Consider the following 144,179-nt stretch of genomic DNA (forward strand, 5'->3'; position numbering starts at 1 on the left):
AAGTCTCATTATCTCCATTTCTCCCCTTTTCCCTCGTACACTTGTGCCCGCAAACCATGTGAAATTAATTTTGGATCAATCACTTTTGGTACTAGTCTAGCTCATTTCCTTATTTTTCCCCGAAGGTAAATCTCTAAACAAAATGCTCTTTTGAAAAAAAAAAAAAAAACAAAGAAAAAAAAATGCTCTTTTGTGAACAGTAAAAATCATTTGGTTGGCAGATCGCCAGCTTTTGCTTGCAGTTGTTAACTGGCTTAGATGTGTACCAGAAGCAATACAGTGCTTTAATGAACCAGTAATACCTTTACTTCAGGACCGGATTCTAGGAAGCATCCAGCTTCCCTTTTACAGTCAGAGTGGTGGGAGGTCAAGGTAAGATCTGTCCTTGTGTTTTAGAGATTCTCCCTTCTCCAACATTTTCATGAAGTAAATGAAAATGATGTCTACTCCATCTTCCATTGACTAGCACCACTGCCCCCATTGTCTATCTCATAGTTTTGTGTGTTTTTTTCAATTTTTAAAAAAATTTATTTAGTTTTGGCACTCAGGCTGAGTTGCAGCTTATGTGCTTAGTTGCCCTGAGTCATATGGAATCTTCCTACATTTCCTACACCTACATGGATCAAATCCATGTCCCCTGCATTGGCAGGAAGATTCTTAAACACTAGACGACCAGGGAAGTCCTCTAGACCATAGATTTAATTGGAAATAATCTTGCTTAATCTTCAATAAATTCTGAAAGAAACTGCTATGTTCTCTCCAGATACTTTAATTTATAGGATCATCCCAAGGTTTGTCCTGAGACTCATTCCGGGAACACTTCAAAGTTTTAATAGCAGCAATTGTGTATGCATTTGTATAGCACGCTGTAGTTTTAAATTTCAGAAAACGAAAATATCAGATCTAAAACTTCCAGTCTATAAGAATAACTTGACTTTCCACCTTATTGCTGTCGGCTGATAAATGTCTCCTTACTGTTTTGGTATTACACTAATTTGGCATGCTCTTGTGAAATACTAAGTAATTACTCACATGGAAAGAAACTGACTGGGTAAATGTAATTTTGGGTTAATTCAAAAGACCTCTTAGAAGACATGTTATAAAGAATTTAGGAGATCTTAAAATAACAATGTTGGTATTTTCATAACAAATATGTTTAGTAACTCAGATTAAAGACAGATTGCCTACTTCTTAGTTTCTGTTTAGATTTTTTTTAAGTTGATGGTATATGCAATCTACATTGCATTATAGATTTTTTTCTTCTGAAATTTTTTGAAAATACAGGGGAAAAAAGCAAAAAAAAAACACAATGAACACTCATGATTTTGCCACTCAAAATTGATATTTTTACCATTTTTGTCATAAAATAAAAGTCAAAGTCCTCTTTGGAATTCATTGACTTTCTAAAGTGTGTTTGTAGAAGTGGAATTGTGGAAGTGGGATCTTCTCATGATGTCAGTCTGTTTTTCTGAAGTATAATACCTGTTGTGATAAAAGCTGAAATATACCAACAGTCAAACTCTGATACAATCTGACTTCTCAAGTGTGTTGCCTACATGCTATTGGCTGTTACTTACTCTCACCATGACTACCAGATAAATTAATACATCAACATAATCAAATGATATAAATAACCACGAATGATGCCTGTTGGGTATTTTATCCACAATGATTTCATTTCTGAACTCATATAAATTTTTTATTACTTTGGAGAGGTTAGCCACTGCTAATAATAATATAAATTATTTTCTTGTTTGATGAGAAAAAATATGCATAATTCCTATCCTGTAATGCCAGTGAAGCAACATAGAGGCCATAAATACAATTTCCCCTCTAAGAAAACACTCAGCAACTCCTTTTTTTTTAAAGGGAGTGGGCTTATTTCTAAATTACTTTAAAGAATGAGTATTTAAATGTTAACCTGGGTGCTAGCTGTCTCAGGGAAAGAAATAGGAAGATGAAACAGAGGAACATTCCTAGAAATGAGTGTGTGACCTATGTGGTCCTTACAGTAAATTATACTAATTCTACATTGATGTTTATGTGTTGTGGCCCTATTAAGCTGATATAACTTTTCCATTAAGTGGGCAGGTGGATTTCCTGTAGTACCCCCAGTGCCTGAAGAGGTATATTGTTTTCTTGTGTTTCCATTACAACATACCGACTCAGAGGGAATCCTCTGTGGTATTTTCACATAGGTTGTGAATCTTTTATCTGTAGGTTGTGTTTGTATCTGAGAGGTGAATATTAATAGCCTCTTGGCAGCAGAGTGACTTTCTTAAAACAGGGGTTTCCCTGTGTATGGGTGGATTAACCTTTCAAAATATATGTTTCTACTTAAACCACTTGGTTACTGTTTGATTCAAAGGCTGTCATAAAGACACCCTCTCCACGTCTCTGTTAGACCTTGTAGTACACTCACCTAGACCTGAGAGGAACTTTCAGTATAGAACAAGGTAAGTAACGTAGCCTCCTGCCTTTACTTTCATTTCGCTTACTTATCCAAGTTTGCTGTAACTTAATTTCTTTTGAAAATGCCCAGAGCTCTCATGTTAAAATGGTATGTATGATTGATTTTTGAGTTTGGTAATATTAGCAGTTAAGATCTGGTTTCGTGTATTCCAGTGGGAAATGAGATAGAATTTATAAAATGTACCATTGTGTGATGTTCTCCTTTAAAATTTTTACAGCTTTCACCCTTTAGTCCTTCGGTGCATGTCAGATAAGAGAAGCTTCTGAAATGACACATTTAACTAAGTGATGGTATCCTATTTACTATTTCTAACAAATCTTTAAATAATAACTAAATTTAGGCACTCATGGTTAGTTTTACTACGTTTGTCCTCTTAGGTGATATTGCAGGGTTCAGCAATCTTGAGTATGCTGTAATCAGTGCAAGGATCCAGGCAGTGTGTGTCACTGTGGTGGATAGCCTTCATTATACGTTTCATGTATGATTCATGTAGCATCATGTTGATGGAAAGCATAAAAAGTTCTAAATATAAAGTTATTGGGTTGATTTATTTAGTCAAATTTTCCAAAGGAGATTGGAAAACAGACTTTCATAGGTATAATTTTAATGTCAGCAATCAGATTGACATCCCAGGAACATTCATTCTAAAAGCTAACAGTGAACAAATGTACTCAAGATGACTACGACAGAGTGATGATTTTTTCACTGATCTAGCAGTGTCTGGTTTAGTCACAAAATTTTTTACTGTGAAATACTACAGGACTTCATTCTTGGGAATCTCAGGCAATGCCCTGTTGCAGAAACTTGGAAAGACCTTTTTTAAATGGCAAAGCATCCAAGGACTTGCTCTCACAGCCGAAGGCCTGCACAGGATCTTAACGTTATGAGTGACAAGCATTTGTAAAATGAATCAGTGTTAACACAGGCTATTTTCAGAAATATTCTCCTCAAATTTTGGAATCTGCTTTTTTTTAATAAGAATTGTAATACGTTTTTAAAATCCAGAAAATGAAGAGAAACAAATCCTCCCATTTTCTCCTTTCTTTTTCACTTTCTTTACATCTCTCTCTGACTCTTTCCATCTTTTGATCTCTCTCTCCTCTCTGCCTCCCTCTCAGCTGGTTTCCCTCACTCTTCACTAAGTTTACATTGTAATTAGTACATCATTGGCTTCCTGTATAATTTGTCCATTGAAATTTTTAGCCACTGAATAATTTCCCAATTTTAATAAGACAAATGAGGCATGAATAGGAAAGAAATAGTATTTCTTAAACATAGGAAATTTAGTATTAAACTCAGTTCCTCCTGCTAAAGGAACCCAAAACACAGATGTCAGAGGGACCTGAGGATCATTGAAGAGACAGGCACCATCCTAGATGCCTCATCAGCAAGGTCCTGACTCCTTGACCACCTCCTTCCACTGGGGTTAAGCGTCTTTGCCTACATAGTGAGGGGGTAGGGGGAGGAGGGGATGAAGATGCTTACTAAGTTCTTTGTCAACTGAATACTTCCTGCCAAGGATAAAGCCTGAGGCCTTATTTTAACTGTTAGCTTTTAAAAATTGCTTTTTAATGTTTTACTCTTAAGTGCTTTAGCTATCAATTCGTAAACATTGCCTCCTCATTAAGATTAGATAATGAAGAGATCTCAGAGGAAAACCTGTTAGTCACAGTTGTTCTGCCATATGTTTGGAGTTGTGACAGTTTAGATATTTCAAATATTGTTTTCATGAAGGAAGAAGGATTTAAAATAAAAGAAAACATATTTTACACACATATGTCCTCAAGTCTTTAAGCAAGAGGAAAGAATTTTAAATATGTCTTTCTACTGAAATTGCCCAGAGAATGAGTAAAAAATCCATTTTATTTGAAAACACTGCCAACATGAAGCATTCCCAGGTTTTAAAATAAAAACAACATATGAGTGAAAATTATTTTAGTGACTGCAAAGCACAGTTCCAACAAATGGATCCCTTGATTGATCTAAGAATGTAAAAAACCTTGGGGGACAGATAAAGAGTCACACTGGGGCAGTTAGTCCACAGTTAGTAGATTATTATGGTATGTAATCAAAGTTAATTGTTCTATGCTTTTGCTAATCTGACGCAGTAAATTCTGCAAGAAGAAAGATATTAAGTGAAGTAATTCATAAAATACATTTGAAAGTAAATTACTTTTTTCACAGTTTTAAAATATATCTTAAATTACAAAGATGGTGAAATGTTTCCTTTTAATGTGAATAAATATTGGTAAATAGTTATGTCCAGATGACAGATTGTATGCTTACAGAATATATCAGTAGATTCTCAGTAGTTTGCCATATTCGCTGTTTTTTCCTTCAGTTTTAAGGAATACATTATCACTTTTTAACCAACTCTTTACTAGGAGAAAAGGGTTCAAAAGTATTCTGGGAAGAAAGCTTACTTTTTTTTTAACTACAAAAGGCAAACAACTGTAGTTATTAAAACATGCAAAAAACTGTTCAGTCTAAACTATTGGAAAATATGCTCCCCTTTTGAATTTTTCTTGTAGAGAGGAACATAAAATATTGGAAGAATATAAAAAAAATCAAATTTGATTTATAATTGAAAAATGTGAGTAGGAAGATTCTTAATCTCAAAATGTTTCATGTAGACAAATTTAATCCTACTTAAATGTGTGTTAAAAATAACGTAGATTTCTAATTAGAGATTATTCTGCTGCATATTTAAAAACAAGAAAGAATATCAAAAAATAAAACCATTAACATTAACATTAGATAAGGCTATAACATAGACTGTATAATTAGTCTGAAAGGATCTTGAATTTCATAGTGAAAATGAAAGGATAGATTCTCTATTTGAAATCCTGTGTCCAGGGGTCAGGTTTCATCTCAGCTTCTTATTAAATCAGAAAGTATTTATTAAAATCTCAGTACTGAGCTTAGTGATTATTAATTTTTATTATACATGTATTTTTGTTAAACAGTAATTTATTTTCATTTGAGTCATATTGAGATAGCCTAGTTCTTTATATATACATTTGTTAATCTGGTAATTACCTGGACTTAAAAATTCCAAGGTAATTTATATGTAGTCATGGATATTTAGACTTATCCCAATTCCTTGATGTTAATAATAATGATAATAATAACATGTTATTATTATTCTTTTTAAAGTATAGTCACTGATATGGCTTCTATTGCTAAAAATTTGGTGCATATTGCCATAAAACAATACATCTTTAATCTCCCACTTTCAAGATTGTCAACAAAAAATCAGCCTTCATAAATAGTATTGTACATAAAACATTCATGTCACATTAGAATCACTTTCTCTACCAGTTTTCTAGTGAGTTCTGAATGTTAAAGCATATTTAAATTCTACAGTATTTATTTAGAACTTACTATTCACCAGACAAGTCAGGGCAAATCTTGTAGTGGAGGCAAACTGGCAATGCTTTCAAGAGTAACCTCTTGCCTAACCTCTATGTTTTTCCACTTGAAGATAGGAAGTATTACTGTTACTTCACAGATGAGGATACTGGGGTTCAGAGAGTTTAATTTGCTAAGAGTCACAAAGTTTGTTGAGTGTTAGAGATGGACTGGAACTCACATCTTTTGACACTTACTTAATCCAATATTTTTTGTAATAGGCTCAGATGGTAAAGAATATACGTGTTAAGAAAGGTGAATTTATAAATTAGGGGGCCTCAATGAAGTTCAACAGAAATCCAAAGTTTGAGAATAATTCCTCAGACAGAACTGGATAAAGACCCAGAGTAAGCACATGTTTGTCTTGCTGTGGAATGAATGGTCATTCTATGGACAACACATTCCTCTCTGTGGGGTAAGAATTGGCCATTGGTCACATTTCAGCAAGCCTTTAAGAATTATGTGTCACAAGTGATATTGCAATACATGTCATTCTAGGATGACCACAGCACCTAAGTGTTGGAAAAGCTTTTAGCCATTATGCTATCCAATCCCTTTAAATTTGAGGGACCAACTTATGCAGGGATGAGCGAGTTTAGTGACAGCCTTGGTGACAGAATCTTGGTCTCTTGACTTCTGATTCAAGAACTTTTCCAATTTCAGTCCGCAAATGTTAGTTTTTCGTATAGAAGTAGTGTGGGTACCCTGAAGTGCTTGAACAGTAGAGAATCTGTGGTTGTGAAGAATTTTACTTTACTGCCATAAAACAAAAAAGGCTTCTTAGAAGGAAATAGATGATAAAAGTCCCCTGATTTGGCACCTTTCTCAGAAATATGAAGTTGGAAAAAAAAACAACACAGCCCTTCTTTTAAGTTGCTTTTTTTTTTTTTTTTGGTTTAGCTAAACAATGGGTACCCCAAAATCTCTTTCTTATTTTTAATTTCCCTCGTCATTACTGTAAATGACAGTAATGTGTAATTTTCCTCTCTTCCAATTTCTTCCACATCTACCATCAAAGGGCCTTAAATACTTGTTTAGATACGGGAATCTTTCTTACCAGAGAAAACAAATGAATGAAAACCTAGAACAAATGTTTATTTTTTTGAATGGCATTATTGTATTCTTTAAAAGCCTTAAGCTTATGTCTTACTTAGCATAGAAATTTTGTGAAATATTTCAGTGAAATCTTAGCTGTTTGCTTATAAATTTAGGTTGATTTTTTAAACACCTGATATGCTTTATAGTCCCTTTTCCAGGCTAAGAGAATTCCTTTTCCTTTTTCAATATAAAATTGTTTTAATAGGGAGCTCTGGGGATAAAACTTCTTGAACAGAAAAAGTTTTCAAGAGTGAGTTAGACTAAACTAAGTTTGTACGCTTGCCTGGAGAACCTCTTGGACAGAGGTCTGGTGGGCTACAGTCCATGGAATTGCAGAGTCAGACATGACTGAGTGACTCACACACACACACACAAGATATTATTAGGAAATCTTATTCAAGATTTTGTATTAAAAATGTTACAGTTCCATGTAAAACTAATTGCTGGCATAATTAATATTCTTCAATTCATTCAGTAGTGTGGTGCATTTAACATATTACAGACACTGTACCCGACACTGGGAATTCAGGGTATGCAAAACAGATGAAAAAATACAGAATGTACAGTCTAGTGGAGAAGAATGGCCTTAAATAGGTACTCGCTCACACACCAAAACAGTGAAATTAAAATTATGATAAATGCTCCAAAGGAGAGATGCATACAGGTATAAAAATCATGTTAAAGGAGTTTGTGCAGTAGAAGTCTACAACTGAGAGAGCAGACTGAAGGGAGCCGAAACTGGGATGAAGCAAACTAGTTAGGATGCAACTTTAGTGGTCCAGGTGAAATATTATCAGTGGTTTGCAAACATTGGTAAGAAGCTATAAAATACTTGAAATAATTTCTTACCAGCCAATGTAATAGAATGGTAAGTCTAAAGAGAAGTTTATTTGGCCCCTTCTTTCCCCAGTTTGTTCTTGAGTTTTGTACAAGTCACTTAATTCTCTTTTAAAGAGAACCAAACACAGAAGACTGGCTTCCCAGGTGCCGCATGGTAAAGAGTCTACCTGTCAATGCAGGATTCAGTCCTGGGCTGGGGAGATGCCCTGGAGAAGGAGATGGCAACCCACTCTAGGATTCTTGCCTGGGAGATCCCAAGGACGGAGGAGACTGGCAGGCTACCATCCCTGGGGTCACAGAGTTGAACACGCCTGGGTGGCTGAGCGCACACACAGAGGAGCGGCACCCGTGTCTCCTTCCCACTGAGGCTGACCCAGCAGTGATTCTGGTCGCCGTCCCCAGTGCTGGCAGCACGTATTTGGCAGTGATCATCACAGAACTTTAGAATTCAAGGGACACTAGAGGCCCAGTTGGGCCCTGATTCTGCAGAAGAAGACCGAAATCTAGACAAAATAATTAAAATGCTTAAAATTTTACATCTAGTTAACTTAGGAATTGGGGACAGAAAAAAATAATAAAAGTTCCTTCAAATTCTGCTTTCTAATCTAGTGTTTTTCTTATGTTTCTTTCTTACTAATAGTTGCAAGGATCTCAAAAAGTATGCATGATTATCTGCATATTGGGAACAAATAAACTGATGCTTTGAAAATTATAAATGGCTATGAAAAATAGACCTAATAGTTGCTGAAATTCAACAGAAATATTTTTTAAGAGCATTGTTTTTTGTTTGTTCACTTTGCTTTTGTGCGTGTGTGTGTTTTTTAATGAATTTTAAAGCCTTTAGGCAGGACATTCATTTGCTTGTTCTCCACAGGCCCTTCCACCACCTAACGTCACCAATTTATCTTAGCTTCCTGACCCTGCAGGCATTTTCCCACTCCTGACTGAAGCCATTGCTCTTTTTCCGGATTCTGCTTAGCCAGCTCGGCATGGACTCACCACGCTGTCTGTTCTCTCTAAAATGTAGACTGGCCCTCGAGGCATACTGCCTGCTCAAAGCTGAGGACATTCACTTATTTCTGCCTCTAAAAGTTGAGTGGCACATTTTCCAAGAGTGGTCTTATTTGTTCCCCCAAGCAATGTGTGACCAGTTCTTTTCTGTAATTACATAATTTAAATAAAATTTGTATAAACTGATGATTCATGAGTACAAAAAGAGATAAAATAATTGTTCAGAGCAAGCTAATTTGAGTACCTTGGAAACATCCAATGAAGGTAACTTGCCAAATTTAAATTAAATGTGGGTGAAGCAAATTTAAAAGATTGGGAAAACATCATAAAGATCTAAAAGCACTCTATTTTCAGATAGCATTGAAATGGCTTACAAGTCTAGTTCCCTTGTAAAGACACTAAAACTAGAATTCACGGAGGGTTTGTTGTGGGCCTGAATGTCCATGTGGAATACCACCAGTAGACCCCTTCTGAGAAAAGAAGGCTTGGCAACTCATGCACACTTGCGTATCTTAAGTGACAATAAATGAATATGGTATTAATGTATTATTCTTCATGAGTCTCAGTTTTAACCAAATTTTTGATCTACTGAGTACCTGTAAGTCTCTTAGGTGATGATAAGAAAGCATTTATGTATATTAGACTAAAATATAACATTTCTTTTAAAATCAATATAACTGATTTAATATATCTAAGTATGAGCGTACATATGTGTATGTATGTTTTTCAGCATACTGTCATAAAATATTATTTATCAGATATAGATATAAGGATAATAATTTTCATGATGGTTTAGCACTTGCCTAGGACATTTCATCCTAAATGTATTGAACCTAGTTAACATTTAATTTTGAATTTAGTTAAGGTGGCCTCTGGAATGAAACAGATTTTCTGGTTAAGTATTATGAGTTCTAAATTGTATACCCCAGAGGGCAGAGTGTTTTATGTTGATAAAAAATCACTTGTCAGCTTCAGATTCTGTTTTAAGTAAAACTTTCATGCCTTTAATTGCACATTTATTTTGACACATTTCAATGCTATAGCATAGTCTTGATCAACAAAACAAACTTATACAATGGTAGAAGAATTCTTTGGCAACTTTTTAATGTGATATTTTCAAGGTCTGTAAAACCCATTTCTGCATAGTTGACTATGACTAGTAATGCTCACACCCTAGTCCTTGAACCTGACTTTAAAAAAGCCAAGTGTATTAAAAGCTGTCACCACAAATGGCAAAACATTCATAAAACTTGGTTTACTTCCAAAAGTAAGTTTATCCTCTAAAGTTGGGTTATTTTGGAACTGTGAATTCTGTAAACTTCTGCTTAAACAATCAAACAGTTTATGATCTTCACTGAGGTACTGAAATCCATCCAAGTATCCAAGACATCTTTTGGTTTGCTTACACAGAAAGCAGCAGCTGTTTCTTGAGCAGTAAGGAACTCCTCGAAAAGAGGAAAAACTGGTCGAGGAAGAGAAGAGGAAGAAGAAATTAACCAGATGATGTAAACAAATGTTTTTTGTTTTAGCCTAGGGGATGCTGTCAGCCAGTTAGGCTCTAACTTCCGTGGTCTTTAATTGTAAATCTTTTGGTTTCCAGAAATTACACGTGCCTTATACTAATTTTCCCCCTGGAAAACAAAAGTATAAAACAACTTTAAGTAAAAATTTAAGTTCTTTTGTTTTCAAATTTCTTGGTAAAAATAAATACAAATAATCCACCAAAAACATCTCATCAGCTGCTGTTGGCCATGGTAAAATCTATTATCCTCAAACTTTTACTTGTCAATATCAGTTATTTTTTATTTTCACATCTCTGTCACATTTTCACATTTCACACATCTTTTATACAATTAGGTATCCTTCTTAATTCTACCATTAAAATATTTGATCCTCACTGTAATATAAGTACCAGGTAGGATCCTGGGGATATGAAAATAAGAAACACCTAGATTTGGGCCTCTAAGATTTAGCATCCTATTTTCTCAACAGGATGATGAATTCTTTGAAAGCAAACACCTATTTACTTGGAATCTTAGAAAAGAGAATCTTAGAGTCAAAATGAACCTTAGAAGATATCATCTATACCAATCCCCATACCCAAAGTCTCCCAATATGAGATCCTTCCACCCACCATGAGTCAAGGGGGTGAAATGATCACAATTATTTGCCTCCTTCCTTCTAAGATTCTGTTACAATGACACCCATAAACAAGTATAGTGTGCTAGCTACACACCAGGCACTACTGTATAAATATTACATGTATCAACATATTTTAGCCTCATTACAGCCCTAGTGAGGCAGATACTATTATTATCCCCACCTTACCTAAGAGGAAACAGAGACATACAAAAGTGGTAACATCTCGGTCAACTAGTCATCAGAGGGGAAAGGATTGCACTTGGGCAGTCTCGTTTCCGAGTGTGTTCTTCACTATGCTATACTCTGTTCCTGTAGATGCAAAAAAAAAAAAAAAAAAGTTTGTAAAATTTTAAAAGTTAAAAAAAAAAGTTTACAAACTATTATTTTTCACCCTATATATTTAAACCACTGATATTACTTAGTTTTACTGTCTTTACCTTATTTACCTAACTTTAAAAGGCCAAAATAATTTAGGCCTTTTTCAAAAATTCCCAAAAGAATGTGCCATGGATTCTAGAAGTAATTTCAGAAGCGCAGTCTTAGTATTTAATGCATAGTAGCTTTGTTGGCAGGGAGCAGTCATATTATGGTTACACTTCTCATCAAAAATGATAGTGTACAAAGATTCTGTATCTCATGGACCACATACGTCAAAGTATCTGGGAGAAACCCTGGCTTCTCAGATGTCCCTGCAGGGTAGAGACAAATGTCACAGGTATGAAAGAAAGGAAAGATCTGTTCATTTCTACCTGAAAGTTAACAGAAATAAAAGAGTATAGCAAGCAGACATCATAATCAGCAACATAAACTTGACCGGCTTCTATTTTAAGTACTTCAGGACAAGCTATCTGAGAAATTCACCTTGAATGGGCCAAGACCAAGGTTAAGAGGTATCCTATCTTTTCTTTATCTTTTCACTATTTGAGAGGTACAATTCTCTTTAATGAAAGCTCACCATGCTCTATGTCTGATTTAGTTATCCCAGTTAGGATCTGCCTCAAATATTGAACATGTTTAGCAAAGCAAAAAGTTTGAGTTACACATTTTATAAGAATGAATGAACCTCAGTTGAGCTGCAGTAGGATGAGGTGTGCTGCTCTAGAATGGGGAGTTCTGAAGACAGTGTCTCTTAGTTCTATGTAACTAATGCCTTGTTCCTGCCTGTTCTCATGTCTCCACATTAGCCAGTTCAAATCCAGGAAGTCCATGCTCTCCCTTCCAGGCTGATTTTGTGAAAAATTAAAGGAGCAAGAACGTCAGTAGAATTCCTTATCTTATGGTGTAATGCCACCCGTGACTTGTAATTAGTGAAGTGCAGAGAGGCACACTCATGTTTGCTAAGTCTTGTGAGACTTCTCAAGTGGTTCATTTTCTCTACAACTGAAAAAAAGGGAGGCACTGATACTGAAAAAGACCCTGTTTCTTCAGGGTTGACTTGGTTAATTTGTTTCCACTCAAAAGAGAATCCGTTTAATTGCTGAGTGTCTTCTCTGACTGTGTTTGGTTCCAATAGAAAAATACCCCCCATGGGAGAAATGGATAAATTATTGGAAATTATTACTATTCCCATAATTGACTTTTCTGACTATCACTCTCTGATATTTTGACTTCCTGGGTAGAAGCATAAGAAGTGTAAAATTCCAGCCTGTGATGAGGCTCTTTAGGAGAAAATACAGTGTTCAGTAAATCACACATTTGAGACTATCTGTTTCATCTGTTTCTAGTGCCTTGGAGGTATTATCTGTGAGTTTTAAACTATAACATTTTAAGTCTGGAAATTGCCTCTCTACAGGCTGTTTTGGGGTTTTCTTTTTTTACTACCAGAGTTCAAATAATACAATGTCCTTGCCTAAGAAATGTTTTTTAATGAGGTTTCATATATATATATCTCTTTTTAAATATTTTGACATTAACACTAGATCTCACCTATCTCAAACTTAAAAAACATGTGGCTTATACCTGTGTAATGTTCAGTTGTGGGACAACAATAGAAATTCGTGGACTAGGGGTTGAATGGTTTAACATCTAATCCTAGGTCAGTCATTAATTAGCCAAATTATTTGTCCTCGTTGAGCTACTGTTTCCTCTGTAAAAAATGATGGTGTCATAATTCTCAGTATTCTCCAATGTCTCAAATTCTATGATTCTCTAATACTTGGACTCCATGTGCCATTTCAGGTCTGCTGGGAAATTAACATTTTTTAAAAAGTAATTTTAGAAAATGAAACCATCGAGGATATTTTTTAAACCTTAGTTCAATTGTAATTTATTAATGAATTAACTTTTAAAAACCTCCTCTTCCAGAAATTACAGAGTGCACCTTTTTTTTTTCCTAACTTAGCTTGTATTTTTTTTTTTTTCTTTTTTGCCAGTCATGCTTTGTCAGGCAGCGTTATCACTTGCATGCCTTTTCGAGCATTTGCAGAATTCTATGGCATTTCCAGAATGCCACGTGAAGAAACAGGGCAATTTCACAATTTTATATAGATAAAAGATAGCTGTGCTATCCTACAGCAGCCCTGAAAGGCATTTGCTTTCATCTAGTAACTAGCTACCCTGGTGGTAATGGATGACTTTTAAACAGCTGTCACAGCTGAAAACAAAATAAAATTCAAAGCCACCCTCCCACACTATGTAAAGACAGCTTGCCAATACCTAAAACAAATCCTTCTTGGAGCATTTTAACAAACAAACGTTTTTTTGGTTGTTGTTACACTTAAATAGAAACTCATAAAACTCAAACAAAGGGGCTTCATGTTTCCCACAGACCTAAACTGCCTAACTTTTCTAATGGGATCACAGCAATTAGTGGTTTCCAGATGCATTTCAAATGTGTTAAGTGCCTGCAGGAACTGGCTTTTAAAACATACACAAGTCTTCCAATGCTTCAGTCTCAAGAATCTACTTTAATCCCCACAAGGGACTATGATGTCTGTATAATGTTTGGCCAGTTTGGTGCTTAAGTTACAATTAATATTAAATAAGAAAAAAAAAAAAAAGTGGAAAATGGAAAAAACATTGTGCCTTACATACATCTCTAAATTTCCTACTTCTTTTTTAACAATCACATTACTAATTCTTTGTACCCTGAAAATCATGGAAATAATCACTAACTCCTATGGGAGGAAAAGTTGGAATGAATGTGGTTCTGAGAAGAAAGCTCTTGGTGTCATTGGGTCATTAGGCAATCCTGGAAAACTCATTCGTAGACTGTGGCTAATTGAACTACAAACATGTCAGTCTGACAACATTAACAGTTTATGACTTGTGCATTGGAATGTTCAGCTTTCTTCACTTGCTCCTGGACAATTTCTCCCTGTCATGAGATTCTTCCTTAACTGGGAGACTGGGTCCTTATGTTTACACCCAGTATTTTACCTCTGATGGAAACTAGACAGAAGGCAAGTTCAGTCTGTCTTCTCATAACTGGCAGTGCTGAAAACAAGACATGAGAATAAAAACATGGCTTTTGAGAAATATGCGTTTAATAGGTGGTGTCTCCTCCACCGACGGATATATTTATCTTCCCTTGAGATATGGGCAAGTCTCAAATCCTTCATTTTTTTTCTTTTAGATTCCATGTGGACCACTCTTAAATAAAAACGAGAAACACGAGAAACTGGTCATGTTCACCAATCAGTCAGAAGATTCTGAAAGGTAATTGCAGATACTTTATTTAAAGAATGTATGCCTCTAATAGAAATATTCTAGTTGGAGCACTTCAGCTTTCAGACAAAAGGTTTAAGTCTACTAAGGGTAGATGAGAACTTATCTGGTGTTAGTCACTCAGTCATGTCTGACTCTTTGCGACCCCCATGAACTTTAGACTGCCAGGCTCCTCTGTCCACGGGATATCCCAGGCAAGAACACTGGAGTGGGTTGCCATTCCCTTCTCCAGGGGATCTTCCCAACCCACGTATTGAATTGGGGTCTCCTGCATTGCAGGCTGATTCTTTACCATCTGAGCCACCAAGGAAGCCCTGGAACTTATCTGGATACAGATATCCAGATACAGGTATCAACTCTTTAGTTGATAAGAAAGCTGACATTGTGGATAACAGCATGGAGCATTTGAACACATTTGATTTTTTTTAACATGTTTGGTAAATTTCCCTTGACAAGTTTGGATCTTAAGATAACTTCTCTTGAAGAGCACACATTTTCTCCTAGGAAGCAACCTATTTCGTTAATAAGATGAAGAGTAGCTATATCTTCTCTCCTGAGTTGTTAAATCCTTAACTCAGGTATAGGGTGAGAAATTTACTAATCCCCTTACCAAAAAGCTCCTTCTTCAGTCACTTACTATATTCTATGATCATTTCTGGCTTTCCTCAAGCTTCATTTTATTCATTGACTCATATAGTTATTTCTTCGACTTATTTGGCACAAGATGTTGTGCCAGCTGCTTCTAGATGGTGAATTGGATCCAGTCCTTTTCCTCTAGCTGTCTGCAATTTAAAAGTAAAATACCACGCATACACACACACCCCTAAGTATAATGTATGTTGAATGTTTTGTCTCATAAAAGAGGCACAAATAATCTGCCCTGAGATATGACAGGAAGGTGAGAATCCTATTAATGAGCATTAAGATATATGTGAAGGATTTATTTGACCTAATTTCTGGCAAAAAAAAAAAAAAATAGGGGGATAGATGGAAAAAGAGAAAAATGAAAGAATATTCCAGGCTGAAGGCAGAAAGTATACAAAAAAGTCGTGTAGATAAATTAAGGATTTGTATTGGACCAGTGAGCACTTCAGTTTGACTTCCACATCCAGTATGGAATACAAACTACATCTTGAGTGAGAGACTAAATAGCTGAGGGTTAATTATACAGGCCAATATTTCTCTCTCTATGAAGACAACTTCTTTCAAGTGAAGGGTAATTTAAAGAAATAATTACCCTCAGGTTCTCAACTCAGGGGTACTCAAACTTGGATTCTTATAACGTGTGGATCTGGAGACATAGTCTCAGGATTCTTAGATTATGAAATTTTTTCCTTAGAAGAAGCTCATGCGTACTTCCACTGTGAAAACAAAACTGTGCACAAGGGAAGCCATTAAGATTTCTGAACAAGGGTCACAATCAGCTAATCTGGTCACAGTGTCTGAAATTGACAGAGGGGACGACCAGAAGTTTGAATATATGCAGAAATGCTGATTTCTCCATTCCTCTCTACCAATTGTATTCAGTATCAATAACAAGCATTTTAGCCTTTAATTATATAACAAACATTTTACTATGTGCTACTCTTTATTATTCTATAATTTGTGCTGTATGTATAAGTCTTGTCTTCTTAAAAAGATGTATCTACCTCAAGGAAAAGAAATTGGCATACAACAATATAACCCACTTTAGCAGTAGGTCTACAATAGGCATTGATCAATTTCATATAAGTTGTTATAAAATGTGTAAGTAAAATAGGAATTCACTTCACAGAAGTAGTTTGAGGATTAACTGATTTTATTGACAACCTCTAAGATACTGTAGATATTACAGAAGCGTAGAAGACAAAATATGACATTGAATGATTTCTAGGAAAGATGATACCCCATTCTCCTTTGGTAGCAAAGGTCAATATTTGGCAAATTTTACCAGTTTAAAAGAAAATGAGTGAAAGAAAGGAAAGGAAAAAAGAAGAGAGGATAAAAGGAAGGAAGGAAGGCAGACAAATCTATTGTTTCTGTGTTTTGAAGATACGTATACCCTATGTATCTTTATATACCCTACAAAGCTTTTCCTTCTGTATAACGATGATGCAAAAAGGTAGGGATTACCCTCCTCTCCCCCTCTCCCACACACACACCATTTTCTTCCATGTGGAGAATTATAAAGACTGTAAGCTCCTGAGTCCCATTCTATTGTCTCCTCTCCTCAGCAACTCAAATTAATGTTTAGATTCTCTCCATTTACCTATGATGAAAATTACTCAGAATTTCGTAGTTAACATTTTTTTTTCCTACAGTAGTAAAATTTTTGTTTTTCTAAGATAATGAGAGAGATAGGTCCTTTGACTGTAATTTAAAATGCTCAGGAGATGATTTTCAGGTTAATGTTTTTAGTGTATGTGACTTGGGGTCCAGAAGAAGGATAGGTGGATAAAGGCTGCAGTCCATGCCTTCATCTTAGAGTGAGAAAGACAGAAGAAAGAAGGGCTGTGAGTGACCACAGGGTGGGAACCAAATAGTGAGTGCTGGTCATCTTCCCCTACTTCTCTCCTAAACCATTTTAGGTTCTGCAAGGGTAAAATTTGCCACCTCATGAAGGTGATACACTAGTATCATGGTTGTCATACCAAGCTTCTTTTTAAAGTAAAGGGGCAGAGGAAATAACTTTGATCCCAGTGAGACACTATCACAGTAAATTAATATTTTGTGGTTTTTATATTTCCTGTTAACAGAATCTCAAGTCACATTATTTAAAAAGCAACCCAGGGGACTTCCCTGGTGGTCCAGTGGTTAACACTTCATCTTCCAATGCAAGGAGTACAGGTTTGATCCCTGGTCAGAGAACTAAGGTCCCACATGCCTCAAGGCCGAAAAACTAAAACATAAATCAGAAGCAATACTGTAACAAACTCAATAAAGACTTGGAAAGAAATGGTCCATGTCAAAAAAAAAAAAAAAAACAATCCCACTCAACATATGATGATCCTGGGGTCATCCTGGTTTTGATGTTCTAAGACCAGCTCCTGTTTGAAGTTTTCTAAAGCAGATTTTTTTTCCCTTGTTCTAATGTTCATTTTAAGAAATGTAAGTATTTTTTTAAATAATGTATTCAGAAAATTATAATTATTACCTAGCAAGAAAAACTATTATGATTCATTATAGACTCAAGTAGAGGTAATCTCAGTAGAGTAAAATGAATGTTAAATTCCCATGACGTACGCCCTTTAACTGGCATGAAACCCATTCATGTTAGCACTTGTTCATCCTATGTATTGAACACGGTCAACTACAATCTCTGTTATTCATTGTCTTCTGGGAACAATGTACTGGTTTTGAACACTATACTGGTTAAGGACCTCCTGTGTCTTTCCCCATTTGAAGCATTTAAATGTCTTTATGTAAAACACTGGTGGGCTTAACGAAAACTAAACAACAGGCTTTTTTGCCACATGAATAGTACACTCCCCTCCAGATGTAGTATTTGGCAGCCAAACAGCTGCTGACTATTAAAGGTCCCTTAAAAGCTTCATTTTTTGCTTATAAAGGGAAGAGTAGTGTAGGGACGTTTATGGGGTGATAGGCAGTTGTTTTGGTTGGAGCAAGACTATGTGGTAAGCAAGAGCTAACACGATCATTTTTATGATATTATCAGCATTTTTACAATTCTTTTGGCCTCTGTTTTTAACCTACTTCTTACCTGACTCTAAATTAAACTGTTCTGGAAGGGCAGAATAAAAGCCCAGTTATACAGTTGCTATCCACATGGTGAAGAGAGAAGTTAATGGTATCATCTGCTTGCTCAGACACACAAATTTTCTATCCATTCAAATTGGTTCGTCAGATAAAAGAGAAATTAATTTTGAAGTGCTGAGTAAGTATTTTAAAGACTCACTGAACCTCACAGATCACCATCTATTTTTTTCTCATAAATTTTGCTAACTCTTAGTCATACTTTAATTTAAATAGTTTCAGTATTAAAATTCATGAGACAAATCTGTCAGTTTTTCAGAAATTATATTTCTTCAAACTAATAAACATCAAAGTTACATTGTGCTTCTAGACAACAGTCTAATTAAATCTCTTCTCTTTCCAAAATGAGAAAGTGGCATCTTGAGCATGTGTTTATGTGTAATATATTGCATAAAATTAACTTCTATTGGATGGATACATTCACAGTGACTTAAGACAGGGGGCTTTTAGAAAACTTGTGTTTTCAGTCAGACTCTGTAAAGCATATTTCGGAAAAGGTTTTTTTTTTTTTTCCGTGCAAACAGCACCCATGGGATGAACATAGACCTTCCACTTACTAAGGCCTAGCTTAAACAAAACGCCCAAGAAGACATCCACAGTATATCTTTTGTTCTGAATGTTTTTAATACTTCATGCCTACATAACTTTTTGTTTGATTCAGTGCAACAATCATTCCTAAAGTTCTTGCTATATGCTAGGAGGTGTTTGGGGAAATACTGTTGGAAAAAATACCAAGTTAGAATTCTCCAAAGGAGCTACTTGTCAGTTATCTAGGAAAAACCTTTAGCATGAAGTTTTGTCTCTGGAGATTGAATCTGCCAGAATTTACCTCAGCAGAAACATTTTTGGTATTAATTGTGGAGGCATAGAGCTCTCTTGGAAGTCTAACTAGGCCCCAGTCAGGCCACAAAAAACATACAGCCAGCTGAATGAGTTAAAAGTCTGTACTTTCTGTGTGTGGCAGCTCTTAAGAGTTGCCCTTTTTTTTTGCAGAAGGCTTCCGAGTTTAAGTTAATGGCTTGTCCTCCAATGTGGTTATTAAATACCTGGGCCCTTCTAAGGCAGTACACTTAGTTTTCATGGCTTGAATTTGACACAGTTCAAAGGCAAGCAACAGGACGGAAGATATTGTGTTAGCAAAATTCCAGTTTTCAGGGCAATTTAGAAGCAACAAATTGACAACTCTCTTTATGCTGCCCTGACAGGGAGTTGTATCAAAACACTAAGTGAGGAAAGAACACAGAAAAATGAAGAGACTTGAGTTTGGAAATTTTGATTTGGTTTTGGTTTGGGTCTTTCTCTTTTATTCCTTCATATAAATGAAAATTTAAGTTTAATGAAATGAAAGTTGCTCAGTCGTGTCCAACTCTTTGCAGTCCCAGGGACTGTAACCCACCAGGTTCTTTTGTCCATTAAGCTTAACACCCTTAGTGAATTGAGTCTTTTCATTCCTGGTAGGCTTCTATTAATATTTCAAATACTACATACATCCCTGTTCAAACCCAGGTTTACTATAGAAAGTAGGGAAGTTATGTTCAGAATTTGTTTGAAATAAATTTTTTTCCCTGCTCTTAGTCATTTATGTCATTTGCTAATTTTTATATTGAAATGCTGTGCTCACTTTATATTCTGAATACATTGCTTTGTTAAGGAAGGATTGTATTTACTTAAGTTGCATCACCTCACTTTCCAAGGCAACTGCAGTATAGAATCAATTTTCCATTTTACATCTAGGATATATTTCTAAGCTGGAGATATCTGCTTTCCAAACCCAATTACTTACATTGTTCTAACTATGTAAGTTCCATTATTTTCCTTACATTACCAGCTCATTGTTTTCAATTATTGCAGAAAAAATTAGAGTGAAATAATATTTAAGACTCCAATCGTTTGGATTATTTGTCTTTTAAAAATTTTGTATTTTACTCTGTACACTTTATTTTAGAATATAAACAGGAAAGGAAATGTAAATAATAGCAAAAAAAAACTTAGATGAGTTTCCCACTCTACACTGTTCTTGTTATTTGACTATGACACTCTTGGGGTGCCCTTATTCATAATCAAATTTATACTACTTAGTACTTTATGCAGTTTGGATGGTCCTTTCACTCTTTCATCTAAATTTAAAGTAGATCACAAACTACACAGAAATATTAACTTCAGCATATGATTCTTGGTTATTTCCAATAACTTCTGTCTTACCTGCCTGAAGCTTAGTTGCTCTTTATAGGAAAAGAGCTGATCATCGTGAGTAAATGTGGTAAATGCCCTGAAATATTTATTGAATGACTGAGTGAGTGGAGACTAATTTAGCCTGAAAGATTACTCCTCTGCTAAGCAGAAACCTTCTCTGATCGTTAGAAATTAACCTGCTGCCATGCCATCTTCTTATTCTTCTTGTCTCTCTTTCTTTTTGAAAATACTTTCTATTTTCTAACTATAACATTAAAACATGAGTTATAAATCAGTTTTTTCTGTGTGTGTCAACTTTAAAAGTTGCTGCAGTTATGCAGACGGCTTTAGTGTTTGCAAATACAGATGAAAAGAAAGAAAGGAAAACTCAGGTTTAGTACTAACTCTCAAAATGTCTACTAATTCAAGTTTTCAGATCTCTCTCTACTTCTTTTTTTATCTTTTTTCATTAAAAATGGGACTATAGAGAAAAAGTTGCTTATGAAAAATTTTAAGTAGGTATATCTTCCTGAGTAAATATTCATCTCTACAGTATCCAATTATTAAGCCATATCACTACTGATTTAACTGATTTCCTATTTGAAACATTCCGGTTGTATTTAATCTTTTACTTTCAGGAACAGCGCTGCAACAGACAGGCTTATATTTAAATCTTTGGACACATTCACTTTTATTTTCTTAGGGTAAATTCCTAAAAGTGGAATATTGAGTGAAAGTAGAGAAAAACTTAAAACTTTTGATATGCACTCAAGCGAAATAACACTTTCCCTCCAGTAATAGAGTAATTTTTCTACATTGTTATTATCCTCCAGCTATTATTCACTGTTGAACCAAGTACTTCACTCCAGTCAAAATGTCTTTCCTAAGAATACCATCCCTTACTGGAGTTAAAGCTGCTCCGCCACTTCAGTTGGTCGTCCTTCTAGAAGCCTCTCTCACAAACTGAGAAAACCTACCCATAGTCAATGCCATTAGTTACTTTCGACCTAACATCCTCACGTCTTGAGTTCTCTGTCCTTCTCTCCAGTCTGGATTGCTACTCTTGACCAACCATACAGTCTTTTTCCTAGAACCTTCTTTACTACCTCAGAACTTCTAGTCATTGGTCTTTCCTGGCTGTTCAGTTTTTCTAGTAAGGGTTTTTCCAACTAGTAGTCTTGAGATATACGAATGGCTGTACTATTTAGAGCAAAAGGGAGGGAACAGCTCTCAGACTATTTACAGTTCATTTACTATGTAGATTTTCATGCAACCCTTCGTCCCCACCCCAGACTTCTTCTGGGCCTCTTGTCCCTGAATCCAGACACTTTGGGTTTCATCTTCCTAAAAGAATCAGCCTTTGGCCATGCGTGGGTATTAAGATAGTTGCCTGGCTGCCCAGGTTCTCCTGAAAACAGACCTCAGGGATTCAAATGCTCCAAAATCAGAAAGCTAATCAGTTCCCTTCTTTCAACACTTTTTTCACCCCTTTCAAATGCTCAGCCTCTCAGAGATTCTATGGTAGCAAATTTGTCTCACTTCTTGGCAGTGTCTCTGTCTAAAGACGTGGGTTTTAACTTGCTCTGCTCCAGTCGTTTAGTTACAACTTCTGCTTTTCTTTTACCAAAAACTGATTGAAAAAAAATTTATCTAAGTTTTCTTCTCTCCCAGTTCTCTGTGTTCTGTGGATTAATGATGGTTTAAAGAGTTTGTTTCTTGGTATTTTAACAGGGATTTAAGAAAAAAAGTGAAATTCATATGTGCTATATACCTATATAGGTATACCTATATAGCCCATTACTGAAAGAGAGTAAGTAAGTCAAGATCCATTTTGAGAATAATTCCATAAGTGAGTCTTGGTGTTTAGATACTGAGGCTTAATGCTTTCTGACATCTTCAATTCAATGGCCAGAGACTTGTTATGTCATCAAGTGTATTTATATCAGTATTAACTTGTCTCTTTTAATGATTGGCACCCAAATTCTACCTTGCTGAAATCAACCCCAGCACTCTACTGTTGTTTTTATTTGTCTCTTAGCCCAAACCCTTACTGTGAGCCTCTCAGGATCATTTGGTTTTGGAGTGTCTTTTCTACTCAGCACAGAGATGGGTTTTGCTTTGTAAGCCGTGATCAAAATCTTGTTCATGAAACAGCCGAGTTAAACCCATTGACCTTTGTCGGTATGATCAGTATGTTTGTTCTCAGTTCTGTCTTATTACTTAATAGTAATATTAACTTTAGATACTGTGTTTCTTTCCCCACTTGATCTGTCTTCTTTGCTTATTTTTAGTATTACTTTTGCATTTAGAAAAGTTTGTATTTTGATTCCAGTAGGTGCCTAACTCTTTGCTAATAACTCTTAAAATTCTCTTGATCTCTTTTCCCCCTTAGTTAGGTTTCTCCTCCCTGGTTTGTTAGATTTAAATGATACTCTTTGACTCCTATCTATAGTCTATGCACAATGAACTTATTCTAATTTTTACTTTTTTCCTTCTCCTATAACTTTTAAAATTACTTTTATTTTGTCAGAACCCATATTTAGATAATACTTTTCCACACTTGTTCTCACTTTTGTTTTAGTTTTGAGTATATTCTTAGATCTACCATTTTAATATTCATCAGCAGTTCTTTTGCCAGATTTTCCTTTAGTTTTGATACATGTAAAACAGCTTAGTTGGATATACGATTCTTTACTCATATTTTCCTTATTGTTTTTTAAATGCTGTGTCATTTTTGTCTTGCTTCTTTTGTTTCAGTCAAGAAACTAGTTTCTTGGTATTTCCTTTTTCCCCAGAGGACTGATTCTTAAAAACTGAACAGTCTTACTAGACTCTATCTTGTAATTTCGAAGGTATATGGTAGTGGGGGGAACCTTTCAACAATAAGATTAAGACTTCATTTTTTTACTTTGATTATAGATTCAATGCTCGTTTTATTTCATTGTTTTATTTTTCTTGTTCAGAAAAATCAAATACGTACTGAATTTTTTTTCACTGTTTTATATCGAGCACTTTCTTTTGCATACTACTTATTTCATTATATTTTTGTCCCTCTACTTAAAATCTCTTATGAGACTTGTAGTCAGATCTATCCCTTCTGGGATACCATGAAATTTGGCCTTTACCTATGAGATAATTTTTATCTTTTTTTTCCAATTTTCTTTCCTGAATATGGTCATATATCACCTTACATTGTGATTTTGCTCACTTCTGTTCTGGGTTTTCTTGAATTCATGATTTAAGGTCCCCTTTTATATCTAAAAGAAGAAAGTGAAAGTGAAGTCACACAGTCGTGTCCGACTCTTTGCCACCCTGTGGACTGTAGCCCACCAGGCTCCTCCATCCTTGGGATTCTCCGGAAAAGAATACTCGAGTGGGTTGCCATTTCCTGGTGGCTCAGACGGTAAAGCGCCTGCCTACAATTCAGGAGACCGGGGTTCAATCCCTGGGTCAGGAAGATCTCCTGGAGAAGGAAACGGCAACCCACTCCAGTATTCTTGCCTGGAAAATCCCATGGACGGAGAAGCCTGGTAGACTACAGTCCATGGGGTGGCAAAAAGTCAGACACAACTGACCGACTTCACTCACTTTATATCTCAAAATGCTTATTTAGAGATGTTTAATGCTTGTTGGAATAGCTGTTTTATTACAGTTTTCCTGAACTTCATGTTTGACTTTTTACAGAATATTTTGATCAGCTAAAATCTGTTGATTCTTACTTTCTGTTTTTCTTCTTGTAGTTTTTAATGGTTGTCAACTGCTATTTTATAATCATTTCATGGACTGGGAATAATAGTTGTCTATATATAGACTTGCTGAGAATGTCTTACTAGTTTTCTTAGCTCAAGGGGACCCTTTGCTGATAAGATAAATACTTTTTTTTTTTTTTGCTAGTTTATGTTGTCAAAGTTGATGTATCTTCTGGTTTTGTTTTTATAGGGTTGAATTACACAGCTTTCTTTCTTATGTTCCTTCACCACTAGACTCCACAGAATGCTTCCCTCTTCCAAGTCTCAGCCTCTTCACAATGGTGCCTTCTAAAGGCCGTCACTGCCAGGAGACAGTTCTCCATGAGGCTCCGACATTCATGCATATCTTACAAGCAGAGGCACTGACTGCCTTTGTTCTGGGCTACCTTTCCAAGCTTTTCATTTTAAAAAATTCTTAGAAGACCAAAGCAATGTCTTCTCTGAACTAAAGGGCACAATTGCTTATAGTTTTAGATTATAGTGTCTCTCTTAAAAGCGGAGACAGGCATATTTACTGTCCAGTATAAAATATTCACTTTTCTAAGATCAGGGCTCCTCCTCTGAGGTGCAATAAACTTGGTCACAAGTCCACCTCTGCATCTCACTCTGAGAACTGGGCTTGAGGGATTAGCCCAATTTATCAAAAGCACTGATACTCTGTGAGCGGATATTTCTGTGAGCACTCAAGTCTTTTGTTTCTGAAATAGAAGTCTCATTGCTTCCATATCCATGTAACACTGACAGGCTAAACTGTTAGCCTGCAAGTAGAAAGCGTCAGCCTCTTCACACTTCTTGATGGTGAACTTTTGATCTTTGGGTGCCCAGAAACCAGTTCTCAGACACATTCTGAGTATTTTCTCATTTGGAATAGGACTTTCCCCTCCTTTTTTTTTCTCTCAAAATTCTGATACATTCCTTTTAAAAATATATTATGAATATTTCCTAATATATACAAAAGCAGAGAAAGCATTATATTGAAGCCCTTAATCATCATAGCAGTTTTTATAATATTCAATACATGGGAAATCTTATTTCAAATTCTATCCATGCCTAACCCCCAACTTTGGATTATTTTGAAGAGAATTGAAGATGTCATTTCATCTGTGAATTTCTGAAAAATAAGACTTCTTTTAAAAAAGACACCCAAAATCTCTTTATTCAGTTCAGTCACTCAGTCACATCTGACTCTTTGCAACCCCATGTACTGTAGCAGACCAGGCTTCCCTGTCCATCACCAATCTCAGAGCTTGCTCAAGCTCATGTTCATTGAGTTGGTAATGCCATCCAACCATCTCATCCTCTGTCATCCCCTTCTCCTCCTGCCCTCAATCTTTCCCAACATCAGGGTCTTTTCCAATGAGTCAGTTGCTTACATCAGGCAGCCAAAGTACTGGAGCTTCAGCTTCAGCATCTGTCCTTCCAATGAATATTCAGGACTGATTGCCTTTAGGATTGAGTGGTTTGATTTCCTTTCAGTTCAAAGATGCTCAAGAGTCTTCTCCAACACAACAGTTCAAAAGCATCAATTCTTTGGCACCCAGCTTTCTTTATACTCCAACTCTCATATCCATACATGACTACTGGAAAAACCATAGCTTTGACTAGATGGACCTTTGTTGGCAAAGTAATGTCTCTGCTTTTTAATATGCTGTCTAGGTTGGTCATTGCTTTTCTCCCAAGGAGCAAGCATCTTTTAATTTCATGGCTGCAGTTACCATCATCAGTGATTTTGGAGCCCGGAAAAATAAAGTCAGCCACTGTTTTCCACTGTTTCCCCATATATTTACCATGAAGTGATGGGACCAGATGCCGTGATCTTAATTTTCTGAATGTTGAGCTTTAAGCCAGCATTTTCACTCTCCTCTTTCACTTGCATCAAGAGGCTCTTTAGTTCTTCTTTGCTTTCTGCCATAAGGGTGGTGTCATCTGCATATCTGAGGTTATTGATATTTCTCCCGGTAATCTTGATTCCAGCTTGTGCTTCATCCAGCCCAGTGTTTCTCATGATGTACTCTGCATATAAGTTAAATAAGCAGGGTGACAATATACAGCCTTGAGGTACTCCTTTTCCTATTTGGAACCAGTCTGTTGTTTCATTTCCAGTTCGAACTGTTGGTTTTTGACCTGCATACACATTTCTCAGGAGGCAGGTCACGTGATCTGGTATTCCCATCTCTTGAAGAATTTTCCACAGTTTGTTGTGATCCACACAGTCAAAGGCTTTGGCATAGTCAATAAAGCAGAAATAGATGTTTTTCTGGAACTCTCTTGCTTTTTCAATGATCCAACGGATGTTGGCAACCTGACCTCTGATTTCTCTGCCTTTTCTAAATCCAGCTTGAACACCTGGAAGTTCTTGGTTTATGTACTGTTGAAGCCTGGCTTGGAGAAATTTGAGCATTACTTTACTAGCATGTGAGATGAGTGCAATTGTACAGTAGTTTGAGCAGTCTTCGGCATTGCTTTTCTTTGGTATTGGAATGAGAACTGACCTTTTCCAGTCCTGTCGCCACTGCTGAGTTTTCCAAATTTGCTGGCATATTGAGTGCAGCACTTTCACAGCATCATCTTTCAGGATTTGAAATAGCTCAACTGGAATTTCATCACCTCCACGAGCTTTGTTCATAGTGATGCTTCCTAAGGCCCACTTGACTTCACATTCCAGGATGTCTGGCTCTAGGTGAGTGATTATCATGGTTATCTGGGTCATGAAGGTCTTTTTTTTGTGTAGTTCTTCTGTGTATTCTTGCCACCTCTTCTTAGTAGCTTCTGCTTCTGTTAGGTCCATACCATTTCTGTCCTTTATTGAGCCCATCTTTGCAGGAAGTGTTCCCTTGGTATCTTTAATTTTCTTAAAGAGATCTCTAGTCTTTCTCATTCTATTGCTTTCCTCTATTTCTTTGCATTGATCGCTGAGGAAGGCTTTCTTATTTCTCCTTGCTATTCTTTGGAACTCTGCATTCAAATGGATATTTAACAATATTAACAACTCCTTAACATCACAAAATATCCAGTGTTCAGATTTTTTCCCAATTAACTTGTTTCTACTTACAGTTTATTGAACTAGGCTCAACTTTTTAATTTGCTTTTTATAGTTCTTAATTATCTTTTGGTCTATAGCTTCCTCTATCTTTCTCTTCTTTAATTTTCCTTGCAGTTTTGTTGTTTTGTTTTACTGTTGTTGTCTCTTGAAGGAACTGGGTCATTTGTACCGTTTGCCAGTAGCAATCATGTTGATTGCATAATAGATGTTCCTCTGTCCACTGTATTTACAGATGTTCCTCTGTCCAATGTATATAAATTGCTCTGTAGCTCTAAAGGCTTGGTCAGAATCAGATTTTATTTATTCATTTGACTCAGATGGTAAAGAAACTGCCTGCAGTGCAGGAGACCTGGATTCAATCCCTGAGTTGGGAAGATCCCCTGGAGTAGGGAATGGCAGCCCACTCCAATATTCTTGCCTGAAAATTCCCATTGATAGAGGGACCCGGTGGGTTACAGTCTATGAGGTTGCAAAGAGTTGGACACGAGTGAGCAACTAACAATTCCATTTGGCAAGATTACTTTACTTTATAGGTGACATCACACACTTCTACCAGAAAATAATTGCTTGCTCATCTCTTGTTTGGATTACTATCAACCTCTGATACTTGTCTAGATCCTTCACTTATCATTATGATTTTAAAATAGCCATAGAACATTCTACCATTTCTTCTTGATTTTGTAGAATAATTCTATTTAAAAAGTTTCCCCAAAAACTATATGACTATTCTGAAATTCAGATCATATAGGAGAGGCAATATAAACAAATTGATGCTGTCATGTACTTGTTTTCTAAATAATGAGGCCTTTTTTCCTTGGGAAGATTTTATTGATGTTCGTCACCACTAGACCCCAGTGCTCCTCTTTTCAACCCATCCTTCACCGGATCCTGTTCTGGCATGGTCCCCAAACCTAGCTCCGTTTGTTTGAGGCTAAAATTTGTAGTATTCTCTGACCCCTATTGCTATGGACTGAATTGTGTTTTCCCCAAGTTCCTATGTTGAATCCCTAAACCAGTGTGACTGTATTTGGAGATAGGGCCCTTAGGGAATAATTAAGGTTAAATGAAGTCATAAGGGGCTTCCCAGGGGGCACTAGTGGTAGTGTACCTGCCTGCCGATGCAGGAGATGTAAAAGATGCAGGTTCGATCCCTGGGTCGGGAAGATCCCCTGGAGGAGGGCATGGCAACCCGCTCCAGTATTCTTGCCTGGAGAATCCCACGGACAGAGGAGCCTGGCGGGCTACTAGTCCACAGGGTCGCACAGAGTCAGACACAACCAAAGCAATTCAGCACACCGCACACATGAAGCCATAAGGGTGGAGTACTACTACAGTAGGATTGGTGTCCTCAGGGGAAGAGACATCAGAGAACTGGCCTGAGTTCTCTCTCCACAGACACACAAAGCAGAGATCAGTGAGCACCCAGCAATATGGCACAATCTGCAAGTCAAGAGAAGAGGCCTCAGAATTAAACTTACTTCACTGGCACCTTGATTTTGAACTTTCCAACCTCCAGAACTGTGAAAAATAACATTTCTGTTGTTGAAGCCACCTCGTATGCAGCATTTTCTTAGGAAAGTTTGAGCAGGCTGAGACACTTATTTGTGCTACAGATACCTATCATGGGTTTTACTTGCCCTTCTTGTCAACCTGTGAGAACTTTGGAGGAGGCATGAAAGAATTTGGATTGGGCAACTGCTAAAATATAACAGGAAGCTAGAATTCCAGGCAATGTATTAACAAATATTGCCCTAAAGAAACACATGGACTTTTATCATCAAAAATATGATTATCAAACCTGGTTCAGTTTAAGACTATTAGAAATATTCTAGAGTCCAAGGATTTAGTTCATCTCCATATAGTGGCGATCTTCTTAAATTTATTTTTAATTGGAGTGTAATTGCTTTGCAGTGTTGTTTAGTTTCTGCTGTAGAGCAACATGAATAAGATATACGTATACATACACCCCCTCTCTCTCGAGCCTCCCTCACCCCCCATCTCACCTCTCCAGGCCGTCACAGAGCACCCAACTCAGCTCCCTGTGTTACACAGCAGATTCCATTAGCGATCTGTTTTACGCACGTACTGTGTATGTGTCAATACTGCTGCCTCAGCTTGCCCCACACTCTCCATGCAGTGGTAATCCTTCTTTATTATATGGTGTAATTTATTAGAGGATGAGGAGACACCTCATCAATGGCTCAGGGAAACTCCTACCTATCCTTTTGAGCTCAGCTGGTAGACATTCTTATTTATTGACAAAGAGCATCCACTATCTCACTGACACCTTTTAAAGGCAGGTTTGTGGTTAACAGTGTGGTTTCTTGAGTTAGACTGCTTGAGTTCAAATCACATTTTTTAGGTAAGTTACTTATCTCTCTAAAAATCTTCATTTTCTCATCTTTCTGATGGGGATAATAACTGTTGTGAGGATTAAATAAGATAATACATATAGAGCTTCTGACACATAGTAAACATTCAGTCATCCTTCAGATCTATTTAAACAACCAACTTAGGTTTGTTACATAAAATGTTTTGCCTTAAAAATATTTTAAATGTCAATAATTTCCTCTATTCTTAGAAGCAGTCATGTAAAATTAAGTATAAGTCTATCTAATACTCCCAAATGTGTCACTGACATTTTTCTTACAATAAGAAATATAAGAAGCATCGAGGACAGTACTTGGCCTATCATAAGTTTGAATAAGTATTTGTTGAGTGAGTGAATTAAAATCACGTAATAAATTATGTAAGTGATCTTTATCTCACCCCATTTGGGATCAAAGTACAGAGGGCCTTGATTCTCCTGCAATTATTTCATAGAGCTTCAGAGCCACACATGAGTACAGGTAAGACGTTGCATCCTTTCCTTTCCCCAGCGGCTCAGGAGACAAAGGAAACACGAGTTGGAACGCTGGGTCAGGAGGATCCCCTGGAGGAGGACACGGGAACCCACTCGTGTATTCTTGCCTGAAAAATCTCAGGGACAGAGGAGCTTGGCAGGCTATAGTCCAAAGGGTTGCAGAGGCAAACCTGATTGAGCACCAGCACGTCCCATAACTTTCCTGATCTGAACTCACAAGGCCAATTTGGAGCTTTGCTATTTTCTCTGGACTCAGTATTCCTTCTGGGTGTAACACTGCTTGTGTTTATATAAGCAGCACTTATGCCCCTTTAGTGACACTGTTTTCTGACACCAAATGAATGACTTTTTCCATAACCAATTCTCCAACACCAACTGAGTGTCCAACAATTCAAATCAATCTGACCCGAGATAGCTGGAGTTGGAACTGACCCCACAGGTGAAGGGCTCAGTCTCACAAGGCTGGTCTTACTTTGAATTCCAGTCACAGGGGCCAGCTATACTTCTGACTGTCTGGTTTTCAATTTGGTGCAGAGGGGGTGTCCCATAACCCTTTCCTCAGGTTCTGTAATTTGCTAGAATATTGAAATTTTAACTCAGTGTTAGAGAAGTTAAATAGAACATTTAAAAATAACTAGACTTTTGAAGTAGGGTAGAGAGATTTAAAGAAATATAGCATCTACATAGAATTAGTTGCTTAATTAATTGACATTTAATAAATCATGCACAGAGGTCTCCAACTTATGATGATTTAACTTATAATTTAATTTATGATGATGCAAGAGCAATATGCACTCAGTAGAAACTGTACATTGAATTTTGAGTTTTGATCTTTTCCTTGCCTAACAACATGTGGTGGAGAAGGCAATGGCAACCCACTCCAGTGTTCTTGCCTGGAGAATCCCAGGGATGGGGGGCCTGATGGGCTGCCGTCTATGGGGTCGCACAGAGTCGGACACAACTGAAGCGACTTAGCAGCAGCAGCAGGAACAATATGTGGTACCACATAGTCTTGTGAGGCTGGGTAGTGGTGTTAAGTGCAGCTCCGAGTCAGCAACGTGATCATGAGGATAAACAACCAATTCCCTATACAATCATTCTGTATTTCACTTCAAGTATTCCTTAAAATAAGCTTTCTGTTAGATGTTAGATGATTTGATTCAACTGTAGAGTAATATATGTGTTCTGCACACCTTTAAGGTAGGCGGTTCGGTATATTAAATGTATTTTCAACCGTTTTTTATGAAGGGTTTATTGACATGAAGTCCCACTGTAAATCGAGGCAGATCTGTATTAGTATATGCTAAGTGGTTTCTACAAACTTGAATAGATTTAATGTCAATAAATCTTTTATTTTCCTGAGACTTGTAAATCAATTTATCTTTGTGATTTAGAAGTTCCTGCTGTCAAAGCTTAATATCTTCTTTATGTTGTCAGTCATACACCATTGATTTTTTTTTAAACTGATCTTAAGAATGTTTTACTCTGCTCTTATGAATAATTCTCGGAAATTCCATGATCTCTTCATCTTTTCAGTTGTGGGTATTTAATAACACCAACAAACAAACAGCAAAAAAATTAAAACAAAACAAAACAAAACTCCAGTCTCACTAGTGTGGCTCTCCATTTTTCCAGTGAGAAGATTTTCCTCTACCTAACCACTTTCCTGCTCTTAGCTCTTTGCCCTTTGGAGTCAATGCTTAAATTTCTTTCTATTTTGAAGTAAAATGTTAAGAAGCAACCCGCATATATATAAAATTAGTTAGCTCTGTACTGTAAGGGGCTTGTTCAGTTCGGTCACTCAGTTGTGTCTGACTCTTTGCAACCCCATGGACTGCAGTATGCCAGGCCTCCCTGTCCATCACCAACTCCCGGAGTTTACTCAAACTCATGTCCATTGAGTCAGTGATGCCATCCAACCATCTCATCCTCTATCATCCCCTTCTCCTCCTCCGGCCTTCAATCTCTCCCAGCAGCAGGGTCTTTTCTGGTGAGTCAGTTCTTTGCATCAGGTGGCCAAAGTATTGGAGCTTCAGCTTCAGCATCAGTCCTTCCAATGAACACCCAGGACTGATCTCCTTTAGGTAGGACTGGTTGGATCTCCTTGCAGTCCAAGGGACTCTCAAGAGTTGTCTCCAACACCACAGTTCAAAAGCATCAATTCTTCAGTGCTCAGCTTTCTTTATAGTCCAACTCAGGGACTTAATACAAGAAAAAAATCCAGATCATATCCAAGTCTATCATTTCAACACCTTTAAGTAAATTTGTATTTAAACACTCAGAACACTAAGTAATGTGACTATGATATAGTGCCTCTGACAAAAGTGAATAATTTGTAGACTTCTCATTTCTCAAACTACCCAAATTTTCTCCTCAGTCAGTCTTCTGTCTCAGTAAAGAGGAACTGTCAATGCCATCTCTGCTAGATGCTGACTAGCTTTCTTAGTCTCCATGCATTTATCCTTGCCTCCCTGCAGGCAACTCTAAACCCAGCAACCAGTGATCTTTCCAAAATATAAGTCACATCCTATTACTCCTTTGCTCAAAATCCTCATATCCTTGGAGTAAAACTCGAGGTTTTGTTCATACCCACACACCTCCATGAGCTGGCTCTCTTATACCGCTAGTATTATTGACTGCCACTCCCCCTTCAAGCTCCCTCTACTCCAGGCATGCCTTCCTCCTTGGTGTTCATTGTACACCCCAGGCAAGCTGTAGCCTCAGAGTTTTGGAACTAGTTACCTCAATAGAGAACGAAATATTGCTTCCCAAGTAAACCACATCATGGCTCACTCTTATATTTCCTGCAAGGCTTGCTCAAATGTCACCTTCTCAGTAAGTCCTGCCTTTGATTAATCTATATAAAGTTGCAATTCCTACCTTCCCAGGCCAACACTCCATAGTTCTGACCCCACTTACCTTGATTTGTACTATTTTCTATAACACCTCTTGCTGTTAAAATGATGACTAGACAAAGAAATACAACATAAGGGAAAGTGAAAAGATACCCACAACGAAAAGTCAGTCAATAAACAAGACTAACAATTAAGAAGAGAACAAGCAAATAAAAACAAATATATTGAAATATGATCAACATCATTGATAATTAGGAAAATACAAATTAAAATAACAATGGAACACTCATTGTTGGCAGAGGTATTAATGTATCTAGAGCCAATGTCAGTAGTAGGAAACTAAGAATTCTTATCTGTAGCTGATAGAAATGAAAATCGCTGTAACCAATTTGGAAATAATCTAGAAGTGTTATTAGAAGTTTAAACTTTTATACTCAACAACGTAACCTTGATAAGTCTATTCTGTGTAAATAAAGTACCAGTGTGTAAGAATGTATCTAGACAAGTATTTCTTTTACTGCACTGATTATTGTGACACTTAAAAGAAAAAACCATTAGAAACAACTTGATATTCCATCATAGAGAAATAAATAAATTTGGCCCCTTTATAATTTTCAATATTAATTGGCTATAAAAATATGTATGAACCTGGAGAAATGTTCAGAAAAATACAAAATGACCAAATAATTGACAGAGTAATGTGTGACTTTATTTTTATTTTTTTAAAAAAGGGAAAGAAATATCATTATGTATAATTATAATTAGTAAATAATTAAGTTAATCAAATATAATTAAATATAATTCATATTAGCAGCATATACATATTTACATGAGCATAGAGAAAAATGTGAAATATTGGTGCTAATACTAATTATCACAGTAAAGTGGAACTGAGAGAAGAGTAAGATTATTATTTTTTAATCTTCTCTGTTGTTGGCTTGTTAAAGTGAATATACTTTTACAGTGTGAAAATATCCAATAAAGAAAAAATAAAATGGGCTATTATTTGAAAATACATAGGCTAAAACTTTGATAAGTGCAGAATAAGTGTATGTACCATATCAGAGGACGTAGATTTTTATCACAGTTCTCCAAAAAAGGTGACATCTAAAATTAACTATATGATCCCAATGCTGAATTGATCTAGGGTAGTTCCTTTAATTTGCATATGAAGAAAATGAGATTATCATGCACAAGGTAGGTTCACAGTATAAGGCACTGAATAAATGAGTGGGTGCATTGGTCACTAGACACAGCACGAGCTAAGTGCTTGCCTAAATCCCAGCTAGTTATTGGCAGAGGTACATCTAGAATACAGATCTCCAGATTCCAGTTGCAGGGCTTTTTCCCTGGGGACATAGACTTGGGAAAGCAACTCAGAGAAAGATGTGTGTGTGTTGCCTAAGGCAGTGATAAACTCTGGCTCTAAATTTTCCAAGGCAAAAATCACGATGCACATGGTAAAAATCCTTGACTATCTTTTCCTCTTAGAAAGCTTATTGCTCTTTGTTTCGGGCTTTTTGTTTCTACTTTTGTGTTTTGCTCTTTGAACCATATGAACAATGCTTTAGAAACTCCTTTCACACACAGGAGGCACCCAACAAGGCCTGACAGCCAGATGTGGTGCCCCGGAGCCTGCTGCTCTGAGAAGGGGCCGGCAGCACGGCCTCATGGTTTCTGTGCTGAGTCCTCCTCTGATCCCTCCAAGCACTAAATAAAGCATCAGTGTGGCTACCCAATTGCTCCCTTTTGTGGAACATTTGATTAGCGTGTTTTCTGGACTTTCCTCACACCCCAAAACTTCCTCTCTTGCCCTCTATTCAGTCAACCTCGTCAGAAGTGGCCACTGACGTAGCTTGGAGTCCATTCATAAATTAACCCTAGTTATTGCAGCCACCAAATTTCCCCCTTGACCTTCAACTCCTACTCTTTTCCCCAGCACATAGTTCTGCTTTTACTAACATTCAGAGCCTCTTACCAAAAAGTGACCTTTACTTTCACTCTCACATTGCAGATCCAAAGAACTAGTTTCACTTTGTATTACTTCCCTCTGGGTTTAGTTCCACCTAAAGGTACACTATTTTCCAGTGCTGTTGTTTTGTTTTGTTTTTTTCTCTAAATGGAGTCTGAGCAGAGGTCTTAAAATGGCCAGCTGGGCAGGGGGTTCCAGAAATCTGCTGGATGAAAAGGAAAAAAAGGCTCTCCGAGGGAATAACAACAAAAACAAACAAATACAAATCTGTTGAGAGAAAAAAGGTAGACAACAGGCTAGTTTGACTGGCAGTAATTCCCTGATCATTAAATCAACCACACAGTCAGCGTCAGCCACAGCTCTCTTTGAACTGGATTGTTCAGTCATAGGAAAAGGATGTTTTTTAATCAGCAGTTGGTGGTGGTTACTACAGCACCACAGGAGCTGGGAGCCTGCTGGTCAGGGTGTGTGTGTTCAGGGATCCCCTTTGGCATCCAGAGACTGCCGGCAATCTGGTAGCTACCAACTGCCAGAACTCTGTGTAAAGATGAAAAACGTGGCTCAGAAGTCTGGAAACCCCCCTGAGCCTAGCAAGTTCTAACTAGGTACAGTTTTGAGAAACTGGGTCTATATAAAGACAGTTGAGGCCCCTACTGTGAGGTTTTTGAGAAATCTTGGATTCTAAAGTGTCCTCTTTTTTTCTTTTCATTTATTTTTATTAGTTGGAGGCTAATTACTTTACAATATTGTAGTGGTTTTTGCCATACATTGACATGTATCAGCCCTGGATTTACATGTATTCCCCATCCCGATCCCCCCTCCCACCTCCCTCTCCACCCGATCTCTCTGGACTTTTGGACTCTGTGGGAGAAGTGTCCTCTTCTTAATTTGAGATTATGCAAAGGGAATTTGTAATTTGTATAGCGAAGGGTTCCCCTTCATCGGAACCCTGCTCTGCATTGTCCCGGTAAACCAGTTGTTTAATACTCTCAGCTGTGGTTCTTGCTGTTCTCCAGTCACTCAGCTGTGTTCAGTTCTTTGCCAGCCCGTGGACTGCAGCATGTCAGGCTTCCCTGGCCTTCAGCATCTCCCGGAGTTTGCTCAAACTCATGTCCATTGAGTTGGTGATGCCATCCAACCATCTCATCCTCTGTCGTGCCCTTCTCCCGCCTTCAATCTTTCCCAGCATCAGGGTCTTTTCCAATGAGTTGGCTCTTTGCATGAGGTGGCCAAAGGACTGGAGCTTCAGCTTCAGCATCAGTCCTTCCAATGAATATTCAGGGCTGATTTCCTTTAGGATGGGCTGGTTCGATCTCCTTGCAGTCCAAGGTGTCACCTATTTGGGTGAGAACAAGGGCAAGAGGAGTGTCCTTTAGTGTGTCTGTCCATTAGGGGGCAGTAAAAAAACCGACTCCAAGTGGTTGCCACGTCTCGACACACAGACAGAAGAAATGCCAAGTGCCAGCCCGATTGCCAGGTGAGGGCTTGGCCTGTGACGATGGTTTAGGAGGAGGCAGGGTGAGCAGGGCACCGCTGGCCCAGAGGGCGCCTCTGTGTGGTTGAGAAGCAGGGGCTCTCCCTTCTGAGTGTGTGCAGCCCCACACTGGGTGCTCAGCTTGGCACGGGGAGGATGGGTCCTCACCCCCGCCCTCCTGTGCCTGCCCGGTGCCCTGACCCCGCCACCCACACGGCTTCTGTCACTGAGCGGCCCTGCAAAGTACCTGCTCTGTCACCTCACAAGAATGAAGCAAGCTTCCTGTCTTATCTGAGGGTGCCAGAAGGACGTTTCCCCTCCAGATGCTGTGACTTGGGCTTCACAAGGTCCGCTCGTCTTCTCAGGACATTCTTCCCCAGCCACTGCAGCTTGGTACACCCAAGGAGTTCCAGTTCAGCGTAGGGGAATTTGGAAGATAAAAATCAGTTCAGTTATTAGTGTAGTCTCACATCTCTCCACTTGTCATGGTTGAAATCTTCAATCAGTGGTTCCCAGTTGCCACTTCCTTTTCTAATCCACTGACCTTGACTTGTGGCCTGGGCACCTGGACGCCTTGTTTTCCTTGCCCACTGACTTCTACCAGGCAGGGGTATTTCCAGGCGACACAAATAGCACGACTCCTTTCTTGTAGGGCCCATGCCTAACTTCTTTTACTTTTCAGTGAAAACTGCTGTCAAAGTAACAATGAGCTTCTTCTATGTATCTCTGAGCTCAGTATCCTACGGATGTTACAAAGATTTTATTCCTCTTTTCCTGGCTTTTGCATTCATCACTTACTGGGTCCTTAAGGTTGTGCCAATGGCCATCTCCTTGATTGCTTCTCAGGTTTCATTTTCTCTGGATTGCCTCTAGATTTTCTTCTTCTTTTTGGTTGTTTTGAGTTTGAACCATCTCCTCTCCCTGGTCCTGGCACAGTGCTCTCAACTGGGCCTGTTGTGTGGCATCTGGGTTCCCTCAAGTTTTTTATTTGTTTTCGAGTTTCACTGAACTTTCTTTTTTCCAACTTTGTATCTCTAGCCATCATAGAAGGTCTGTACCCTTTTCAAAAGACCTCTTTAAAAATATTACATGTTAAAGATAATCTCTTTCTTAGTATACTCCATAATTCTTTTTTGTTGTTGTTTCAATACCTCAGATCTGTATGAGTTCTTTTATGAGGAAAAACTCTAGGATCACAGAGCTGATGTCACTTTTGAGAGGATGGGTTCTTCTCATAATATATTCCACGATTTTGTTAATACTCTCTCTGGACCTTCTCATGTTTTTTAAGCAGATATGGTGGTGGTGGTTTAGTTGCTAAGTCGTGTCTGACTCTTGCGACCCTATGGACTGTAGTCCCCCAGGCTCCTCTGTTCGTGGGATTCTCCAGGCAAGAATACTGGAGTGGGTTGCCATTTCCTTCTCCAGGGGATCCTCCCAATCCAGGGATCTAGCCTCAGTCTCCTTCACTGCAGGCAGATTCTTTACCAACTGAGGTACCAGGGAAGCCCTGAAAACTCATGTTTTTTAAGCAGGTATACTGAACTCTTGATAATCTTAAGGCAATTAATCTTCTTGATCAGTATATTTGGCCCTCACTGGGTCTTCTCAGCCATGTTTATTAATGAACTTGATAGCAAATTCTCTACAGTTTGTTTGGAGGCAGGATAAGTTGCCATTTTAAAGAATTCCTAGAATCTAAGCTCCACAAGTGTGGGCATTTTTTTTTTTTTTTCTTTTCTGCTCTTGTACATACTGTGCCAACCACTAGAAAGAGTGTCTGGCATATAACAGATGTTCAATAGTTATTTGTTGAATGGATAAATGATAAAATCACGTCATTTTTATTTCACTTTTTTACCTCTGTAGCACTGTGAGGATGATTTCATAGGCAAAAAATCATCAATGCTTTTTATACCATGTAAACCTCTTTGTAACTAAAAATTTAGGCCACAGATATCAAATTCTCGGGGCTTCCCTGGTGGCTCAGATGGTAAAGAATCTTCCTGCAATGCAGGAGACCAGGTTCTATCCCTGGGTTGGGAAGATCCCCTGGAGAAGGGAATGGTTATCCACTCCAGTATTCTTGCCTGGAAAATCCCATGGACAGAGGAGCCTGGCGGGCTATAGTCCATGGGTTCAGAGTCGGACACGACTGAGTGACTAGCACAAACACTTCAAATTCCTGTGTTTTGGGTTATAGTTTCTCTGAATGTGATTCTCTACAATGAAGGTGATGTACTACTTTTCAGCCTATTCTCTTAAATTTCTGTATCTTTCCCATAATTCATTCCTTTTGTTTTAGCATTTTGGTTTGAAAAGTACTGTCATTGTTATTGTTTATCTTTTCTTTCCTGTAGTTTACAAGAAAACCCAAATGAAATCTTTTTTAGCCCAGATCCTAAGAGAAACCAGATCCCTATGCTTACCCAGAATGTCTATAATCTTACATCCTTTAGTTCTTTTCTAGAATCTATTTTTTAAAACATGACAAAACATTTTTACATGTACTCAATTTTTAAAATCGCCTTTGCATATAATCTTAGTGAAGAGATTTTATGTGTGTATTTAATCAATCAAGCAAGAGCTATCCTTACAGAAACTTTTCTTTCCATGGCTTGTTACATTCATGTTATTGAAACTATATTATAAATTATACTACTCACTGACAAGGTCTTTGAAATTCTTATATGGCTATTCTTATTAAAATAGGCCTGGTGAACTGGGAAGACCCAGAGGAATCGGGTGGAGAGGGAGGTGGGAGGGGGGATCGGGATTGGGAATACATGTAAATCCATGGCTGATTCATATCAATGTATGACAAAACCCACTGGAAAAAAAAATAATAATAATAATAAAAAAAATAAAAAAAAAATAAAGAAAGAAACTTTAAAAAAAAAAAAATAGTATTAGCAATCCTTGTGTCTCTGGTGGCTAACATATATTGAGGGAAAATCCTAAATTTGCCCCATATTCCTTCAGAATTCTTGGGTGAGTCCCACTATCATAGCTAGGCTTAAAATAGATCCTATGTATACTTAAGCTTGGACCTAGATGTTAAAGAAGACTCAAAATCTGTAACAGTTAAGTCAAAAATCAAGTTTCTTAACTCGGAACAGCCATCTACTTGATGAGTCAGTCAGTCAGTCAGTTCAGTCGCTCAGTCGTGTCCAAATCTTTGCGACCCCATGAACCGCAGCACGCCAGGCCTCCCTGTCCATCACCAACTCCCAGAGTTCACCCAAACCCATGTCCATCAAGTCAGTGATACCATCCAACCATCTCATCCTCTGTCGTCCCCTTCTCCTCCTGCCCTCAATCTTTTCCAGCATCTGGATCTTTTCAAATGAGTCAGTTCTTTGCATCAGGTGGCCAAAGTATTGGAGTTTCAGCTTCAGCATCAGTCCTTCCAATGAACACCCAGGACTGATCTCCTTTAGGACGGACTGGTTGGATCTCCTTGCAGTCCAAGGGACTCTCAAGAGTCTTTTCCAACACCACAGCTCAAAAGCATCAATTCTTCAGTGCTCAGCTTTCCTTATAGTCCAACTCTCACATCCATACATGACCACTGGAAAAACCATAGTCTTGACTAGATGGACCTTTGTTGGCAAAGTAATGTTTCTGCTTTTTAATATGCTATCTAGGTTGGTCATAACTTTCCTTCCAAGGAGTAAGCATCTTTTAATTTCATGACTGCAATCACCATCTGCAGTGATTTTGGAGCCCAGAAAAATAAAGTTAGCCACTGTTTCCACTATTTCCCCATCTATTTGCCATGAAGTGATGGGACCGGATGCCATGATCTTAGTGTTCTGAATGTTGAGCTTCAAGCCAATTTTTTCACTTTCCTCTTTCATTTTCATCAAGAGGCTCTTTAGTTCTTCTTCACCTATTTTCATCATATATCAGTACAATGTACTGATAGGCCCACTACTTTCTAACTGTTTTTTTCCAGTATTTGATGTCCTTAAGTGCATTATATTTTATTAAAGTTCATTAAACCTAATACTTTAAGCCAAGTGTGTTCATGTTTGTTCTTGAATGTTTTACACTGAATTTCTATTCTACCCATGAATCTCTTAGTAAAGGAAAGGCCTTTAATATTCTGACTAGAAAAAATAAAATACTTTATTACCCCTAGTCCCAATTTACAAAAATATATATGTGCATATAAAGGAAAAGGGTAAATTTACCAAGATTTTGTCCTAAATTTTCTATATTAAAGCTGTGTTAGTATTATAAAATTATAAAAATACTTATTTCAGAAAATTTTCCTAGATATGCATACTTATATTTGATATGAATGAATATTTAAGCAATTATTAATTACTAATTTTAACACCATTAATTATTAATTTTTCCATCTTCAGAACTAAATACTGGCTATTTATAATCCCATCTTTAAAAAATAAGCCTGACTAATGCTTTGGTTTTTCAAATTTCACTGGCATTCTGAATTTAATTGTGTTATGATCTCCATTACACTGTCAAGCACACACAATTACTTCCTGAACTAGTTCCTAATTTTTAGCTTTTAAAAACTGAACATTGTTCATGGCCCTTTTTCTCTTACTTTTTTAATAAGTCCTTACTAAAGAAAAAAGAACTACTTATTTAAAAGATCTGTCTCTTCCAGTATTAGAACAGTTGATATGTTCTAGTTCTTTACTTTGGGCAATCTACACAAAAGCTCTGCTCAAAGAAATGCAGTGAGAAGAACTTGCCTTGAGCAGGTTACCTCATGTCTGTGAACCTCAGTTTTCTCGCCTGAAAGGCAGCAGAAGCAGTTCCCTGCTCAAGGAGGCTTTCTGTGAGGTGAATGGGATCCAGCATCTGCCGCGCCGAGCGCAGTGCCCGCCTCAGTACATACCCCATCACCATCAGGGCACTTTGTGTTTGGACGTATTTCAGCACGTCAGCTGAGCACGGGTGAATGTCATTTTTTAGTAGCATGCCACTCTTTCCCATCTATTGTGTCACCACTCCTAAGAACAATGTCAGCTCACCCACCTGCTGGTCTTGTTTTCACTATAGAATGCTACCTGGCCCTTAGAGATGATTTTTTTTTTTTCACTTGATCTTGGAAATGCCAGTTAAATGTGAGATTTGCTTCTTCTGTCAGATATTCCAACTTACCCAGTTTTAGGAATTCCTCCTCTAGTCTTTGTATAGTTACATTTATACCAGCACCTGAGTTATTTTTATGTCAATCCTGTAAAGACTTTTGAAGAACAAAAAGCAATTTTATACCAAATAACTGTTTCACTTTGCTGGTTTCCTCACATTGTCATGACCCTTGATAATTTCCACTGAATAAATGGTTTGATGTTTTGTAACAAAGAGAAGCCAGTGTTTCTTTTTCCATTTCACTCAAGGATAAATGATCCATTCTCTATAATCAGAAATAGGCAAGGTCAACAGTAGTTTTATTTTATAGCTTTTGTAACTAAAAATAATGCTGTGATAAAAATCCATTTTAAATCCCTGTGATATTCTTCCATGCTCAAAGTCATATCATTGTGTTTTATAAAGGTAACTAATAAAAGAATAAAAATCTTTTATGCACATTTCTTTCTTTTGGAATCTCATTCAAAATCATGAGGACATAGGCTTTTAAAAGTTAGTGGACTTTATTACGTAAAGAAAAAAGAAATATTTGTTGACTTAAATGAGAAAAAAGCCTCTCTGAGTTTGGGTTTTTGTTCCATTGTGCATACTGCGCGTGTATGCTCAGTCGTGTCCAACTCTTTGCGGCCCCATGAACTGTAGCCCACCAGGCTCTTCTGTCCGTGGGATTTCCCAGGCAAGATACTGGAGGAGGTTGGCATTTCCTCCTCCAGGGGATCTCCCCGACCCAGGGACTGAGCTACATCTCCTGCATTGGCAGGCGGTTCTTTATCACTGAGCCGCCTGGGAATCAATTTTGGCACTAACCTACCTCTCCAAAAGCAGTCTTCTACAATCTGAGTATTTGAACAATTTTCAATAAGTTTACTATGAGAAGTCCACAGGGATATGAGATGTCAGATACTACAGAGTAAAGATGAAGACATTCAAGATTTGGGAGTTCTGTTAGTTTATGTTGTGTATTTTCCTATCTGGGCTTTAAATATTATCGTGAAAATAGCTCATTTAATTTTTGGAATCCTTGGGCTAGAAGAGAATATCAAAGTCATTTGATTCACACAAACTCTCTTCCGCATTCTTTTAGAAAAGCAAAGCAAGACACTAAATCATCTTTGCTCTGTTCTGGTTTGCACTAATTTCCCAAATCTCAGAGATTTATTGGCCTGTGTCTTAGTTTCTGTGCCATAATGAAATGCTAATTTCATTTTCATAAGATGATTTCTGTATTGAATATGAGATAATTTGTGTCAAATCAGATTTCAAACTCTCTAGAATTTCTAAGTATAACAACATTTTATATTTTTACTGAATTACTCAGAAATAAATTACTACTAGATTGTTTAGTGTCCATCTCCTATAACCAAGGACATTCTCCCATGTAAGCACAAGAAAGAAAAAACTGTCTTTACCTTCTCGGGTTCGGTGTCAGGGGGCCTGCTAATTTAGCTGACAAAGACTGATTAACAGAAGAAAAGGAATACACACTTATTAATATTTTTATTTGCATGGGAGTTCACAGAAAAGAAATGAAATTCAAAGAAACAGATTCAAGAACTTCTGTACCCTTCTCAGCAAACAGCATAAGGTTTGGCTTCAGGGGACAATAAGTTGTAGGGCAGTAACTAGGAGATGAACGGCGTATTTTATGTAAGGTTTATTTACGCAGACTCATTGTGCCTGCTGGTGCTTCAGCTCCAGAGACGAGGTGTTCTTCTCATCCTGGTACAGAAAAAGGACCAAATTTATGCTACCTTCACAAAAGGAAATTGATGCCCTGCTTTCAGGGAGATCGTAACAATCCTCGTATCAAAGTAGCAATATTTTAGGGTGGTGTATTCTGATCCCCTTCACATCAAAATCAGAAAATGAACACTGCTAAAATACTACCATCTAATACTCGCTCATTCAATTTTTTGCCAATTATTCTGTTCGTGTCCTTCCTAGAAAAAAGAAGGATGCAACCCAGGATCAGAGACTGCATGTAGTTTTCATGATTTTTAGCCTCTTTCAATCTGGGACAGCTCTCCAGTCTTTGCTTAATTTTCATGACCTGACAGTTTACACATTTTCACAGGAATACCACAGATGTGAAGCTATGTTTTCGAAGGCTTCTTATCAGATGTCTGGACTTTTCTCATTACAGGTGATTTTAATCTTGATCATTTCATTAAGGTGGAATCTGCCAAGATTCTCCAATGTAAAGTTATTCTTCAGTATTTCTTTTAGTATTCACTAAGTACTAGGGGAGGGAGATCCTGTGAAATTATGCAAAGATCCCATTCCTCGTCAAAATTTCAGGCACAAGTTTTAGCATCCATTGAGATTTCTATTTAAATTATTACTGTGCTGGCTGCCAAATAGTGATTTTCTAATACCATAATTTCTTCTACATTTATTAGTCACTATTCTAAAGTAAAGAAAAGATTTCTTCTGTCCCTATTTATGTCTCTTTCTAAATTTTTATCAGTATACATTAACAAATTCTATTTTATTTAATGAGTTACAATGCATTTTATTATTACTTATTTTGATACTGAAATTGTCCCATATCTAACCAGTTCTTTAAGTATTTCCTAATTCTGGCACAAAAAGAAATTTTAGGCTCATCATTTTCACCTGCATATGAACATTGTGAAAGAAAGAAAGAAATACAGGAAGGAAGGAAGGAAGGAATATAGACCATTGCAGTCTTTAACAAAATTTATGTACCACTATAGAAGGAAATCTATTTGGTGTAACTCTATTATATAAATGCTAAATAAACAATGACTGCAAATTTTAAAAACATATTAAAAAATAATTTAAAATTACCTTTAAATTTTAAATTCAGTAAAAAAAAAAAAGGGAAGCAAACTACAATTAGTACAAATGTGCACACCACACATTTCTCTCTCTTGAACTCGAAATTCAAAGTCAATCAACAGAAAATGTGAGCAACATCAGAAAACTATAGTTTCTGCCTGAACTGAATGCAGACTGCCCTCTAGAGGCACCATTTAATCAATGCAATGCAATGTTTGCAGCTGCAAGTGAACCTATTTATATCTCCGTGTAAAGTTCTCAGAAGCAGTTCTCTTTAAATATGTAGGCTTTACTCTACACATGAGCTTCCCTGGTGTCTCAGTGGTAAAGAAATCACCTGCCAATGCAGGAGATGTGGGTTCAATCCGTGGGTCGGGAAGATCCCCTGGAGAAGGAAATGGCAACCTACTCCAGTAATCTTGCCTGGGAAGTCTCATGGACAGAGGACCTGGCAGACTGGAATTCATAGAGTCGCAAAGGAATCGGACACAACTTAGCCACTAAACAACTGTACACGTAGTAATAACTCATGATTTCCATGTATCACGTGCCACCTCTAACAAAACTAACACAAGCGATACAACAGAAAAAAGTGGCTTCCATTTTATCAGCTAATCAAAAGAATTGAGACACGTGATCACAAGATAACATCAAAATTGTCATATGTTAGTGGCTTTTGGTAAAGCTGTTAGCAAATTCAAAATCTCCCCAAACTTTCATGCAGAATAAATGTCTCCATAATTTAGTCCATTATTTGCTCACCATCTATAGATGGATCAAGTTTGGATTCAACTTGGAAACTGCCTCACTTGGCAGTCAGTCTTCACTTGGCTCTGAACCTTCATATGTGCTGCTGCAAACTTCAAAACTGCTGGTGAATTAAAATCAAGAACTGTAGTCACGTCTTGAAACTCCAACTCAGGTGTAAAAAATTCACATTTAAACCGATATAGTTTAAATAAATATTACTTAATGAACAATTAAATAGAAAGGTAAACTATTTCTCCTATTATAAAAATTATATATAGCTCTCAAGAATATGGTGTCTAAATTATTCAATACTTCAGATATAGTTATTAGAAGTATCACTCACCTCCTTTGCAATAATTTAAAATACTTTGAATAAAATTATTTTGCCAATGGCTGTTCCTTAAGAAAAAAAGTCCTTTCAAATATTTGTCCCAATGAAATTCAACTTTAACAATACAGATTAAGAGAATAATTTTAAGATCATATTGTTTTATTTGATGATATTTTTACCTAAATCCACACATTCAATATTAAATAGCAATGAGATACTGGTGAAACTATTATAATTATTGGACATGACTTAAAATTTAGTCTTCCAATCCTCCTAGATAATGTCATAACTTGGTATTATATAGAGATCAGAGCAATACATTTTGACAAATTAAAGGAAAACTATAGTTGACACCAAAATGTGGTTATATTCATATGAATATAACCTGATCTAATTTTCTACTTTGCTTTTTTTTATATAGACACGATTATGAAATATATAATGTTCCTGCTGAAATGCTTATTTCCAAGAACAGTGTAGAGGAGGAAAATTTTTGTCTGGGCTCTGTAAGAAAAAAATACCTTAATAAGAGACAAGCTCACAAATTTTCTGTGACATGGGAGCCCTCTTAGGAAATGAAGACCTGAAGAAGTGGCAAAATCTAAATACTTTTATACTAAACTGATCAGAGAAAGACAATTGTGGAAAAGTAACTGTAACATATGATGAGGCTAAAGGAAGATAAGAATTATTTTAGTGAGGTCTGTTCATACGGATTCCTCTTCTTAATTTCCCATCCTTTATAATAAAAATTGCTTCTTTCTTCCTAGTTTAGGGAGGGCATCTTTCACAAGTGAATTTTATCTCCTGTTTGCAGGAAGAAAGAGGAGAGATCAGAATGATTTTTGTATCTGCTGTTTTTCAAGTATCTTTTGTTCAAAATAAGCCTTATGTTGAAGTGACATATTGGGGTGGCATACTCTGCCATTGTTCCACATTCACAATAAAATTTATAATTTTGCTCTGCATGTATAGCTAGTTCAATTTTGTTTTCAATAAATCAATATGAGCATATTTCCTCTGCAGACAGTGTGCAAAAGCATTAACCACATGATACAAATGTTAGAGTAAGTGCCAAGGTTTTCTTGACATAAAAACAGAGGTTTAACTTATTTATAATGCTGGTTGAGAATTATGTTTTCTATGACCTGAATCTTTAAGAGTATTCACTTTTTATACTCTCTGCTTCTTCAAAAGAATGGAATTTTATGTAAATAAAAAAAAAACTTTCATGGTAGTATGTCATATTAAAACAACAATAATAACAAAAACACCAAGGAATCTACTCCTATGGACCCATAAAATTCTCAAGCTATGTCCTTCCTGTAGCCCTATTAAAGGGTGTTATTTTGTGTATTTTCAACCCTGTAACAATTGGTAGCATAGATGACTTCTTTGCTCTTCTGCCAGTCCCTATAGAGGAACTCACATTGTAACAAACCCTGGTATTCCAATGACAGCCTATCCAGCAGATCTAAGATCTAAAAATGGGGTCATTTTTCTCTTAAAAACTCAGAGCTTATTAGCAGAGGAGAGAATCATGCTTACTACTTGCTCTTGGACAAGATTTTATCCTTAAGTATACTTCTCAAGCATCTACCTGACGACAGGTTGGATTCCAGGGAATTGGGAAGGACCCCTCAACTCTGAATTCCCTCCAGGACCCTGCTTGCTGGGGGCTTCCCAGGCGGCACTGTGTGTGTATTAGCCACTCAGGCATGCCCCACTCTGTGCAACCCCACAGACTGTAGCCCTCCAGGCTCCTCTGTCCATGGGATTCTCCAGGCAAGAATACTGGAGTGGGTTGCCATTCCCTTCTCCAGGGGATGTTCTCAACCCAGGGATCAAACCAGAGTCTCCTTCTTTGCAGGTGGCTTTACAATCTGATCCACCAGGGAAGCCAAAACGAACCCGCCTGCCGGTGCAGGAGATATAAGACCTAGGTTTGATCCCTGGATTGGAAAGATCCACTGGAGGAGGGCATGGCAACCCACTCCAGTACTCTTGCCTGGAAAATCCCATGGACCGAGCCTGGAAGGCTACAGTCCACAGGGTGGCAAACAGTTGAACATGACTGAAGCATGTTAGCAGGCATGCACCCTGCTTGCTGATGCCTGAAGCTCTATGGCTTGCAGCAGAAAGGTCCCCTCTTATAGTCTTCATAGCTGTTAGGACTTCGTCAGCTCCTTCTCCCACAGGCAGAAGTACTGAGATGAGGAGGGAAGAAATCACATGGACTCCATGGAGAGAAGGCATCCAGAGAGAATTGATGAGCAACCTCCCCATGATGTTGTAATACAAGCATCCCCACCTTCAGGATTCCTTGGTATCCTTGTTGACCTCAGTCCTAGTTGTTCCCCACTACTAGTTCTCTTGTCAAACATTTAGTGACCATTGTGAGGCTCCGGAGGCACAGTGATATCAGCAAACTAAATGCGTGCCTGCCTTCAGGGGTTTCTAATCTAACAGAGCAAACACGCAATTACAATCAAGTTTAATTAGCAGCCTAATGTAGCAAATACAGGTTGGTATGGAAACATATAGTTGGAACATTTTATGTCACCCTCCCATACTTAAGGTGAGAACTACAGGATGGCTAACATTTAGCCAGAAAAAAAAGGCCAAGACTTGCATGTATCACAGTATCTCTTGTTGAAACAGTGTATATTCATCGACGCTGTATCCTGTCTCAACCTGTCACTCTGCCTTTGTGAACGAGAATGTTTCACTAGCTCAGAGCAGTCCCAATAAGGAAACCAAACCTCATCGCCGCAGGATAGTTGTAAGAGGATGTGGTTTCTCCAGAACTGTGCTCACCTGTAACCTTTCGCGGTCTGAACAGCACCTGCAGCCGCACTTTATCTCTGGTCCAATCTGACTCCCCTGCCCACACGCTCCCCCAGAGCACCGCCACAAGAGTTTTGGCAGAGGGCTGTGGCATCAGCTCAGCAACTTGGCACATCACAAAAACATTGGTGCAGTAGACAGGTTTCCAGCCAAGAATGCAGACTGAGGGCAGTCCCAGAGCTCAGGGGTATAAGCAACAGTGGCGTTCTCTGGGCTCACTTTCCAGACATGCAAAGACCACACACGTTTAGACACTTTTTAAAATTATTAAGCCACATAGTGAAGTGAAGTCGCTCAGTCGTGTCCGACTCTTTGCGACCCCATGGACTGTGGCCTACCAGGCTCCTCCGTCCATGGGATTCTTCAGGCAAGAATACTGGAGTGGGTTCCCATTTTCTTCTCCAGGGGATCTTCCCAACCCAGGGATCGAACCCAGGTCTCCCACACTGGAGGCAGATGCTTTAACCTCTGAGCTATAGCCTTGGGTTAAACTCTTGAAATATTCATTCTTGCCTGAGGCCAATGCTACTTTGAAAATTTTGTGAGCTACTTTTCTCTTCTATAACCTCCTTAAGCCGCAACTGTTAGAGCTCCCAATTACTAAAATAATTTAGATACCATGCCGTATGGATCTAAAACACATTTACAGGGAGTAATTTCTTTATTGAGTAATTTGTTTCTCCCCCAAATAGCCAGGAGCACACTCGGACTACTAATCACAGTAACAAAAAGTAAAACCTAAAAGTCATTGCTTGACTGTGGTGTTTCAGACAACACTGCTCATTCTGTGTCTCCAGAGGTTGCAGTCCTGGTCTTTGAACATCTGGAAGCTTTTCCATTATAGAAGAATATGCTATTGATTTATCCTTGTCTTATATTTGAAAATATGCTTTGTTCTCCAGAATCTTCCCTAAAAAGACTTGGCTTATGATTTAAGATCAAAGCATAACATGCGACCTTGGTGGCAGGCTGGGAGGAAATGTGGACATTTGAGGAAAAAAGAACACTGGTGTCCTTAATTCTCGCCTTGGCGTTGCTCTATGCCACTTAACCCCTCTGAGTCTCATTTCTCTGTCTTCCAAATGCAGGAGAGAAATCAAATGATCTTCAGGTTATTCCCAAGATTGTGGCTTCTGTTTTCTCTATTGAGTGTAATCATTTTCCTTAGGGGTTTATATTTCTTGTGAGTACTACTGAGGCAACTATAGCATGTAACCATAAAAACCAGGTCTGGGGCTTTGGGGTTGTGTGCTCACCAGGAGTCATTTTCGGGGACTGGGAATTCCATGGTTTAAAGTATAGATATCCAGTACGAGGCACAAAGAGTTAAAACCACAACTGTTCTACAAATATAAAATGAACATATGTCCACAGTTTTAATTCAACTCATTAATGAGCTTTCCATTCAAAGAACATTTGAAGAGTTGGGTATTTACAGTCAATTTAATAAAGGAATGTTAGAATAAGATGCTAGACTAGATACAAAAATGGTAATACCCTAAGAGGCAGTAAGCCGCAAACTTTGAGATTCTTTTCTACCAGAGAGGATTCTACAAATTAACAATGTCTTGGCTCTAATCAAATAGTAGAATTTAAATAATTTAATAATCCTTGAAAAATACATAAATAAATAAATAATCCTTGAATGAGCCCATTAAACAATGACATAAAAAGACTTCACTTTATCGGATAATTTCTTTTGGAGGCGTTTGCACTGAAGACCCTTGAATGTGTAATAAAAGCCTGAGGGCTCCAAATATACTTTCTCTGATACACCTCTTTCTCTGATCCCTCCAATTGCTGGGTTATTGGGCAGATTGTTACCTCTCAATGGTAGTCTAGGGGAAAACCAGTTCAGAAATCATACATAAATTAGGGAAAACTATTTGTAAAATAAGCTTCATAGTCAACATTGGCCTAATTTATTTTCCTATTGGTCAGTATAATTCATATTAAAATCATTTCTATCAACTTTCTAGGCGGATTTATTCTTTGAGTGAAGGGTAGGAAGGAGCAACAGTACCACAGGAAGTTTATATCCATGTAAGTTTAAAGCCAGCAACAAATAAGCCAAGGGTCTAACAGGGATTTACTAGACTTCTTAGAATTTTGTCACTGTCATCTTGGGAAGTTCTTAGCCCTAGAATACTGCCTCTATAATTCTCTTTTCTCTTGAAATGTCAGGAGGAGGCCACCTCAAATAAAGATTTACTTAATAGTATTTAATTCAATGAGTCATTTTTTTTTAATTTTCATAGTTTTTCCATGGTTAAAAAAAAAAAACATTTTTTAAATCAAAGTGTACTCTTAGACAAAGACAGTCTAAGATTTGAATTTAAAGTGGCCACTCATGGCAATAACTTAAAATGGGTCAGTGATTATTACCTTTTTAGGAAGGTCAAAAAGATTTTGACCCTCTCTTCAGAAAGAGACATTGAGCATATAACAGATATAATACAGTTTTGTACTTAATTTGATTTGGGGTAACTCACAGACCCCTGCATCTCATCCTGGGTCCTGATCTATAATTCCCAACTGAGAAAAACAAGGAGCCACCTACAAGGCCATCAGTGAACCACGTGGTCCTCATAGCTTGGCTCCCAAGCCTCTCCTATACCCGACTCTGTAAGTCAGCTAACTTTCAGTGCGGGCAATGATAGGTTGTTTTCTTTGGAACTGAAGCAGAAATGCCCCTCACAGTGGAAAACCTGAGCCCAATTATCTGGGAATAACACAGTCCTCTATGGTCCTGCTGCAGTGACAATTCACTAGCAACTCAAAGGTAGATTAAAAAGTCATGTGTTTCAGAACACATTCTTACCCTGCCCCTTATAAGTCAAGTGACCTCAAGACAAGGTATCTAACTTCACTAGGGCTCAAGTTTAATTGAAAAATCAGGATGATTAAGGGGTAGGGCCCTGAGCAAAGACATCTGGAGCCATACCCCTGACCTAATCAGCTAAGTATTACAGAATCAGTGAAGAGATCCCGGGTGAGGATAATACATACCCAGTAAAACAAACGCAAGGTTTTGAAGGCTTTGTTCTGTTTGTGTTTAAAAGTTTGGTAGAGTGTTTTTCTTCTTTTTACTCTACTCCAAACCTTGGGTCATAATGTCATATTAAGACTATAACTTTGTTGCATGCAATTATTTAGTGATCTATAGAGGAAAGCAGAGTTTTAAAGTTGCTATTAATGCTTCCTTTGTGTCCCAACTTACCAGTTCTTTGAATTTGAGGTTATTTGTGTACATTTTAAATAAGCATCTAATTTACTGTTAGATTTGAGTTAATGTTTTGAATTAAACTTCATCACACAGTCATATTTATTCAACAACAAATATTTATGGAGGGAGGTCATGCTATGTGCCAAGAAACAGGGCAGCAAATAAAAGCAGACAAATGCCCTTCTTTCATGGGACATATATTAAACCTGTATGGGGGCTGGGGAGAACAGTAAACAAATAAGAAATCAAGATCATAAAAAATTCTAAGGAGAAAATTAGAATTAAAGGCCAGTAGTGATGGGTATGAGAAAGCCATTTTAAATAAGTTCATCAGCAGAGGTTTTCTTAATAAATCAATATTTGAGACAGACTCTGAAGGGCATGGGGGAAGCACGACGTGTGGAAGAAAGTGCAAACGCCACGCTCCTGTGTGGGAAGCATGCTGGTGTGTTCTGTGATGGGCTAAGTGTGCCTGGCGGAGGGGAGTGGGTGATGCGAGCTCAGAAACAACACAAGAGCTGCGTCATGTGGGGTCTTGGAGGTCACAGAGTGTCGTATCAAAATGATCCCCTCTGGGGTTTGGGCTCAATAACATGTTTGTCACAAAGGAATGTAACACCAGAAAGTATTGTGACCTTTTGGCAGGCAAGTCTGGTTCAGAATAGGTCAGAAAAGCTGCCTCAGAGGCTTAACATTCAGTCTAGTCCAATTCCATTGGACTAATTAATTAATTGGTAATCTAATTAACCTGAAGGATTTGGGGCACTTATTAAAGGAATTTTGAAACTCTTCTCAGAGGATTGCAGGAAACCTTGGGGATAGGCTACCAAACTTGATACTACACATGCATAAGCTTTTGGGCCATGGAAGATTTACTGTACACCCAGTAGTTGTCTATGGTGACATCACATGTGGGACATGAGGCACAGATATTCCACAGCCTGAGGAAAGTAGAAATATGAGGGTTGAGGTGTATTATTCAGAGATTTTTTTCCTACTACAAATAACAGACACCAAAAAGCTAGCTTAAGAAAAGACAGAGATAATTCATTATAAAAGATATGGGGTAATTAGCAGAATATAAGGGTAGGAAGGCAGTCATGCCTTAGGGTTGATTCAAGACCAGAAAATTGCAAAGACTCTCTCCATCTCACAGCTCTGCATTTCCCTACCCAGCTGCTTCATTCTTAGCTCCCTCTGCACACAGAAGAGAATCTCACGGGCCAAGCTGGAATCTGGTGTTTACTCTTGGTCCAATCAGCTATATCCAGGGAAATGAGGTCAAGTAGTATCAACAAGCAAGGCTGTCAGAGCCGCTACCTGGGAGACACTCTCAAAGAAGGTAGAGTGTTGGACAGACAGCCCAAGTAACCTCTGCCACATCGACATGTGATTAGATCACCCACCTATTTATTTTACTTGGAGACAACTTTGAGAAGTATTCCTGAAAAAAAATTCCTACCCCAATTCAAGGGGTTGTTTTCAGGGGATGAAAAATGATGAGGAAGGCAAAAAAAAAAAAAAAAAGTAAAGAAAAATAACAGAATGAATACATTTTTCTCTTGAATTATGTTTTTAATGAGAAGATTTCTCCATCATGTCAGCATGATACAACAGAAAGAAAAATGGACTACAGTCAGAGAATCTGATTTAAATTTTTACATTATCAGTTAATAGTCATGGGAATATAAGCAATTCATTCTGGATCTCAGATAAATGACGCAGGTTGAACTAGCTTCTTTTTAAGGTAACTTCCAGATACCCTTTGACTCTGATGTGATATTTCCATTTGGTGGCAAATAATCCTAGGGATTTGTTGTCAGTTCATTGAAGACATAGAGCAAAAATGGCCAAGAGCAGGCTATAGAATCCTACACATCAGAGTGTGATCTTGGCCCTGCCACTGTTTTGGAGTTGGATCAGTAAGTTAGTTGCTAATCCAAGTTTGCTCAGCGGTAAAATGCAGGTAAATGCCGACTACTGTAATGAATTGTACCCACTGAATAAGAACATGATTGTAGAGCGCCTGGCTTACTGGGGGTGTTTAGTTCTGGTCATTGTTATCCGCCGGTGAAAATCCCTCAACTCGTTTGTATCCTACTAGGTGACTTAGAATAAATGTGCGGGTAAGTGGAAATTAAACTCCAATGCTCTTTAAAGTTCTCTAATGGCAGCAGCTAGTGAATATGAGATGAGAGCCCTGGAAATTGCAGGGGTGGGGGTATCACACGTAAATGACACCTCCCTGTCGTTCGCGAACATGACCGTCTCTGATCGCCTTGTAAACTGCGGCTTTCCGTGTCCCCGGGGGCAGGTGTGAGAGCGCGGAGCTGGATAATAAGATCCTCGGTCTGATCGAGAGGAACACTTCCGATCCCAGAGGGGTCAGCCCGGCGGCCACGTCGAGTCACAGAAACCCCTGTTCTGTGAAGGTAAGGAAAGCCTTCTGCTGCTTCTCAATACACCCTTCAGCAGCGTGGTCACCTAGGGGAACGCACCGGGACAGTCCCCGGACCGTTTCCAGTAAGGCACTTCCTTGACGGCTGAGAGGACAAAGTGAACCCGTGCAAACCTCTCTTAAACAGTCACTTCCTGTTACTAAAAAAAACCCTCCACAGAAGCTCCTTCCAGTTTAAAGTGTGATATCAGGGGGCCGTCATTACAGGAAGGGGAGGAGGAGCTCACGCCATTAGAAAGCGTGGTTAATGCAGCAATAGCTCTTCTACTGGGAGGAGCTAACCTAATGCATATAAACTCACACTGGGTTACTACAATGAGCACAATTCATCCCATTTTTTTTTTTAAGGAAAAAAACACGATTTTCCTGATTAGATAAGTTCTTTGAATTTTCTCTTGTTTCAGGATAGTTATCTATGGTGCTTTATGTAACAAATAGAATTCAAGGGTAACCTCAAACTAGGAATTTTGCAGATACCTTTCTAGAAATAAACCATAAATGACATCACAAGGTCTTAATCTCTGCAGTCCTTCCAGTTAGAAACCGTCTGTAATGATCATTTCAAAATAAATCTAATGTAAGTAAATTAGAGAATGTGGCTGACATTAAAAATATTTACATAACTTCTGCTTTGGTTTCTTAGTTCTAAATGATCCATGATGGTTGTGGAAAAGCTACACTAAGCATAGAGAAAACTATAGAAATCATGTATAGAGAGATTTATTGTAGAGCTAATGGAGCTTGGATTCCCCTAAACAAATATTTTCTTTCATAACTAATTTGCATTGACAGATTTGTGTCTTTTTCTCTTAAAGAGATTCTGGTAGTATAAGCCTCAGGCCTCACCAAACACGGATCAGCCTCTGAAATCCCCTCCATGCCCACTGCTCCTAGAGAGCCTCACTTAGCGTTGAGATCTGTGTGTCTCTTCTGGCCCTCTCTCTCTCTCTCTGACATACACACACACACACACTCACATCCACACTCTGACACACACACTCACATTCACACTCTCTGACACACACACTCACACACACACTCACATTCACACTCTCTGACACACACACTCACACACACACTGTCACTTTTTTCACTTAGTAATTTGTTGTGGATCCTTCTGTACCTCTTTCATTCACTTAATGAACAAATAGTATTGTGTACATTCTTTCCATTTCTCCCTGAAAAAGAATCAAAGTGAGAGATGACTTTCTGCTAATGATGAGGGGCCAAAAAGGCTTTTCTCTCCATTTCCTTCCTTCCTTCCTTCCTTCTCTTTTCATCCCCACCCCCACTCTCATACACAAACCTCTAACTCCCAGTTAAGACTTTCTTCCTTCATGGAAATGTGTGCTGTTTTGTAGTGGCCATCTAGTTTAACCCCCAAAAGAAATTAATGATGACAATTTGAATCCCCTCCAGTAGCCTGATCCTCGTATTCTCTGCTTATCAGCTCCTAAGACTCCTTTGCTCATGACCGACTTCCCTGCCCACTCTGCTCACTTTGTTTTCCAGATTCCTCCTTACAGGTGAGAACTTCACAGCCTATTGCCAGCCTCTTGGTAATTAGTTCCCTCTCTTCTGGGGACTTAACTGGAACTTCTCTGTCTCTTTAAGATATTGTTTCCCCTATCTCTCTTTAAGATATTGATGAAATTTGCTCATCTTCCTATACATTTCCAGGGGAAGGAGAGCAGGCACCTGGCTGATTTTTGTTTTGTTTTGTTCGCTTTGTGAAATGTAAGGGAAAGACATCTACAGAGAATGAGAGGGTAAAGGTGAATTCCAGTGGTTAAAACAGGGGAAGATACCCAGGTGGCTTAAGCGGTAGAGAATCTGCCTGCAATCAGGAGACCTGGGTTCGATACCTCGGGTGGGAAGATCCATTGGAGAAGGAAACAGCAACCCACTCCAGTATTCTTGCCTGGAAAAATTCCATGAGCAGAGGAACCTGGCAGGCTACAGTCCATGGGGTCCCAAAGAGTCAGACCCAACTGAGTGACTGAGTGCACAGACATATGAAATGTCCACTGAGAGAGGCGGCAGAGGGGTACAAAGCTGAGCAGCAGTGAGGACCACTTTATAAGACCAGTCGCTAACGCGTGTTTGGGCTCCTGAATCTTCAGTCTCTCCATCACTTCTTACCAGCTTAATTCTCCTCAACTTTTAAATATTGAGACTTCCTACTACTTTATGGGTAATGTTCTTTGTTCACCAGTAAGTATGATTTTATTTTATTTATTAACTTTTATTGAAGTGTACTTGATTTACAATGTTGTGTTAGTCTCAGGTGTCCAGCAAAGTTACACGACTATATTCTTTTCAGGTTCTTTTCCATTATAGGTCATTATAAGATACTGAATATAGTTCCATGTGCCATAATGTAGGTCCTTCTTATTTATCTATTTTATATATAGCATTGTGTATCTATTAATCCCAAACTCCTAATTAATCCCTCCCTTCCTCCCCTCATATTATGAGCAATGTTCTAATTCACTCTTTCACATCCTAGCCAGCGTTGATCATGACATCCAAGTTTTTCCAGCCACTTGTCATGCCACTCACAAGCTCTACCTTGATAAATCCATGGCCATTTTGCATCTGATTTTTCACTTGTCCTTTCATTTGCACTTAATACTATTCACTAACTTTCTTAAAATGTCTTACTTCATTGACATCCATAAATGTGTCCTTCAACATCCTGCTTTTCCCTCTGCTCTTTTCATTTCACTCGCCGTCACTGGTCTCTCTCACATCACCTGTCTGGGTTACACTAGCATCACCCAGGGATCTGTACGTAGTGGTTGGCTCACTAAACTTCAGAACATATGCTGATGACTTCCAACACATACACTTACTAAACATGTAGTTCTTTTCCAGATTCATATCGAATTCACTCAGCATGTTCAAAGATGCACTCAGTATCTTTCCTGTTAAAGCTGTTTGTTGTTTCTCCACTCTCCATTTCCCACTTCCCAAGATGCACGCATGTCCCACCACCCCGCCATCCTTTACCAGACCATGCAGTTTCACATGCTGTGCTTTTTCACATGCTGTTTATTCTTCATGGAAACCCTTGCCTCCTTGCCCCTTGGATGAACTGTGTTTCAAACTGTGTTTTCGTGTGAATTACTGTGAAACCATAGTACCTCCTTCTTCAGTCTCACAGAATTCTCTGGTCCCCTTTTGCACTGTCCTAAATAAATACCTTCTTTAAACCTCATTCATAGGCTTTATCACCTTGGTTTGGTAATCATTTATGTATAGATGTGTCTTCCCTACTAGTCACAGACTTCCTGAGGATAGAGTGTAAAGTGTCACATGAATGTGTCTAAAGTCTCATAGGTTTTTCTAGAAGGTACCCATGTTATGCAACATGTTTGGTTTCATGAACTATGAGAAAAGTAGACTTATAATCACCTTATCTCTAAGAATCCTTCACAAATAATCTCAAAGTCTACAGGGGGGATATTGAATATACACTTAAAAGCTCAGCTTCTTAAAGCTTTCGACTGGCAGTGATTGTCAGATGCCCACCTATCACTGCTGCTTCGAGATGTTAGCTATACCACGCCCAGGGCACTTTGTGGTACCACTCATGGGGACAAGCCTAATATTTGGATGTGTTCTCCAGAGCCCAAACGGAGCTAAACACTATGGTTCTCTCCATTTCAATGGAAAGACCTTTCTTTCCCAACTTTAGCTACACGGGCCCCCAGTACTACTTTTACACATCCAGTGTTTGCCAGAAATATGTGTGACCATCTATTTGATTTTCATCCTTCTGCAAATGGGGAAACTGAGGTTCAGTGAAGCTAAGTACATTTCTCCTGGTTTCTACTATAGCTGCATTTCTACTATAGAACTGCATTCTGGACCTAAACCCAAATCTGTCTGGGTTGCTCTATACATCCTGCTTTTCATTACCTCTTCCTCAAATAAGAATCATTTGAAGTGACTGGGCCTGAGCTCAAGGTGTTATCAGGAACGATGCTGTTGTCAGAGCAACCCCTTCTTTCCTGTGTGAGGCATCACCCTTGCACCAGGCTACAGTGTCTTTACTTTCTCTCTCTCTGAGGATAAGGTCTCCCAGGAACAATCCCCAGAAGTGTCTCTTCATTTCCCAGACTTCTGGCATCTCCTTCTCAATTGTCATCTGAAGTATCTTCAAATATTTGATTCCTTAAGTAAACACCTTAATTTCCAGCTGAAATCTCTGCTGAATTACTATTTGCAGTAGCACTCCTCAGAAGGAAATCCTAAACTCAAAACAAACAAAAATTTTTCCATTCTCACTGATATATTGATGGAACTGAAAAAAAGTATAAGAAAAATTCTTTTGGGGTAAGACAAGGGTGAGTCAATGACAGAGAAACTGTGAAAGGCATCTCTCATTTTCCCACTGGATGGAGCAAGCATACGAACAGTAAGGGAGACTCCCTTTCTAGGAAGAAATGTATTTCATTGTGACTTTATGAGATGGGTAAAATGCTTCAAATGGTTCAGAGAGTATAATCTTTTAAAAGATTCAGTAAGTCTCTAATCATAAAGAAATATGATTTAATGAAAAGTCCTGAGACATATGTCATGTTCCCTTTTTGGTCTACCTTTGCCAAAAATAAGAGGGAGAATTACTATAGAGAAAAAGAGAAGACTAACTCATTGCTTTGAGAAAACAGAAAAACATTATTGATGAATATGAGGAGCTCTATCTATATGAAAGCAGGTTTTAATATTCTGAGACAATTGAAAGTAGAAAGTTGGTGAACAGAAGGCATTGAAAGTCTTGTAGGCAAAGAACAAATGATTTTCTAAGTGAGAATACTACTCAATTCCAAAGTGGACATTAAATGGAACTTACATTAAACTAAGACATGGTCTTAATACAGTGACAAAATTAATATATGAACATTGATTTATTACCCTGTAATTGTGTGTCTTCAAATACAAAAGAAAATGATAGAAGACTTGAGATGCTTTCTTGGACAAACAAATATATTCCAGTAATGCTTGGAAACAAGGGTTCAACCTGGGATGGGAAGGAGAAGTGTTCGAACTTTAAGATCTACCAAAACTAAATTTGCTTAAGAGCATTGTCATGTGTTTAGATTCTATTTTGCTTTTCTTATTTTAACTAAAACACAGCACTAAAAATTGGCTTTTATAACTTTGGTACCAGTTGAGGAGCCATTTCCCAGTAACTGGAGACAAATTCTTGCTCTGGACACTCTTCCTAAGGCCAAAAGTCTTGGTAAAATGCTTTGAATGGCTCAGAGAGTATAATCTTTTAAAGTGCCCCAATATGAACTTATGACACTTTAAACGGTTATGAGAGAAAAACTTCTTGGAAACTACAGTAAGTTGACAAACATTTTCTGTAACCACATTTGTTAGGAAAAAACATTAATTTCCCTTTCCTTGTTTCCCTTTTTCAAAAGTTAAGCTATTTCATTATCAAAATCTTGTTCTCTCATCTCTAAGCTGGGATGTGATAAGAATAAAGTGAGTGAAAATGTGAAAGCATTTTGTAAACGTAGAGGGCTAAATTGCTTGCATGCATACGTGCTTAGTCGTGTCTAGCTCTTTGTGACCTCAAGGACTGTGGTCCACCAAGCTCCTCTGTCCATGGAATTTTACAGGCAAGAATATTGGAATGGGTTGCCATTTCCTCCTCCAGGGCATCTTCCTAATCCAGGGATCAAACCCACATCTCCTGCATCTCCTGTATTTGCAGGCAGATTCTTTACCACTGAGCCACCTGGAAATCCCAAAGCGGTAAAACACAATTCTTGTGATGATGATCATGATAGTGAGATTAGTTTGAGCCTCAAAGTCTTCTCATTTTTTCTCATACAATTACTAGCTTCCTCTTTGAATCCCGTTGTTTAATTTTGAGTCGTGGTAACTGTGGAATGTTTTGATCTTTTTTTTCTGTTAGGAAAAATAAGTTGCATTGTTGTAGGAGCAGCTGTTTACTATTCCCTGGGAAATGTCTGAATAGCTGGCTAGGAAAACAGCAAGTTCTTAGGCAACAAGAAGGCCTGTCTCAACTCAGCTGCTGCACTTTGTGGTGTTTGAAGCTCACAGTAGGCAACCTGGGTGAAGTCATTTAAATGAGCTACTTTTCCTTCTCTTATCTCTAAGTTCAGCTAGTAGTTTTTAGCTTTATAATTCTAAAAGTATAATCAAATCTCAAAACTAAACAGGTTGGTGGACAGAGACCCAAGCTATCACCATGCCTAATATATGACAAATGACTCCTTCCGTTCATTTTGAAGATTTTAAAAGCTTCCACTATACATAAGTATCAGGTATATGTCCAGACAAGAAGATCTTGCTGTGTATGTTCACCTTGAACTCTATTTTTGTAAAAAGGTATAACACCAGACACTGCAGGAAAACAGAGACACAAGTCTGTAAGCTAAGATCAAACTCTAAGACACAAGAATTAAAACTCTTATAAAAGAAGAGGGACAAAACTCTCCTCCCATTTGAGAGGCATCCATTTGTTGGACAGATGGCTATCTATAGGAAAGGAGAAATGGGGCAATAAACTCAGGCTCCTCTTGTTTGATAAGTAAGAGACACTTTTGAGTAGGACACCTTCTTACTCAAAAGTTTTCTCTTCCATCACTGGGAGGATTTGCCCAAGGTTCCACAAGCAATGGGGTTGGAGAAGACTGGAAGGTGCAGGATGTCCTCTGGAAGATGTGAGTGATAGGTGCAAAAGGATTCCTTCTGCCTCCATGAAAATAGTAATCCCAGAAGCTCCAATCCAGGCTACTTTGGCAGCCCCAGGAGGAGTGCGGCAACCCTGGGGGGTGTTGGTAAAGGAGGGCACCAAGCCTGGAAGGGAAGGGCGACATCTGGCTGGAAGTTAAAATAGACTTTGTCATTTTAACATTAAAAAAAATAAGGCATCCAGGAGCCTGCAAAGAGAAGAAAAAGAATTCAGAGTCTCAGGGTTTCCACTGAACAGACTTTCGGAGCTAAAAGTATTATCCTTCACCTTTGGAATCATTGTCTTCTCCTAGATTTAAATGACTTCAGCAATCACACTTGGAGAAAAAAAAAAAAAAGATGTCTTTCCTGTTATGCAAAAGGAAGAATAACATCAGCCCCTTGATTCAGAAATTTGTAAATTAGTGACACTACTAAAGGAAGCAAAATTCTAGGCTTGGAAGATTCCATGAATAAACACATTTGTTTAAGAATTGTTTAGCAGATTATGTGTTCTTTATGTTCTAGATCTGTTCATTGGGTTGGCCAAAAAGGTTGTACAGGTTTGTTTTTTGTTTTTTTTTTTTTACAAGATCTTATGGAAACTAACATTTTGGCCAGCCCAACAGCTTTCTGACAAAATTTGGGTCTCTCATAGGGACTTCCAAACCTAAGCTGGGTTTGGGAATCCAGTGCCTCAAAAGTGCTCTTTTTTTTTTCCCTCAAGCAAGCCTTCCCATTTCTAGTTTGATTAGTAACAATTTCTTTAATAGGTGTGGGGAAAGTACCAGCAAAATGGGCATTTTCAGCTCTCACTGAAAAAGGCTCATAGCATTCTAATGTCTACCTTTTAGGTGAAATGCATCTTAAGACTCTTTTTACCATTTTTGTACTTGTGAGGAGAATGAGACTTGACCCACAAAGTGTATAAATATCTTGGGATTCTTGGATAAGCAGCAAAAAGTAGAATCATTCCTTTATTCCCCCTCCAGTGAGGAAGATTTACTTTTTAAAGTAAATTTTCCTTAAATCACTAAAGATCAGTTAGCAAATATCTGAAATTTTTTCAGGCTATCATATTGAAAGACTGTCTTTGAGTCAGGCTCATTTTCAGACAAAACAGTCCTGATATGCACTATTTGATCACTTATGTTTCCACAAGTCATCACCATAGTCTCCCATTATTCCTACATCATCTTCATATGTACATCCCCTTTCTTAATTATTATATGTAACTATGGGTTTTGCTTCCCCGGTGGCTCAGAGGGTAAAGCGTCTGCCTACAATGCAGGAGACCATGGTTCGATCCCTGGGTCGGGAAGATTCCCCTGGAGAAGGAAATGGCAACCCACTCCAGTACTCTTGCCTGGAAAAGCCCATGGACTGAAAAGTCTGGTAGGCTACAGTCCATGGGGTCGCAAAGAGTCAGACATGACTGAGTGACTTCACTCACTCACTTCACTCATGGGTTTTGCTATTTAAAAGTAGTATCAAAATCTTTGACTTATTGAAATGTATTGTCTCAGGAAGAAAGTAATACCTTTCACCTGAGGTCTTCAGGCTAATCATTTGGTGATTATGAAGTGATGCAGAAAGGATTTCATCACCAATGGAGTGGTCCCTCTAATCTTCAGATTTTATGTTCAAAAACCAGAAAATACATGAAAGACATGTCTGTTTTGATTATCTAGTACTTAACACATACCCAGTTCACAGTCTATAACCTGTAAATATTTAAGAATGAGTACATGAATGAAGGTGAAGTCAAGTTAATTACAAGAAAAAAATGATTTGCAAATATGCTGAGTGATCACAGATTAAAGTCCTAGCAGAACAGAGAACATTTTTTTAAAAGTCAATTGCAGGCTTACAATATTCTAAGGCTAAATTTCTCTTTTCTGACCAGCATTCATCGGCAATAGAAACTACTTTCTATGTAAGTAGTGGTAGAAAGTAGTAAGACTTTTTGGGATATGATCTTAAAGGTCAATCTGGTTTATATATACCCCATAAGAAATTCCCTCAAAACTTCTGAATTTTATTTCTTAATGGCTCAGGCTCCTGCATCAAAGTAAATTGTGTTTTGTCCAGTGGTTTTTAGCCACGTTTTCATGTCTCCTCTCATAGGTAAAATGCTCTTTGCAGGGAATAAGCCAGTGGGGTGAGTTCTGGTATGGGTTCAGCCACCCACTCATCATGTAATGGGCACTTCATATCTCTGAACTTCAATGTAATCCTTCTTAACATCAAAGAAGCTCAGGCTTCCCTGGTGGCTCAGATGGTAAAGAATCTGCCTGCAGTGCAGGAGACCCAAGTTCAATCCCTGGGCCGGGAAGATCCACTGGAGAAGGGAAGGGCAACCCACTCCAGTATTCTTGCCTGGAGAATCCCATGGAAGTGGAGCTTGATGAGCTTTAGTCCATGGGATCACAAAGAGTCGGACATGACTGAGCAACTAATACTTCATTTCACTAACATCAAAGATGCCTCTTTTGACAGGCTTATAGGGCTATTATGAAGTTCAAATTGAAGCAGATAAAATATTGCAATCCACGGAACTCACATGTGCAAAATTGTGATTTTCTTTATTTTTTAAACTGTTTTGTTTCGATCTGGGACCCCCATCCCACTTTTTGGAGAATAATTTAATCCAGTTGACTGCAGGAAATCTCAGCCACTTTGGTGTTTGCTCAGACGGTTTCTATTTTCAGTGCAGTCCTACGCAGGAATTCTCTCCTCTGTCTTCTTCTTCCCATAGCAGCACCTACAATCTGTGAAGCAGATTTGTGAAGAAATCCAGCTGGAGTAGAGTTGCCAGATGTGGTAAATAAAAATATAGAATGTCTGCATGCATGCTAAGTCGTTTCAGTCGTGTCCAACTCCTTGCGACCCATGGACTGTAGCCCACCTGGGATTCTCCTCTGTCCCTGGGATTCTCTAGACAACAACACTGGAGTGGGCTGCCATACCCTCCTCCCGGGGATCTTCCCACCCAGGGATCAAACCCAGGTTCTTACATCTCCTTCATTGACAGGTGGGTTCTTTACCACTAGCGCCACCTGGGAAGCCCATAGGATGTCTAGTTAAATTTAAATTTCATAAAAACAACAAAATATTTCATGGGAAATACTTTTTAAAAAACTACTCTGCATCTAAAACTCAAATTTATCTGGATGTCTTATGCTGTTTTGGCAATTTTAGGAGGAAAGCATCAAGTTGCAATAATCCATCATCTTACACTGCCATTAGCACCAGTATAATCTAATCCTTATGGTCTTTTCATTGGCTTACATCTTCACTGGCAATCACTGAAGCTTCTAGGTCCCTCTTCTCATCTCTTGTCCCCAGATTCATGTGATAAATACTGCATTTTCCTCAATCTGACAGCAAAGCATTCTTAAATCCACAAAACCCTAGTCAACCATTTTTATATCATTCTCAGGAATGCAGGACATTTCTGACTGTGCTTTCACAACACTCTGGGGTTGAGGTGTCTAAGGACCCCCCTACCTAGACGAAGTCCCAGCTGTGTGCCTTGAGGCTGCAGAAATTCTCTTCAAGACTTGCCCCTTCCCCAGGTTTAACTCAGGGGGTAAGGCCTCTCTGCCCTATGATGTTCAGTCTGGGCAGTTCGATGGATGATGGGTGAGCTCCTAAAAGAGTTGGGCTCAGCTTCCCCAAGAGGAGGCACAACATTCAGGTTTTGTTGGGACCCTGATCCCATTCTTCCTCAAGGCCTTTATCTACTATCCCCTGGGTGGGGGTGGGAGTGGGGAGTGTGGAAGAGGTGAAGCATTAGGTTATACCATCTTTCATCTTCCCTCTTTATCATTTATGGTATTAGATTTTATGCCTTAATTCTGTTTTTTTCTCAAACATTTTGTTATGAAACTTCAAATATATAGCCAAGTTGAGAAGATTTTGTGATATACACTCATAGATTTCACCATTAAACATTTCACTCTACTTGTTTATCATGTATCTATCCATCTACCTACTGCTTCTTTCATCCATCAATCCATGTTGCTTTTTGAGACATTTCAAAAATCTTAAATTTTTAAAAATATATTACTAGAAATACTAGCCTTGCAATTCAAAGCTTCAGTTTTCAGGGTGGCCTCTAGAGTTTGAAAAGTCTATTTTGAAATCCAAAGGCTGAATAGGGACTGTTTTTCCTTTTGCATTCAATGACAAACTTGTTCAGCCCTGTGACAAAAGGTATTTCTCACTGAGCAAAAAAGGATTTGTTACATGAAACAAAGAACCATGTATATTTGGGGGAATCACCAGTTACTATCAAGGAGATTAACTTATAAGATATAATAAAGCACTATACAAATATAGCAAATATTATTGAAAACCACACTTATACCTTTTTAAAAAATCCCCCATAGCATGTATAATCATTGATATTATGTATCTATTAAATACTAACTATGATTGGGAGAAAAAAATATGGGGTTTGTATGGAGAGAAATAAATATTGATCATTTAAACAAAATAAAGGTGAAATATTTACCTATAAAATGAGTAAAAATAAAATACATTCAAACAGAACAGCTTTTTTAAAATGGGTAGATACTCCTACTTGATCCTTTCTTATTTGGAGACAAAATATATATCTTTGTTTATCCCTGTGGTCTTTCTCCTCTGGACTGTGTTCTAAGAAGTAGCGGTATACTATAATTTCCTACAAAATAAAGATTTATACATAAACAGATTTTTTTTTTAATGTGTATAACACTAGCCTGTGCTCTAAAGATACTATGTTAGTTCCCAAGGCTAAAATGATATTGACTCTACCTTCAAGAAGCTTATAGCCTTGAGAGAGAAAGGTACATAAAATGATGATTTTATAAGTGCAGAAATTGATGCCTCACACAGCAACCTGGGATCACAAAGGAGGAGGTAACTAACTCCTCTGGCAAACCAGAGAAGCCTTCAAAGGGGCTGGTGGTCAGAATGAATTAGATGGGTTACTGCTTTGGGCAGTGTTGAGAAACCTTTAGACTGGAAGTTTCATAAAGTCTGCCGTTTTATAAAGACTAGAGAATAGCCGGCAAAGTCCAATTTGCCCTATCATGTAACCGAGATGCACTAAAAACTAGAAGTGTGTGGTAGAAACAGACATATATGTACCGCACGGAAGAAGGGCTTTAAACTCCAAGCTGGCGGGCTACAAGCCTGTATCCCCCAAGAGGATGTGGGATTGGGGACATGCCTCTCGGGGACTCATCTAGTCCAAGCCCAGGTCTGGGGGATGAAACAGAGGTCATTTACTAGTTTATAGGCCAAGAAGTTGACGTTCCTGACCCTGAGATCTTTTTTAAACTCTTGAGTAGGTACCCATTTCATCATCATTGCAGATTTAGTTCGGGATGGGGAGAAGGCTTTACATGTGTCTGAGCACTGCATGGACTTGCACAGGCCCTAAAATAGTTGGCACTATTTTAGGTTTAAGAAATATGGAATAAACACAGCAGACAATAAAAACATATACGGTATGACATACAGTGCTATGGAAAAAATATAGCAGGAAAGGGCTGAGATGGAGAGCAATTTTAAACAGGAGGCCAGGTAAGATCTCAATAAAAAGATGGCATTGAAGTAATTACCCATTGAAGGGGAGGGGATGTGCCATGGGGTTACCTAAGAGAAAGACAGCTCTGAGCAGACAGAACAGGGTGTGTACATGACAGGTTCCTGGGCCAGCAGTGTGGCCAGGACAGGGTGGAGTAAGCAAACAGGAGGATCCTGAGAAAGAGGTCAGGGGAGCACAGGCAAGAGCAGGGAGGACCCTGCGGGCCACTGTAACTATATTCACTCTGAGTGAAATAGGAGCCACCGAAAGGTTCTGAGCAGAGGAGTGACATGAAATGACATATTTTAAAAACTTGCAGTGGCTACTGGACTGATAAAAGATGGGAAAGGAGCAAGAGTGGAAGCAAGGAAGCTGTTAGGTTATTGCAGTAATGCAGGTCATGTAACTAGTACAGGGTGGACCAGGATTCGATGCAGGGACAGATATCAGTCACTACTTGGTGCTCTTTTAAGAATTTTCATGTGAACAAAATCAGGAAGCAATTATTGACATTTCCATTTTGAACATTTATAAAAAGGCATGTTTATTTCATTCTTTCCTTAAACTGGGAAAACCCTTGGCTTTTGCCGGCAACATGCTGCTTTCCTTTCTGGATGTATTTTCAGAGACCCTAAAAAATATCCAGATGAATTGGGTAAAGCTGTGAGGAAAAAGGTAAGTCAAGGATGACTCCAAGATTCTTAGTCCAGGGCATGAAAGTTGTCACTGATTGTGATGGGGAAGACAAGTTTTGTGGGAGAAGATCAGGAAATAACTTTCATACAAGTGGTGAAGGAGGTATCTATTAAGCATCCAAACAAGGATGATGAGCAGACAATTAATATAGGCGTTTGGAGTTCAGAGCTGTGTTTCATTCTACATGCCCCAGGTGAACTGATTATTCAGTAGTTTGATTATCATGAGCTGTTAAATATTTTGGATATTACTTTTGATAATATCTATTAAGTGGCATTAGAGTTGTCAGTCTAACCCATATAATACATGATGTGCATATCCAGGTTTATTTTTACTAAAAAGTGACTTTGCTTATGTAATTCCTTTGCTCAGAGGTCTTCAGTAGTGCCCCATGGCCTATGTAATAAAGTTAAAATTTCTTAGTCTGAAATTAAAAGCTTTTCCCAATTTGATCCAAATCAACTTTAGGCAGAGCACATGAGCCCCTCTCTAGTTACACTGGGCTTATAAGAATCCTTCATACTTAAGCTTGTCCATCTCTGTTTCCTCTAAGTTGTTCCCCTTAACAGTAAATATATCTCAGCTCTCACCATCTATGAACATCCAATCCATCCTTCAAGGCCCAGCAAAAATTCCAACTCCTGCAATAACTATGAAAGCTCAGAATGAGCTCTCTCTGAATTCTTCAAAGCATGCTCATATACATATATGTTTCATTGAAAGTAGGAACTTCTGTTTTCCTTTGGGACCCCCTTAGTGCCATGTGCATAGTAAGTGATATGTATATGACTGATGGGCCCTATCCTTAAGGCCATATTATTATTAAAATCTAAGCTCTTACATGTGTTATTATGAACAGCAACCCTAGGAAGAGGAATCTCTACTATCCCTAGCTTACTATGTGGGATTGGAGACTTAAGGGCCTTAAGCATCATTCCCAAATTTATAAGCAGTGAATGGCAGAGCCGAAATATGAATCCAGATGACTGCTTTCTAGGGGCAGATGTTTTAGTCACCACTAGATACTCTGTCTCCTAGTTAGACAACTTAGAGTAGGTAAGTACTCCTGCTTAGAGTGGGTAGCCTGTCCCTTCTCCAGTGGATCTTCCCAACCCAGGAATAGAACTAGAGTCTCTTGCATTGCAGGTGGATTCTTTATCAACTGTGCTATCCGGGAAGCCCACTTAGATAGCACATTCACTTAAAATTCATGCAAATAAATCCAGAAAGCAAAGGAAGCTTTTCAACCCCCATTCTAAAAGGATAGTGAAGAAAAATCCATGTTTATTTCACATACCAAAGAATCTCTCCAAGCATTTATAGAAATGTGATGATTTCTCTTGGACTGATTTTGAGGGAGTTATCATCAACCAGAGTGACAGTTCCTGACCACTACTGGTAGGCCTTGGTCCTTCACTTCACCGTATTTCCCTATGTTTGTTGTTTTCCTCTAGATATTAATATTATTTTAGTCACTTGAGAAATGAGAACTCCTCAAACTTGCTTTAGATACATGGAGTGACATGTCCATTTCTCTGAAAGTTATCACGGCTACTAAGGCTTCTCAGGGAACAAAGTTTGACTGAAAGTCAGACACTGAACATATATAGCATGCGTGAGGCAGCGGAGGTGAGGCGAAGACAGCACGTATAGCAGAAAATATCCAGTTTATTCCTGGGACTGTACTAACGCACATTCCTTTTTTTCTCCCACCAAACTTGGGGCACTCCTGAAGAGTTATTATTTATTCATAAATCACCACATGGCTCTCTGGATCTAATAGAAAATCCATTTGTTGTTAAACTGCCATGGCAGGAGAGGCAAAAAATAATATAATGAAAAATGCAAAAATACGGGATTTCCATTCAGTAGAATCACTCACACCCTGATGGGCTACAACAACAAATGTTCAACAGGATATCCATACAGAGAAGACCTACAGACAGCAACGGCTGGCAAACACATGTTCCTTCTAACCACTTCTTTAGGTCAGTGCTACCTCATGCACTGGGTTAGTCTTACTGAAAACACAGATAAGGCTGAAAGGAACTCTGACCATATGTAACTATGCTTTGAGAACGTGTGTATTTGGGAGGAGGAGTTGGGAGAGAAAAGAATACTTTTTTATGTTATTGTCTTTTTTTTTTTTTCTGATGAGTGGATTTGACAGTTAATGAAGTATCAGTCTCCAGGAAACCCCTGCTTGTATTCCCTAAAATCAAATCACACGTGACTCGTTTTACCTTTAGAACTCTGAACAACTTGTTTCCTGCTTGTATTTTTGGATATTGCCTTAAGGAAATATCATTCTATTTCACTCAAGTGTACCCCCTAAACAGACCAAGAAACCAGCAGAAAGTACACACACACACATTCCAGATGGAGAGAGCCACAGATATCAGGGGTGTGGCCAGCTCAGGAAGCAGAGGGAACTCAGTGTGGCGGGAACACAAGAACCAGAGTTGGAGAGCTAAAGATGAAGAGCTAACGGAGGCAACAGAGAATCAAATCCTAGCCACCCATCCATTCCCTGTTAAAGGGATTGGATTTCAGGAGTGTTAGGATTGACCCTACATATATGTTGATATCGAATAGAGAGGTCTAAAGAAAAATGTAAACTAAGTAACTAAATTCTTTTCTCCTTTCAACCACACATTCTTTCCTTTCTATATTCTTGCCTCTCCCTTCGTCCCCTTTCCTCCAGTCAAGAATGAGGTCCTCTGCTCCATCACGGCCCTGGTGTGTAGCTCAGAGCATCTGCTTCCCTTGCTTTTATCTGCACTACCTGTCAAGTGCTCCATACCTCAATGCCCCGTAAAACTACAAGCCAACTCATTACAGCTGAATGTTAGTGGAAAAAAAGATTTTACTTCCCTGGAGTTATGGAGAAAATGTGGACCAACTACAGAAAAAACAGTCTTGAGACTTTACACTTGAGAACCAAGTTTAAACTTCCTGCCAATATAGAAGATTTATTTTACAAACAATACCCAATAACTTTGTAATGAATTATTTTCTTTTCTAGTTCCATAAGAATTAGTAGCACTTACAGAATTATGCATGACATTAAAGTTCACACAGTTAAGCTGATACACATAAGACATTGCCAGAAAATCCAGCCCTTAGGGAAGCAAGTACCCCGAGTTGTCAAAAAGTCAACAGTTACTTAATTGATCTGGGAAATACAGTGAAGTTATGGCAGCTCAGCTACTGAGGAAAGACTGATGTGCCTAGGCTAGTCTGTGGTAACTTCCTCCTGCAGTGAGAGAAGCTGCCAGTAAGGGAGGAAAAGCGATTTACATACCATAGCTAGGCAACCTGCCTTGTGTGTTAGTCACAGCCCGCCAGCTTGAGACATCCCGGGAAACCCCGAGCTGGAAGAGAAGAAAAGTTATCGTCACAGTTGCCTTTAGCCCTATTTTGTATAATTCACATTCAGAGTCACTTCTGTACATTTTCAGTGAAAAATTGTTGCTATTGTTTTCTGTCACGAGTTAACTATTTTTGTAGTAGTTTTTAAATTGCATATATTTTGCTCTCACTTTAAAACACAACATTTTCTTCTTTTTTTCTTTCTGCTCTCCAAGCCTCCAGGAAAAACAGCTTCTGTGGCACATTTCTTACAGAGCACAGCTAGAATGAGCAGTGCAGAAAGTTCTACGGATCGTGCAGAGGTAAGAACACATTTCTGGGAGATGAATGGACCATACATAGCATCAACAGCATTGCTAATGGCTAATTATGCAAAGATTAATAAGAATAGAAGTGGCTAGTTTGCTTTCTTTAGGTAAGATATGCTCTATATATTTCAATAAAGAAAAAATATCTAGGTGACTGGTTGCATTTTCTTTGACACCTCTGAGCTACATTTCTTTTTTTTTTTTTAAGTGAAAAATAAAATCCTGTCCTTTCAGCTCTTCAATTCTATGTTTCATATTTTGCTCTTGACTTAAAAAGGAATTTGGTTTAATGTAAAATTTAAGAGAATATTATATTGGTGTGCTTAGAAATAAAATCTATTACAGCAGTAGAGTACCTGTGGTAAAATACTTATATACATGCAATTAATATCACATTCTTTGCTCTTTTACTGTTTACTGCAACAGATACTAATCAAAGGTGCTTTCTTAAAGTATTTTTTAATGATAACTAAGATATAATAGGAAACAGACTCTTTCATCCATTCAGGTATTTAATTTAGCAGTCCCAGAACTTGAATCTCTTAAAAGCTGATCTGGGCATTAGGGTGAATGAGAAAGCAAGGTCTGAATACTTTGTACATAGATTACATTTTATAGGGAGTAATTTTTCTTTAAATGAGCCCTTAGAAGGCCCAGTGACCTAAAAATCTTTCTATGCCTTTATTAGCAAATAAGAAGCACAGCACAAACAAGTGAAAAGTTTCTTCAAAACTTTGTATTTGACTGTTTTGTTTCACTTTGATACACATCTAGGTCATATGAATGGTGGTAAAATGTTGATTAATCTCCACAGAAAGTCTTAGTGATATATTTATGACTTATAAGTCATACCTATTGCTGTGCTTTATCTGTCTTTCAGATTTAATATATTTACTAAGTCATTTTATAAAGAATTTTATAAAGAATTATTTAAAAATAACTTTTAAAAGAAAATCAAGAGTCAAACTACTTCATAATTTTTCAGAGAAAATTGTATATGGAAAAAATGCAAACTATCTGATTACTCTCGATCTAAATTCTCAGAAGGCAGGGTATACAAATGTCTGTTGGTCACAGAATTTTTTTTGTCTTTGTCATAAATAGAAAAAAGACTTTTTGAGGACCCCAAATTCAAGTTCTGAACCATGGTGTGGAATGGAGGAAACTTGAACTTTAATAAGAATCATGAAAATCAGTGGTATTTATTAAAAATAGAGGTGGGATAAGTAGGTGAAGCACAGAGAATTTTTAAGACAGTGAAACCATTCTACAGGATCTTATAATGATAGACACATGTCATTACATATTCATCTACATCCTCAGAATGTACAACAGCAAGAGGGGATCGTAATGTAAACTGTGGATTTGGGTGATAATGCTGCGTCAAGCCAGGCTCATCTATTAACAAATATACCACTCTGGTAGAGGCTGCCGACAATGGGGAGAGCTACCCATGTGTTGGGGCAATAGGTATATGGGAAATCTCTATACTCCCTACTCAATTTTACTGTGAACCTGAAACTTCTCTAAAAAGTAAAATCTATTAAAAAGAAGATAGAGTGCTATAGCTCCCTTTCAGAAATTCTGATCGGTGTTCTGGGTGCCCTATGTTTAGCAAGCCCCCAGGTGAATGCACCCTAGTGGTGAAAGAACCGCTAGTCTAGAATCCAGTCTTTCTGCATCTCTGCTTCGCCAAGCCCAGCACACACTAAGTAGGGTTGCTTCACAGCATTTTCCAAATCAGCTATGACTAATTTTTAGTCTGTTCTGATCCAGAATAAGTTCCACCCCTTAGAAGTCTTCCTAAAAAAACAGAAATCTCAATTTCAGGACCCAACATACTTGTCACCTGGAAACTGATTCCACTTCTGGCAGTGGGCTAACCCAGTTTGAGGTCAAGAAGCAGGTATAATCATTCTGATTTTTGTTGACCTACAGAAGAATGCCTCTTTCTAAATGCAGTATTAGTTACACATGGGTCTGAATAGGAAGTAACTAAAAAAACTAAGAATAGCATCTATAGAGGTGTAAAACACCACGGAACCCTAAAGCATGGAGACAAAAGTTAGCAAGGATAGAAAAATAATTTTATAAATCATTTCTAATGAAAGAAGTCCTTGAAATTCCAAGATGATTACAAAACAACATTTCTGGTAAAATTTCTGGCAAAGGCCAACATGTTTTGAAAATATTTCTTATTGTTCACGAATACCCTTAAGCAATTTCTTGGCCCACAATAATTATTGAGCGTGAAACTAAACGGCAGATTTCCAGACTACCCTCATCATCTAATTCATTGTATTACTTTGTGATTCAGCCATGCCATGGTTTTAAGACTACTGAGTTAGAACAGAGAAAACAATACTTTAGTGAACTTTGCTGGTGATCGCTTTAGACAGATGGTAGACAGTTTCCAGAATGTTTGTGCTTTCTTTAAATGAATAATATTTTCTTAAAAATAAAAGTGATTAATTTTTCACCATGCCAATGATTTATTATTCATCTAAATTTGTCACCTAGCAGCTTTATACATAGGGCTGGTTAAAATTACACAATACCAGATAACCTATGCCCACCTCTCTAAGATAATCATATGATGGTCACTGAAGTAGTTAATGTATCATTATTGCTTCAGAATCAGTTTGTCTCCGTGTAACGTACTGTGTTAGTCTCCTTTCCTTGGTTCCATCACGCCTCTGATTTTTGTCAGGGCCACTCCAAATCATGGGCATGTCTATGTAAATGAATTTTTTTTTTAAATTTTACCAGGTAAATACCTAACATGTATCTATGAAACTTACCTGATTTCTATATACATTATATTCTGTACATTATATTCATTTTTGGGGGGAAATGATTGAAATTCAAATTCATAAAATTCTAATTTCTTGCTTACCTCATATAGATACATTTGTAATTTATTCAATAATTGTCTAAGTAGTTAATTCATATAAAAGAGTTTCTAAAATATAAAGCTTTTTCATCAACAGTTCTCTATGAAGAAGATAATATTTTAGCAAAATTTTTATAAATTACAAATGAGAGCTTATGAAAGGCAGCATTTCTCCTGTTTACTTGATAGACTATTCTGCTTTGCTCTTTTTTTTTTTTTTTTTAAGTGTGCTCAATCGTCAAGAAGAAAGAACCTAAATTCTCTTGAACAAAAGATAAGATGTCTGGAAAAGCAGAGAAAAGAGGTAATTTTGCAATATTAGTTGAAGCAACATGGGCCATGGGTTAATGCTGACAATGAAAGAGGCCCCTCGTGCCTTTCGCTTTTACTGCTGGTCACAGTCTGCATCCCCGGGATGGGCGGCTGCGTTACACTGAGAGCAAATGCCTCTTTCTCACTCACCTACAGATCTCTGACTCGGTCTCTCAATGCTTGTGCGAACGGATAAAAAATGACAGACCCATACATTCAATAATTGTAATTTAAGTTTTGTAATTAGATGTCTCTTCCACATGGGCCAGGTGAGTCTATCATCTGGGCTGTTAATGCTCTGCAACTTGACACACCTTGAAACTCAAACTGTCAAAGGCCTCATTGTGTAGTTGACTTGGGTACAATGACATCATGAGTTGGCATCTGACCAACAGGGGTTAAGGAGCATTATCACAAAAGAAGTTTGTTTTAAAACGTCATTAGGTATGTAATGGATATTATTTTGAGTTCTGTTTTTCTGAGTTTAATGAATATTAGAACTTCTTTAGTCTCCTTGACAGAGGAAAAGGTAAAAAAAAATAACAATTTTGGCACTATGTAGTCAATTTGGTGCTTCCTTTTCTAAATCATTTTCTGTTGGTCTTTTAATGGACCGGAACCTGGTGGTCTGGAGAGTAAGAGAGAGAAAGAGGCTGATAGCGCTTGTTGGTCCTTTAATGGACCGGAACCTGGTGGTCTGGAGAGTAAGAGAGAAAGAGGCTGATAGCGCTTGTTGGTCCTTTAATGGACCGGAACCTGGTGGCCTGGAGAGTAAGAGAGAGAGAGAGGCTGCTCTCCCCTGGTTTACGCGGAAAGCCAATAGAGCCCTGTTCTCAGGGCTCGCGCTGCTGCACGTGGGCACCGGGCGCCCTCTCGAGTGGGTGAAGGCACAGCGCGCCTTCTCGAGAGGGTCTTAGAAGCCCGGGCAAGAAAGTGAGCTCAGCGGGCCTCCGCGCTCCAAGGAATTAGCCAGAAATAGAGAGAGAGAGAGAAAAGAAAGACACGGGGACCAAAGCTCTGATGGAGCAAAGGTGTTTGAATCAACATGGCGTGGGCATATATACTGTCTTACAAGGTGGTTATTCTCAGCAAAGATAAAGATTAAAATTCCAGACTTATAAAACATAAGATGATCCCCATCAAAGAGAGAAAGTTGCAAACAATCACCTTTTACTATTTGGCTCATAAAAAAGAAGAGGGTACTTATCACTGTAATGAGAAATGCCTGGATTCCTCAGCCCTGGGAAAGGCGTGCCTCTCCTCTTAATTCCTGAATATTCAGGAATCAATAAGGGCCAGAGGGTTCCTGACAGATCCAAAACAGCACACAGGAAGCCTCTTGTTAAGTGCTTCCTAACAATTTTCTACATTACAGCCTTTCTGTTCTCTTCTATGGTGCCCTCCACCCTTTGATACTGCATAAAATAGTGTGCTCTTCTGGAAAAGTACTGAACTTCAGCAAAGTAATGCTACCAGAGCATAGAAATGTTAGTCCCTAAAATGACAGGAGCTCAGGGATCTTTATAAAATAATATTATATAGTCTTATCTAAAAAGTTATATCTATTTCTAGCATAAGAGTTACCTAGCTACTGCCACTCTGGATTAGATAGTTTGTTTTGTAATGAAGAGAAAGTTTTGTTACCTTTTTAGTCATTATATCTATCTTCTCCATGTCTGTCCTATATTTATAGCTGTTGGAATTTCTTTTAATGTGGAAAGCTGTAGACTTCCCTGACTAGAAAACTAAAAAGAGGTCATAATGCTTTTCCTTTCATCTATTTAGCACATAGTTTTGAAGTTTGAAACAAAGTTACAAGTTGTTCACAGCCTAAATTGCTTCTAAAATTGTCTTATGACAAAACTATTATTCCTCGAATAATCTAAGCTTTCAAAAAAGTGATATTATATATTAGTTGAGTATATTATACAAATCATGTACTGATTTTTTTTAAAAAAAACACATCATTGCAAGCAAATGATTATCAGCTAATGAGACTTGGAATTTTTAATATAAATTCTGTCTTTAAAAGATATAAGAAATATTACATTATAATAGTCAAGGTAAGCACATAGAAAAATATGGAAAGATTTGATAAAAGACTTCAAATATGAATAAATATTACAGAAAACCATTAATGCAATTTGTATCAGGTTCTGGTTGGATTGAACAAAGAAGATGAAAATTCAAATAAGTATGCAAAGTTAAAAGTTTCTAATAAATTGTTCGGCTGACTAGTCAAGATATACCTAAGATGTACTAGTTTTTCACATGTGAGCCAATTATGAAAGGTGAATGTGTTAACTCATCCCAGATCTACCAGAACTTGGTGGAAAGAATACTGTCTTCACCAATGACTTCCAAAATCTTACCTCAAAAAGTGATTTCATTTTGACTAAATTTCCAACTGGGCAGAATCCTTTGTTGATTTACCAAATTCTAATAATTTCAGCTCCTGGAAGTTAACCAGCAATGGGATCAGCAATTTAGAAGCATGAAAGAGTTATATGAAAGAAAGGTAAACACCTCTCTGTTTGGTATTTGCTTTAAATCAATAATCTGAGTGAGCCAAGTATGTGAAGATTTTCATTGATTTCAACTACAGGAGATGTGTGACTAGCCAGCCTTCTGTTGAAAAATGATAAGGGGGAGGGTGCTGAGTGCATTCCTGGCTTCTTGGTACTGAAGATTAATGAAGGAAGCAAAGGTGTCAGTGAATTGTCTTGAGAATGTAAAAATAAAGATACTAAAAATAGCCTCCAGCAGTATCTCTAAATTCTTAGGCACATTTATCAGAGCTCACAGAGCATCCTGGCTCTGTTACTAGCAGCCATAAAAGCACAAAGTTATTTGTGAGGTGAGAGATGGCTTAAAGTTCATACTGTTTTATACAAGGCTAGTTCTCTAATTCTTTATAGCATAAGCTGTTTCCCACAGATAAGGAAAGAATGCTAACAGTGAGTGAGGGAAAATGGGGCAAACCCTCTTCTCTCTAAAGCATGTTTTCAGACAAGAAACTTTTGCTTTGGTGAGAAATAATTTTTTTTTAATATATATTTAAAGAGGAAAAGTCAACTTATTATTTAAAATAATTTCATGTTTCAAAAGAGAGAGAAGAGAAAGTAAACTCCCTGAATAATTCAGAATTAAGAAATTTGACCACAAGTGAGAAATACAGCAGAATGGCTCTTTTCTTCCTCATTTTGATACTCAAAGTATTACACTTAGAAAAAGCAAGATGGTTTTCACTACACCAGGCCATGGCCAAGCCACCTTATATAATAATACTCAGAGGGGCAGCTTTTGGGTCTCCAAAGTTTAAGTCACATGATCCCAGAGAAAACATTTAGTTACCTTCCCAAAGGGCTTGCAGCTGCGTGAAGACCCAGGGTTAAAAATGGTCACACTCTCCATCTTTGATGAAGTGCTTGTTCCTAAGGCTTCTCTCGCTGGACCCCTGCAACCCAGACACCTAATTTGGAATTTAATAGCAGGTCAAGAGACTTGGCACGCACTGCACAGCAGGTCAAGCGCTGCAGGTTACTGAGGAGTTAAAGGCCGTATCTGTTTTTCTGTAATGTAAGCATGTTCACTGATCTCCACCCTTCACTGCCTTCTTCAGATCACGCAAGGCACACCTTGCCAGTTGAAAAGAGAATGGCAAGCCTCGATGGCTCCCGTAAGGTCTAAGGGTTTATTCCCTCCAAAGGGGCGTAGTCTGGAGAAAGGAGTCTACAAGCTGTTTTGGTGTTTGCTTTTTTCTCTTGTAGAGGAAGCATTTTTTTAAAAGCAAAAGACCTGATCTTGGTTTGGGGCGGTGGGAAGAGCAGCCCCTCCCTAGGGGACGCCCAGGAGTCAGCCAGTTCTGTCCCGCGGTGTTAGGTTGGGAAAAAAATACAGGGGTTGGTGGGCTTCGGACCAGGTGTCTGCAGCTGTCTGTGAACCACTCCTGCCTGCAGGTCGCAGAGCTGAAATCGAAACTGGATTCCGCAGAAAGATTCCTGGGAACACTGGAGAAGGAGCGGCTGCAGAGCCCGAGCGAGAGCAGCCGGCCGCGCTGCTGGACCAGCGAGTCGCTGCGGCGTGCGGAGGTGGGCGGGGCTCGGGAGCGAATCCCCGCCCCCAGGAGGGCGGGGCCCTGCCTCCGATGGGCCAGGGGGTACCGGGTACGCAGGGCCCAAAACCAGGGGCCACGTCTCTAAATCGGAAGGCAGGATGTGCCCTATTCGCTTCCTCCTTTGCGTTCAGGAGGCTCCATCCGCCGGGAGAACCAAGCCACAGATTTGGGGGTGTTTTTCTAGGGCATTGCAGCCTAGGAAAAAATTCATTTTGCTTTTTTGCTTTTACTCATACTGATTTATTTTTATTGCTATTATTGGTAATATGACAAATCTTTGTACAGCTGCTTTTCAGCTTACAAGAACCTTTACAAATAAGTATGACTTTTGTCACCCTAAAAAGATAACATTTTTGAAAAGTGTCTCACCCTCCTCATCTCATTTAACATTGGCCGCCCATCTGTGAGGACAATCTTATGTTTGTCATTTCAGAAATGAGAAGGCTGAGGTGTAGAGTTTAGACGGCTTGTCAATGTCTATAAGTAGCACATGGGAAAATGGGACTTGAACCCAGTCTCCAGATTGGAAGGGTCCTTTAATCCTCCTGAGAACTAGAAGGTGGCATTGAGATGATGCCTTTTCTTAATGTGGACTCCTGGTTTTATGTTTAGTTATGGGACTTGACAGTTATGGGACTGCTAACAAAGCTAGTAAAGGTGATGGAATTCCACTTGAGCTATTTCAAATCCTAAAAGATGAGGCTGTGAAAGTGTTGCACTCAATATGCCAGAAAATTTGGAAAACACAGCAGTGGCTATAGGACTGGAATCCAAGTTCAGTTTTCATTCCAGTCCCAAAGAAAGGCAATGCCAAAGAACATTCAAAGTGCCACACAATTGCACTCATCTCACACGCTAGCAAAGTAATGCTCAAAATTCTCCAAGCCAGGCTTCAATAGTGTGTGAAACTTGAACTTCCAGATGTTCAAGCTGGATTTAGAAAAGGCAGAGGAACCAGAAATCAAATTGCCAACATCCGTTGGATCATAGACAAAGCAAGAGAGTTCCAGAAAAATGTCTATTTCTGTTTTATTGACTATGCCAAAGCCTTTGACTGTGTGGATCACAGAAAACTGTGGAAAATTCTTCAAGAGATGGGAACACCAAACCACCTGACCTGCCTTCTGAGAACCCTGTATGCAGGTCAAGAAGCATCAGTTAGAACTGGACGTGGAACAACAGATGATTCCAAATAGGGAAAGGAGTACATCAAGGCTATATATTGTCATCTGCCTATTTAACTTACACGCAGAATACATCATGCAAAATGCTGAGCTGGATGAAGCACAAGCTGGAATCAAGATTGCCAGGAGAAATATCAATATCCTCAGATATGCAGATGATACCACCATTATGGCAGAAAGCAAAGAAGAACTAAAGAGCCTCTTGATGAAAGTGAAAGAGGAGAGTGAAAAATTTGAATTTAAGCTCAACATTCAGAAAACTAAGATCATGGCATCTGGTTCCATCACTTCATGGCAAATAGATGGGGAAACAATGGAAACAGTGACAGAGTTTATTTTGGGGGGCTCCAAAATCACTGCAGATCATGATTGCAGCCATGAAATTAAAAGACTCTTGCTGCCTGGAAGAAAAGCTATGGCCAACCTAGACAGCGTATTAAAGAGCAGAGATATAGCCTCCCTTTTGAAGCTCCCTCTCATCTCCCTTCCCATTCCAGTCCTCTGATTAATGTTGAGGTTTGACAGAAAACAGCAAAATTCTGTAAAGCAATTATCCTTCAATAAAAATTAAATTAAACTTAAAAAAAAGCAGAGACATTACTTTGCTGACAAAGTTCAGTCTAGTCAAAGTTTTTCCAGTAGTCATGTATGGATGTGAGAGTTGGACTATAAAGAAAGATGAGCGCCAAAGAATTGATGCTTTTGAACTGTGGTGTTGGAGAAGACTCTTGAGAGTCCCTTGGACTGCAAGGAGACCCAACCAGTCAACCCTAAAGGAAATCAGCCCTGAATATTCATTGGAAGGACTGATGCTGAAGCTGAAACTCCAATACTTTGGCCACCCATTGCGAAGAATTGAGTCATTTGAACAGACCCTGATGCTGGGAAAAATTGAAGGCAGAAGGAGAAGGGGACCACAGAGGATAAGATGGTTGGATGGCATCACCGATTCAATGGACATGTTTGAGCAAGCTCGGGAAGTTGATGATGGACAGGGAAGCCTGGCGTGCTGAAGTCCATAGGGTAACAAAGAGTCAGACATGACTGAGCAACTGAACTTCACTGAACTGATGGGACTTCATGGATATTGTAGGAAAAGGGTGGAGGCCCTTGAGCCCTAAAGGCCTCTCATTTTTTCAGACAGGAAAAAGAAGAATAAGGCTAATTTTCTCAGGTGAAGTCTTGTGACTGATATTGTGATAAAGTGGTTGTGTTTTACAACATGTACAAGTCTTAAGGCAGTTTCACAAATTAGTACATGACGTCTGTTCAGATTTCCCACCTTGCTAAGGATATCTTTGGCAGTGTCCAAAGAAAGCAAAGTTTAGCAATTCCCTTTCTGCCATGTAAAAGATCCTTTCTGTTCCATCTACACCCAGCACAAGAATCATGGTTATTTTTTTCCCCTATGCCATTTGGATCATTTTCTAGTTGAAATAATTTTCTCTTAAGCTATGCTAAATTAAAAAAAAATGGTGAATTTTCGAGGTGTACATATAGATCTATTCTGGTTAAACAAAGGCAAATAGAAATGTTTTCACTTTTAAAGAAAACAACTCACCTAAAGTTGATTTCTTAAATCATTGTTTTGGGAAACAATAGCTATTAAAACAATATACTTTAACATATAGATTTACCTAAACTCCAGAATATTTATTTTACTAAGTTAAAATTTTCATCTCATTAAGAATCCAGTTCACTCAACAAAAAGTTTACTGCCCAGAATATAAAATTAGGAGATAGGAGACATCTGTTGTCTGAATTCAGAACTGGTGTCTAAGCCACTAGCCTTGCTTCAAGTACTTAAAACGCTGGATTGCTTGAAGGCGATCTGAAAAGTGGAGGAGTGATGCAGTTGGACCAGCCGATCTCTACATTTTAAAAGAAATCATCACAAAAATATAGCACTCTGAATAATTATCTGTGATGTAGGGTCTTATTGCCTGAGGTTTTAATCCTTTATCCTCTTCTCTCTTCAGGCCAGAATGAAGCAGGGCTTTGAGATATTGATATTTTTTGTTGCAGTGACACTTTTTGCTTTTTAAAACTTTCAGTTATTTTTTAAGTGAATCAGTCTTTCGTCACCACCTTATAACTGTGCATAGGGAATAGCTTATTCTGCAGACTCATTTGATCCTTAAAAGTGAGGAGTGGGGATTTTGATATCTTGTTCTGGGGTCACAAAACTTAGTAGCAGTAAGGATAACAGAAAGATTTCTCCTATCCTAATCCTGACTTCCACCCAGAGTTGTTGTTGTTTAGTTGCTAAGTCACATCTGACCCTTTTAAGATCCCACGGACTGTAGGCCTCCAGGCTCCTATGTCCATGGGATTTCCCAGGCAAGAATACTGAAGTGGGTTGCCATTTCTTTCTCTAGTGGATCTTCCTGATCCAGGGATCAAACCCGCATCACCTGCATTCACAGGCAGGTTCTCTACAGATGAACCATGAGGGCAGCCCACCCAGAGATTATTACTCAAGTGGGATGTTAAATGAAAATCTAGTAGGTTTTGTTTGTTTTGTTTTTTTAATTTCAGAAGTAGTCCTACAAAATCATCTCCTCTGAATTTTATTGTTTGAAATTTGTTTTCTTGCTTTATATTTCAGAAGGAAAAGGAGAGCCTAAATGGAGAATTACATGAATTGAAGATAGAGAATAACCTTTTGAAGGAAAAAAATGCTCTCATGAACCACAAGAAGCAACATTATGAATGTGAAATAAAACGCCTCAATAAGGTATCAAGCCAGGTGAAGCTGGAGAGGTCAGATGTGAGGTTTCTGTATAAGGAGTACATTCTGGGCTGAGACTCACAGCAAAATCATCTCACGCTGCAAGGCAGCTCACAGTCTTGGGGGGCTTGCACAAAAGGTCTCTGTAATTTTATAAATCTCTCCAAATTCCTCGTTCAGCTATGCTTGGCTAAGGATTTTTTGGGGAATTCGTGTCCCTGCAAAGATTGTCATGAAAAAGATAAGGAGATATTATTAAAAAGAGTAAGAATTTCTTTTTTGGTAGTTCAAAGAACCACATAAAGCAAGTGGGTGTTTGCGAAGAGTAGTGTATGTCTTGGTCAACCACAAAAGTTTCCTGAGGAAACAGACTGCACTTTAAAATCATCACGGTGGAGCTGCTAGGTGTGAAGCAGACTACATGGAAGTAGGCTAAATGCCAAATCCAAGAATGGCGGCTTTTCTGAGAATAAGCCTTTTAGGGGGAGAGTGGGGATAGATCTATTAAGAAAATGCAGGTGATTTTAATGCCTTCTCTCCAACTTAACTATTCAAGGGGCCACCTTTGAATTGCTACAAAAGAATGACATGTGAGTGAGTGTGTCTGTGTGTTGTTTCATGGACTAAACCTTAATTTTCTGTGGGAAGGAATTGCTGACTTGTTCGGGGGAAAAAAATTAAACCCTTTGCTGTTGACTTTTTCATACATGGACCATAGAAATACCTGTAGGAGTTGAAATGTTCATCTCTCAAGCTAGGTTATTTCTTGGCCAAAGTAACAGTCTAAAATGAGTAGGTGATTGGCCTTAAACACATGCTTGGTGCTTGCGTTTTGGACTGTGCCATCTTACAGTTAAGTAGTTTTCAGAGGTATAACTTAAAGATTCCCAGAGTGTTAACTATGTGCCTATACAGTTGATAGGATGCTTTACAAATGTGATGCTGTATTTGATCTATTTATGAGGCAAGCTGTTATTCAGGATAAAGTGAGAAATTGGAGGTTGACTTCATAAACAGTGTACTTCTCTATCCTTTAAGAGAGAAAATCAATGGAGATACAGATTCAGGGCAAATGGATTTTCTCTCTTATTCTCTGCTGGAAATTCTCTGCAAATGAATTAGAGGAGCTGGCATTAATTGAGATTATATTTGAAATGTCTCCCACTTTGGTACTTCATCGCTTATTAGTTCTCTGTTTCTCTAAATGTGGACATAAGGATATAAAGCCTGTATAAATTAGAACAGTCAAGAACTCTGTTTTTAACTCAAGAAGCTCATATATAACCTTAATTTTTGTGTATCTGCTTTTATAGTCAACAGAAAAAAAAAACTTTTAATAAGTAAAAACTTTATAGCTCATGATTATAATCCTGAAATCTCAATGAGAAAAATTAATTTAAGTAAAATTCAGAGCTTGATACAAATGTCATCTTCTCAAAGAGGATTTTTCTGGTTATCCTAACAAAAATTATGTACTACACCTCTAAAGTTTCCTGTTTTAATTTTTCCTTGGAATTCATTGCTATTTAATATAGGCAAAATGTCTCATGTTTATTATCATATTTGCTTGCTATCTCCCAGTCTTGATTGTGAGCTCCATGTGGGCAGGATTTTTGCAGGGCAGACATCTCTCTTAGGCATGGTAGACCCAGTGTGGAGTACTCACAATACTTTTAGTGGCCCACTGAGATGCTTAATTTCTCATAAAGTCAGAGGGAAAAAAATTGAAAGCTTTAGGTCAAAAAAACATTTCGTATTAATATTAACATATTCATCTTTGTAAGAATGCAATTATATAAATTTACTGTCAATACCTATTTATTTGAAGAAGGAGACTCACAAGGACAATAGTCATAATGGGGCCCTGAGTTTCTCTCTTTTGTTCACTGCTGTATTTGAAGTGCCTAGAACAGGGCCTTGCTCATAATAAGTTCTTTTTTTTTTTTTTTTTCATTTGTTTTTATTAGTTGGAGGCTAATTACTTTACAATATTGTAGTGGTTTTTGCCATACATTGACATGAATCAGCCATGGATTTACATGTATTCCCCATCCTGATCCCCCCTCCCACCTCCCTCTCCACCCGATTCCTCTGGGTCTTCCCAGTGCACCAGCCCCGAGCACTTGTCTCATGCATCCAACCTGGGCTGGTGATCTGTTTCACCCTTGATAGTATACTTGTTTCAATGCTGTTCTCTCAGAATATCCCACCCTCGCCTTCTCCCACAGAGTCTAAAAGTCTGTTCTGTACATCTGTGTCTCTTTTTATGTTTTGCATATAGGGTTATCATTACCATCTTTCTAAATTCCATATATATGCGTTAGTATACTGTATTGGTCTTTATCTTTCTGGCTTACTTCACTCTGTATAATGGGCTCCAGTTACATCCATCTCATTAGAACTGATTCAAATGAATTCTTTTTAATGGCTGAGTAATATTCCATGGTGTATATGTACCACAGCTTCCTTATCCATTCATCTGCTGATGGGCATCTAGGTTGCTTCCATGTCCTGGCTATTATAAACAGTGCTGTGATGAACACTGGGGTGCACGTGTCTCTTTCAGATCTGGTTTCCTCGGTGTGTATGCCCAGAAGTGGGATTGCTGGGTCGTATGGCAGTTCTATTTCCAGTTTTTAAAGGAATCTCCACACTGTTCTCCATAGTGGCTGTACTAGTTTGCATTCCCACCAACAGTGTAAGAGGCTTCCCTTTTCTCCACACCCTCTCCAGCATTTATTGCTTGTAGACTTTTGGATAGCAGCCATTCTGACTGGCGTGTAATGGTACCTCATTGTGGTTTTGATTTGCATTTCTCTGATAATGAGTGATGTTGAGCATCTTTTCATGTGTTTGTTAGCCATCTGTATGTCTTCTTTGGAGAAATGTCTATTTAGATCTTTGGCCCATTTTTTGATTGGGTCATTTATTTTTCTGGAATTGAGCTGCAGGAGTTGCTTGTATATTTTTGAGATTAATCCTTTGTCTGTTTCTTCATTTGCTATTATTTTCTCCCAATCTGAGGGCTGTCTTTTCACCTTGCTTATAGTTTCCTTTGTTGTGCAAAAGCTTTTAAGTTTCATTAGATCCCATTTGTTTAGTTTTGCTTTTATTTCCAATATTCTGGGAGGTGGGTCATAGAGGATCCTGCTGTGATTTATGTCGGAGAGTGTTTTGCCTATGTTCTCCTCTAGGAGTTTTATAGTTTCTGGTCTTACATTTAGATCTTTAATCCATTTTGAGTTTATTTTTGTGTATGGTGTTAGAAAGTGTTCTAGTTTCATTCTTTTACAAGTGGTTGACCAGTTTTCCCAGCACCACTTGTTAAAGAGGTTGTCTTTTGTCCATTGTATATCCTTGCCTCCTTTGTCAAAGATACAGTGTCCATAGGTACGTAGATTTATCTCTGGGCTTTCTATTCTGTTCCATTGATCTATATTTCTGTCTTTGTGCCAGTACCATACTGTCTTGATGACTGTGGCTCTATAGTAGAGCCTGAAGTCAGGCAGGTTGATTCCTCCAGTTCCATTCTTCTTTCTCAAGATTGCTTTGGCTGTTCGAGGTTTTTTGTATTTCCATACAAATTGTGAAATTATTTGTTCTAGTTCTTTGAAGAATACAGTTGGTAGCTTGATAGGGATTGCCCATTTATGATAAAAACTCTCCAGAAAGCAGGAATAGAAGGAACATACCTCAACATAATAAAAGCTATATATGACAAACCCACAGCAAACATTATCCTCAATGGTGAAAAATTGAAAGCATTTCCCCTAAAATCAGGAATAAGACAAAGGTGCCCACTCTCACCACTACTATTCAACATAGTTTTGGAAGTTTTGGCCACAGCAATCAGAACAGAAAAAGAAATAGAGGGAATCCAGATAGGAAAAGAAGTGAAACTCTCACTGTTTGCAGATGACATGATCCTCTACATAGAAAACCCTAAACACTCTACCGGAAAATTACTAGAGTTAATCAATAAGTATAGTAAAGTTGCAGGATATAAAATTAACACACAGAAATCCCTTGCATTCCTATACACTAACAATGAGAAAACAGAAAGAGAAATGAAGGAAATAATACCATTCATAACATGTTCTTAAATATTTGTTGAGTGGATGAATTAACTAACTAATGTAATTTGCTGATGATGTAATATATTCAATAGCCAGTTGTGATCCTGGCATCTATGCTTTAATAGGCCCAGCACTTTACTCTTACTTATGAGTAGTAAGAAAAAATAAAAGTGCACTTCACACGAGAAGAGACTTCATCCCCCACGTCTGTACCTTCAACTGTCACTTGTAAAACACAGATAAAAAGTGATGAGCTATAAAGATTTTTTTTCTCTTTTTTTTTCATTTAGTACAAAGAGATTTTTTTCTCATTTAGTGTCTAATGAAATGTAAGAAATTATTCTGTTTTATACTATAGATTTTTCTTTTCTCTTTACCACTGTAATAAATAGAAGTTACTTAAAAAATGATGATTTGGGTATCTAATTGTGCATACCATTCATCACAGGATGGAGTTTGGGGCCCACCCTGCTTGCTCACACTTACTGCCTGCTGACCCAGTCTCCCAGCAGAAATTCATAGCATGTCAGCTTAGCAATTAGCAGATGGTTTTCACAAGTTCACACAACTACTTATACTCAGTTCTACTTTTTTGCTTTGAAGGAGATACCTAAGCGTATTGTTTTCATAAAGTTCTGGACAAGAGAAACCAGATGTTTAATCTAAGTGAGAAAAATTACCTGGGGCTAGTCAACCAGTGCGACCCATGGGCAGAAGTGATGTTCTGCCATCTCACCATCAATGTGCTTAGTATATCTTATCTGTGCTGATGGTAAACTGCTGTTCTAGAATAGGTTACAGGTGTTCGTTCAAGGAAGCTGGAAAACCCCAAGATGAAATAAATATCTACTAAGCTCACCTTTCATTTATGATTCATTTGCAAAATTTCTAGAAGTCTGAATAGCATGAAAGGTAGATCAGGAAATTCAAATATTACAAGACCTACAAAAAGTCTATTTATAGCCGTAGGATGTGGAGCCAGCATATTTGATTGCCTTGACTCACTTCACTCACCCCACCTAGATTCTGATACTACTAACACTTTTTTTAAAAATATGACTATTATGATAATTCCTAGAACTATATAGATTAGCAATAAATTCTAACAAAACATAAATTATTAAACAACTTCTGGTGTTTTAAGTATTCCTGGAGGAAGAAAGAAGTTCTTGTTTTTCTCACAACCTCCTGAAAAATGATATTTACATCATGCTAGACAGTATCCATAGACTAGATGACATCCTATTAGGAAGTTTCTAGTCTTAACTATATATACATTTAACACCATAAATTTACTTTGCTTTTCTAACCTTACAACCATATTACATACTAATGCAGGGAAGTGAGTTACTGGTAGAATCATCAAATGAACATCACTGAAGCAACTAAAGAGATACAGAGGAAGTAAAGTCTTGTAGCTTTGGAAGTGAACTTTTTCTATTTGTATAGAGGACTCATTTGATAAGGAGCAAGTAGTCGTATTGTCTGTGGGCTTTGATACCACGGCAAGATGAGGTATGTTCTGTCACCATTTTTGGCAGCCGTTTTATTTAACTCATCGCAAGGCAAAGGTCTTCAGAATAGAGACAGTATCTTTTATATAATCTGACAAAGTGTAGCATATGTAAAAGTACCATGGATTTATGAGTAAGGATGATGATCTTGTTGGCAAATCTAAGAGTCTTTTATTTCTTCCTCTTCCTCACCCCATGGTGAAAACACCAAATTGTACTGAATGTCAGGAAAGCAGAGCACTCTCCCCCTGTGGGCTCCCCCGGTGGCTTGGTGGTGAAGAATCCACCTGGCCAGTGCAGGAGACATGGGTTTGATTCCTGGGTCGGGAAGATCCTCTGGAGAAGCCAGTGGCAACCAACTCCAGGATTCTTGCCCAGGAAATCCCATGGATGAGAAACGTGGCAGGCTACAGTGCATGGAGTCACACAGAGTCAGACACGTCTTAGTGACTAAACAACAACTCTCTACCCTGTGTTGGGTTAATGGATGTTTTATTGGAGAATAAATATAACTGTAGCTAGGCCAGGGAACGGTATGCTGAAGGAATGCAGAGCAGAACAGTGCCACAGATCTAATGGTAACAGTTCCTATCCCCAGATATACTGATTCAGGATCCTTGGGGACAATGCCCAGGAATGGGCATATTTGCTGCCTCTCCAGGTGAGTTTGATGCTTCCTAAAATTTGAGCTTTATTGACGGAGCATGTATCTGACTGAAGCAGAGACTCTAGAGAAAGACTATATACATCTGCTTTCCAATCATGATTAGCCAGGTGGGAGGGAGGGTCTGTAATATCAAAAACCTTCTTAAGTAACAATGAGAGTTGAATAACATTAACACCATCATGGAGAAAAGAGATTCTGGAAAAAATGCATATATGCTAGAAAATCAGAATAATGTTATTTAATGAGGCCTTAAAAATGAAATTCTACGTTGTGAGTGCATTTGAAATGACTGTGATAATTGCAGAGAAATACGTATGTGGCAACTCTGAGGTCAGCAGTGTGCTTATCTTTAACACAGGCTCTGCAGGATGCCTTGAGAATGGAGTGCTCTCCGTCTCTTGAGGACTGTTCGGGGAAGTCTGAAGTGGAGTGCAGCCGCGAGGAGATGCAAACAGAAATGGAAGTTCTCAAACAGCAGGTGAGAAGCTGAACGGGGAGCAGTCTTGCGGAGAACTTAGGGCCTGTTTCTCCTGTGCTGCTTTGGACATTTCTAGAGGTCCTGCTTTTCACACGGCGTCAAAGGTTTTTGCATGTATTTAATTATAATTACCTAATTTTAAAGCTTTATGGGAAAATTTAGATCAGCTAGTCCAACTCTCACACTTTATAAAAGAGAAAATTGAATTTCAGATGGGTTGAATGGCTTGCCCAAGAGCACACAACTTAAAAGAAGGGCATGCTAATTAACCTTTTAGTGAAATTCTATTAGCACTGGATCCAGAGATTTTCATGCAGACACAATTTATTTCGAAGATGCTATTAACCCAAACTCTGGACCTTTTCAGAAAATGGTAGCAGCTGGGCTGTTCCTCTGTAGCTGCAGACCTTCCAGGCTTTGAAACAATGAGGGCAGTTTTAAAGGGAATAGTCTGCACTGATCACACAAGAGGCAAGTCTGTTTATCTACTCCCACATATGGATGGCACTGCTTAGGAATTTACTGATGAGTTCCGGCTTCCTCCTTCCCACCCACCCTGCTTCACTCACAGTTGCCAAGTACACAACAGGAGTCAAGGATGCTCTAATAAGCTCATGCATGCATCAGCGGCACAGGGCTACGGGATGTAGCACTGCCTAGCTACTGGAGCCTAAACTTAGTTCATCCAGCTGGAACTGGCTTAGCCAAGGGGCCACTCGAGCATATCACGTCTCTTTTCCTATGAGAGGTAAAATGAATACAGGTGAAAATATTAGTAAAAAATATAGGTAAAAATATTAGTAAAAAACTAATATAGGTAAAGGGCTGGAACAGTTCAAGGTGATATTGATAAATACAGGAAATACAGGAATTCCAATCCTCGAGACACACATTGTTGGTGATATATTAACAATGGCAGGTTGCGGGGCAGGATGTCATAGAACAAAGAGTGGAAATGTATTATTTTCTGATGTCCCTGGGAGTAACTTGTTGGCTGTTTGGCTCTGAGCAAGTGCCAATTACAAGGAATCTTGATGCAATACATAGAAGAATTGAGCAACTGTGATATTGTTATTTACCTTACTCTTATTACTTCATAGGATGTAACCTATTTATAAATCTAAAATATCCAGAGCATTTGACATAAAGTTGGATTTTTTTCTTCTATCAACTCCATTTGAATAATGTGCTTCATTACATCCAGGATCAAAAATACAGCTTAAAAATAAACCCATGGAGAGAATAAGGGTATAGTCAGAGTGTTAAAACTCTGCCAGATTCTCAACCCCTGAAGTATCATTGGCACAAGCCAGGATTCCTCTGAAAAAGGGACTGCTTATGTTCAGACACTTGAGTCATCTTCATTGCTCTCACATAATGTAAATTCCATGCAGGAGAGTTACTCTTACGTGAAGTGTTTATAGTAATGGTTTAGTTTGTATTTGATAGAGACAGTGGCAAGTGTTCTTTTTTTCATAACCCCCAAGAGTAGACCAGAAGTCATCTCCTTCGTTTTTGTATGGCCCTTTTGCTAGCTTTCTGCATTCACATTTTAACTGTGCACATTTCTAACTGGGTACCTACAATCATTACACCACCAAGTGCTGCGTGAAACTCTAGAGGATTTAAGTTCACAAAGAAGCTGAGCTTGAACTGGCCACCTAAGTGATGACATTGCTATAAGTGTGTTCTGTTCTAATCAATGGGCTTCTCACACTTCAGTTGCCTCTGGTAATTGTTTATTAATTCTACCTGGATTAAACTGTATCTGTGCCTTTGGATCGCCACTCTCAACCAAAAAATAAAACCAACACCAGAAAACAAAATGTCAGCTTGGCTGCGTATAGTTCCTTTGCAATGCTTTCAATGAAGAAAGGCTTGAAATTAAATATGTATATCTGCATATAGAGCTATATAAAATGTTTCTTTTTTTCCTTTCTTGCCTATTACACTTTGTTCTATTATTATTAACTTAAACTTGATAATCCTTTAGTTAAAATGTGTTGCACTGTTGGTAATGATGGTGCAATGTGATTTAGCATTAATAGACAAACATCTAACTAGTAGGTTCTCATGTAAGTTATAATTTAAATCTAGTTTTAGAGAAATTCCTTTGCTTCATTCCTTAAGCTTCATTTGTTTTCATAACTCCACATTCTAGTCTCCAAGCCACCAATCAACACTATGCCAATTAAAACAAACAATAATTAAATCTGTTCTGGGGCAGAGTTGTTTTGATTACTTTTCTACAATATTTGGAGTACCTCTCAAGAGGCATCCCACTAAAATGTTCCTCTTTTTATGATAAACGCCCAGAGTTACTTATAAAGGGCAACTCTGGTGAATGTCCTTTAACAAAATCCCTTGCTTTCCCACATACATGAGCCTTTCATTTTTAACTTGTGCTCAACTTATAATTTCTGTTTAGAAACTTTGACATGTCGGTATTCAGTGGCTTCGCTTAGCTATTGTCAGTAAACTGACTTAAGAATTTCAAGCAATATTTATATGTCAAAGCCTTGTTTTAGAGATGAATGATTTGCTCCAAAACAATGACACTTCACGTTGATGGAGTCGGGAGGTCAAGGTTTCCTCACGGTCATGTAATATGTAATAGAAATGTTGGTGAGGGGAAGTTTTTTCAAAATATCCATGAATTTACTTATGAATTACTGATATGTGCTCAGTGAGAAAAAAGGTGAGCAAATGCCATTCTAAACAAACTAAAAGACAAAATTATAGTCACAGGTATCAAGATGGAGTCCCACCATAAAGAAATACTCATGAAAAGAGGACATCCATGTCTCAGATTGGACAAACCCAGACAGCATCTCTTCTGAACTCATTTAAATAGCTTAAGAGAAAAGGAAGCTACTTGTAACAGCATGTTAATATTTCCTAGGTGCAAATATATGAAGAAGACTTCAAAAAGGAGCGATCAGACCGAGAAAGACTTAATCAAGAAAAAGAGGAGCTACAGCAAATTATTCAGACTTCTCAATCCCAGTTGAACAGGCTGAATTCTCAGGTATAAGTTCAAATAAGCTTTGCCAGCACATATGTATTTTATATTTATTTTCTCATTAAAAAATCAAGACATTTTGACTTCTGTTAATGGCCCTTTTTTTTTTTTTTGAGAGATTAGCATCTGGGATGAAATCATTTGTAAACAATTTTGTAAAGAGATGAAAATGACTGGAGATTCCTTTTAACTTAAGTGTATTAAGGAGTTATCCAAGAAATTGGATTCCAAAGTCTTTTACAAAATCCAATTCTTTTGATCTTTTTTCTCATAATATTTATCTTGGTAGAATGAGAGTTGGAACTAAATAGCACTTAAATTCAAAACTGAAACACTCCAATACATTGAAGTTGTTTCTAAATTCTTACCATTTTTCTTTGAAGGACTACATTGGAATGTTCCTATCTTCCAAAAACATGCATAATGAATGTCATTTATATATATCTAGTGAGACTAAGAATTTTGTTCAGTGGGTTCCCAGATTTAATATAACCAGAGCACTCTCAAGGAAGCCAGATAATGTAAGCCACTTTATTAGAACAGAATATTAACTATAAGCATGTTAAAATTAAGTGCAATAAATTTATTAAACTTAAATTCAAGAAGTTGCCATAATGGGTAAATATTGATGTTAATGAGGGAAATATAGCTAACACAATTTAGGCTTAAGAAAAGAAAAGGAACCATCAAATTTTTAATTTGCAGAATTATGCAATGTGTTTCAATAAATAGGAAATCGTTGTGAGACATGCTTGACAGCTCCATAAGCTCAAGATTCTTAGTCTCAGAGGAGGTTTTAAACTTTTTGTCATACTCTTCTTCCTAATACAAAGTAGATTGTGAATTAAATTCAGTTTCTTCTTTGACATCTTTTTTAAGGATTAGCTTTAAATTCCTAATTTCACATGGAAAATTATTTGGAACAACCGTTTCCTTTCTAAGAAATTGGAAGGAATAAAATAATGGTAAAAACATAATAAAATGCTTTTTCCGGAAGTAATTCATGCAACCTACTTTTATAACAATGGGTGAAAAATGTTCTGATTGTTCTTAGAAAATTGCTCTCAATTTTTATGTCTTACATGCAGAACTGTCTTAATTTCTTTGAACTTGTCACTGCACAGATCATTTTACTTCCTGCCATATTTTAATTTTATTCATTCTACTACATTAAATAAGATTGATGATAAGTATTTACCTAAATTGGCAATGTTCTTCCCATTATAGAAACTCTAGTACAGCTAGAAACACACAATCATCTATTTATGTTATAGACTATAATCCACAGTAATTTTCTGTATCATCTGTAATTTTTGTTTGATATCAACAAAATGAATGTGTTGTCTAATCACAGTGGTGTATAACTATGCTTATGAACTAAAGGAGGATCTTAGTAATATGCTAAATTACCGAAATTTTCTTTATAATGATACTGCAAGCCTTTATTCTTCTCGTTTATTCGGGTAAAAGTATGATAGAATTCACAACAAGTCATAGATGGTGTAACAATCTGTGTTAAATGTATTAACAGCAGATTAAATGCCATAATATAATAGAGTACTTATTTGAGTAGTATATCACCTGTGGTCCAAATGGACCACTTGACCAAAGGAATTTTTAGGTCAAATCAATCTGATACTAGTTGCTTACATACCAGAGTGTATTTCCTCCTATCACTGAGGACGGTGATTCCTCCTATCACCTCCTATCGCTGCCTCCTATCATTTAAGGCAATGACTGGTAAAAAATAGTCAGTGTGGCAAAGTGAAAGATACTTAGGAGAAATCTAAGGATAAAAAAGTCTGATGTTCATGCCTGCTTTAACAGTTGGTGAGGACCTTGAGTAATTATTGAACTTTTTTCTGTACTTCCTTTTCTCCATCTGTAAAATGATAAAATTGAATTAGATGATCTCTAAAATGTTTCATATAACTCCAAAACTTCTATCTCTAAAATAAGTTGCTTAACTTCTCTCGCCATATACGTGCTAAGTCGCTTCAGTTGTGTCTGATTCTTTGTGACCCTGTGGACTGTAGCCCGCCAGGCTCCTCTGTCCATGTCTTCTCGAGGCAAGAATACTAGAGTGGGTTGCCATGCTTTCCTCCAGGGAATCTTCCCAACCCGAGGATCAAATCCGAGTCCCTTCAGTCTCCTGCATTAGCAGGCAGGTTCTTTACCACCACCATACTCACCTGTAAAATATGATGCTTGCCTCATGACTTCACAAGGTTATTCTCAGGATTAAGTGAAAAAAAACAAAATCTATTCAAAAGCATCCAGCCCAAGTCATGGCTCACAGGTATTTCATAAATAGTTTATTGGAAGGAAGAATTTGTGATAGTTCCATTTAGTTTTATAATTAGCCTGCCACATTCAGTGCCTCATGATCTCTAATTTTGATGCTTTCTTTCAGCAAGGCATTCTGCTATATGCTGTGAAGGAACTAAAAAATAATCCATGCTATGAAAAGGCCCACAGTATAGTGAGGGGAACTCATAGAGTCCATCCTCATCATTTGCAGGTTCCAATTTTGTGAATTCACCTACTCACTAAAATATATTTGTCACCCCAAAATCAATTCTTGGACCACGTTTAAGTTCATTTGTGAACTTGCACAGAGCAGCAAAATACTTGAGCCTCTTAACACACTTATTCCCAGTGGAAGTCCAAAAGGTGATGCTGCCTTCTTCTTTCAGCTCTCATACTGTAAAAAGTGTTCTTTTCATGGTCTATTTAGTGCCACATTTTTCACATTTCTGAGCTTTTTGTTGGCGATTTCATTTTTTAATGGCCCTCAAGCTAGTGCTGAAGTGCTATCCAGTGTTCCTAAGTGCAGAAAGGCTGCAAACTGCCTAATGGAGAAGATATGTGTCAGATAAGCTTCATTCAGGGATGAATATAGTGCTACTGTTTATGGATCTATAATACTTACTAAATTTCATGGCAAGTAGATGGTGAAACAATGGGAACAGTGACAGACTTTATTTTCTTCACCTCCAAACTCACTGCAAATTTCATGCAACCATGAAATTAAAAGACCCTTGCTCCTTGGAAGAAAAGCAATGACAAACCCAGGCAGCATATGAAAAAGCAGAGACATTACTTTGCCTACAAAGGTCCATATAGTCAAAGCTATGGTTTTTCCAGAAGTCATGTACAGATGTGAGAGCTGGACAATAAAAAAGTCTGAGTGCCGAAGAATTGATGCCTTTGAACTGTGGTGCTGGGAAGACTCTTGAGAATCCCTTGGACTGCAAGTATTGACAGTAGTCAATACCGAAGGAAATCAACCCTGAATATTCTTCAGAAGGACTGATGCTGAAGCTGAAGCTCCAATACTTTGGCCACCTGATGTGAAGAGTTGACTCATTGGAAAAGACCCTGATGCTGGGAAAGATTGAAGGCGGGAGGAGAAGGGGATGACAGAGGATGAGATGTTGGATAACATCACTGACTCAGTGGATATGAGTTTGAGCAAGCTCCAGGAGATGGTGAAGGACAGGGAAGCCTGGCATGCTGCAGTCCATGGGGTCACAAAGAGTCAGACACGACTGAGTGACTGAACACCAAATAAGGTATCTTTAACAGAAACACACATAAAACAAGATTATGTATTGATTGATTAACAAAAATGGCATGACCAGAGGCTGGTAGGAACCTAAGCCTGCATTTCCCTGGGAGCAATGATTCAGTGTTTACTACTTCAGTGTTCATGGTTACTTTATAGAATATAACTAAAAAATAAATAAATAAATAAGAAGAATATAACTGCTTTGAATCATGAGAATTGACTGAATATAGTACACACTGGAGTACAAAAAGCCATGTAATAAATGTAAGACCCTATATGGGAGGACCAAAGGAGAGAATCTTTAATTCAATTTTCTGTTGATGGGCAGGGCTGTGGATTAAACATTTACTGAGCATGGCCCCGCCCATCAGAACAAGACCCAGTTTCCCCCTCAGTCAGTCTCTCCCATCAGAAAGCTTCCATAAGCCTCTTATCCTTCTCCATCAGAGGGCAGACAGAATGAAAACCACAGTCACAGAAAACTAACCAATCTGATCACATGGACCACATCCATGTCTAACTCTGTGTAACTAGGAGCCATGCCCTGTAGGGCCACCCAAGACGGATGGGTCATGGTGGAGAGTTCTGACAAAACGTGGTCCACTGGAGAAGGGAATGGCAAGCCACTTCAGTATTCTTGCCTTGAGAACCCCATGAACAGTATGAAAAGGGAAAAAGAGAGGACATTGAAAGATGAACTCCCCAGGTTGGTAGGTGCCCAGTATGCTCCTGGGGATCAGTGGAGAAATAAATCCACGAAGAATGAACACATGGAGCCAAAGCAACAACACCACCCAGTTGTGGATGGAAGTAAAGTGATGGAAGTAAAGTCCGATGCTGTAAAGAGCAATATTGCATAGGAACCTGGAAGGTTAGGTCCATGAATTAAGGCAAATTGGAAGTGGTCAAACAGGAGATGGCAAGAGTGAACATCGACATCTTAGAAATCAGCAAACTAAAATGGAATGGAATGAGTGAATTTAACTCAGATGACCATTATATCTACTGCTGTGGGCAAGAATACCTTAGAAGAAATGGAGTAGCCATCATAGTCAACAAAAGAGTCCAAAATGCAGTACTTGGATGCAATCTCAAAAACGAGAGAATGACCTCTGTTCATTTCCAAGGCAAACCATTCAATATCACAGTAATCCAAGTCTATGCCCCAACCAGCAATGCTGAAGAAGCTGACGTTGAGTGGTCCTATGAAGACATACAAGACCTTCTAGAACTAACACCCAAAAAAATGTCCTTTCATTATAGGGGACTGAAATGCAAAAGTAGGAAGTCAAGAAGTACCTGAAGTAACAGGCAAGTTTGGCCTTGGAGTAGAGAATGAAGCAGGGCAAAGACTAATAGAGTTTTGCCAAGAGAACATACTGGTCATAGCAAACACCCTCTTCCAACAACACAAGAGAAGACTCTACATATGGACATTACCAGATGGTCAATACTGAAATCAGATTGATTACATGCTTTACAGCCAAAGATGGAGAAGCTCAATAAGGTCAGCAAAAACAAGACTGGGAGCTGACTGTGGCTCAGATCATGTACTCCTTATTGCCAAATTCAGACTTAAATTTAGGAAAGTAGGGAAACCCACTAGACCATTCAGGTATGACCTATATCAAATCCCTTACAATTACACAGTGGAAGTGAGAAATAGAATCAATGGACTAGATCTGATAGGCAGAGTGCCTGATGAACTATGGACAGAGGTTCATGATATTGTACAGGAGGCAGGGATCAAGACCATCCCCCAAAAAAAGAAATGCAAAAAGGCAAAATGGCTGTTTGAGGAGGCCTTACAAGTAGCTGAGAAAAGAGAAGTGAAAGGCAAAGGAGAAAAGGAAAGATATACACATTTGAAGGCAGAGTTCCAAAGAATAGCAAGGAGAGATAAGAAAGCCTTCCTCACCTCAGAGATCAATGCAAAGAAATAGAGGAAAACAATAGAATGGGGAAGAATAGAGATCTCTTCAAGAAAATTAGAGATACCAAGGGAATATTTCATACAAAGATGGACTCAATAAAGGACAGAAGTGGTATGGACCTAACAGAAGCAGAAGATATTAAGAAGCAGCAAGAATATACAGAACTATACAAAAAAGATCTTCACAACCCAGATAATCATGATTGTATGATCACTCACCTAGAGCCAGACATCCTGGAATGCAAAGTCAAGTGGGCCTTAGGAACCATCACTATGAACAAAGCTAGCAGAGGTGATGGAATTCCAGTTGAGCTACTTCAAATCCTAAAAGATGATGCTGTGAAAGTGCTGCACTCAATATGCCAGAAAATTTGGAAAACTCAACAATGGCCACAGGACTGGAAAAGGTCATTTTTCATTCCAATCCCAAAGAAAGACAATCCCAAAGAACATTCAAACTACCACACAACAGCTGATCTCACATGCTAGCAAAGTAATGCTCAAAATTCTCCAAGCCAGGCTTCAACAGTACATAAACCAAGAACTTCCAGATGTTCAAGATGGATTTAGAGAAGGCAGAGGAACCAGAGATCAAATTGCCAACATCCACTGGGTCATAGACAAAGCAAGAGAGTTCCAGAAAAACATCTATTCCTGCTTTATTGACTATGGCAAAGCCTTTGACTGTGTGGATCACAACAACTGTGGAAAATTGTTAAAAACATGGGAATATCAGGCCACCTTACCTGCCTCTTGAGAAACCTGTATGCAGGTCAGGAAGCAACAGTTAGAACAGGACATGAAAAAACAGACTGGTTCCAAATTTGGAAAGGAGTATGTCAAGGCTGTATATTGTCACCCTACTGATTTAACTTATATGCAGAGTACATCATGAGAAACGCTGGGCTGGAAGAAGCACAAGCTGGAATCAAGATTGCCGGGAGAAATATCAATATCCTCAGATATGCAGATGACACCAGCCTTATGGCAGAAAGCAAAGAAGAACTAAAGAGTCTCTTGATGAAAGTGAAAGAGGAGAGTGAAAACTTTGGATTTAAACTCAACATTCAGAAAACTAAGATCATGGCATCCAGTCCCATCACTTCATGGCAAATAGATGGGGAAACAATGGAAACAGTGACAGAGTTTATTTTGGGGGGCTCCAAAGTCACTGCAGATGGTGACTACAGCCATGAAATTAAAAGATGCTTGCTCCTCAGAGGAAAAGCTATGACCAACCTAGATAGAATATTAAAAAGCAGCGACATTACTTTGCCGACAAAGTCCATCTAGTCAAAGCTATGGTTTTTCCAGTAGTCATGTATGGATGTGAGAGTTAGACTATAAAGAAAGCTGAGCACAGAAGAGTTGATGCTTTTGAACTGTGGTGTTGGAGAAAACTCTTGAGAGTCCCTTCGACTGCAAGGAGATCCAACCAGTCCATCCTAAAGGAGAGCAGTCCTGGGTGTTCATTGGAAGGACTGATGCTGAAGCTGAAACCCCAATACTTTGGCCACCTGATATGAAGAACTGACTCATTCGAAAAGACCCTGATGCTGGGAAAGATTGAGGGCAGGAGGAGAAGGGGATGACAGAGGATGAGATGGCTGGATGGCATCACCAACTCAATGGACATGGGTTTGAGTAGACTCCAGGTGTTGGTGATGGACAGGGAGGGCTGGCGTGCTGCAGTCCATGGGGTCACAAAGAGTTGGACATGACTGAGAGACTGAACTGAACTGAACTGAACTGAAAGGAGAGAATTCTATAGGTGGGACTTGGAAAGGTATCACAGGGCTCAGATGGTAAAGTATCCACCTGCAGTGCAAGAGACCTGGGTTCAGTCCCTGGGTTGGGAAGGTCCTCTCAAGAAGAGAATGGCTATCCATTCCAATATTCTTGCCTGGAAATTTCCAGGGATAGAGGAGCCTGGTGGGCTTTAGTCGATGAACTTGCAAAGAATCGGACATAACTGAGTGGCTAACACTTTCACTTCAGGGATGACAACAGCATGACTAAGGAGTGCAAGAAAAACCAGCTTTCCTTAGATGTGTCAGATGTTGGGAGAACTCAGGGGAGGTGACTCTGCCAGATGAAGTATAACAGTGTGACTTTGAACAAGTTACTCAGCATCTCATACCTCAGTGACCTCTTCTGTAAAATAGGAATAATAATTTTCAGTGTCATTTAGGGGTATTGGAGGCTTGAATGTGAGTTTTTAAGTATAAAGCACTTAGATCAGTGTCTGGCATGTATTAAGTGCATATGCAACTTCTAAAATTTATTGTGGAAGCTTTTGACTATACAGTTGACTGTACAATTACATTTAATAAGCAGTAGAAGCTATTTCTATACCCACATCTATGTCTATATCTGCATTCACACCTAGAGCTAAATACATCAACCTAAAAACAGAATTGCAGTGGTCCCAATAATTGGGAATAACAATCTTAAAATATCCAACTTTGCAAACTTCATTTGGATATTTCACGATAGAACCAATTTATGCCTAGAAAATCCAAAACTCAACTATTTTTATTGGCATTATTGTTATCAGGGCTTCACCCCCTGGATTTCTGAGCAGATCCCTGCCAACTGGGCCAGGAGTTGCTTTAAGACATCTGCTCTTTCTGATACACAAATGCTTTCATCTTGTCCACAGATAAAAGCTTGTCAGATGGAGAAAGAAAAACTAGAGGGGCAAGTAAAACAGGTATGTTGATCCTTACTCACAACTTTCTTGTCATGTTAGAAATGCCGAGTCTGAGTTTTACTCACATTTATTCCCCAATTAAAGGGGTCCCAATTAATTGGGTCCCAATTAAAGGCAAATTCTTGTTCTGCTACAGAGGGCCTAGGACAACTCAAGCTTTTCATTATCAACTAAAATGTCGGTGGAGAGATAGTACTTAGGCACCAAGGCCTCTCGACCCTCACACTCAAGAAAAGCACATGCTTTACAGAATATGTTTCAACAGGATCACACACCTTAGTGTGTGTTCATGCAGATAGAAGTTTCTTCATAGACTACAAACACCTGAGAAATATATTTCCTTGATAGTTCATACAGTTGCTTACACCAACAGTGGAAAACTACATGAAAGACTTCTTCTGCCTTCTTTTGAGAAAGAATGTCTTCTTGGGCATTAGAGCATTCCATTCCATTGATTCTCTAGTAGACTTAGGAATGAATATTATTTCTCTTAATTCTTAATTTCCTCTCTGGACATTAGTTATGTCATTGGAGTCTCTGGCTGCAGTTTAAGAAAATTTGTTTTATGACTTAAATATTGGTTCTTCTTAAGTGAGGACTCTGTGACGATAACTCAGAAACGTAAAGTTAACTCTATATACATTTTCAAGTATTTTTAGTATCTTCAACATGGAAAAATAACTATAGTTTCACTTTGAATAATTGGCCTGTGGCTTCATCTATCTCTGTATCTGCATTGACAGACCTCCTATCTTGAATTTGGATTATGCCAGATTTAGGCTAAACCTTAAGATTTCAACCAAACCTCGGGGTTGTATAAAGCAAGGGTCAGTGTGTCTCCGCAGGGGGCATCTGCTTTCGGTGAACTAACAGCACTCTTCTCCTCAGATGTATTTCCCAACCTGTAACTGCGGCTGGAATTTCCACCTGAGGAATCCATACCTACTGATGGGCCCTGGGACTGTGCAGGACCCACAGAAGCACCCAGTAAGTAGGAGCTTTCATTCCAACAATTAAGTGCTTATGTCTCTAGTAAGAGCTAATATTCTCTTTTGGGAGAAATGATGTCTGTCTCTGGAATACTGGCACATACTATTTTCTACATAAAGAGCCTTATTTATCTTAGCCTTTGATTTGCACAGTTACAGTGGTCAATGTACACTCTAAGTATCTTTGGAACCCTGCATCTACAGAACATATAGATATGAATACATTCACTGAAAGGTATCAAATTGAGCTAAAATTCCATGAACAAACATACCATTTGACATGGGTCATTTGGTATGACTCTACCAAAGAAGACATTTCTGTGTATAAAGAAAAGCAAAATGAATATAACAAAACAGTCTGGGAGATGCTTTTTTCAGTTGTAAACTTATATTCAACTACTGTGAATATGGTTACATCTGTGCAAAATAGTCTTTGACATTTTCCAATTGAAGGGGTATTCTTAAAGGATTCAATAAAAAGTGACCCACTTAAGTTGCTTTCTATGGCTGTGTCTACCCAGGCAAAATGAAGTGAACAGTGAGGCAATTATTTGTGAGTGGAATTGATTTGAACAGTCAACCTGAATAAGTCAGACCCAAAACACCCTCCCTTTCCTTCTCAATGGCAGTATTCCACCCACCCTCCCCCATGGTCTGGAAATTTGTCTCTATTCTCTATTTCACCTACATAGAGTCATTATGCAGGAAATAAATCATGCGTTTTTCTTCGTTTTGGATTGGCTCAGACAGTCTCTTTTCCCTTAGTTATTATTAACCATATTTCTGATTATGCAAAGAATCTGAAACTTTAACTGGGATTTTCCTAGGAGAACAGTCAAGGAGTGCAGAGTTGCCTGAAACTTCTCACACTTTTGTATTTGAGTGTGACTCAAAAGCCCTTTTCCAAGAGAGGAGATAATTACTCTTTGGGTGGCAGCAGGATGTCAGAATTTAATGAGCATCTTATTTGACCCTGGTGTGACACAGTGCACAGATGAGAATTTGGTTCTTTTTGTGTTGCTGTTGATTGCTGCTTCTGTCTGCTCTCTCCTCTCCATTTTTTTTTCTTTACCTGTTTACTTACTTTTTTCTTTTCATTAGAAATACTTCTGGGAATCTCCAAACACAGCTATCATTCTAAATTTTTTTTCAGAATATAGAAGGAAATTAATATTTTGGGAAACATAAAGAGATAAAAATTTACTAAGGAGTTTAGTTGTCTACAGGTTAGGGAATTGGGGGGAAATGCTCTTGTGGAAGGTTAACTAGAAAACCAATGAGTCATTCAAATTTGCCTGGAAGTAAAAATGACTGTTTACTTCAAATCTTCAAGAAGGCATAAATTCACCAACTTGAGTTTTTTTCTATCAATTATAAGCAATAAGGCAGTCCAGATCACATCAAATTGTCACCAGATAAAGGTCTGTATTTGAAACCAGACTCCAAGTCATGTAATGGCTACATTTTCAAGCAGTATTCAGTTAGACAAAATGTCAGTATAAGGATAAAAATTACAGAAACTCCTAGAGTTCATTTTAAAAGAATATTTCATGTTTCATGCTTATTTCTAAGCCTGAATTAAAGTCCATGCAGTAGTGTTTGTAAAATTATGATATATTCACCTTCTTTTGGCAGCTGTCCTAGAATATAAAACTGAGGCTCACGTCACTTATCCAGTGTTATTTGAGACATCTAAAAATAAATGAGGAGATGAAAAACAGAGATGATCTCATATCCTCTTTTAGTTTTTTCATGTACCAAAAGGAGCCAAGAGCCTAGGTGTCTGAGTGAGGGTAAAGAGGAGTCAGTCTGCCCCAGATCCAGTATTTCTTAGCGTCTTGTCAGGAATTAAAATTTTAGGCTACTTGTAGTGGTCTGGCAGCCTGTAAAATGCTCCCTATTGGCTGGTTGTTAGAAAAAATGTTCCTGAGTTATTTTCAGGTGGTAATTGAATAATAGAACAAAAGCTTTATATTCACTATGTCTTGGCGAGAGAGGTAGAGGAGCAGGAAGACAGACCAGCCTCCTGGGTGGGTAAAGCTGAGACCACTCTGTTCTAAGTGGGTAAATGCAAATATTCTGGCCTTGGACCTATATTTTGAAATTCAGGTCTATAGTTTATATTTTGTTTGTCTGCGCTCAGTCATGTCCGACCCTTTGCAACCCCATGGGCTGTAGCCACCAGCCTCCTCTGTCCATGTAATTTTCCCAGCAAGAACACTGGAGTGGGTTGCCATTTCCTCTTCCAGGGGATCTTCCCAACCCAGGGATCAAACCCATATCTCCTGCATCTCCTGAATTGGCAAGCAGATTCTATACTACTTGATCCACCTGGGAAGCCCATAGTTTATATTTATTTCAACACAATTCATTTGACAGTTTTCCTGAGGTTCAATGTCTAGCTGTTCTTAATTGGCGTACACCTAGGAGAAATCCCGAGAGAAGAATCCCAGTATGCGCTGTCTTCTCACTGCCTCTAGTCTAAACTGTCTAAGCAACTTAGAACAGTTTCTGCAGAGGAACAGGACAAAAGGAAAGTTTTCCCTGCTTCAGCATCCTGAGCCTCTTTAAGCCATGTCCTCCTGGCTGAGCTTTCTTCCTTGGACCACTGGAAAACATTCAACTTGTACATTTTTGTCTTGGTCTTCCTGTTACCTCCTGTGCGAGGGTTTTAAAAAAGAGCATTTGTTGATGATAAATTCTTTTGTTTTATTTGTGGGCTATAGTAAGTTTTTACAAATGTGTTTATACTTCTGCACATATTCAAAACACATCTGTTTCAAAAAAAAAAAAAAAGTCAGAATCCCAAATGCTGACTGAACACTAAGTGGATTTAGGAGGGAGGTGGGTAGGGAGATGGTAACAGTGATCAGGGAGATAAGAGGACAACAGGTTTGGGTAGCAACTACTTTTGCATTGCCTGGGTAATAAAGCCACATAGGATAGCTATATCTTTAATGTGCCGCTGTGTTTGGTTTGCAGCCCATGTTGCTATAATAATGTTTTATTGTTCCACACAGCCAGACTACCAGTGGTATGCCCCTGACCAGTTTCCGCCAGATGTGCAGCACAAGGCAAATGGTAAGACCACAGCTGGATTGAGCATTCTTTCATGTTTACATTTAAATAGGATCTTTGGGGGGATGTTTACTCGACATGCATTCACTTGGACTTGGGGAGGATCCCCTATAAAGTTGTGTTGCATACACAACTCTAATGTGATGCGCCTGGAGTTAAATCAAACTCCTTTAGAAAAAGAAAATGCTGGAGTGCAGAAATGCATGGCTCTCAGTCCTGACTTCTGTTCCTATTCTGTCTCAGAGTCAGTATTCCATCTGGGGTTAGAGATTCCAGCAGGGCTCTGTTATAACAACAACAACAGCAAAGTTCCGTGATTCTGCTGCAAAGTTCAGACGCACATCACTCTTTCATGTTGAGGTTGCTAGACAGAAGTTTCAAGTGTCACTGGCAGACAGAGGAAACCAAAAGCTCAGGGCCGTGTTCCCTAATGAATAAATGTCAGACTCCAAGTTTAGGCCAGAGTTGCCCACAACACCCACTCAAGTGTGCTGGAAAACAGTAAAAAGTCACTTGCAAAGTGCTCACAAAAAAGAATACTCTTTTGTTTTATTTTTCTCTGGTTTATCACGCTCCTCTTTCTTTTCAGAACCTGCTAGACATTCTGTTGCTTGATTCTCTGCTCTCGTGAGGCCACCCAGAAGTGGGCTGCATAAACTGGGTTATAATCATAATCCCACTTCTGTTCTCATCACATGCAAGCAGAAGTCAGCCATGTCTGCTACATACTTAAAAATCCCACGTGACACACACCTGTAGCTCTTTAAGTTGTTATTATCCAGATATTGGAATCTATCTAGAAAAGCTGAAAATGAGCCATATTCCAGTTTTAGGCCATGCTTGAAATGTTTTCTCCTTTAGTTCATATCTGAGGTCACAGAATTCTAGTTTCTAGTACAAGGAGTCCAGTATGGAGTGGAAGTAGGGGGCCAGGGATACCATATGTAGTTTCTCCTGTTGGGAACTTCACAAGTCCAGGGGCTTTTCATGGTAGTCTACATAAATGGAGCTTCCCACAGTTGTGCAGTACACAACCTTGACAACTGTACACAGAAGCAGTGGGAGTGGCAAAGGCCACAGCTGACAGTAGCATTATGGAGAAGAAAGATAAAAAGTGAGAACTCTCTAATAAAATATCTACATATTTATCAAAAGACTGTAGTACTTTCTTTTTTCTTTTCTACTACTAATATAACCACTGGCTTTAATAAAGTTCTTGGGTTCAAGTCTTAATGGAGAGCTTTTAACTGAAAGGCATGCTATTAACTTTAATGGTTGTTGCATAATCTCTATGTTTTTGAAATCCATTATTATACAATAGCTGAGTTGCCACCCAATTATAATTTCCCATTTTATATTATATTGATCTGGAATGAATATTGAAGATATTTTCTCTTGAGTTGGAGTTTAATCACTAGACAGCAAATTATACAGTAGAAAATTCAATAATATCATAAAGCCATTTATACATCACTATTGTATTCATCTTGGACCAATATCATAGAACCTAATAACTATATAAAACAGGAATGAATTATGATGACCTTCAGAAACTAAATAATAAGCAAATATATAGTTTTATAGTCAGTGTGTGAGACCTACTGATTTTTGTCTATTTGTTAAAAAATATAGAGCTTTGTGATGTAAAGCATGTTGTGTGACATGGTCTACAGATGCAAAATTACAATAAAAAATTAGGCTTTATTATGTAGCGACCTGAGTACTTTTAAAACATTGTTTTAATCTTCACAGCAATGCTATAAAGTGACCATTTTACAGATGAGGAAACTGATTAGGAAGATTTAGCCCTGGAATTAGATTTCAGGTATATTAAGACTTCAAAACCTGTGCTTTGAATCACATCCTATAGTGCCCTTGAAAACCTACCTCTCTCACTATATTAAAAATTTTCTAAAATGATAGATATATGATAGATATAGATATATAATAGATATAATCGGATAGTTTATGGGACTAGTACCTAACCCTCGATAATCTCCTCTTCCTAGGAAGTCATAGCGTGTATTATCTGTGCCTCTCATTTGACACTTAGATCGTCACAGGTAACAGACATAGTACTAACTATGCAAGAATGTGCTTAGTCGCTCAGTTGTGTCCGACTCTTTGCAACCGCATGGACTGTAGCCCACCAGGCTCCTCTGTCCATGCGGATTCTCCAGGCAAGAATACTGGAGTGGGTTGCCATGCCCTCCTCCAGGGGATCTTCGCAACCCAGGGATCGAACCCGGGTCTCTCACACTGTAGGCAGACTGAGCCACCAGGGAAGCCCACGTAAGAATTAGTGTGTAATAAATGTGTCATGAGCAGTCAGTGGAAACTGAAGGGATATTACCATTTGAAACCTGACCTCCATACCAACACAGCTCTGCAGCTAACTGTGGCTTGGCCATAGCAGGGGAAAGGACTGATCATGACTACAGCACCATCATAGAGAGAAACTCCTTACTTAAAAATCTACCTGAAAAAAAAAAAAATAAAAAAAAAATAAAAATCTACCTGCTCCTCTTCTAGTTTCCAAAGCTGATGCTATTTCCAAGGTCAAGCCAGGTCATGAGACTTAGCAGAAGCTCTGAAATCACGCTGTCACAGACATTGCATGTACCATTAATTAATTTCAGTAGGGATTCTTGTTAGTTTTTGTTTCATTTAATTGGAAAGCTCCTTTTGCTTTGTAGATCCAACACAATTGCTCAGAATTCTTAAAAATAATTTTGCGGTATTGTTTTTAAAATATAGGTTTAAAAATCTTTTTATTATAAAGATATTTCCATTGTCTCATTTTATGACTGATATATTTATTCTCCACTATTCAAGAATATAGTGCTAGTCAATATGGCCTGTGTTTGGGGCCAGAAATACCAAAATTCAAGCAGTGGGAACAAAATTGAGTAGAAAAATGAGACTCTGATTTTGATAATCTGTAAACAGAAACTATTTCTGAAAATTGCTCTAAGTTTTACTCATATAATAAATACTTTAAATATTTTATTTTTAAATAAAAAAGATCCTTTTAAAAATATGGATATTTAAATTAATGTTAATTAGTATATATGCTTTATAGATTGTCCTAGTTCTCGGTTTTTATTAATTTCCTACAACTCATGACAAATCTATGTTTCTGACCCCAATATATGTAGGATATTTTTATCTTAGCATCTTCCTTTGTGATTCCTCTTATTATAATTTAACCTGAAATAGTGACTCTGATTTTCACACATAGAGCAGTATGTGTAATTTTTGATTTTTCAAAGGTATAGTGGGTGCAAAAGAAAGTGAAAGTGAAGTCGCTCAGTTGTGTCCGACTCTTTGTGACCCGTGGACTGTAGTTGGCCAGGCTCCTCCGTCCATGGGATTCTCCAGGCTAGAATACTGAAGTGGGTTGTCATGCCCTCCTCCAGGGGATCTTCCTGACCCAGGGATCGAACCCAGGTCTCCCACATTACAGGCAGAGTCTACCATCTGAGCCACCAGGGAATCCCAAAGTATAGTTGATCTTCCTATTGATAAATGAAGCTGGAAGGCCAATGTCAACTTTAGGACCCTCAGATTTCAATCAGCTCTGTGCCAGAACACGCATGGAAAGACCTGGGCAGTGCCCCCACCCGAGCCCTCTCACCTTCCCCCAGGGAGGGGTCTGGAGTGTGAATTTGAGAACAGCCTAGCGGACAAATCCCAACTTCATCCATATACCCCCTCACCACCCTACAAACAGAAGAGGACCACATGGGGCCTGGAAGCAGACCCAGGGTTGCCTGGCAGAGAATCTGCTTGCGGGTGCTGGGGCTTGTTCTAAAGGGAGGCAGGCTCACATAGTGAAAGGGAGTCTGGCTGGCGGAGGTCCAGAGCTGGGCTCTCTGAAGAGGGGAAGGGCTCCCTGGCCGAGCATCGGGTCAGCAGGTATTTAGTACACCTGGGAGAGTCATCGGCTCAGTTGACCCCCAGCCTTGCTCTCAGGTACAGCCGTGGTTATTTTAGAATGCTTTGGGGACTCACTGAAAAGCAAATCTTTTAGAACTAAAGATTTAAATAAAGGTTTTCAAATCTTTGAGAGTTTCCTGGCTTTCTCTCTGCATAGCATTAAGTAATGGCATTTTTCTACTTTGAAGTCCACAGATGTTAATGGGTTATAGTTTCTGTTTAAACGTGTGATTTTACAAAGAATATTTCAATCTCATTTTATCCATTATCAGAATGGTATGCAAAATGATTTCCATGTTTCCAAAACAATTATGGCGCAGTAGAGTTAGTATAACCTTGAAAACACATTGTTGACTCCTTTCTGAAATGTTATAAGGCTATGGTTTTTGACTGTGTTGTATGCCAATCACTTCTGTACCTTCCAAAATTCTCATATGGTGTAGAGTTAAACTTTGTCTAATAAACTGGAGTTCAGTTCTTACATATTTGGAACCGCATGAATGTAAGCATGCAAGATTGTGTTGTAAGCAAACATCATTATTTCTTTACAATACAGAAGATCAAAGCCCAGCCATTCTAACTGGCCTTTACCAATGTCAAGTAATAAGTAATTAATAGAATAATGGCTGAATTTGTTTCCTAGGGCAACCATAACAAAATACCACAAACTAGGTGTCTTATCGCATCAAAAACTTATGCTCTCACATAATTTATTCTCAGAACTAGAAGTCCAAAATCTAGGTGTTGCCAGGGTCAAGCTCCCTTCAGAGTCTGCCCGGGGCGGGGAGGCGTCCTTCCTTGCTGCTTTCAGCTTTTAGTCATCCCAGATGTTCCCTGGTTGGGGCAGCATAACCTGAATCTGTCTCTATCTTCATGTGGCTGTCTTCCCTTTGTGTCTGTGTCTAAATTTTCCCCTTCTTATATATATAAGGACACCAGTCATATTGGATTAGGCTAATCCAGTATAGCTTTATGTTAATCTGCAAAGCCCCTATTCCCAAATAAGGACATGTTTACAGGCCAAGGACTTAAACATATCCTTTGAAGAGGGCGCAGTTCACCCTATAACACTGACTATATGCCAGAAACTACTGTAGGTGCTTTATGTTTATTATCTCATCGAAACCTTACAGCAACTGTGTGAAATGAGGACTGCCGTTGTCCTGTTTTGCGAATGTGCAGACTGAGGAGCAGAGAGATCACATGAGTTGTCGAACCCCCCGTGGCTGGTGACTGGCTGGGACACAGACACGCCCCCACATTGTAACCGCTAAGCCATATTAAGTAAAATGTAATAGTATCACACTTTGCACTTATTGTATTTAAGTAAATTCTAATGGTCTGTCCTGAAAGTCAGAATCTATATTTTTCAGTTTGTGTCTTTTTGTAACTGTCTTTATATTTAAACATTACAGGTGATTTTACATTGGTAAATGGCTTGGATTAGTTGGACTTTTTACAGTTCCCAGTTGTATGAAGAGATAACAAAACCAGTGTAAACAGTAAAAACTACTCAAGAAATGTAAGAAACAGCAGAAACTTAGAGACTATGCATTGTATAATTTTCAATACCAATGAACAAAGCAATATTTTTCTTTTATAAAATATTTTACTTTCTTAGTGAATAGAGAAGAATTGATTGAAATTTAGAGGCAGATAATGTTATGCCTGTTTCTAGAGTGTTAGAAAAGAATTGTAGGAAAAATGCCACTTCACCTTTAATACTCTAAAGGTCAAAACCTATCAGTAAACTAAGTGATTTTGCTACAAGAATACTAAATAGAATGCAAAAGTACATTTACATGTACAGGAACATATGAAAATACAAGTGGTAAATATATTCCTAGACAAACATTGATCTTTATAAGCAATGAACTTTGGGATACATATATCGCTTTGAATCAGTGCTTCTGTTTTCTTTGGCTATGTACCCAGGAGTAGAATTGCTGGATCATATTTAGTTCTATTTTTAGTTTTTTTGAGGAACTTCTATGCTGTTTTCCACAGCGGCTATACCAACTAGCATTCCCACCAACAGTGTCCAAGGTTTACCATTTCCCCACTTCCTTGCCAACATTGGTTATCTGTGGTCTCTTTGATGACAGTCATTTGGGCAGATGTGAGCTGATTTCTCACTGTGGTTTTGACTTTCATTTCTTTGATGATTAATGATGTATCTTTTCATGTGCCTATTGGTCAAACGTCTGCTTCTTTGGAAAAAAGTCTATTCAGGTCTTGTGTCCATTTTCAATTGTTTTCTGTTAATGTTGAGTTATATGAGCTATTTATATTTGTTAGCTTTAGCCCCATGTTATTCAAATCATTTGCAAGTATTTTCCTCCCACTCAGTAGCTTGTCTTTTCATTTTGTTGATAGTTTTCTTTGCTGTGCAAATGCTTTTCAATTTAATTAAGTCTTTGCTTATTTTTGCTTTTGTTCCTTTGCCTTAGACAGATCCGAAAAACATTGCTATGATTTATGTCAAAGAAGTTCTGCCTATGTTTTCTTCTATAAGATTTGTGGTTTCCAGTGGATATTTTTTTATGTAGTGACCACAGTTCTCAGAATAATATTTCTTAAACATGAAAAAGTAACTTCTTATCTTCCTGTTACTAAAATGTTAGTTTAGCATATATTTGAAATTGCCAAATGCAGGGCAGCAAATATAAAACATTTAACATACTAAATCGTTATCATCAATCAGGAAATCTCCATTACTTGGCATTCATATTGGCATTCATGGCAATAATTCTGTTGCCATGAGTAAACTTCTTTGATTTTGTCTTCCCTAGCACTCGTTTGTGGCATTTTTTCCTGCTTCTACTAAAATTCCAAATTTTTCACATTGGTTTTCATGATACTCATTTACATCTTACCAACTCTGATCTTTTCTATGGCTTTGGCAATAATGCACCCAGTATCATATTTTTGAAGTAGTATATTTGGCAATTATCTCTTTGTGGGTTGAGTACTGAACCTAATAGTAACATGTATAACTCACTTTCATAAGCAAATGCCAGAGCCACCAAAATGCCAGCAAGAACGAGAAGTAGTACAGAGCATTCCTCGTCAGGCATGATTAGAACGAGGCCACAAGTGATTTCGGGAAATAGTAAGCATATGTCAATGCTGAAAATAATAACCCTCCGTTTGCCACCTTTTGATTCCTCAGTGTAAACTTGTGGGGGCTCATGAATAAAGTATTTCTTTTCTTGCCAGCCTCAAAGTTTATGTTAGCCCTAAGCCAGAATAAGAGAAGTGAACCTTTAATTTTCAATCTGAAGCATTTTCCCGTTGGTTTTCACAGGTCTCCCCTCAGAAAAGAAAGCCAGTCAGTAGATGCGCACACCGGCAGAGGGGCACACAGGCCGGGGAGAGCTTGGCGGAGGGCCCTCTCCCCCTGCTTGCTGGGGCTCCTGTCTCCACCGCTACACACCCCGCCTTCACTACGGGTGCCCAGGCATGGCTCCCCTTGGCAGGAATGGAGGACGAGGCTGAGACAGCTGAGATCCTGATCGAGTCCAAGGAGCCAGAATTTACAGCCTATCACAACTTCCAGTTTCCTGGAAATGAGATCAGGCTGATGAATTATGGGTGATGCCTCGAAACTCTGTTCAGCATATTGCTGTTGGACTTTCAGAAATGATTTCATGATTTCAGCAACTCCATTTGTGATGCAGTGATATTGTGTGTTGATTTAAATGTGTTCCCTAGGGGAAAAGTTTCTGCAGTTATGAAATTTTAACACTGCTCCCATTGTTTTTATAGGGGCTTAGGTCTTTAGCCAGTTTATCTAGATGCTAATTTCATGATTGTTCACCTCAGAGAACCAATAAACAGAGTTGAAGAGGTGTATCTACTTTCTTAAATGGATTCAACCTAAAGAAAATAGTAAATTTGAAACTATAAACACAAATCATTTCTTTAAGATGAGAAATTGTAAGCCTACTTCATTTTTAGGTGGACTAGATTATGAAAGATAAAATCCTAATGTGATGGTGATGGCTTTGCTGTGTACATATGTATTTAGAGAAGTTCAAAAATACATGAATTTGCAGTCAAATCTGTTTTCCTTCCTGTGTATTTGCATGCTGCTGCTAGTCACCTGAGTCGTGTCCAACTCTATGTGACCCCATAATCGGCAGCCCATCAGGCTTCCCCTTCCCTGGGATTCTCCAGGCAAGAACACTGGAGTGGGTTGCCATTTCCTCTCCAAAGCATGAAAGTGAAAAGTGAAAGTGAAGTCACTCAGTCGTGTCGGACTCTTAGCGACCCCATGGACTGCAGCCCACCAGGCTCCTCCTTCCATGGGGTTTTCCAGGCAAGAGCACTGGAGTGGGGTGCCATTGCCTTCTCCAGTGTATTTGCATAATTACTAACAAAAAGCGTAACTCTGTCCTCGCAAACCAATTAAAATGGAAAACAGATGTATCCAAATTTTGTTGCAGTTAAATTATACAGTTACATGACAGATGTCTAAAGATTGTGCTAAGTCGCTTCAGTCGTGTCTGATTCTTTGTGACCCCATGGATTGCAGCCTGCCAGGCTCCTCTGTCCATGGGATTCTCCAGGCAAGAACACTGGAGTGGGCTGCCATTTCCTACTCCAGGAAATCTTCCCGACCCAGGGATCCAGCCCGCATCTCTTACGTCTCCTACATTGGCGGGCAGGTTCTTTACCTCTAACACCACCTGGGAAGCCCCGAATTCAATCCTTTGAGAGCTTTTCAGCAAACACAGATCAACAATATTTACAGGTATGCTGTGTGCTTAGTAAGTCAGTCGTGTCCGACTCTTTGCGACCCCATGGACTGTGGCCCAACAGGCTCTTCTGTCCATGGAGATTCTCCAGGCAAGAAAACTAGCGTGGGCTGCCATGCCCTCCTCCAAGGGATCTTCCCAACCTAGGGATTGAAACCAGGTCTCCTGAACTGCAAGAGGATTCTTTACCGTCTGAACCGTCAGGGAAGCCTGCCTAAAGAATAAGCAGATTTTAAAATACTGAGTTCATCCATTTAATAATGATTCTGCTAGGACCAACTGGAGATCCTCTTTGTGAGGAGGTGTAAAGCAAGAATGTGAGATTCGTGAATATCTGTATTTCTCTAAATATCTAAAGAAAACCAGGAGCATCTGTTGAAGCTGCAGTCAAATAAATAATCCAGAGATACACCTGGGAGTATCTAGCTCCAACTTCCAGATGTTATTCTGCTTAATTCCAGCTCAATCTTCTCAACTTCAACTTCTGAAAATACTTGAAGCTTTGTATAAAAGGAAGATTAAAGGATCTTATGAAGTAAAATACTTTCAACCTCAGTCTTTGGTGGCTTAATTCTTAATGATTCTTGAGAAAGAATTATACTTTCCGTCCTAAAGCTTTGTTTTCTCTACTTGTTAAAGAGACAAATCACTCCTGGCCAATACTTGAGTATAAGTGCATCAGAAAAACAACAGTTGCTTCCTAACATTTTGCTGTATTTTTGTAAATTCCCATTTCCTTGAATTAGTAAAAAAGTCATTGTAATCCAACTTCCAGTACTGGACTTTGTTTGCTAACTGAGGTGTTCCCACCAGAATAAAAATTGAACATATACACAAGAAGTACTCCTTGATAGGCTTGTTATAGGTCAATTCAGCAGCAATAATACATGATTCAATTTACTGAAGACATCCTATTACCAATTAGCAAGTTGCCAAACATTGGCAAGATTGTACAAACGCTAATGTATTGGGAGAAAATCCAGTTTAGGTGAGACCTAATTTCTTTTGAACTCCCCATGGGTGACTGCAAAAGCGCAAAGAGGGCCCTTGCTCAGCGCAGTACTGCAAATCCGAGAAGACCGACTTCCACGCCCCTCACCCACAAGTCAGCCAGCCCCTCCCGGCCCTCTCCCTGGATCACTGGGGGACTCTCTGCCTCAGCGCCTTGTGAGGGTCAGACCCCTAGGCCGTGGCACTTGCTGCTTCATCACACACCACGTGTAGAAACTCTGTGAGGAATAGCCTTGTCCCTTTGAAAGGAGAGGAAGTCACAACTCACAGTCTCAGTCTCCTTTGCTTTGGAAAAGGAAGACCAGGCATATTTTAGATTTTCAATGATCATGGAGAATTTGATCTTTGACTTGAAGGTATCACATTAAAAGAAAAGCGTATTCACTTTGTCATGGTTGTGGGGTGATGTCAGAAAACCTTCCTTGGAGTCTAGTTAGCTCTGGGAGTGGGGCCAGCTTCTAACGCTCACTCACGAGCACAGAGTTTTTTAACTTCACTTTCCTTATCAGCAGAAAAGAATATTTCAGACTAAATTTCTAATATTATTAAGCATGGGCTAGCTTCCAGATGATTTTCCTTAGTTTATTTATTGAGCTCCATCACCAAGCAAAAGAGGTATAATTATCCTCTTGCTACAGGTGATTAATCAAAATCTCGTGGCAAGAAAATGACAGAGCCAGGATTCACAACTTCTCCAGGGCTGCCCGGTTCTGTGCCTGCTATAATCCTGCTTCTAAATTATTCCAGCAAGTTCCACTTGTTCTACAGTTCTTTGGGTCTTCATCAAGTTGCAGTACAAGAGCATAGTTCTTAGGAGAAAATATTTTTATAAAAATACTATATATTGTATAGAATTTATGCTACCCCCCTGAGTAAAGACAATTATCTCATTTAAGCTCCTATCTAGAAAAAGAAAAATAAACATTTAATGTTAAAATGCATTAAAGGTACAAGTATGGGCCTTGTAGGCTGCTTTCACATATTGACACGTCCCTCAGTCACTGGTAGTATTGAATCTAAAAGACATATATCTCTCAATTCCACCATTCAGTTTAGCGATTATTCTTTAAATACCCACTTGTTTTAAAAAATGTCCAGGCAGCTCAAAATATCACACTTCTTTCTCTGTGCACTAATTTTGATTGAGTCCATATCTAAAGGGGAGGACAGAGTCATTTAGCAGCCATTATTCTCCCCAATGTAAGATCTCTTTGCCTTATCTCATTTCTCTCATTTTTCTTCTAATCTTCCTGGTAACCTACATGATATTACATCTTAGGAAGATATATAATCAGTTGCATTGCTGCTGCAACTCTACTGTGATTTGGCTTAAGCTTCAAGCACAAGTTCAAAAGAAAAGAAAATTATTTGCTATAACCCTTATTTTTACTCTTCAGTAATTTTAGAAATAATTTCTCTTGCCTGCTTTCTTTTTTGTATATATACCTCTTCATTTTCATCAGTCTCCTCTCCAAGGGAGAATGGTATTATGAGAAAACAGTTACACCTCCAGCCTTTGTGATTCCATAAAAAGGAAAGTTCTGCTAATATACCACATGCCATACACACACCCACATACACCACAGGCATGTGTGTACATGCATGCGCACACACACGCATATGTGCGCATGCACACACACACACACACACACACATACACACACACCCTACCTCTGCCTCCCCATCCTTCCAGGCAACACTGTGCGCCTCCAGTTTCTCTGTCAGTGATTGGGTGAAAGTTAAGTCGCTCAGTTGTGTCCGACTCTCTGCGACCCCATGGACTATAGCCCACCAGGCTCCTCCATCCATGGGATTCTCCAGGCAAGAATACTGGAGTGGGTTGCCATTTCCCTCTCCAGGGGATCTTCCCGACCCAGGGATCGAACCCAGGTCTCCTGCATTGCAGGCAGACGCTTTAACCTCTGAGCCACCAGGGAAGCCCTGTGATTGGGTAGATATATTCAAATGGAAAATTTTACATAATAAAGCTATTTATTTCCATTTTGCCTCAAATGCTTGCATGTGTATTATATTGACAAACTCTATCTTTTGCTTCCTACAGGAACTGATAACACTGAGATCTAAAACCAATTAACTTGCCAGTAATTGCAAGTTATATGAGGGGTATTTAATGTTTGTGGAAAGGTGTGAGTCTCACTAATTTGTGTCCTGCACTCAGAAGTTAAAATAATTTCTCTCTGCTCTTCTTCCACTTTATTCCACTTCAATATCCAAAAGAAGAGCTCAATTTATGAGGTTCATGAAGAAACGACGTGGGTAAACTAAACCCACCCCATAGGGCTTCCCAATGCCCTTAATTTATTACTGAGAATTAATTTGCTGGGAGAATCCCTCCTGTGAACCGACTTTCTGGAGTCTGCCCTTGACTCTGGGGAGCGTGCTGGGATGGCCTGGAGAGCCCATTTGCACATCTGCAGGGAAGCCTCTCAGCTCCCTTCTTGCTCCTCTGCAGCCCTCGGATGACAGCCCACGTCGGCCAACACAGACACACAGGCAGCTGGCAAGCCCGGGGCCCCCTCCGCTGAGACACCCCTCTGCAGGCAGGAGGGCGGGCTTCATGCTGGCGAAGCTACCCAGAGGGTCCCTTCACGCGCATTGCCACGCTCAGTCCTTATCCTCCACCCGCCCTGGAAGGGGGCTGAGAATGCGTGTGCGAGGTCTCAGGGTCCGCCTAGGCTGACTGCATTTCTCACAAGTGAATGCAGCGTTACACAGAATCTGGCGTGTAAAGGATGAGGCCTATGACTTCTCTCCTCCTCTGATTCTGTTTAACTTCCATAGGTTCCTTCTCTCTGTCCTGGGTGGAGGCCCTGATGTCTTCCTGTTTCCTGACTGCTTCTGAATGACTTAAATCAAAAACGTGTCTTTCCCTTCAGTGTCCTCTTTTTTCATACTCATCTCACATTCCTTTTAGGTAACTGAAGTTTCAAAGAGGCAAGATGGATGCTCGTAAACAGTGTGATCTCAAGTTCTCTCTTACATGGGGGTCTCTAGATTCCTAGTTCTCAATCCAGATCCCTCTCCTGGTTCCTAATTAAGAGCCTAACACTTCACAAACTATGAGGAATGACATCTTCTCTTCTAAACCCACTCTGCCTTCTATACCTGACTTTTATCTACAGAATTGCCATTCGTCTGGTCCCACAAACCAGAGGCCCGTGAAATAGCATCGCCTCTCCCCTCTGCCTCCTCTAACTGCCCATGTCACTCTCTGCTCCTCTCCAGATCCTTATCTCTCAACATCTGTTCATACCTGCATCAGCCCTCACCTACGCTACACCTGTAGGTCAAATGTCAGCCAGAGATCTTACCCTGCATTCCTCCTAACCTCTCCAGGAGCAGCTTACAATTTTTCTTTTTTAGCAACACCGGGCCCTGAGCTTCTCCTTCTGATAAATGAGATCAATTTTGTGGATCATCCCAATCCTGCTCCAAACTGAACTACCCTCCCCATACAGCCAGGGTACCTGACGTCTTTTCTCTAACATCCTTCACATACACATGGGTGTACCATAAGAGACTTGGGGAAATCAGTGAAGACACTATTAGATTGTCAGGAAGCATTTAACAGTAGGCTTCCTGTGTGCTGTTACGGATCTGTCAGGAAACCTTTGGTCCTTATTAATTCCTGAATATTCAGGAATTAAGAGGAGAGGCACGCCTTTCCTGGGGCTGAGGAATCCAGGCATTTCCTTTGTTAGTTTCTCATTATGGCGATAAGTACCCTCTTCTCTCTTTAATAGGGATCGCCTTGTGTTTTGTAAGTCTAGAATTTTAATCTTTATCTTTGCTGAGAATAACTGCAGTATATGTGCCCACGTCATGTTGATTAAAACACCTTTGCTCCATCAGAGCTTTGGTCCCCGTGTCTTTCTTTCTTTCTTTTTCTCTCTCTATCTCTCTCTCTCTATTTCTGGCTGATTCCCTGGAGCACGGAAGCCGGCTGCGTAACCCTGGGAATATTAGCCTCTTTACTTCTTTCACTCTCTCATCGTTGACTCCGGACCACCAGGTTCCGGTCCAATAAAGGACCAACATTAGATAAGGGGATCTTCTAGACCTAAGGATCGAACCTGCATCTCTTACATCTCCTACATGGGCAGGAGGGTTCTTTACCACTAGAGCCACCGGGGAAGCCCATTATATTATATACTACAGATTATTTTTTAATCACCATTTTCTGCAATTGCTTAGGGAATATAATTCATGTTGGTGAAAAATAAATCTGTATATAGCTCACATACACTCACAGAGAACAGAAGGGGAGGGGAAAAGTGGAAATAATAGATTTCAAATAATGAATCGGATAGTTTATATTTCACTCTTTGGCAGCCCAGTAAAAGTGGCAGAGCTCTGTTACTTTGAAATTGTGGTCATGAAATCCCTGGCACAATCCTAAGAGCCACCACTAGGAGCGCTAGAAAGACTAGTTAGTGCTCAGGGCCAGGGACCCTCTACCCGATCCAGAGAGAAGTTCCATGGCCTTCAGATAGATGTGGCAATAAGCCTTCTTTAAGAGCGCTGCAGCTGTTGTCGTTGATCAGTCCCGTCTGACTCTGTGACCCCATGAACTGCAACACACCAGGGCTTCCCTGTCCTTCACCATCTCCTGGAGCTTGCTCAAATTCATGTCCATTGAGTCAGTGATGCCATGCAACCATCTCATCCTCTGTCATCCCCTTCTCCTCCTGCCAGCATCTTTCCCAGCATCAGGGTCTTTTCCAATGAGTCAGTTCTTCACATCAGGTGGCCAAAGTATTGGAGTTTCAGCTTCAACATCAGTCCTTCCAATGAATATTCAGAACTGAATTCCTTTAGGATTAACTGATTTGATCTCCTTGCAGTCCAAGGGACTCTCAAGAGTCTTCTCCAACACCACAGTTCAAAAGCATCAATTCTTTGGTGCTCAGCTTTCTCTATACTCCAACTCTCATATCCATACGTGACTACTGGAAAAACCATAGCTTTGACTACAGAGACCTTTGTTGGCAAAGCAATGTCTCTAATTTTTAACACTCTATCCAGTTTTCTTTTTTTTTTAGCTTTTCTTCCAAAGAGCAAGAGTCTTTTAATGCTTGCTCTATCTTTTAATTGAGCTTCCCTAGTAGCTGAGATGGTAAAGCATCTGCCTGCAATGCAGGAGACCAGGGTTCAATCCCTGGGTTGGGAATATCCCCTGGAGAAGGAAACGGCTACCCACTCCAGTATTCTTGCCTGGAGAATTCCATGGACAGAGGAACCTGGCAGGCTACAGTCCATGGGGTCACAAAGAGTCAGACATGAGTGAGCAACTAACACACACATATTTTAATTAAGAGCTCTGTCTTTTGTTATTTGAGGAAAGGTGTGCACTCCAGTACTCTGGCCTGGAAAATCCCATGGACAGAGGAGCCTGGTGGGCTGCGGTCTATGGGGTCACATAGAGTCGGAGACGGCTGAAGAGACTTAGCAGTAGCAGCAGCAGTACACTATTTGCTGAGAAAGTGCTGCACTCAATATGCCAGCAAATATGGAAAACTCAGCAGTGGCCACAGGACTGGAAAAGGTCAGTTTTCATTCCAATCCCAAAGAGAGACAATACCAAAGAATGCCAAACTACCACACAATTGTACTCATCTCACACGCTAGTAAAGTAATGCTCAAAATTCTCCAAGCCAGGCTTCAACAATACACGAACTGTGAACTTCCAGATGTTCAAGCTGGTTTTAGAAAAGGCAGAGGAACCAGAGATCAAATTGCCAACATCTGCTGGATCATTGAAAAAGCAAGAGTTCCAGAAAAACATCTATATCTGCTTTATTGACTACGCCAAAGCCTTTGACTATGTGGATCACAATTAACTGTGGAAAATTCTGAAAGGGAAGGGAATGCCAGACCACCTGACTTGCCTCTTAAGAAACATGTATGCAGGTCAGGAAACAACAGTTAGAACTGGACTTGGAACAACATGGAATGAAAACTGATCTTTTCCAGTCCTGTGACCACAGCTAAGTTTTCCAAATAGAAAAAGGAGTACATTAAGGTTGTATATTGTCACCCTGCTTATTTAACTTATATGCAGAGTACATCATGAGAAACGCTGGGCTGGATGAAGCACAAGCTGGAATCAAGATTGCCGGGAGAACTATCAATAACCTCAAATATGCAGATGACACCAGCCTTATGGCAGAAAGTGAAGACCTAAAGAGCCTCTTGATGAAAGTGAAAGAGAAGAGTGAAAAAGTTGTCTTAAAGCTCAACATTCAGAAAGCTAAGATCATGGCATCCAGTCCCATCACTTCATGGCAAATAGATGTGGAAACAGTGGCTGACTTTATTTTGGGGGGCTCTAAAATCACTGCAGATGGTGATTGCAGCCATGAAATTAAAAGACGCTTGCTCCTTGGAAGGAAAGTTATAACCAACCTAGACAGCATATTAAAAAGCAGAGACATTACTTTGTCCACAAAGGTCCATCTAGTCAAAGCTATGGTTTTTCCAGTGGTCACGTGTGGATGTGAGAATTGGACTATAAAGAAAGCTGAGTGCCGAAGAATTGATGCTTTTGAACTGTGGGTGTTGGAGAAAACTGTTGAGAGTCCCTTGGACTGCAAGGAGATCCAACCAGTCCATCCTAAAGGAAATCAGTCCTGGGTGTTCATTGGAAGGACTGATGTTGAAGCTGAAACTCCAATACTTTAACCACCTGATGTGAAGAACCAATTCATTGGAAAAGGCCCTGATGCTGAGAAAGATTGAAGGCGGGAGGAGAAGGGGATGACAGAGGATGAGATGGTTGGATGGCATCACTGACTGGATGGACATGGGTTTGGGTGGACTCCCATGGGAGTTGGTGATGGACAGGGAGGCCTGGCATGCTGTGGTTCATGGGGTCACAAAGAGTCGGACACAACTGAGTGCCTGAACTGAACTGATTTTAAAATGCTTTTTTAAAAAACTGGCCTGTAGTATAACAGAGATCCTCATTATGGCTTCCAGGACAATTCACACCCAAACAATTCTTCTTGGAGCCCCCTCCCACTGCCAACAATCCGTGGCTTCCTTCCTGGCCTCACAGAGCCTCCCTCAGGGGAGCCTCCCACTGGTCTTGCTCGTTTCCTCTTCTATGACCCCACCCACACCTGCTTCATGCATTAGACTAGTAGCACTCTTTTATAAACTATTGGTTTATGTGCCTGTTTCCCTTGCTTGTCTTTTTGCTCCTAGAGAGAGGTATCAGTTATTTTTAAACCTCTGACACACAGCATAGTAACTCTGTGAGTTTGACTAAAACACTCAGCTTGTATGAACTTCATAACCGTCTATGATGACTTGCTATCTCTATTTTGCCATCTCTGTTTTACCAGCTCACGGTGACCTCCAAGCCTTATGTCACTCTGTATGTAAGCCTGGATATGAAATTTAGAACCTCTTAGAGGATCCACAAGTAATCTGATCCCTGCCATGAGCTTCTCATGGTTTGCACAGTCTGTCCTGGACATTTGCTGGGTCACAGGTGTTGCGCTCATAGCATCCCACTACAGTTTCCTATCCAGTACTCAGGTACCCTGCCTTGCCCTCTGTGATAGCTTTTCGCCTTCTTATTTTTACTTTTACTTTCTCTTCTGCCTTTTTCCATGTAGTATTCAGTCTCTGTCCTGGATTTCCAAACATTTATTACATTTTGCTTTTGGAATAGTGCATTAGTATCATTTAGGAAAATTATTTTTTTCTCCACTGGACCCAGTTTGATCTAAAGTGTCCTGTCCTCTCCTAGGCAAGGAGCAACCTTGAGACCCAGACCAGGCCAGCTGCGCTCTTGTTTCCTGGAATTTCATCTTCAAGCCAGTTGAGTGCCTTTAGGAGGCAGTAGCCGCTATATTGGCTCCTTAAGATTGACCATGCTCTGCAACTTCCCTGTTATTCATGTCAGCAACCCAGTCAATTCTTTAAGTCAGCCAGAGTTAGTTTCTCTAGTTTGAAACAAAAGAATCTGAACCACAGATGTGGAAGATAAAGCTCAGAGTTTAAGTCAATGGTCTTGTGAAGAATATATGTACATATCCAATATAAATGTTTTTTCTTTATTATATTTTAGAAAATCAGAAGTCACATTTGTGGTAGCCTTAAAATAATATAATCAGATGAATTAATTCAAATGTTATGCTTCCAAGTCTGACAAAATATCACCTAGGACCATTGCACAGTACATTTTAATATATTTTAAAGTGGAAAACACTGTAATACAAATAAAATACAATTATTCATTTGAATTTCCTCCAAAATCTGACAAAGTCCCTTAAGAAAATATTTTAATGAAGCAACTTTGGGAAAAGTTCCAATGAAACAAAACCACCAAAGCCCATGTCTAATTTCCTTATTTCTTTCGATGAAGTACCTGCTTGCATATAACTGATAATTTACATTTTAATAGGTTGTTAATAAACAAATGATAGGAAATAGTATTCCTTTGTGAAAGCACTATACCGAATGGGTTCTGCTTTAAAAATCAGTGAGATGATGGTGCTACATTCCAGCAAAGTTAAACTCCAGCATTGTAAGCTTTGAGTTATTCTGTAGCAAAACATTAATTCAAATACGGTGCAGCTCCTCAATGAGAAGGTAAGGTAAAATTCTCTATGGCTTCAAAATTTTCTGCCAATCAATACATTTTTGTACATTTGGCCAGTTCTACATATATCCTAACTCTCATCTTGATCAATTATCTATTTTGGATGCTATTATTTATGTGTCACTTTATTGAAAATTTCTTCTGTTTGCATAAAACTGTATTGTGTTGGCATGATGGGAGGGTGATATCAACCAGAGGCAGTTCCTGTTATTTCTGAGGTCTAAGGAAAATATTCTAGCAGCTGTGGGGAGAATACATTGAAGCCAGGGGAGACTAAATCACTTTTTAATTTCCAGCCTATTCCTTGGCCCGTCAATGTCTCTAGAAGTATAAATATTATCTTCCTTCTATAAATCACAGGAGACAGTCAGTCAAAATTTGGCAATTTAAATTGAGCAAACTATAATGATGTTCAAATATACTAGCAAAATTTTGTAAGATTTTTATCAAAGTGTATTATTTCAATAATTAGCAAATGTAGACCTGTTTTTCCCAAAAGGATAACTAGGCTTTAATTTATATTTATAGTATTCTTATTTTAATAGGGCTCTAACAAACAGTATGGTAGAAGTGTATCTTTCCCATAAAACATTAAAGTTAACCCCAGGATATGGATTAATCACTAAGATAATTTACAAAATTAAAATGAATTTTTAACTATACGGAAATGATAGGCCAATGTTTCTGATATAAATTTTATTTATATTCATGGCAAAAACCACTACAATATTGTAAAGTAATTAGCCTCCAACTAATAAAAATAAATGGGGAAAAAAAGAAAAAATAAATAAACTGCAATTGAAAGAAAAATTTTTAAAAAATTTATTCATATTCATAAATTTAATTTTTCCAGGTTTATATGTTTTTCCAAAGAAATTATCATTAACAATATTTTTTATTTACCTTTGGACCCTAATTCTTGCTTTGTTACCAAATAATTTAGCATCTATTTCCTTCACCCTCCACTGATTGCTTTCCAGTAAAACGAAAAAAGAAAACATCAGGTAAAAATAAGGTTTTCTTCCCAATAGGAATAGTTGAGATAATTTAAGAACTTCTATCTGAGGTCTTGTAAGAGATTCACTTTTATCAAATAAGAATATAGTGAGTGAGAAAATTTTGTAGAAAGAGCATGAAACTTGGCAGGTTTTTTCTGCTAATAACTTTCTGGAAGTTCTTTTGCAGCAATAAACATGCCACCTGAGTGCAATGATTGTAAGGATGTTACACGGCAGCTTGTACAAGTTAGCGACAGTCATGCCAGTGTGGCATTTACACATCCTGGGACTGAGAATTGCTAGAATAAGAAGCAGGACTCAGAGGGTGGTAAGCTTTAAAACACTATTCTCCCATTCTTATCTAAACTCACCTCTTCACAATCTTCTGATTTTACTAGACTTCGACAACGGGAAGGAGGCAGTTAGCAGAAAGACGGCTTATTAGTGAAATGGAGAAAGGATGACCTCAAAGAACGTCCACCCTCTGACACTCCAGGAGCAAAAGCAATCACCTTGCCGTCACTGGAACTGCAGGCACATTACAGGCAGAAGTTCCTTATTCTCAAGAGTCACTGTCTGAAGCATTCAGGTCGTCTTCAGTAAATTAGCAGCCCATACATAACTGTGTCATAATCATCAACCAAGCCAGCAGGGAACACTTTTCTGAGAAAGGCCATCTGTTGTGGCTCTTTATGGGATGAGAGTCATCAAGTACTTTTTTGAAGTTTCTGTCCTAGCGCACATTTCACGGCGTAAGATGCTTCTCTGTGCTCCCCACCAGCATTGTGTTAGCTCTGAAGGTCCACACAGAAAGGGGCTCCCTCTGCTCTGATTCTTCGCTTGAAATCACTGGGCTTTCTTTTCCCACGCTTTACAAGCTTTCTTAAGAAAAAAGCTTCTCTTCTTTCTTCACTTTTTCATCCACTTGAAATTACTGTCTGGTTTTTTGAAGATAATTCTTGACTAAGAACCTTCCTCATACTGACCCAGTAACCGCAGTGTTGGACCACGTGGTCCTCCTCTAGTCCTAAACCTTCCACATGGCTGAGAGCAGCTCTCTGAGCCAGACTGGTTCCCAAAAGTCAAAAAGGATCCTCACGTTGTGAAGAGACAATGGTGAGGACCAAAGTACCTGCTGAAATCTTATACTGTGTGCAGATGCTCATGTGTGTATAGCTACAGTATCTATGTATCTATAATATCTATATAGCTACAGTGTATCTTTAAAACATGTTTTGTAAGTTACATTGTAGTGGAAGAATAGATTCTAGATGAATTAAGAGGTAAAAACCTTAAAAAAAAAAAAGAGGTAAAAACCTTAAAAGTGATATTTAATATAATAGAAGAAAGGAACAACTAAAAACACCCATAAATTTGCTCTACAAATGCAATCACAATCATGTAGACACCACAATATTGTATGTGGTATTTACATGTAATATATTTAAATAATTTTAAATAACATAAATATGTAAACTTAAACTAGGAAAACACATACATGTCAAATATGGTGAACAATTGGCTCATATGCTTAATATTTACTTAATAAATTCTTAATTTGTAAGCTATTTTGTCACTATCAAAAAGTTTTACAAAACTTTAACATGATAAGAAAATGTAATATTAATGTAACTTCTTAATTTTTTATAATATAAGTAAAGAGAAAATGTGCCTCTTCAGCCGTATGGTAGCAGCTAATGTGCACATTTCTGAGCCTGGCTTGGCTATTTGCTATCATAATGATCCTTATATATTTTCATTTCTTATTTTTACCAACCTCAGTCTATGATTTCATTTTGAAGGATCATTTGGAAATTTTGAAGTGATCTATTGTTAGGCCATACCTAAGTTCTTTTGCTTTCTGATAAAGCAAAGTAGAACACATCTATGATCCCCAAAATCTGGATATCTGGCTGCAAATCAAACAATATAGATTTGTTAGTAGTCTTATTGTAAAACTATTCTTTGAACTTAAAAATTTGGCCTAAATTTGAGTGTCCTTCATTTTATGGATTAGATGTGTTTCATAATGCAGACTGTGCTATAATGTTAATGCTGGTGATTTATTAGCTGTCTTACATAATAAAATTAAAGATATATTCATAACCAAAAATTCCTCCAGGAAGAACTGAAGTTTAAATCTTCCAGCAAAAAGAAGACATACTTACTATTGGAATCATTAGATGTCACTCACAACCCTTTAAGAACTTGCAGAATTTCTCCCGTGAGAGATTTTTATTCTAGCTCTGCTACCAATTTTCAGTGATTCTAAGGCTATAGAAATTCTCATATTTCCCAAATTGTTTGGACCCAAAATCACAAGTTTGTGATTCCCCAAATTGAATTTTTTTTCTATTTCTATCAGGTATATGCAATACAAATGGGGATCCTGTGGTAAGTTCAGATGGAAAGAATGAAAAATAAGAGTCTGGAATTCTCTCTTTCATGAACTTGTCTGGACCCAGAGCTAGAACATGATTTACTTATGTTTCATACAAAGGGAATGAGCTAGACCCAATATTTCTAAAATTTTTCCACTGAAGAACCTCTAATGGCAAGATGAGAATGAACGTGTTTGAAACAGAGACACTTTTAGAAAATTTCCATCATAGATTTTTTAAAAAATAGGCTAATCGTGCATCCTATGTCACCATATGTATTTATTTTCATGTAAAAATGTTGAATAAAATTGAGATTTCAGAAAGCTGTTCCATGCATATTATGTAACTACTTATACTCCAGACGTACTATATTTCTCCAAGAAGATTCATTCTGTAATTTAAAGAACCTGAGAAAACAGTTTCTTCCTGTACTAAAGTCTTCAAGATTTCTGATGCCAGACTGCAATATCGTATGTCGTCAGTAGGTGCCGCCACTTCCCAAAATTTTCTAGAAGGTGAAACTATCTTGGTTTACTGTCCATCAGCTAATTAGGACATTTTAAAATTAGTGCCATTAATGTAGAAGATTCAGAAGGTAGCTTTGCTTAAAATCGGGATATTTTCCACTAGAGGTCTAGGGAAAAAATTCTGTAGCTGAATGCTGTGTAGAGTCAACGGAGGAGAACGGGCATTCTTCGGAAAGGCGTCCATTGTTTTCCTGGAGCTTGGGGTACCAAACATACTTTTATGATAGATTATGTTCCTTTTCTGACTTGAAAAACTTTAAAATAAAAAACATTGTTTTCAAATATATTAAAATAATTTTCCTTCGTTTTAAAGAAAAACTCCAAAATAATAACACAGTGTTGTGGAAACTCATGGAATTTGGAGTCAGATCTCAGTTTGAGCCCATCTCTTCTGCTTACTATTTGGACAGTTGAAAGGAATTAACTTGGGCTTTTTTTGTTTTTGTTTTTGTTTTGCCAGTCCTTATTTCTTAATTCCAAGGTTTACACATTTGATAGCGCTTTTAGATGAATAGTAATGTATGTAGATCCCCTGGCATATAGTAGGCATTAAAAAAGCAGTAGTTATTAGCAGTAGTCATGTTTCAGCAAAGCCTCAGAAACTGTATTACCCCCATAGCATTAAACGTGGTAATATTGACCATTAGTATTAATAGTAATAATACTGCAAGGAGATCCAACCAGTCCATCCTGAAGGAGATCAGTCCTGGGTGTTCATTGGAAGGACTGACGTTGAAGCTGAAGCTCCAGTACTTTGGCCACCTGATGCAAAGAGCTGACTCATTTGAAAAGACCCTGATGCTGGGAAAGATTGAAGGCAAGAGGAGAAGGGGACGACAGAGGATGAGATGTTTGGATGGCATCACCGACTCGATGGACATGGGTTTGAGTAAACTCCGGGAGTTGGTGATGGACAGGGAGGCCTGGCGTGCTGCTATTCATGGGGTCGCAAAGAGTCGGATACGACTGAGCTACTGAATTGAACTGTTAAAGTTAACTTCCATTTGTTCTAATGCACTATAACCACTCATGTTCTTGCCTGGGAAATCCCACAAACAGAGAAGCCTGGTGGGATATGGTCCATGGGGTCGGAAGACAGTTGGACACAACTTAGCAACTAAACAACAAAAAAACACACTACAAAGCTGACATTTAAGAAGCAAAAATATTTCCTCAGTAAATCAGATTCCATTTAACCTTGAGTCTGGTCTGAAATCCGGTCTCTAAGTTGGACTCATTTATAATAAGCACACTGTCTGGAGGTCAAGCAGTAGGGAACATACTGTAGGGACCAGCTCATTCTCCATGTGGGGGAAGCCCAAATACTCACAAGCACTGAGGACATAAGCGTGCTAAGCACATTATAAGTGCTTTAAAGAACAGGAGATGCTTGACTGAAGTGGGTTAGAGTGAATTTTTGCTGATCAGCCCATCTGGGATTTACTGTTACCTACTGGCAGGAGAAGTAGGAGGCAACAGCGGATGAGATGGTTGGACGGCATCATCGACCCAATGGACATGAGTTGGAGCAAATTCTGGGAGACAGTGAAGGACAGGGAAGCCTGGCATGCTGCAGTCCATGGGGTCACAAAGAGTCAGACACGACTGAGCGACTGAAGAACAAGCTGTACCCCACGGGCCAAGTAGAGAATGGCAACCGTCATAATACTTAAATCACGGGAAGAGGTCTAATTGGGGAGCCTCTGTGTGTACAAGTTAAAACAACACTCTTTATTGGTCTTGACATTTTGCATTTACAAGGGCACATTCAAGACACTCACACCACATGAGCAAAGTGTGTAACTAGGAGGGGAACGCATGTTTTCCTGGAATAACAGAGCCATAACTAAAGGCGCTGTGAAGGCTCTGTCATGCTGATCTCAGCCAGTCTTTATTTCACCATCTGGCTCCCCTTCCAGGGCTCCCTCAAAGGGATGTCCTTAAGAAACCCATCAGGGCCTTCTCTCCTATACATCAGTCCACGTAGAGGCAACAAAAGAAGCCGATTGTGATGATTTTCTCTGTAAGGCCTCACACCAGGCTTGTTAGCAGAAGCCTCCTCCTTCACCCAGTCTGGCCGGCCTCCCCTTCACAGTCAGGAGTCTTCGTTCAAGTCTCCTTTAATGGGAGAAGCTGAGAGCGAACTCAACAGTCCCCACCTTCCTCTTAAAGGAACGGAACTCCGTCACAGCCACTGCCAGCAGCATTCCTAATAAGGCTCGGGCATGTTTTCCTGCAATAGTTATTCCATGCCCACACAGTTTTATTTTGGGGTTAACATTGCTGTTGGTTCACCAGTTTGAGCTTATTCCATCGTCGTTCTGAACCATTTATCATTATGTTGGGTGGAATCTGTTTACTGAAGAGATGAGTCCTGAATCAAATAAAGGACAGTGTGCAAAACCTCTTCCTGCTTCCAATTATTTCAGTGATTCCTTTGGGCCCAAATAAGCCACTTAATCTAGGCATGCTTAAATAATGCACAGGTGAGAACCCATCTCAGCTGTGGCTCTTTTGATTCCCAGGCTCCCCGACCTTCTTGTGGACATCACCACAGTCCATAGCGTCGCACAGAGTCAGACATGACGGAAGCGACTTAACATGGCACAATATTGTTTCTGTTTTATGTCCTGGTTTTATTGGCTGCAAGGCATGTGGGATCTTGGCTCCCCAACTGGGGATCAAACCCGCACCCCCTTCCCTGGAAGCCAGAGTCACCCGCTGGACTGCCAGGGAAGTCCCCTCGGATGCTGTCTTAAATCAATGGCTTTACCAGGACGCGTTATGAACTGTCCAACATCTGTGACTTCAGGCATTTAGACATCGATCTCTTGCTTGTAAGAAGTGATATTATTACTGTTTACAAATGGTGGCTCAGAGTGTGGCTTCCAGACTAGCTGCATCAGCTGGGACCTTGGTAGAAATGCAAGCTTTCAGGTCACGTCCAGGAAGCTGAATCAGACCCTCCAGAGGGTGTCGGATGCCTGCTGAGCTTTCACGTGTGGGACGCTGGGCAAACAGCAGATTCTACCTTCACCTTAACTAGATAACATGGAGAAGAGTCTCTCTCTTGCTGAGGGAAGTCTGAACAAAGCAGGCTGTGGAGGACCTTAAATAAATCTTTCTGAAGCCTTTTGCCTGTACTACAGAAAGGTTGACATTTCAATATTTTCTTGTTCTCACCCCAATCTATTGTATCACATGAATCTTATTCCCTGAAACCAAGTCCTGTTGAAAAGAAGCAGGTGAATAATTCCAGGCAGTAGAAGCACTCTAGATATGTGAGTGAGTGTGGTTCCCACACAGTAACCAGCAGGCTGTACTTCTTTTAAATATTTAAAAAAATCCTCGTCTGTAGGTTATTTGGGCTTCTCAGTAGCTGTTCTCTCTCTTCCTCACTAAGCTGGATCTCTTTTTTAAGATGCTGTTTTGTCCAAGGACTCTAGCCTTGTCTTAATAGGCTTTCCCAGGCAGCGTTTTGCTAACCCTCTCAGGTCAGCTCCAAATGCAGCCACTCATCATCTTCTCTGTCACTGTTTCTCGACTTGACTGTGAGCAATCTCCTTCCTCTTTTCTCATTAATCACCAGGCTCATACCTTGAGCCCTGATGCTCTCAGTAATCTTCAGGCTTCTTGTTCCTGTGCAGTCCATCCATTCACCCTCTTTAACCCAAACCATTATTTATTAGTTTCCTTTGATCAGTCCTTTGAGTTCCTTATCTCTGCCTTTCTCTGGCATCTATTTAGTATCTGATAGCGTCAGCTGGCCTAAATGTAGGTAAGCTGAGGAGCTGTCCACAGTGACGGGATGAACCCAAGAAAGGCTGAGAGGCAGACAATCTCCTTGTGGGTGAAATCGCTGAACCTAGAGTCCATCTGTGTGTGGAAAAGGATGGAGACTTTTGCTTGAAATAGACCACAGACGGAAGTCAGGAGCCATGGCCTCATCTCACTGTTTCATTCTGGGCGCTCTGAGCCACATCCACTTCCCTCTCACATGCCCTGCTTTGCATGTTGCTTCCAGCCTTTGATTTACCCCCTGCCTTCCTGCAAGTTACAAGAAAAGCGGTGCCTCTGAGCAGACACACCCACAGGGAAACATTTAACAAAGGGGCCCTTCTGGGAGGACAAAATACAGACAGGTGGCCCTTCCCTTGTGTTTACATGGCCCTGGGGGCTTAACAAGTGCAACTGGGGCTGGATTTCAAGCTCACTGCCACCCCACCCACTATCCATGCTGGTGCCTTTGTTTCAGGCTAACATTGCTAAACCCGACAGTTGGCACTGCTTATCTTTTCCCCATTTCTTACTGCTCTGCCTAAATCAGTGGTTCTCAAAGTACAATTCTCGGATCAATAGCATCATCACTTAGAAATGTATGAGAAACACAGTCTCAAACCCTGCTGCAGGCCTCCTGCTTTAGCAAGCAGCCATCTGCATTTAACCAAGCCCTCCAGATGATTCTAAGGTACACTAACGTTTGGAAACACTACAAAAATACCTGGCACATAATAGGTACTTAGTAAATGTTTGCTGGCTGAAAGAGTGGAAGGATGTCTCCCTCAAAATGAGGCTCAAGCATCATTCTCCTGAGCCTCGCTGAGCCTGGATCTCCTCTGGCTATACCCGCTCTCTGCTCTCACCGGAGCCTGCATCCCTGCCCTGCAGGGAGATTAAACACACTGCAGGGAATCACCGGACAACCTGGCTCTTCACATGACTCAACTCCTTCAAAAGGAGGATTGGGTAGGAACTGTGCTTACTGAACTTCATTTTTGTACCAACTCAGCATAGTGCTTTGTCTGCAGTAGGGACTCATTTCACATAGAATGACGCAAAGGAGGAAGATTCAAACAAACCAGCAGGCAGAGAATAAAGTAGTCACCAGGCTAGGAACTGGTAACTCCCCAAAGGACCAGGGGCTAGAAGCTTTCTCTCTATGAAATTCCAGTCATGACTTCACTGGTGGTCCAGGGGCTAAAACTCCACCTTCCAATGCAGGGGGCACAGGTTTGATCCCTGGTCAGGGAGCCAAGATCCCACATGCCTTAGACAGAAAAGTCAAAACAGAAGACAAAAGGAATATTGTAACAAATTCAATAAAGACTTTTAAAACGGTCTGCATCAAAAACATCTTTTAAAAAATTCCAATCAATTAAAAATTCGTTCAAAAAGATTTTGAATCTTAGAAAAACTAATACGCTGTTTTTTCTTGTTCAGTTGTTTTACATACTTTCAATTTAATGATAAAATTCATTTTGTGAGGTATTTTAGCTGCCTGTGTCTAGGGCAGCATTTGTTTCTACTTCTAGGTCTGCATGGGAGCAGGGTCAGAGAATGAAGAGGGCTGGACCCTGATGGTGCTCACCCCGTCAGCCGCAGGAGGACACAGGGGTCACGGGGGGCTGGCCTCACGGGGGTGATGCTCCAGTTGAGAGAACGTGTGACCACTGCAGAAGATGCTCCTCACAACTTCCTGTCTAGACATCTGCTCCTCAAGTCACCCCAAAGGCAACGTTTATCAGGGATCTTCCTGGTCACTTCCCCTTTAGTCTTCTTCAGCACAGCCTGTGAAGGGTTAGGGGCTTCCCACGTGGCGCTAGTGGTAAAGAACCCACCTGCCGATACAGGAGACACAAGAGATGCAGGTTCGATCCCTGGGTCGGGAAGATCCCCTGGAGAAGGAATGGCAACCCACTGCAGTATTCTTACCTGGAGAATCCCATGGGCAGAGGACACTGGCGGGTTTCAGTCCAGAGGGTCACAAAGGGTGAGACATGACTTAGCAACTTAGCACATATGTGTGAAAAATTAGACCTTATAAAACTATTCTACCATAGAACAAGAACACCTCAAGAAACATATTTTGTACTTGTTTGAGTTTACTAGGGCTGCCATAGCAACACACCGCAGACTGGGGGCTTAAACATCAGAGAGCTGCTTTCTCACAGTTCCAGAGGCTGGAAGCCCAAGATAACATGTCAGCAAACTTGATTTCTTGGCTTGCAGATGGCAAGCTGTCCTCACATGGTCTTTCCCTTAAAGGTGAGCATTCTGGAGTCTCTTGTGTGTCCAAATTTCCTCTTCTTAGAAAGACACCAGTCAGATTGGATTAGAGCTCACTAGAATGGCCTCCTTAGTTTAATAAGCTCTTTAAAGGTCTTAACTTTAAATATAGACACAATCTAAGGTACTGGGCATTACTGACTTAATATACAATTTGAGGGGAGAACATAATTGAGCCTATAACATACAGGAAAGCAAAACATGTCTCCTGTTCCTGGCTTGATTTGGGAGCAAGTCCAGCCTTCGCCAGGATCTTGGGCAAATAAATGCACTTTCTCCGGTAGGTTGGTGTGCTGTTTGTCTGTCCTCTGTCCCTTGATGATCTGCACCCAGACTGGGCTGAACCCCTGAGTCCCAAATGTGTCCCAGAAATGTCCAGGATCTGTCCTCTGACTTTTCTGGATGTACCAGCTACCATTTTTACCATTTTAAAGAGTTCAACTCAGTACCATTAAATACATTCATTGTGTTGTATAACCACCATCACTATCTATTTCCAGAATTTTTCCTCAGCCCAAAGTGTACTCACTGAATAGTCAACTATTTTGGTCTTTTGAAATAAGAAATTCACATGACACACAGCAATCTGTAGGCTAGGTTTAAAGCTCTTGAGAACAGGATAACAGTAACAAGAACTGTGACTTCAGACTTCCTTTATTCCAAGTGGTTAGAGGTATACTCTGTGGGCCTCCAATCGGCTTTTAGACATACTGCAAGACTTCACCAAATCAGTAAAAAAAAAAAAAAAAAAAAAAAATCCAGCCACTTTAATGTCTTGGAATCATCCAGATGATTAATATTTAGATGAAATTTCTGACTAGACTGGCCATCTTGCTACTGTATTGCAAATGAGAGCCATTTCCAGAGGTTACCTTTGCACATTGCCAACAAATCACTTCAGATGGGCTCCGATATTGATAGGAAGCCCCTCCTGTGCTACAGGACAAAAGCAACTGTCAGTATCAGAAATGCTAGGAACTGAACAGCAAACATTTGACCTCGAAGGCCAATAAATATTGTTTTTGAAATGAATGCATGCATGCTAAGTCGCTTCAGTCATGTCCAACTTTATGCAACACCATGGCAGGCTCCCCTGTCCATGGGCTTCTCCAGGCAAGAGTAGTGGGTTGCCACCCCCTCCTCCAGGGGACCTCCCCAGCCCAGGGAGTGAACCTGCATCTCTTACTTCTCCTGCATTGGAAGGCAGATTCGTTACCACTAGGCACCTGGAAAACCACTTTGAAAATGAATGATTTCTATTACTCTGTATTTTTGGAAACATGTACCAGATTCTTAAAAATTCAGGTTTGTAGTTTGTTTCTTATCATAGTCATTCCAATGTTACCTAGTTTGGCTCTCTGCACTGATTAAACTGATTAATTTTTTTTTTTTTTTTTACACCAAATTTCTAGTGTGTCTGGTAGCTCAGAGGGTAAAGCATCTGCCTGCAGTGCAGGAGACCTGGGTCGGGAAGATCCCCGGGAGAAGGGAATGGCAACCCACTCCAGTATTCTTGCCTGAAGAATCCCATGGCTGGAGGAGCCTGGTAGGCTACAGTCCATGGGGTCGCAAAGAGTCAGATACGACTGAGCAACTTCCCTTTCTTTCTTTTAAGCATAGGAAAAGTGTTTTATTTACAAGCAGATATTTTTCTTTTCCAGCTTAATTATTTGGTTTCACCTTTGTTACTTTTGAATTTAGTATATTTTAAACAAATTATTTCTGCTATTATCCTTGTTATTTTCCTTTAATGCTGATTTCATTCAAGAAAGAAAAAAAACACACACTAATTTTTGGAATGGAAGCTTTGTTTCTAAGTTAATGTCCACTAGATGGAACTATTGCTTCAAAAGAAGAGGCTGATGCCTTGGAAAGGATCCACTTCTCCTTCCCACTGAACTTCACCTCCTGAAAACTGATAGCAGATAGACAATGTCATTTCTTTTTCTTTTTTTAACTAACTCTTCTCTTTTTTTTTAATAAGTGACATTATCATTTAAAGCACATGCCACTTGAAGACTTATATTTTGAAGCTTTGCATCTCTAAGATTTTATTTAGTTAAGCTGTCTCAATGCAGAGTTCTCTTTTTAAAACTTCTTTTTTCTATATACTTCACCAAGTTTAATGCAACAAATAAAAGTATCTTAGCTGTAAAATGTGCCTTAAAAACAGAGAGAACTTTCTTAATGAGTCAAAAATTTAAAAATACAATTCATAGAGGTGTAAATAAAAATCGTGAGACTACAGAGCTTTACAAAAAGGTAATAAAGCCTCAAGTGTGAAAACATATACAAAATGATTAAATGTTGGTGATTATTATATGTTTCTCAAGTTTCCAAAACAAGATATGACTGTGTATTCACATACTCTTGACTAGTTTACACAATTGTATTTAAACTGCATATTTTAATATTTGCTAATGCAAATAGCATAGTAAAATTACAGATTACTTTCCATTCTTGTTTGCATTTGCTGACATGAATATGAAAATTCTCTTTGTAAGCTGAAATCTGTCATGATTTACCCTTAGTGTAGCTTAAGCTTATAAAGCAGTTTATTCATTTTCCTACTATAATGTTTATCACTAATATTTTAAAAGTGTTTACTTAACGTTTTATGGCATATTACGTTTTATAATTAAACATGGCTTTGGAATTAACTATTAACTTATTAGTTGTAGGAAGTACAGTTCTAAGAAAGGGAAGTTATGATGCAATTTAAAAGCATTTTAGTTCAAACCTTCAACATGATAAGTTTCCTCTCATGTTACCCCACAGTGTAAGCTTTCAACTATTGATAAAGAGAAATCTATCAACTCCTTGGCAAATTCTTTGAGGAAGTGATTGGCGACATCAAAGTGCATATTTCATAAAGCGGATCTGAGTCACCATGACGTCATTGAAAACACCATGATTCCTTTCTTTTCTCTATTACAACCGAGGGGGAATTTTTATCATTATTATGTAAGTATCAGGTGTAGGGCATCACAATTCAACATCTGCATATGCTACAAAGGATTATTACCATAAGACCAGTTACCATTCATCCCCATACAGGTGATCCTAAGGGGACTTTTTAAAATTGAAATAGTTATACTTTATTATTTCTTCAAATCTGTCACAACTAAAAAATACTTTTAAAGTTTTGAGAGTGAATGTTCTTCCTCACATAACTTACTTAACTGTAAAATTTAGCAAATAAACCGAGGTGCAAACTGGCAGCCATTATATAGCAAGGAGCACGCGTGCTCGGTTGCCACCGACTCTTTGCAACCCCGTGGGCTGCCGCCCCCAGGCTCCTCTGTCCACGGGATTCTCCAGGCGAGGCTGCAGGAGCGAGCTGCCCGTTTCCTTCTCCAGGGGATCTTCCCGACCCAGGGATGGAACCCACGTCTCCTGTGACTCCTGCATTGGCAGGCGGGTTCTCTACCACAGAGTCAATCTGGGAAGTGGCTTTATAGACTTCTCCTTAATCATCTGTCAAAATAAGATTTTGAATATTAGGGTTTTCCAGTTTATAGAGAAATAATTGACATAGATCACTGCATAAGTTTAAGGCAAACAGCATGATGGCTTGATTTACATATATTGTGAAATGATGACCACTATATATTCAGCTAACATCCATTTTCTCATATAGATATGATAAACAGAAAGGAAGAAATGAAAAGAAATTCTCCTTGTGATGAAAACTCAAGATTTACTCTCTTAACAGCTTTCCTTTATATCACACATCAGCATTAGCTATGGTTATCATATAGTACATCACATCCTTAGTATTTATATCTCTAGTAACTAGAGGTTTGTATCTTTTGATTTCCTTCCTCCAACTCCCCCTCACCCTGCCCTCCCACCTCTGGGTATCTTTTTTCTACGATCTTTTCTGGGATCTCTTTTTCTATGATTTTTTTAAAATACATTCCACAAAAAAATATATATATATATATATGTATATATATATGTATTCCACAGATAAGTAAGATCATATAGTATTTGTCTTTGTTTGTTGATTTATTTCACTTCACATAATGCCTGCAAAGTCAATCCATGTCGTTACACATGGTAGGATTGTATTACAGCTGAATGATATTCCATTATATATATGAATATTCCATTATATGCATGTGTATATATACATATGTATGTATATAATATAACTTCTGTATCCATTCTTCCATCAATGAACACTTAGTTTGTGGGTCGTTTCCATGTCATGGCTATTGTAAATAATGCGGCTGACTGGAGTGCAGATATCTTTTCAAGTTAGTGTTTTTGTTCCTTTGGATATATTCTCTGAAATGGAATTGCTGGACCATACGGTAGCTCTGTTTTTAGTTTTTCAGGGAACCTCCGTGCTGTTTTCTGTAGTAGCCTTGCCAATCTGCACTCCCAGCAACAGTGCCCCAGAGTTCCTTTTCCTCCACACCCACACCAGTGTTTGTTACCTCTTACCTTTTTGATAATGGCATTCTAATAGGTAATATCTCACTGTGGTTTTAATTTGCATTTCTCTAATGATTAGTGATATTGAGAACCTTTCCAGGTTCTGCTGGCCTTTCATATACATTCTTTGAAGAAATGTCTATTTGGTCCTTTGCCCATTTTTTTAATTGCGTTATTTGTTTTTTGCTATTGAGTTCTTTATATTATCAGATACATGGTTTGCAGATTTTTCTCCTCATTCTTAGTGTCATCCTTTCACTTTGTCGACAGTTTCTTTTTCTCTGCAGTAGCTTTTCAGTTTGATATAATCCCACTTGTTTACTTTTTTACATTTTATTACCTGTGCTTTAGGTGTTATATCCAGAAAACCATTACCAAGAGCCATCCATGTTAAGGAGCTTTATGTCTTTATCTTCCAAGAGTTTTATGGTTTCAAGTCTTAGATTTAAGTCAACACATCTTGAGTTAATTTTTTTGAGTATAAGATATGGGTCTAGTTTCATTCTTTTTCATGTGAATATATAATTATCCCAGCACTATTTATTATATTCTTGGCTCCCTTGTCAACTATAGCCCATCTAAAAGTGGATTTATTTCTGGGCTTTTTATTTCATTCCATTAAAATATTTGTCTGTTTTTACTCCAATAATATTGTTTTCATGACTATAGCTTTATAGTATAGCTTGATATCATGAATGGTGTTGAATTTTGTCAAAAAGCTTTTTTCTATATCTATTGAGGCGATTGTATGATTCTTATCTTTCATTCTATTAATGTGCTATATTGATTTGTATATATCAAGTCATCCTTATAGCCCAGGGATATCATACATTAGGTTTTGATTTAATCTTATATGTACAAATACAAAAGCAGTTCACACACTGTGAATTTCACTTATAAAATAGAAACTCATTTTCCAATTCTAAAACTAGACTAAAATTAATTAATCTAAATTCAATTAAACTGAATTAATCTACTGTGAGATGGTGGGCCAGTGTGTTATATATTGATAAGTGATGACACTGTTGATGTTTGGCATAAGTGGCACAGGTCAAACCGAATTCAGCCCCTACACATAACTTCACTGGAAAATTCAAGACAGTGTGAGGCCTTGACTCCAGTGTTAGAATGATTACGTGGTCTTTATTTGTTCAGCCATCCAATTACCCCTCCACTCGTTAATCAATATTTATCAAATTCCTAAGATACCTTTTTTAGTACCTGATGTTTCCCAAGTCTTTATTTTTAGTACACTGTCATGCCTTTCTAATTTGATTCCCAAATGTTCTACTTTTTAAACCAAAAAAACTTCTATAATTTCCCACTGCCTACAGACAACAAATTCAACTCCAAACTCCTTGGTCTGACGTGATAGCTTTCCTCAATGCAGCTCTACCTTTTGAGGTTTATCACCTATTATTCCACCTATTTGACATTTCACTCAGATCTTAGAGAGTCTCCATTCCCTAAATATCACCTTCACTTCCCTTTGCTTAAACTACTCTCCTGTAATGCCTCTGAGTTCCCACATACTTCCAGGTTTATCTCAAATTTTACCTCCTTTATGAGATTCTACTCCATCCCAAGTCAGAAACAACCTTTCCATTCAGTAAGCTACCATTTTTTGCCTTTTATTTCTAACTCTCTCGTGTCATCTATCCCTTTATACTTAATAGCAGACTTATTAGCATATGTTTTATCTCCCTCTTTCAAACCGAGGGAGGGCTGGTGTCCTGATGCATTCATCTTGGCATCTTGAAAGCTCCTATCACACTACCTCTCATTACCCAACCTGAGATAGACTGGACCAGCATCACTGCATCCCCCTGATCTTCAGAGGGCCTGCCTCTTCCTGGTAAAGGCTAATGCTTCCACCAGTATCTCACACCCTCCTTCCCACCTCCTTAAGGATCTCCTGTCTCCTTTCCTTCTTTACTGAATTCTTCCCATCTGCATATAAACATGCTTAAGTCTCTTCTAAAACCTTTTCAACCCAACTCAGTTTCAACGAGCACACTATTTCTCATCTCACTTACCAGTCACACTTCTCAAAAACATTTTCTCCACGTGATGTCACCACGTCCGCAGTTCCCACTCATTTCTGAGCCCAATGTGATATGACTTTCATCCCCTTCACTCAAGTGAAGCTGTCATCACAAGGCTCACTGATGACCTTCTGGTCGCTAAATCCAACGGACACATCTCAAAACTTCCGGGAGGGCAGTGTTCTCTACCTCACCTAATACTATGGACCATTCAGCACTCTTTCTAGTGCCTCTTCCCTGGAGTTTCTGTGACCTGGGTTTCTTCCTGAGTTCAACCATCTCTTAATATGTGGACTTTGATCATGCTCTGGCCTTGGCCTTCCTCTCGTTCTAAGTCTACACACTTCCCTGAATGGCCATCTAATCCAGTGTCAGGTGCCTTTAGACTAGTGACTTTTGTATGTCTCTTTTATCTTCAGCCTAGACTTCTAAACTTCTAAACGTCTCTTCTAAACTACCTACATAAAGACTTCTAGACTTTTCTATCTGGCAGCAGGGGTTCTGGGTTCTGCCATTCTCCTTGGGCTTGGAGAGAGTTGGTTGATGTGGCAAAGCATTACTTTAGCATTCTATGTGTTTCAGTAGTGTTTATTTCTTTAACCACAATCAGGCATTGAATAATTACTACAATAAGATAATATTGTAATTCAGAGCTCACCTAAAATGATAGAAAATTGAGAGTAAGAGGTTCTCATGCTTTCTTGCCTTGTCTTCGTACATGCATTCATTCAACAATTTAAAATTTGTTTATTTATTTATTTTTGGTACTATTTTCCCTGGAGGGGCTTTGGTCACCAGCAGCTCAGTTAGTGATCCTGCAACTTACAGACCTGTCCTAGCGGAGCTAACAAACAGGTTTTCTATTAATATAATTTATGCTACAAACACCGGTTAATCCTTACAGCATCCGCACATTCCGTCTGCCTTATTTTACTTTCTTCCCATTCATAACTCCTAGCCTACTCCATATTTCACCTCCTAGTAATTGCAATGTTTATTTCACCCTTGCTCTCTCATGAATGAAGCCATGTCTAGCTCACCTGAAGAAGATTAAGTTTGCTTGTTCCTTTAAACCCTTATGGCATTGGCTCAGGCCCCTTTTATAATACTTAGATTCATCAGTTCTGGACTTTTCACAGCACTGGTCTCCTCTCTGCCCCGTCATCCAGTCCTTGCCACATCCGACAATGCACACTTCTGTTTCTGAGACACCAGCTTTCTCACTGACCTATGTGTCCATTGGACAAACCAGCCCAATGCCTTTAAAAATTGAAGAGGCTTTGGGAAAGATAAACTGAAGACAAATCCTTGCCTTATAATTTTTTAAATTAATGTGTTGGTTAGGTTACTTTTATGCATCTCAACTTCCCCATCTGCAAAATGGGGAGAATACCTATTTATAATCTTTTGGTTAAGATTGCATATAATAATGGAGAAGGAAATGGCACCCCACTCCAGTGTTCTTGCCTGGAGAATCCCAGGGACAGAGGAGCCTGGTGGGCTGCTGTCCATGGGGTCGCACAGAGTCGGACATGACTGAAATGACTTTGCAGCAACAGCAGCATATAATACATGTTAGGTCCTCAGCCCTGGGCTAGTTGAGGAATACGTGAATTAATTCATATAGCATGAAGCTTTGGTCCACAGGTCGCTGAGGCTGCAATGAAAGTCTTTCCACTAGGTGTACAAACCCCACAGGTGCAGATACCTAGGCCAGCACTTGGCCTGTAAACTCTGTCTTATTAAGGCCCATTGTCTTTCTACCTAATCTGTTTTGTAGTCCTGAGCACACACAAGGCAGGAACGCTGGAGCGGGTAGCCATTCCCTCTCCACAAGATCTCCCCAACTCAGAGATCAAATCTGGGTCCTCCGGCTTTTGCAGGCAAATTCTTTATCATCTGAGCCACCAGGGAAGCCCACATATAAGGCAGTGCAATATAATGGAAAAAACTATTTGGAGCAAGAAAACCTTGTTTTTAACCTAAGCTTTAACTGTTTGTATGATACTGAGGAAGTCAGACATTTATCCCCTCAGGTTTTCATGCATAAAATGAGAAGAACCTGCCACTTTGCCTCACAGGCTTTCAGTGAGAAGTATAGAGGATTTCAGAAGTGAGAGCTATTTGGAAACTGTAAAGGGAAATACAAATATGAATTAAACATTTAATTGGCTTCTTAAAACTTTTGAATAGTTATTATATAAACTTTGTACACAGTTTTAAAAATACAAATGGGTAGACAGTGAAAGTCAAGTCTTTCTCCCCCGCCTGTCCCCCAGCCATGCAGCGCTCCGCAGTGGGAACACAGATGTTATCATTTTTATCTTTCCAATGTAGTCATATGCAATATATTATGTAACTTTCTATTAAACTTTCTAACAGTCCCCATACTTTCTTCCAGGTTAAGGTTCTGCTTCACACTTTAAAAGCCAGCAGCACCCAGAGCTGACATTTATAGTTGATCAACTTGCACTGCTGACTGCATTCCCTGTTAAGAGGTGCTCAGTCACTGAGAACGAGTCTAAGCCTGAAAAAGCCATCCTTCTCAGAACACAACCCCTGCAGGGAGCAGAGGGCACAGTGAAATCCAAAGTTGCTCCGTCTTCTGCTCAGAACCACAGTAACTAAAGGGTCGCTCTTTTCACACACCCAGTCTGAAGCCCCAAGCCATTGAGAATCAGTTGTTTTTCTCTTTTCTCCTACATGCCCTTGCTCAACTTGGATACATATGAAATGACTTATTTGGAATTCCCCCTATATTTGCTTGAAATAGTTGTTTGTATACTTGAAACAGTCTTAATCTTTGACTGACTTTTATGCAATATTTACATCCTATCCCATCCACAAGATTACTGTGCGGATTAACTAAAAGTGTCATTATTATCAAACTCTTCCACATTTTTAGGTGAAAAGTCTACTTATCTTATGTATGTGGCTTTAACACTAGACAACTTGTTTAATATTAAACTACTTCAAATGAGGGTTGTAAACCCTGAAACTTAAACATTGTACTGTTTAAAATCTTCTGGTAGGTACATCCTGAATTTTGAAGATCACACTGAAAATAATCAAGATTAATGTTTTAACTGATCATTTGTGTTACTTTTTGGTCACTTATGCAGTCAGGGTCCCATCAGAAGACAGAAACTCTGTCCTTTAAATCGAGAGGACTTAATATAACCATGAATCAGAGAACTGAAAGGGCAAGCTAGGGGCAACAAGGGAACTGGGCGGTCTCCCAGAGGTGGCAACTGAGAAAGCAGAGGTTTCTGCTGAGCACAGACAGGTGGAACTGTTAAACCCGACGAGCCTGGAGTCAGAAGCATGAAGGAGCCCAGTGCAGTTGGAACTCAGGTCCCTGAGGATGAGACGCGCACTCACGGTGCCGTGTTAGACCTATGACCTGTGACCTGGACCTCCGAGGTCAGGACGCCGGCACCCCTGACAGGCTGTGGGGAGGCTGACACTACAGGCTGGGAAAACCGCGAAGGGGCAGCAATTACTGCTACTGCAAAATACCACCCGCTAAAGTGGTGCCCACCGGCCGCGAAGCCGCAGCAGCCGCGGGCGTGAATCAGGACGCGCTCAGGAAGGCGGTGCTCCTTCTCCCTCCTCCAGCCTTGCCCTCTCGCCATCATCCATGCAGAGCCCAGCCCGAAGCTGACAGCAAACCCAACCTCGACCCCACAGAGTGGGGAAGAGGAAGAAGGTGGGACGGGGTGAAAATACCTTAGTATCAGGCATGCTGGGCTGTGCTTGGTTGCTCTGTCGTGTCCAGCTCCTCGCGACCCCATGGATTGTAGCCCACCAGGTTCCTCTGTCCGTGAGATTCTCCAGGCAAGAATACCGGACTGGGTGGCCATGCCCTCCTCCAGAGGATCTTCCCGACCCAGGGGTCGAACCTGCGTCTCTTAGGTCTCCTGCACCGGCAGGCGTGTTCTTTACCACTAGTGCCACCTGCAAAACCCAGAATCAGGCACAAGATGTTATCTGTTCAAAGGGGACCCTCATACAAGATAAGACTTCAAAAAGAGAATCATTCCCAAACCCTAGCAATGAGGTGAAAAATGAAAAGTCCCTCATCATTTTAGGAAGACCTCTGAACTTTCTACAGCTTCTCAAACATTGGTTAGTAGAATTTATAAATTATTCTTTTCTATGTTTTTGAGATAAAAATCTATTAAAAGGGTCTGCTAAAACACCATAATATTACTCTTAGTTAAGTATTAATTAGGTGGAATATAAATCCTCTCTCCATCTCCACTCTGAAGCAGACTATTCCTCTACCCTAAGTGAATGGCTGTCTCTTGAGATACCCAAATTAGGTGTTTTGCCCATTGAGGGATACCATAAAAAAATAAGGCATTTTGTGTTTACTTTTGCTTAAGTAAATTAAGTTGGCCTTTAATTTCATTCTTCCCATTCATATTATAAAACTGATTTTCTAGTTCACTTGAACAAAGATAGTGCAAGAAACCAATAATAGACCTGGAGGTGTGTGTGTATTTCTGTGTGTATGTACGATCTACAAGAATTGGCATCCCAAAATAAAAGTGAGAGTTGATTAAAACTGTGGCTATATTCTTCTCCTACCTGACCTAATTTGGTAAAACTTAGCCCCAAATATTTCATAGCTTCAAAAGAACACAAAAATAACATTCCAAATTAATATACTCTTTTGAATTATGTTGATGATTCTCTGTTGAGTTTTTGAGCCTGTGATTATATGAGTTGAGGTAGATTAAAAATGGCCGCAAATTCTTTACAGATTCTTCCATCAAGAAGTGGAGTCTACTTACTTGCCTCTTGACTCTGGGCTAGCTTGTGAGTGGCTTTGATCAAAAGAATGAGGCAGAAGTAACACTGGGTGACCTCCATGACAGATCGCAAGGGGCTATTTCCTCTTCTCTGCCCCCTTTCTTTCAGGCTTTGGGGGCTCACTGCCCATTGCTGTCCTATATTTCCTGCTTTGCTAGGATCTTTGAAGGAGATCCAACCTGTCAATCCTAAAGGAAATCAGTCCTGAATATTCATTGGAAGGACTGATGCTGAAGCTGAAGCTCCATTATTTTGGCCACCTGAAGCGAAGAATTGACTCATTGGAAAAGACCCTGATGCTGGGAAAGATTGAAGGTGGGAGGAGAAGGGAACGACAACAGAGGAAGAGACGGTTGGATGGCATCACCGACTTGATGGATGTGAGTTTGAGTAAACTCTGGGAGTCGGTGATGGACAGGGAGGCCTGGCGTGCTGCAGTCCATGATGTCGCAAAGAGTTGGACATGACCGAGCAACTGAACTGAACTGAATTAGGGTCTTTCAGGAGCTTCCCACTGCTGTAGATCAGACAAGAGTCCCTC

At 38.9% G+C, this 144,179-nt stretch overlaps 1 protein-coding gene and 1 long non-coding RNA gene across 2 annotated transcripts; one reads left to right on the forward strand and one right to left on the reverse strand.

Moving 5' to 3' along the window:
- Window positions 1–2,538: 2,538 nt before the first annotated feature.
- Window positions 2,539–112,041, forward strand: TNIP3 (TNFAIP3 interacting protein 3). Its single transcript, XM_043871192.1, has 14 exons — window positions 2,539–2,560; window positions 14,550–14,632; window positions 53,923–54,040; window positions 70,648–70,734; window positions 73,860–73,937; window positions 76,398–76,463; window positions 77,905–78,036; window positions 81,855–81,983; window positions 88,593–88,712; window positions 91,615–91,740; window positions 99,901–99,951; window positions 100,840–100,938; window positions 103,961–104,021; window positions 111,265–112,041. The coding sequence occupies exons 1-14, from the start codon at window positions 2,558–2,560 to the stop codon at window positions 111,294–111,296; spliced, it is 1,185 nt and encodes a 394-aa protein (XP_043727127.1). The 5' UTR covers window positions 2,539–2,557; the 3' UTR covers window positions 111,297–112,041.
- On the reverse strand, window positions 63,366–78,000 carry LOC122673425. Its single transcript, XR_006334678.1, has 3 exons — window positions 77,300–78,000; window positions 70,365–70,434; window positions 63,366–63,554 (listed from the first exon to the last, which is right to left on the reverse strand). It is a non-coding gene; the product is annotated as an uncharacterized LOC122673425 (long non-coding RNA).
- Window positions 112,042–144,179: the final 32,138 nt, after the last annotated feature.

This window comes from Cervus elaphus, chromosome 17 (genome assembly GCF_910594005.1).
Source record: "Cervus elaphus chromosome 17, mCerEla1.1, whole genome shotgun sequence".
Lineage (NCBI taxonomy): Eukaryota > Metazoa > Chordata > Mammalia > Artiodactyla > Cervidae > Cervus > Cervus elaphus.

What these genes read in the sequence shown, in the direction of transcription:
- TNIP3 (XM_043871192.1), top strand. An exon ending in AAGAGTTATATGAAAGAAAG is followed by an intron (nt 76,464 to 77,904) that starts GTAAACACCTCT and finishes TCCTGCCTGCAG; the next exon opens with GTCGCAGAGCTGAAATCGAA. An exon ending in TGTGCAGCACAAGGCAAATG is followed by an intron (nt 104,022 to 111,264) that starts GTAAGACCACAG and finishes TGGTTTTCACAG; the next exon opens with GTCTCCCCTCAGAAAAGAAA.